Source organism: Callospermophilus lateralis, chromosome 4 (genome assembly GCF_048772815.1).
Source record: "Callospermophilus lateralis isolate mCalLat2 chromosome 4, mCalLat2.hap1, whole genome shotgun sequence".
Taxonomy (NCBI): Eukaryota; Metazoa; Chordata; class Mammalia; order Rodentia; family Sciuridae; genus Callospermophilus; species Callospermophilus lateralis.
This window is the reverse complement of record NC_135308.1, coordinates 88593453-88715633: the sequence shown is the minus strand read 5'-3', so window position 1 is coordinate 88715633 and position 122181 is coordinate 88593453. Positions and strand designations below refer to the sequence as shown.

Sequence of the window (122181 nt, the reverse complement as noted above, 5' to 3'; positions counted from 1 at the left end):
CATAGAATTTGATTTCAATCCCCATTCCCCACCCTTTCCCTCTCTTCCTTCCTTCCCATCTTTTCTTTCCTTTATTGATTTTCCTTTCATTTGTTTATTTTTTGATCAGTACTTTCTACATACACATAAAGGTGAAATTCCCTGTGGTACATTTGTATATGCATATTATGTGATTTTGTTAAATTCATTCCATATCCCCCCGCCCCCTCCCTTTATGGTCCTTCCTACCTCTCAATCCTCCACTTCACACTGATCTTCCCGAAATATTTATGATATGTGGATCCCACTTCCAATGCCTTCTTTCCTTTATTTTACTCTAGTTTCCACATATAAGAATCGACATTCAATCCTTGACATTCTGAGTCTGGCTGATGTCATTTAGCATGATGTTCTGTTTCCATCCATTTACAGGCAAATGCCATAATTTTCTTCTTCTTTATGGCAAAGACTCCATTGTGTATGTATACCACATTTTCTTGATCTATTCATGGGCACCTGGGCTAATTCCATAATTTAGCTATGGTGAATTGTGCTGCTATAAATGTTGATGTGGCTCTATTGCTCTAGTATGCTGATTTTAGTTCTTTGGCATAAATACTAAGGACTGGGAGAGATGGGTCATACAGTGATTTGATTCCTAGTTTTTTGAGGAATCTCTATAATGCTTTCCAGAGTGGTTGTCCTAATTTTTAGTCCCATCACCAATGTATCAGTGTTAACTGTTATGGTTTAGATGTTGTGTCCCCCAAAGGCTCACATGTGAGACAATACAAGAAGGTTTGGAGGAGATACGATTGGCTTATAGCCTTAACTTAATCAGTGAATTGAGTGGTAACTGGAGGCAGGTGGGGTGTGGCTAGAGAAAGTGGTTCATTGGGGGCATGGCTATTTTGTATCTGGAGAGTAGAGTCTGTCTCTCTCTCTCTGCTTTCTGATATCATGTGAGCTGCTTCTTCTGCCACGCTCTTCCTCCACGGTATTCAGCCTCACCTTGATCCCTGAGGAATGGAGTCTGCTGTCTATGGATTGAGACCTCTGAAACTGTGAGCCTCCAAATAAACTTTTCCTCCTTTATAATTGTTCTGGTCAGGTCATTTAGTCACAGCAGTGAAAAAGCAGACTAAAACAGTAACTCTCCCCCAACATTCTTACCAACATTTATTATTATTTGTGTTCTTGATAATTGCCAATCAGACTAGGGTAAGATGAAATTTTAGTGTAGTTTTTATTTGCATTTCCTTAATTGCTAGAAAGTTGAACTTTTTTTATATATTTGTGCATATATTTTCAAATATTTGTGTTTCTTTTGAAAAATGTCTGTTTAGTTCTTTTGCACATTTATTGATTGGGTTATTATTATTATTATTATTATTATTGCTTTTTTTGAGTTTTTTACATATTCTGGATTTTTTTTTTTTTTTTGGTGTTAAGTATTTTTAGCTCTTTATATATCCTGGATATTAAACCCCTGTCAGCGGAGCAGCTGACAAAACTTTTCTCCTATCCTGTAATCTCACTCTTCACACCAAAGCTCACATGTGAGACAATGCAAGAAGGTTCAGAGGAGAAATGATTGAATTTTAATAGTCTTAACCCAGGCTGGGGATGTAAGTCAGTGGCAGAGCACTTGCCTAGCATGTGTGAGGCATGGGTTCAATCATTAGCACCACATAAAAATAAAATAAAGGCATTCTGTCCATCTACAACTACAAAAACAAACAAAACCAGGGAGAGAGAGAGAGAGAGAGAGAGAGAGAGAGAGAGAGAGAGAGAGAGAGAGTCTTAACCCAATCAGTGATTTAATCCCCTGATAGGGATTAACTGAGCGGTAGGTAACTGAAAGTGGTAGGGTGTGGCTAAAGGAGGTGGGAATTGGGGGCATGATTTTGGGTATACATTTGTATCTGGCCAGTGGACTCTCTAAGCTTCCAGATCACCATGTAAGCTGTTTCTCTCTGTCACACTCTTCCATCATGATGTCCTGCCTTACCTCAAGCCCTTTGGAATGGAGCCAGCCTTCTATGGATTAAAACCTCCAAAACCAAAACCGTGAACCCTCAAATAAACTTTTCCTCCTCTGCAATTGTTCTGTTCCTATCTTTTAGTCAAAGCAGCGAAAAGCCTGACTAAAACAATGCTTTTAACCATTTCCTTGCTGTGCAGAGGCTTTTCAATTTCTTGGCTTCCCACTTAGTGATTCTTTTTTTTTTCTTTTTTTTTTAGTTTTAAGTAAATACAATATCTTTATTTTACATTTATGTAGTGCTAAGGATCGAACTCAGTGCCTCAAGCATGCTAGGTGAGCACTCTACTACTGAGCCACAACCCCAGCCCCAGGGTTTTATTTCTTAAGCTTTAGGGGTCTTGTTGAGGAAGTTGGTACCTGCATCTGTATGGTGGAGTATTGACCTAATGTTTTCTCCCAGCAGTTCCAAGTTTTCTAGTTTAATTCCTAAGTCCTTGATCCATTTGACTTTTGTGCAGCATGAGAAATTGGGATCTAATTTCATTCTTCTACATATGGATGTCCAGTTTTCTCAGCACCATTTGTTAAAAGACTATCTTTCTCTAACATATAGTTTGGGTAACTTTGTCAAGTATCAAATGGCTGTAAGGATGTGGTTTATCTCTTTGTCTTCTATTCTATTTCACTGGTCTATTTTAATGCCAATACCATACTGTTTTTGTTACTATAGTTCTGTAGTTTTTGAGATCAGTTATTGTGATGCTTCCTGCATTGTTCTTCTTGCTCAGAATGCTTTGGCTAGTCTAGATCTCTTATTCTTCCAAATGAATTTTAAAATTGTCATTTTTTAGTTGTGAATAATGTCATTAGTATTTTTATGAGGATTGCATTGAATCTATGTTGCTTTTGAGAGTATGGACATTTTGGCCATATTAATTCTGCCTATCCAAGAACATGGAAGGTTTTTCCATCTTCTAAGTTCTTCAATTTCTTTTTTCAGTGTTCTATAATTTTTATTGTAGAGGTCTTTCACCTCCTTGGTTAGATTAATCCCCAAATATTTTATTGTTTTTTGAGGTTATTGTGAATTGATGCTTTTAAAGAATGTATATATTCATAAGTTGGAGGGCAGAAAGTATAGAAAACATTGTACAGTACTTGATCAGTTGACAGCAAGACTTTATTTTTTATTTTATTTATTTATTTTTATGTGGTGATGAGGATTGAACCCAGGGCCTCTCACGTGCTAGGCAAGCGCTCTGCCGCTGAGCCACATATGGATATCCAGTTTTCTCAGCACCATTTGTTAAAAGACTATCTTTTCCCCAGCCGCCTAGATTTTATTTGTATTGGGAATTGAATCCAAGGGCACTTTACCATTGAGCTACATCTCCAGCCCTTTTTATTTTTTGTCTTGAGACAGGATCTTGCTAAGTTGCTGAGGGTCTTACTGAGTTGCTCAGGTTGGTGTTGAACTTGAGATCCTCCTACACTAGCCCTTAAGTAGCTGAAATTACAGGCGTGAGCTCGTGTACCCAGAAACAAGACTGACTTTTTTTTTAATGATTTGAATTACCAAGGTTTGAATGTTTGTGTCCCACACCTCCCTTTCATATTTGAAATACCAATCCCCCATGTGATGATATTAGAAGGTGAGGTCTTTGGGAGGTGACTAGGTCATGAGGGTAGACCCCTTGTAAATGAGATTGGTAACCTTTCCAGATTTCTTTGAAGCAATGTGGGTGACAGAATTGCCTACTTCCCTGGGTGATTGTGAGGATTGGATCAAAGTAGAAACTACCTCTTTCTAAAGGAATTTACAGATAGTAAGAGACTAGACTGAATGAAGTTTCTGTCCCAACTTGCCTTTCTCCTGAGACCAAGATAAAATAATATAACTCCAGGTTGATGAAATATACATTTTTATTTATCATAGGTAGGTGAAGAAGAAATGTGAGCTATAAGCTGATTGGAACAAGCAAGCCAGGCCTCTTTGTCCTTTTCTCTCTTCTTAGGACTACAGTGGTGGTGGAGAGGGAGGAGGAGGACAAATAATAAATAATAACTCAGGGAACAAAGAATAATTAAGAGCCCAAGCTGGAGGTAGGATATAGAAGCAAAGAGGGAAAAGCAACCTGAACTGTACAGAAAGTGGTTGATAGCTCTATCTGGAGGTCAGAATGTTCCAGATAATTTGTATAGGTTGAAGGCAATCATTTCTTAATTTAGAATACATGCCATATAATGTAGAAGTTTGTTGATCTATAATTACTTCATCATTCCAGTTTATAAAAAGGTGGAAATAAAGAGAATTGCAGGCACCTTACTAGGCTTGAATATGACCTGTCCCATCTAAAACTCATGTTGAAGTTTGCCACTGTGGTGGTGTTGGGAGGTGGGGCTTTTACAAGGTGATTGGGAGACAGAGCTGTAGCTCAGTGTTAGTGTGCTTAGCCTGCATAAAATCCTGGGTTCAATCCTAGCACCAAAAAAAAAAAAAAAAATAGCTGAGGAGGGGGCACACTGTGATCCCAGTGGCTCAGGAGCTGAGGGCAAGAGGACCGAGAATTCAAAGCCAGCCTCAGCAACTTAGTGAGGCCCTAAACAATTCAGCAAGACACTGTCTCTAAATAAAATATGAAAACAGGCTGGGGATGTGGCTCAGTGGTTGAGTGCCTCTGGGTTTAATCCCTGGTAACAACAAATGACAACAACAACAAACAAACAATGTCACAAGGTGATCAGTTCGTTAGAAGTTGTTAATTCTCTGGGAAAAATTAATAGTTACTAAAAGCATATGTTGTTATAAACAAGGCCACCCCTCCTGTTTTGCCTCTTCCACACATGCCCGCTAGGCCATGAAGCAGCATGAGGCCTTCATCAGAAGCAGAGAAGATGCCAGAGCCATGTTCTTGGATCTTCCAACCTCCAGAATCCTAAGCCAAAATAAACCTCTTTTCTCTACAAATTTCCCAGCCTCATGTATTCTGCTGCAGTAATAAAACATAGACTAAGACACACCCTAAGATACCTGGAAAGCTATAGCAAACTAAGGAGAGGGACCTTTGTAATTAATTAGCCTATTTGTGTGGCAGAACATTCAAGGAACTCAAAGACATAAATACTTATGGTTGTATTTTAGCAGCTAGTGGTCATTCAGACAGTTTTTTGAAACTGCATTTTAGTATGAAATACTTGAAATTATTATGGTCAGATCTTGGAAAAATTATTTCTGAAGATTAATGTTAAAATGTTCTTGAGCTGGGCCACGGTGGTTCATGCCTGTAATCCCAGCAACTTGGGAGGCTGAGGCAGGAGGATGGCAAGTTCAAAACCAGCCTCAGAAACTTAATGAGCCCCTCAGCAGGATAGTGAGATCCTGTCTCAAAATAAAAAATTAAAAGGGCTGGGAGTGTGGCTCAATGGTTACACACCCCTGAGTTAAATCCCTGGTACCAAAAAAAAAAGCATCCTTGGAATATACATAATATTTAACTAGGCAATATGAATAAGTTTATGTCTGGTGAGTAAAATGTAATTTTCAATAAATTGGATGTATGCATTGTCTCTACTAAATCAACTTTAAATCAAATCATAATTAATGACAGACGCCTATTATAATGCCACAGAAGTTTTTAATACATGTATATTAATTTTTGGCAGAGATAAATATTATATTAACTTGACTATCATATCATTATTCAGTTATGAAACAAGAGCCAGATAAATCTTATAAGCATGATTTTAATTACTTAACAGAGTGAAATTACAATTTCAAGTTGGAGACATTCACAGAAAGATATTCTTTGGCTATTAAATAATGGCTACATACTGATTACCATAAGAATCAACAATACTTTCCACTTATAACATTTATCAGTAACAACTCTGAATTGATTAAGTCAAAAACATGATGGTCATGTGGTAATTCCAAATAAATTATTATGCTTGCCGTAGGGGTGTGACTGTATTTGTGTTCAGGTGATATTGAACCCAAGTTGACTTTGAAAAGTAGTAAACTAGTTTATATTACCTGCACTATGTTATCAGGATACCTTAATGTAATGCTCTAATGTCAAATAAAGCCTGAAGACCTAGGCAGTTAGAGTAAGCAGAGAATTAGAATTTGCTGAGACTCTGTAGTCATGAAAAATGGGTTACCTCTCGAAAACTAGCTGGTTCCCTTTGTATGATATATACACAGCAGAGTCTCCATTTGCTTAGGTCCCTAACTTTTAGACCCAACTTTCTAAAATGATTTCTGGGAAATCTCCTGAGGGCACATGGGGAGCTCCTAGTTATGGCCCTTCAGCAAACATTTCACTGGCTCCAGCTGAACTGCCTATTCCCCATCTCAGTAACCACACTCAAGTGTTCTTACAGGGCTTCTTCCCAGACAGCCCATTTCCACTTCCTTCCTTAACAACTTAAATCTCCTGGAGAAACTACATAGTCAGACTCTCCCTTTTCCAGTCCTGCCAGGCCTGACCCTTCTTTTAGGAATAAGAAAAAGGGGAAACAGGGAGAACCACTGCTGAGTGACATCAGAATGCAAATGGGTAATGGGATGAAAAACCAACAACCAAGATCAAGCCAGGTTTTGGCTGTAATGAGTTTTCAGCCTTATTAGAAATGCTCCAAAAAAATTGTAGAGTAAGACACCAGGTGATCTGAACAGGATCTGAAACAGCAAAAGGGGTGATAATGGTCTTAGCTTAGAACTCTACATTTCTTTTGCTTCTGAAAAATACAATTAGTAGCGCATATTTCTAAGATCACAGTAAAAAGTTCCAGGGGCTTTATTCACATGGTTCATGTTTTCAACAAGAACAGAACTATGCTTGAATGTACTCTGGTATATTTTCACCAGTTTAGCAGACCATCTCCCAGGAATCTGCTTTGATCAGAGTTTTTTTCTCCATCTGTAAGAAAAAAAATCATGCAAAATAAACATACACATTCCTTTGTGTGTGTGTGTGTGTGTGTGTGTGTGTGTGTGTGTTTGTGTGTGTGGTGCTGGGGATTGAACCCAGGGCCTTGTGCATTTGAGGCAAGCACTCTACCAACTAAGCTATATCCATAGCCCACATTCCATGTTTTAAAAGAGAGGAAAGTAAATGAAGAGAACCTCAGCAAATAAACATTTAGTCCACTAATTTATATTAACTATTGGACTCTGCTATTGAAAATTTGAAAAAAAATAGGTTTTGATTTGTTTGGTTTAAAAAATTTCCCCCTCAGCTTGGGATATATCTGAATATCTATGATGAATGAATCTAACAAAGGAGGTTTGGTAGAAATCTGAAAGGGCCATATGTCAAGACATATACATATAATATACTTATACTGATAATTATGCTTCTTGTCTAAAATACCCACACTTATGACCATCCACTTGCATCAAATTATTCTCTCTTTATTTTCTCTCTATCTTACTTTGAAAGGATTATATAGCAGAACATTTTTTTTTCTCCTTTCCCTTCCCTTCCTCTGGTCCCTTTCCTCTCCTCTACTGATCTCCCTTGGATTTTTCTGAGCACCTCCCCCTCAACTGTCACACCTTTCATTTTCTTTTTCCTCTCTAATTTGCGCATATGAAAGAAAACATAAGACCCTTGACTTTCTGAATCTGGCTTATTTTGCTTAACATAATGTTCTCAAGTACATAGGAATGCATTTGTGAAAGTTCCTTTATTAGATGATTCCTCCTGGGAAGGCAATGAGACCAAAAGCAGGAACACTTGTTAGCTGAATGAAACTTGCAAAACTTCAGAGCATGAGCCCCTCCATCAATCCCCACTGACCACCAATCTCATTCTTCACTCCTTCTTATTTCCTTGGCTTCTTACTGGGTCCTCATGCCAGTCTTTCTTTTCCAACATAATCCATGAAGTGTCATGGCATCATCAAAAGAGCTACAGAGTCACCAGTCATGAAAGAAAATCTCAGAATCACCTTTTACTATCTGTATGACTTTAGGAAAGCAAATACAATTCTTAAAGGTCCAGTTTTCTGAGCTCTAAAGAATTAACAATGCTGTCGGACACATCATAAGTGCTCCTGGATGGCTGCAATTTTTATTGCTTTTATTATTACTCTGTGTATCATAATCAGACTCATCTTCCTTTACCATGCCATTTCTCTGCTGAAGATCCATACACTGCATCATTCATTCTAAAATGCAGAATGAGTTACCTTCTCTGATGGTGAACTAGCAACTTGATCCTTCTGTGCCTCTATTTCATCACCTATAAAATGTGGGTTAAGAGTATGGCAGAGCGCTTGCCTAGCATATGTGAGGCACTGGGTTTGATCCTTAGCACTACATAAAAATAAACAAATAAAATAAAGGCATTCTTCTCCATATACAACTACAAAATAAATGAATAAATTAATGAATGAATAAATAAACCTATTTAAAAACACAAAAGAGTACCCATGTCCTGGGGTTCTTGTGAGGATTAAGGTATACATTCATATCAAGTGCTTAGTATAGTGCCTGGCCCACTGTACTACAGCAAGGACTTGATTGTTATTAGTGATCATCATCATCATCATGATCAGTAGCAGCAGCAGTATTATAGTAGTTCTGTTATAACCACCACTCCTGTGTTCTGCTGTGCCACTCCCTGTTGACCCCGTCTTTTCCCTACAAAAGCTACTCTCATTCCTGCTTTGGCTTAGTCTCTTCTCTCCTCTGTCTGCCACAGTGTGTGGCACCTACAAGGCATAAATGTATATTTTCTGAATAAGAATTATAGTCTTCTCTATGTCCCAGTTAGCCCTGGCATTTTGGGTCAAAATTCTTTGTCCCACTCTCTTTGATGTGCTACTCACAGGCACTGTTTCACAACAAAGGCAAAACTTCAGCCTAAAAAGTACCGTCTGCTGTCTTCCCTCCTCCCACATACCTCGGTTCAATCCTAAGCACAGCACATGTTTGTTCCAGTAGCATAAATGTCAGGGAACCACAGCTGTAGTATGTGCTTTGACCACCAGATCACTTGCTATATAGTTTTAGACCTTTTACATTTTAAATTATGTCATAAATATGATAGCATTATAATTTTTTTTGTATTGGGGAGTGAATCCAGGGGCACTCAACCACTGATCAACAGCTCCAGCCCCTTTTGTATTTTATTTAGAAACGGGTTTCACTGTGTTGCTTAGGGCCTTGCTAAATTGCTGAGGCTGGCTTTGAACTCACGATCCTCCTGCCCCAGCCTCCTGAGTCACTGGGATTATAGGCATTCACCACCATACCTGGCTCATTGTAATTTTTGAGAGAGAAAATTCTAGGTCTATTTATTATGCTTTGATGACTTTTATTCTTAATAGTAATAAGAATTACATACCTTGTTTATTAGGCCCTTGTTGAGACCCTGAACATTGATATCATGACACTAAGACTCAGGACCACCCAGGTAGAAAAGCAGTAGAGCCAGGATTTAAACTAGGTTGGTTAGCCTCCAAAGACCCAGATGATCCATTACCAAGATGTCTAATTTAATTAGTAATCTTATTGCCACATGGACAAAATGGTTCAACTTGAAGATTTTGCCCAGTCCTGGTATGGAAGAGGCTATACAGTGTAGTGAAAATCAGATAGGCTTAGAATCAGAATTGGTCCTTATTCTATTTGGGTGAACTATTTGAAACTTCTACAAGTAAAAATGAAAATGGTTGACTTTCAGCAATATTATTTGGTTTAACTTTTAATAGGGAACAACTGGATTTATGATTATTCCATTTTTTTTTTGGTTTCAATGTTTTCAATTACAAAATAATAAGCTCCATCAGCTTTGAGTTCTAAGAAAAACAATGGTTAAAATAGGCGATGGATTTTGAAATTCATATAAAGTTCACCAGTCTCATCAGGAAATGTTTTTTATATTCTCAAGCCTCACTTTAATGACAAATATATTGGTCTTTATAGAATAAACATCTTTGTGACTTTTTGGAGTGAGAAGAGTGTACTCTAAAGACAGAATCCTGCTCTATTCTGCAGTAAAAAGAGATTACTATACTTGTACCTTCTTGTGGTTTCTGCAACAAAGCCAGTAACAGAGCTGCTGCTTCTGGAAGAGTTAGTAGTTGGGGATTTGAGCTTCGTCTTTCTAGAGAAAAAAAAATTATAAAGATTCTATTAGAATTTAAACATTCATATAAATAAATACTATTCTAGTATGCTACAATAGTAGAAATACCTCTATGAAATAATTTTTTTTAATCTCTAAGCAAAGAGTACATAGGACACTGATTTGTGTGTGTGTGTGTGCGCGCGCGGGCGCGCGCATATGTGCGTGTACATCAAACCCAGGGCCTCACTCAATTTAGACAAGAGCTCAACCACTGAGCTATATCTCCGGTTCCAGAACACTGATTTTTATAAATGGAAACATTTCATACTTCCCTTAGAAATGACTTCCCAGTGATTATATCTTTTACTTACAGGCTAGGGAAGAATATTTTGAACTATGTCCTTAAGAGAATGGCATGAAAGTACAGAGGACTAAGAGAAAGAGCCCATGAGAAATTTCCATCTTCATAACTTATAGAGATGTCCGGGCAGAAAAATGTTTGTTTTGTTGTGGTAGTTGTAACTGTACCCAAGGGCATTTGACCACTGAGTTACATCCTCAGCCCCCTTTAAAAACTCTTATTATTATTTGAGACCTAGTCCCATTAACTTGCTGAAGCTGGCCTTGAATTTAGGATTCTCAGTCTCTCAGGTTGCTGGGATTACAGGGTTGTGACACTGTGCCCAAATGGGCAGAAAGGTTTAGATATTTTTTCAGAATAAGTATATATTTTTATTCTTTAGCATTTCAATCTTTATAATTTTTTTAAAAAATAATTGTGTTATACTCTCTAATTCAATGACATGGAAAGGTGTATCATGAAAAACAACAGTGCCTGGCTCCATTCAATGTCCCCCACTTACCTAATTTTGGTTTTGAACCTTTTAATAATAGCTCTTTTACTGATATAATAAAGATACATTTGAGGCTCCTAGGTTAATGATTATTTTAATAATAATAGCAACAATAATGTTTAAGAGGAAACAGCAAAACTCCTGCCATTCATGCATAGGTACATTTCTAGAAGCAGTTGCACAGTTCTTTATATCCCTCCCTACCCCTCTGAGCTGGACCCCAGATTTTGCTGTCCGCCCTTGCCACGCTTCCTGAGGACCTCTGCAAACCCTGGCAGCCAGAAGACTGCGACCCAGTCAAGCCTCGGTTACTGCCGCGCCCGCTTCCGCCACGGGAGCCCTAGCCCCCAGGGGCAGAGCGTCACACCCCCAGCTCCAGTCCTGCAGCTGCTGCCCACTTGAGCTGGGTTCAGGCCAACTGTAACTCTGGGCAGTTGGAGAGCTGCGTCTTTCCGGATCGGGGAGAAGCTTTCCTTCCGCGCCAGGGCTGAGCGAGCCCTGCTCGACCTCTCCAGCTTCAAGACCGGACATCAGCCCTGGCTGTCTAGGTCACTTACCTGGAGGCAGCCTGTCGGAGAGGTCCTTCCTACGGCTCTGGTCGGAAATGAAGCGGCGCCCCTCTGCAAAGCAAGACTCGGGGATCAGCCCCGGTGGCCTGGGGCAATTGCGGGTTAAACCACCGCTGCGAGATGGGGCAGCGGCGGCAGCGGGTGGCTCCTGGTCAGAGCCGTGCCTGGCTGAAGGGTTTAGGGCGCTCAGAAGACAGCCTGGCCCGAGCCCAGTGCTGCGGAAACCCGCAGAAAAGTCCCAACTCCTCCCCACCCTTCCTGTCCCCCGCCACAGCCAGACGCTGCAGGGGCGCTTTGGAGCCGAGGTCAAGTTCACAGATCCGTGCTCTCTTCCCTAGGAAGCCTCAGGGTTGTGTCTACACCAAGAAATGGCAACCTTCAGGTTTAGAATGGAAGGTTTCATTACCAGGAAGTCTTGCTCTCATTGTCCTCCTTCTCCTATCTTTTCCTGGATTACCAGACGGCCTCACTTAGGAAAAGGAAGCAAAGTTTGATATCTGTCTTCAGGCTTTTCAACTATCTGTTCATGGATTCATGCACCCTGAGAGTTTTCATTACCATTGTAGGACGAACAAAGTATTTGGGAACTTACGTGCCCCCTTCAGGTAGAGCATAGCTTGAGGAGTCCAGTTTCTTCTATCAAAGAGTTTCTATAAGCAGGAGAAGAGAAGAAAGGTTAATAAACTATCACAGCTCAGTCCTCCAAGGGGGGTGGAGGAGAGGGAGAAGAAGAAGAAATAAAGAAAGGGGAAGAAAAGAAGAAAAGAGAGAGTGGGCACAGCGTGCAGGCAACGGATTTGTTCTTTGTATCTGGTTACCTGAGGAGCGCTGTTTCCTAGGACAGAAAACACCAGGAGAAGAGCCAGGGTTGCTGCTGTCAGACTTTTGGCTCCCTGCATGACATGATGAACCAAAGAGGGTCATTCCCCTGCCCATTGGATTTTCAGCTTTCTTCTTCTATGCCTGGACGATTACAGATCCCTTACTTCTGGCTATGTTCTGTCTTAATACTCGGTATGTGGAGGTATTCTCCCAGTCTCCCTTTTTATTAACCCACAGAGTTCACTTAGAAAAATTATTTAGAAATATATTATTTTCATTACCTCCCCCAAATGAGGAATTAGGTGAATAAGTAATTTTTTTTCCTCAGTAAAATCAAACACTTCTATTTTATAAAAGTTCAATATTATTTAGCCTCTAAAATGCTCACTAAAAATAGGTGAAAAGTTATAAAGCTTTTTATAAAATAACTAAAATGTCTCGAGTAAATAAACTTTTACTTACCTTCATGTTCAGCTTCTTTCAGAACTCTGAAATAACTATGACTTTACCTGTGAGTTTTCTAATCTAATCCTGTTTTGAATTTAGAGCTTTTAAAGTCTTACTGTGAAAGACACCTCCCCATCTGCACAGTGTTGGGGAATCCACAGGGACAACTTGTCAGTCATCAAGATTGAAAGGATCTGATGACTTCTCCAGGGAGATTCAATTGCAGGAAGTAGAGGAATGATTGATGGATGGAAATCGTTTGTTTAGATATTGATCACATCAGCCAGGAGACATTCTGAATGTGTCAGCATCATTGCCATTGCTTTTCCTGTTAGCTGCCCAAAGCACTTTTATCAACGTCATCTATATTATTAATGAAAATAATCAGTAGTTGAAGGTGGAAGCAAAAGTAAATGAATAAAGTGACCAGCTATCAATTTATCATTGTTGGCTGAAGATGAATAACTTGGGTAGAAATAAAAAGGCTAGGGAATCTTAATGGAATTTGACATCAGTCATTTACTTAATTATCTATTGATTCAATTATTTAACAAATACATATTGAATGCCTACTATATATCAGACTATCCTCCTTTTAGTTCAAGTGGAATAGATGTGGACTAAAAAAGACATGCCAAGCCTACCTTCTAGTGAGAGGTCTTCAGGTCATTAGGACATGCCTTTGAAGTACAAAGTAGACCCCAGCCTCTTCTTCTTTTCATTTGCTTCCTCACCATCAGGTGAATAGGTTTGTTTCACCATGAGCTCCTGCCTTGATGTGCTCCTATAGGCCTAAATTTGATGGATCCACTGGATCATGGACTGGAACCTCCAAAACAGTGAGCCCAAATAAAACTTTTCATAGGTTGATTTTCTGATGTTTTTTTTTTTTTTAATAGTAATAGAAAGTTAGCAAATATTACTGGGAAGCTTTTAAATAGAAATTCCTTACGTGGTTCTGAAGGCTGAGAATCCAATCAAGATATGGGCATGATTGAGTTCTGGTGAGAACTTTTTGACGACCTCTCTGCTGAGTCCTTCCATGGAGAAAGAGGCAAACAAGTTCCGCAGGGCTGTTTTATGAGGGTACTAGTCCCTATCATTTGGGCTCTACCCTCATGACTCATCACCTCCCAATGCACTCCCACATACTATTCACATTGGGGATTAGGATTCCAACATATGCATTTTAGGGGTATACAAACATTCAGATCAGAGTAGTCCCTGCTAAGTAAGGGTAGTGCTGCTCAGGCATAGTGCACCAGACTTAACTAGAATCTTGTTAAAATGCAGATTCTGATTCAGAACAGTTCAGTGGGGCTGCAATTCTAATAAACTGCAGGTGATTCTGATAGATGCTTCTGAACCTTGGACATTTTTAGTAGCAAAGCTTAGAGGGATATAGGAAATGAGGAAAACTAAAGGGCAGGGTCTGTGTGACCTGGTTAGAAATACAAATTTATGGAATTTGAGAATAGGAACAGACAAGTTTCATTTGGGATTGAAATATGAAGAGCTAATGGTGTCTATTTGCAAATACTCGGAAAAGGCGGATTGGAATTTGGGCACTTGATATTTTGACTTGACAGTCACATAAAAACAGGTTTGGCTAGTAAATGAAAATGGAATATAGGAGGTAGTTTGTAGGTAGAAATTTGAGAACTATTTATTCCCTGCAAAGTGAGTCAATAATAAAACGTGTTTTGAACTTCCAATTTTAAGGAAAAATCATGTGCTTTGTTCATAATAGTTTAGCAAATTAATTCACAAGTAGATGTTCTATGTCAAAGCTGCCATTTTCAGTTTCATATGCGCAAATGAAGAGAATGGTTTTGACATCTTATCAATATTGTTGTCATACCACAAGCCACATGCCAGAATGTTTCTTCTAAAAGGATTTCCAAAGGGCATTGACCTCCAGTAAAATGTTTTTGTTAAATCACAACATTTTAAAGACTTACAGGTTTAAGCCAAGAGATGGGCAAAGTCGTTTGGTAGAAAACAGATGACAGGCATGACTATTGAATTTTATTCTGCCAACAGTATGACCAGGCAGTGGATGTTGAACAAATAGACTTTTAAACATTTTTTAAAGGCTTTTAAAAGGCATATTCAATGGAGACGATTTTGCCTTCCTCATTGAATTTTTACAATTTGCTGAGGGGGCCCAGTTCCTATTTAAACAATAATCACCTGTCACTGTTCTGAAGACATTCTTTCAAGTCAGTGTTTATTATGTTCATGTACAAAACAGCTGCTATCTTGGAAAAAGTTCATGGACAATCTAGCTATTGTAGTACCAGAATGTTCAAATTACTTTTTCTTCTTCTACATTTTTTTTTTTTTTTTTGGTGGGGGATAGAATCCAGGGCCTCTGAATTACATCCCCAACTCTCCAAATTATTTTTTGAATGACAGAATAAATTTTGGTTGGCATTATATGAATTAGGATATGGGTTCCATCTTCTATTTTGGCTTCATTCTCTGCCAGGGCCTGTCTGTTCCTTAAGTCAGTTGTCTTAACTGACAGGTAGAAGAAATCATTTCCCCAAGGGGCTACCAATTTTATGAGGGGCTTTAGGGGCAATAAGGTTGGCTATTCAAAATAAAAGGCTTGCTATCCAAAATAAAACTTCCTATTTATTGATCAGTGTCTTTACCCAACCTTCCTTTAGTTAAGGTTTTGATTCCCAAATGAACTAACACCTTGGGATAGATAATCCAGTTGTTTTCTGGTTACAAATCCTTCCAGATGCTTTCTCCAGCCCTATACATAGGGGAAGGGAGGAGAGAATTTGAAGATACTAGTTTTTTGAGAGTCAATAGAACCTAGGGATTTGGGGATAGATAAAGAAAAGTGCTAAAATTTACCTGTTTTTCACTAGTAGATTTTAACACTCTTTTAAAATGACTGAGCACAGTGTGTGAATTAATGTACAGTCACCATTACTCTAAGATAACCAATAGTATATAGTTGCTAATGATTGTATAGTATATGTCATGTAAAAGCAGCACAAAGATATAGCAAAAAGGCTGTGGATCAAGATGCAAGCATCAAAATACTACTACTGATAGTTCTTTGTAAACATTGAGCTTCAGAAAAATACAGGAGACAATATTTATGTAATATGGATTAGGTTGAGCATTAGTCATAACCAGGTATGACCATCAAATAGGAAGGTGGGGCAGGCAGTGTTCCCAGTGGTCTTCATTTAGGTCCTTGGGCTGCAAATACTCTCAGGACATTAATACCTAATATTTTCATAACACTTTGACAAAGCTCTATTACGTCCATTTTTTAAAAAACTCCATTAAAATTGTTTACTAGATACTGAGTCTCACTTATGAGCAGACTTAGAATTTGAATCATCAGGATGTTAAGTGGTAGAGTTAGTGTCAAATCCAGTGCTTATGCTGCTTCAGAACTCCCAGCTACCTCATAGGATCACAAACATCAGACCAGAAGGCTCTTTTTCAAGGATCCAATTACCCATCATTATTAGCACTGTTTTATACATGTGAGAAATTGCCGTATCAGTGACTCTTTTTATTTGGGGCGGTGTAGCAGGCATTGAACTCAGGGGCACTTGACCACTGAGCCATACCTCCAGCCCTAGTTTGTATTTTATTTAGAGACAGGGTCTCACTGAATTGCTTAGCGCCTTGCCATTGCTGAGGCTGGCTTTGAACTCATAATTTTCCTGCCTTCCGAGCCACTGGGAGTAGAGACGTGTGCCACTGTGCCCAGCTCAAGTGACCCTTCTTCTTCTAAAAATATTTTTATTATTTGTTGATGAATTTTTAAAAAAATTTATTTGTGTGTGGTGCTGAGAATCGAACCCAGTGTCACACATGCTAGACAAGCACTCTACCACTGAGCCACAACCCCAGCCCCCTCAAGTGACCCTTCTTGAAGTGGGATATTTTTTCTCTTTCTTTGCTTGGGGAATAGATTCACTTCATAATTTTCTCCTTGGGATTGTTCTACTTCATAATAACAATTCCCACTACAAAGACACCACCTTGAAAGAGAACAAGAATCTCTTTTATTTCATACTGAAACAAAGGCAAAGAAACTGAGAACCAGCAATTCACACCAGTCTCAAAATTGTAGCAGTTTCTGGGTATCTCCAGAAGCCCCCCTTTACTACAGAAGAAAAGTGCCAATCTGTAAGCATAGTCTTTATGATTCCTTCTCTCTATGGACAAGCTGCTCGGTTACATCATGTATTTTTGAAGTTATAAGAAATGTGCGGCTGAACCATAGACTTCTGCAGGGTCAGATCATTTGATTCAACTTTATGGCTGATAGAAACCTGCTTCCATGAGGCTGAGTTCAACACACATAGGTGATTAGTGGGGACAATGACAGAAGAGCTGGAAGAATTAACTTTCATTTATTCCAACATTTACTAGGCACTTACTAAATGCCAGGAACTGGAGATACAAATATAAGAGTACTTAAACTTCAAGTATATTTTCCATAGTCTAATACAAAACAAATAAAATTCTGTGTGAGGATAAGGAAAGGTGACCTGTCTTGGCCTAGTGGATAAGAAAGATAGAAGTAGCATTTTAATTAGACCTGGAGAGCTGAGGAAAGGTATGGTCATGGAAAAGCATGCCAGTGGTAAGTTTGGGGCATGCTACTTCTGTACCCCATCTCCCACATCGATACAGGTAGAAGGCTAGAGGTTGGAACCTTTGAGCCCAAGATAAGATTAGAGATAATCTAGGTATTTAATAACAGATTTAAGAGTTCCATTCAACTGACAATTGTCAAGACTTAAGAGTGTAATTATTGGATTCAACAAATTTTTATTAGGTACTTTAATGGTGGACTTGGCCTTTAACAAAATTTATGATTAAAACACTGTAGATGGGAAGATGTTTTATTTAGGTACAGATATTTAAGTATGTTATATTCCTTCCATTTTCATAAAATATTTAAGCATTTTCCACTAGTTTATAAGTTCATTGTTCAATTTTTAAATTAATGGTGGCAATCATATCAGCTTTCAGTAAACTGCTACTTCTGTAACAAAGAAATTCTGTAGCAGGATTCTAGACACACAAATAGCAATGCAATGACAGTTTTAAATCCCCAGGTTTACATATTTTTTAAAAGTTTTCTTCAAAAGTGAAAATAAAAACCTACAAGTTGAATACATACAGAGTTTCCAAAAAAAAAAAAAAAAAAAAAAAATCTTGAGAAAACTCCCAGAGTTAAAAACACCTTCTGCAAACAGCAATTAATCACACTGCTGAAAGGCTCAACAGTCCTAATAACTCTTGACTGGGAGAAAATAAGAGGTTAAGATGGCTAGACCACAATTTTTTCTACCACCATTTGTTTGCAGGATGATTTATTGGAAACGAGGCTAAGAATTTAAGTTACAAACTCTACTTGGACAGATGCCACATCTTACCCTTCTGGGTCTCCTGCATTCAGTACAGGACTTTTAGTTCTCAGCAGATACTCAGAAAATGTCTGTTGAATAAGGAAATGCTTAGCAGACCATAGAGTCTGATTTGTAAAAATAGCAAACTGCCAGAGGCAAGTGACATTTTTAATTTTTAAATTAGTTTTCAAAATTAAGAATGTGAAGTCTTAAGTTTACTTGTATTTAAGATTACCTTTAAACAATTTGAAAACAACAGATTCAAAACCATCTGAAAGACAAGAAAACTATATATATGGCTAATTTTAAAAATGAGGTGAGTTACTTTGTAGTGCTAAATTAAACTTAAGAATTTCAAAATAAAGATACACTTGACCACTAATTAATAGAAAAGTACCCTTTTATTGAGAGGTAAGACAAGTGTATTTACAATAGTCAATTGTTAGATTATATAATAATCTGACTGTGAGACTTTTTAAAGCAGCAGTATTCTAGGGATTACAATTTATAAGGGGAAAAGAAAAACATTCCAAATATGTTTCTGTTACAGAAAATACATTTGAACAATGACAGAAACACTTAAGGCTAAGTAGTATTAGACCTTTTTCTCCATCTCTATGGGAATAATCAAAGTACATTTTTGTCACAAAGACAGAAGGCTGACTTTGTGTATGTGTGTGTGAGGGAGAGAAACAATAGGATAGGGTTTCTGTCAGAAGGCTAGTATGTTTAAAAATAGAGCTCATCAAGGTTCTGTATAAGAAATATACAATGCTGCCAAGCAGTCCAAACTCACATTCGATACTGACTGCAGACTCATTTGAAGATGAAAACTGCTCTAGCCCCTGCAACAATATCAAGGACTAGGAGATTATCAAATCCTTTGAAGTCCAATAATGCTTTCTGAAATAAGATTGTTGAAAAAAGGATCTCTGTTACAGTGCAAAGAACATTTTGATAGAAATTCATGTCTACAAAGAAGTTAAATGATACAGATGCTCCTTACACTAACATTTACTGTTCTTGCTCTAAAAAGGGAGAAATATCTAGCAATTGCAAATAATATGGGTCAGTCAAAAATATGTATTAAGAGTCCTACAGGGCACCTTTTATAAGTCAGTTCTCAAAGTATATATATATATGTATATATTTGACACTCTCCAAGTGAGGATATTAATTTTTTGAAGAACATTAGACACAACACTAGGTCTTTTATTATTCCATGAACTATTGAGGTAGGAGTCTCCATTTATCTTATTTTCACAGATTATATAATAAAGTCCAATGCAAGTACCAAAAATGACAGTAATCCACAAGACTGAATCATTACACTATATACCAAGTCTTTCCTTCTGCAGATAAGCAAGTTTGGGAGTTCTCTGTGCATCAAGAAACTTAATTAAAAATAACAAATGTTGTAATATTTTGTAGACATGTATATAAATAAATACCACAAATTTCAATTGTGATTTTATGTATTTTTGCAACTGTTAAAAAATAAATAGTGCAATCATTAGTGGTAACACAAATAGGACTGTGGCTTTTTGAAATGTGTTCCTACATCTATCACAAAAGCTGCCACCTTGGAAAACTAGGGAAACATTTGCTGTTTTTTACTGTCTGACCATCAGCAATGGAAGGGGGGAAAATCCACTATTTTTTTAGTGTCAGGTTTTCAAGAAATCATAGCCAGTTTAATTACAGTAAAACATCTTCAGCATGTGAACTTGCTTCACCCTCTCAGGGTGAAGACTGAGCACGAAGCATATGTCACGTATACCAATATTTGTACGTTTGTGAAAAAGCTAAAAATTAGCTCAGATTACATGAACAGCCCTTAAAACACAGTTACAGGTTTAAATTTTTACATGTTACATTTTAAAAGTAAACATTACCAAAAGTTAGTTAATTTATGAAAAAGAAAGTAATAAATCACAGCTGAATTTTAAAAAATAAAAGAAAAAAATAAAGAAAAATCACATCATGACATGGGAAAAATCTATTTGGTTTGCATCATTGAGTATCTTAAAAGACTACTCAATGAAACCAGCTTTGTAACATACTATTTCATGGTCAAGAATGCTTTTTGTTAGATGTGTATATGGGATGAATGATACAAACAGGTACTTAGGCAGTCAGACTCCCAAGAAGTATGAGTATTTTCAAAGTGGGTTACTGACCAAAACAATTCTTTGTGAGCTATAATTTAAGAACTAAAAGATAGTGAAGAATGACCTCTGCATATTCCAACAAAGAATCACTAGTTCAGATTTTCACCTGGCTTTAAAATACTAAGCTTTGGAAAAACCACAAAAGTTTTATTTTAACCCCATGTTTACAAAAAAAGTGATTCATACATGAAAACTGGGTTTTCACCGGGTTTAATACATTAAAATGACATAATCCAATCCTACTCATGCATCACTTTCAGAAACACAGTGCAACTGGAAATATTTTTGCCATCACAGTGGACATTTCTAAAAAGCAAATGCCTATGGGTGCTCCTGAGCCTTCAAAATAATAATAATAATAATAATAATAGTAGTAAAAAGAAAAGTAACAGACACCATAGTTCTCTAAGAATGGCTGTGTTCTGCACATTGTGGAAAGATAATAAAAATAGCCTTCTAGAGTTTCAATATGCCTCGTAACATGGATTTCATCTCCCTCAGTTTGCTTGCTGACTTCTTAGATCACTTGATTAGAAGCCTGTTTTCATTGCTTCTTTACTAATTGCTGTTGGTACTTTGTAGGCTACACCTTTTAAACTTCTGTAAAGAACATTACAAGCTATTTCATGTAATTTAATTTTGTGCTGAATATTCTTCAAAGAATTTTATAAATAACACAATATTGTAAATGAGTCTTCAAATTCTCTTGTTGTTATACCATATTGTTGCTTTCTCCAACTTTATCTACAAACTGTAAGGAAAAGAAAAGCAGATAATTAAAGAGAGTCTACAGCATTATATAATACTATATCAACATTTTAAATCTTCATTAAATAAATCCAGTTTTACAAGAAAATTTGTGGAAATTTAAAGTATGATTGACAATGATTAATCCAGTATTACTCACCACCATTTTCTGACACATAAAGATATATATTTTTTCAAAGTTGTTTTTGTATGACATGTTGTACATATGAATTAAGGGTGCAACATGAAAAATGCAACACAATGAATAAAAAAATTGTATAAAATGATGTTAACACTGCTAGCTTAACAAAACAAAACAAAAACAAAAAAACAAAATTGAAATGTCAGCCACTCATGCATTAATGAACCCAATAAGATATTTCAACTGACCATTATTGTGGATCTCTTCGGGGCCTATGTCGTCTTTGAACAAACAGATTTAACTCCATTAAGTTCAATAATTAACAACAGCTATTGACTAAAAATACTTTAAATGTGTATTCTGGACTTCAGACTGAAAGTGGCAATGGCATTAAAAACAGATTTAATGATGCAAAAATTTATAATTATTAAATATAAACTTTAACACACATTAATGTAAATGGTTATTTACTTTGGTTACTCCACCCCAAATAAAAAGTAGTTTGGCTTTCTTCAGCATTCCAGATGGTAAAGATTGAAACAAAGTATGTAATTAGTGGAGATACTAAAAGTTATATCACCCCAGTGCTTATAATCTTATCAAATTCTAGCAATCATCTATTTCTTTCACTTCACACTTCATAGTTGTATTTAAATATTTATTATAACTAAGTACTAATGGCAGGAAGCATTATTCTGTCAGGTGTCCATTTATGCAAATATTGCAGAATTCTTAAGTTAAGGACACAAATATTGATTACAACTCTTTAAGAAATTTCAGTAAATTCAAAAGTCATTCTAAATATAAACATTATTACTATATGAGTTTGAAGATAAATGCAAATGAAATCAGGATATACCCCTATAAGCCTAGGTTTCAATATTTTGTATTATTACAGGTAGCTAATCAACACACCAAAGCTAAAACTTGCTTGGAAAGTATTCATGAATTTGCTAGAATTTTAAAGTAAATTTCAGAGCCAAAAAAGTACAACATTCTCTCTCTAAAGGAAAGATTCCAACTCTAAAATTAACCCATGGATAGAAATGTGATTAGGCTTATAGTGGTATTTATTTTCCTGTGGACAAGCCATCCTTTAGCTCTTTGAGAATTCAATCAATGCTATGGACTTTCTCTTTAGAAACACCTATAAAAAATATGTACATGACTTTAGGAAACTGATAGACTTCCCAAGACATAACCAGAACTTGAGATTCCTAAAATTTGCTTTAATGCCCATTTGTCCTGGTTGTTCAGGATAGACTTGGAACTATGAAATTTCTCCAAAGGAGGTTATGAAGAAGGTTAGGCAATAGAGTTACTTCTGACATGGATCATATCCAGAGCCAAAAGGATTGTTCCCAATGCAGATCAACTCCAGATTCTTTTAGGATTTAAGGATCTCATTTAGTTTTAAAATTTATGGAGGCTGACTAAAAAACAGTTATCCAGAACTGTCTTGAGATAGACCAAATTCCCTCAGGGCAACAAAAGATCATCCTTCATTTATTTTTTATTTTATTTTATGTGGTGCTGGGGATACAGTGCCTTGTGTACACTAGGCAAGTGCTTTATTATTACTAGGTTACACCCCCTGTGCATTCATTTAGCAAAAATGTTTTGAGTTTCTATTATATGCCAGCTGTTAGCTGGGCATTGGAGTAGAAGAATTATTAAAAATAAAACTCATCTCTGTCCCTGAAGACAAGCCTTTCTCTTGACAATCAAAACAAAGATAATGCTATGATAGAGGCGTGCACAGGGATACTACAGAATCAAACCCCATACCAGCAATAGCATGTCAGGAAAGATTTTTCTAAGGAAGAAATAAGGAAGTTGAATCCTATAAGGCTTTCTGAGCCCCACTAATAGGTGGGATGACTTAGTACCAAACATTTACTGAAAGAACCTTAAATAAAGGGAAGAAAATTCTCTTGTCAATTTTTAAAATGTTTTCTTTAACTTTTACTTCTTATTTGATTTGACTCCTTTATTTTATCAAGATGAAAGTCAAGGTCTACCAGGGGAAAAAGACATGACAAGATTGTTTAAACTTTGGACAGGGCTGGGAACAGAATCTTGTCAACTGATTTTCAGTTAAGAGTCCTTTATCTAACTTTCTTAATCCATTCAAATTGGTATTACAATCTGAGAAATAAAATAAGTGCTAGACATAATGGTTTCTTTTTTATGTAATTGCTTCTAAAATTAGAGATTATATAAAAGTTAACGGAAAAAACCTTGAACTCTCAAAGAGAAAGGAAGCATAGCATTATCAATCTGAGTAACACTAAAAAATAGAGAATAGTAAAAATGGACACAGTGAAACAAAACTAGGTTTTACAGGCTTAGCAATGTTTATTTTCTGGTAAACTTAGTAACCATGATTTATGTGATTTAGTCATTTATATCATAATGAAAAACTGATCAATTAATCATGTACCAATTACTCAAATTTCTAAAGGTAAGAAGCATCAAAATGTATTCATTTTGGTGGTCTAAAAACACTTTGCTAAATACATGATTACTTACTGATCTAATTCCAGGTAAATTTAAGAGGGATCCAAGCACTGGCACTCTTCTAATAAAGCCAACAACCACAGGAAAGAAGCCCCTGGGAGACACAGAAAAAAGGTTCTTAAAACTTACATATTTCTATTACCAAGATCAAGCACGAATAACTAACTAAAAAGAAATGATGCCATTAAAAATGTGAATGTTTTAGAGAATCATGAATAACTACAAATGTAATGTAAAAACTTTTGACTACTGATTAAAAACCTGAGAAACAGCATAATGAAGCTTAGCTGTGTTGTACACTCAGATTTTGTATTGTCTTGGTTCAACTGCTACAGATTTCCTCAACCATAGTGAGTTGTACGAGGTAAAACTGATCAAAAGAAAGGATCTGTGGAGACCATATGTATAGAACCATGAAAATAATAATTGCTATCATTTACTGAATAAATAGTAAGTGCCAACATTTAACGAACAATGACAGACTACCTGTCAGATGGTAATCCTCATATTGTGTCACATTTTTGGGTAGAAATACAAGCCCACAGAAGTTACATAGCTTCTAACTAGTTTAATTCTTGATCAGTTAAATTACCACTGTACAGGAAGAGGGAAATAGTTTATTTAAAAAATGTACAAGAAATAAACTTTCTCTGGGTCCTAAAGTTAGGCATATAGGGATGAAAATATTACAGTGGATAGAATTCAGAAATGAGCAATAATGAATCTGCAACATATATGGACTAAAAGGATTAAACAGAAAGCAGTAGCTTTTAAATTAGAGAAATAGTTCTTTTATTGATGGTGTATTGTATATGTTTCAAAGACAATTATAATTGTTTTCTAGCAGTATTAAATCCAAAAGGATCATTTTATTTTGTTTTAAAATAATTTTTAAATATAAAAATGTGTGATTTCAAAGGCTACCATTTAGGATTATAAATATCTGGAAAAAGAATGTCAAAGATCTTTGGCACTATATCTCAAACTAAGAACACCTCAAAATATAAAACCCAACAACAAAAAAGCTTCCCTAAACCATGGAGCCAATATATCATTCCAAGTTACCAATGATGCTGACTTCTCATCCTTTATTCATCTCAAAGATCACTTTAGCATTTAACTTTTACTACTAAAATTCCTATTGAATGAAGAAAGCTAATGATTTCCCCCCATGGTTCTTAATTAAGGTACTCTTCTGCTGGAACATAATCTGCTATGATGAACTGCTCTTCCTCACCCTCTCCTTTCTTGGCCACTATGATCCTTACTTCTAGTTCTTCTCTGATCTCTTCCAGTGTTTCTTTCTCTTCCCTAAAATGTCAAGGGGTTCTAAGATTCCAATACTATCATTCTATACTCTGTGTTATATCAAGAGCCTCTTAACTAGCTTCTTAGTCTTCTCTTTTCAATACATGATTTATCCTGAGGTTAGAACAATTTTTCTAGAACACTTACCAGGCTGTATCCATTTATGCTTAAAAATCTTTGCACCCCTCTCTTCCCCAAATACTTGTCCCTAGCACAAATTTGGTAAGAGAATAAAGTAACAAGTCATTCAAAGAAAGTTTGCAACCTGACCCCAAACTTCCTTTTCCGTCTCATTGCCAACCATTTTCTTCCATTTATCACATGCTCTTTTTCTGTCAGACGATTATTTTTAGAACAAGCTGTGACTTTCAAGACCCTGTCTGCTACTTCTGTCAGTTAACTGCCCTTCATTTTCTCATTTATGGGATGAATTCTAACTCATTCTTTAAGGAACAGTTTATTTGTTAATATTTCTTACCTCTGCTTGGATTAATTCCTTAATCATACATGCATATATATATATATATATATAAAAAACAATATTATGACCATATATATAAAATTTTATGACTATATCTGCCTCGTATCTTTATGGTCTTCTTTCCATATTAGAAATGAGAGATTTCCTAAAGCAGGTTTGGCCCTTAAGTTGTTTTTATGGTTCTTGTAATAAAGTGCCCAGTAGACAAAAGACAAAGAATATGCATTATTTAAACAAATAATTAATGCCAACCTTAATAAAGGTATTTTCTCACATGCATGCTTTTGTTGATTTACTTGCTAACTGCCATTTGTAAAATATTCATTGATCCAAATTCCCATAGTTCCTTTGGTATAGGATTTGCTAATATGAATATGCACTAATAAACAAATTACAGTCAAGTGGACTGTACTTGAACTATGAAGTATCAGTTTTTATATGTTAAAATTCTAGATGTGTCTATCTAGCTATCACTGTTTATTTAGTTGATAAAAATATCAAACATATATTGTTTTAAAATGACACTAAAATGAATCTTACTGCATTGAAAGTAATTTACAAGATAATTTATACTTATTTAGGCAATCATGTACATTTGGTAAGCATTTTTATAGTTGGTTGATCTAAAACCAAAATAAAAAGATTCAACCTAAACCACAATTCATTAAAGGAAATGATCCTATTACTGACACTGATATATGTACCCGAGATTTTAAAATAATTATCTGATATGCCAGTTTATTGAAAGAGAAAATAAAATCATTGCCTTACCTGAACAAGAGAAAGAATCCATAAATTTCGAAGATCATGCCTATCAAAGGCCAACCAATAAGGACTACAAATACACCACCTAGGAAAAATCCTGTAGCTTTCATTTTATGTTTTTGGAAGAAGAATCTGAATGTTCTTTCTAAACCAATTACAAAAGCCAAACCAGCCACAAATAAAACCTAGAAGAGAAAGAAAATGCAACACAGGAAAAGTAGTTAACAAGCATAAATTTAGGTCAATGCTAAATATAATAAAAAGAAGGACATTTGACTTTTAACATGGGCAACTGGCCAAGAGAACAACCAAGAAAGAAAACCAAGGAGTGGGTTTAAGCATGTTAAAATTGTAGCTGTATTCCACTCATCTCATTCCTTTTCTATTTGATTAAAAGGAGAAAAAGAGAAACAAAGAAAGATGTTACAAAAGGGCATCTGTGTTTACAGTAGTTTCCTTAGTGTGGCTGGATGAGGATAGCTTAGTGGAGTGATAAGTTGGCAAGGCTCAGACAGAGAAGCTGCCTATAGACATGTCATTCAAAGGTATTCCTCCTGGTTCCAAAATATTCACATGGGCCAAAAGAGTTTCTATGGATGGGAGAAATATTGACATGACTAGAACACAGTAGAACAGAACACACAATGCAAAGCTAGGAAGGATATTCCAGTTTTATTACTTCTAAAAATCTGCTTGGCATCAGAAATAAAAATACAACCAGGTTTTTAAAAATATACATATATTTTGTATGTTCTGTTCATGAACAAGTAGTGGTGATCTATTAAGAGCCTTCCTTTTCCTGTGTTTTACTTTGAAATACTTCCCTTTCCCATTGTTCTTCATTAGTGAAAACTACTTCACACAGATGTATATTAAGCCTAACAGTTCAGCTTCATATTCTTGTGTACAAATGCTGTTTATATTATCATTTATTAAAAGACCAATTTTGGTGTCCTTTAAATGTACTTCAAAAGAAATGTAATCATTATTCAGTAACTTTATTGCCTTCTTAGGAGGGTTATTACTTCTGGAGCTCTTATACAACCCCCACATGTGGACAGTGCACTACACTTTCCAAATAGCACATAACCTTTCTAAGCAAGTCAATTAATAACACAGTGGTATATTTTAAAAGATTTAAAAGGTTATTTAAAATCTGTTTATTTCATGCAGCTCAATCAAATGTAAAGCCTCAGATGTTTATAGTCAAAACATTTTAATACATTTACTAAGGGGACTATCAAGGCATCTATTTTGAATGGCCATTTAAAGACAACCTTTACTTAATTTGGTGTAACTTTGAACAAAACAGTTTTAGGAATTAGAACACCTCGTTAAGTGTTCATCTTTTATTTAAACAGAAAGCTGACAGGTTGCATTCCTAATGGAAATATAGTATATAATAGTAATTACACAGGAATAAATTATATCTCCCAATATAATTCATTTGTAGTTAAATTTTTTTTTATGAATTTAGTTAAAATATATATTCCAAAACTCACATTTCCAATAGCCAGTAGTGCTTTGTCAAAAAAGAGAATCATTCCAAAGAACAGGAAAAACACTCCAAATCCTGTTAATCCCATTCCAATTTCTGCAATAAAAGTTATATGGTTAAGGGTAGAGAAAAATTAAAGTCACATTAATATCCCTGTAAACTAAACAAGAATAATTTTCTACTTTTTCTTTTGGCTAATATAAAGAAATCACTGCCCAATATTGCAGGTTAACTTCATAATGACATTCATTCAGATCTCAAACAAATTAAACTGACATCAGCAAATTACCTCAGAATTTAAAACTATGAATGGGAATGCCTAATCCTCATGTAAGGAGACAGAATTTCTTACACCCATAATAGAAAAGATAAATCAGATGTTAAGTCTTTGATTGTATTTTTTCCCTCTAAAAACCTCTCTGGCATTAGACATAAACATAAAGATTTCCTTTATTTATTGCTTTTCATATTCTATAATTATTACTCATATGTACAATATCTGTACTTCTTTAAATTAATTCCTTCCTCAACTCATTATAAATGTATAGTAGGTCAACACAATCTACTTCATTCAATTATACGTTGCTTCTCATGGTGACAAGAAGAAATATTTTGAGATTATGGTAGCTGTTGTTTCAAAAAGTTAATTTTCAGAAGGTCAGGCATTACTTTTCACTTTTTGTTAAGACATGGTCTATGTTACCCAGGTTGATCTGAACTCCATGGGCTCCAGTGCTCTGCCTGCTTTGCCTTCCATGCAGCCAGGATTACAGGAGTGTGCCATGCCTAGCTCACTTTCAACTTCTTGATGGCTTATTATGAATTTATCATCTATCAATTTATCTGTACTATGAATCCATTCATCTATTTAAGTTTAGAGTCCTAAAATCAACTCTCCAAAATTTCAAATACTGTTTAACCTAATATTAGTATTCTAAATTTTTACTTTATCATTAAACAACAAAGATAAACTATTAAGAGGCCAGGAACTGTTTCACATACTGAATATACAGTGGTGGACAAAGTATAAGGTTTGACAACTAGGTTCATCTTGCATATAAAATTAGTAGTTTTATTTAGTTTATATTCTTAGGTGTTATCTTTTTAGTTTGAAAGGTCTTAACTTTCTAAGGTGACAGACACACTCTTCTGTTTAAGCTACAAAACACAATCTACTAAGCTACCTCCTTGATCATTTTCGTTTGGTTTTTAAAGAAAACAGCCATTATTTTATCTAAAAAGCACTATCAGCATACAGACAATGAGTCAGAGGAGAAGCTGTTTTTGGAAACACAATATTAAATATACTCTTAGTGATTTCTTTTTTTAAAAAAATATTTATTTTTTAGTTTTAGGTGGACACAATATCTTTATTTTATTTTTACGTGGTGCTGAGAATCGAATCCAGTGCCTCATGTATGCTAGGCGGACGCACTACCATTCCACATCCCCAGCCCACTCTTAGTGATTTCTAATCTGTTACTTAACCTTTTTGCCTCAGCTCCAGAAAACTAAAATCTAGGTCACAGTTACTTCAAAAATTCTTAAGCCACATAAAATGTTCTGATAATTGGAAAATTTATATCAACTTTATCTTTCTCTTTATTTCTGACCTCCTAAATTTCCTGATAGCTATTATCTTCTCTTCTAGCCACCTTTTGCTCCCAATGTCAGTCTAAAAGAATTCAGGTACCTGCCTATAAATACAGAAAAGTTTAAATGCATTCCACCAGTATAACATTTCAATAAAAAATTGAGGCTAATATTTCATGCTTAAATATCTTAAATGAATTAACAAAAATAACTATTTAGATATTAGATAAAATTTCCTATAGGAAAATGTGGGTAAAAGAGCAAGTAAAATTCCATCGTACAACAATTTAGTAGCTGGCATTTAATTATTACAGCTGTTATTAAATGACTGATTTCTATCTTTTCACAAATTATCTTAATGATTACATAAACATTTTAAGATTCTGGCTCATCAGAAAGGAAATGATATAGAAATATACTATGTATTGAGCATTTACCATAAATTAGGCACTATATGGTTTTTTACACAGCTTATATAAATTAATCATCCCAACACTACTAGAATGTAGAGATAATGAAATCATGTTAGAGACGTAGGAAACTGAAATTCAGAAAGGTGACTTAAGTTGCCCAAAGTCACACTTTTGGTTAAATGTTTTAGCCAGGTCTATCTGAACTCAAAGCCCATATGATTAACTATTATTTACTATTATAAACACTTCTACCCACAGGATGGATGTGTGTGTGTGTGTGTGTGTGTGTGTGTGTGTGTGTATTCTCAGTTTAAATACATTTGGTAAAATGAAACTCAAGGATATTGAAGTAAAACACACTTAGGTGATTTAAATTTGATATTAGTTTATATACTAGATCTATTAAAAATTGACTACAGTGAAAGGGGACAACATCTGATAAATGGCTTATTGGTTAAGAGTTGTTTATACAGTATCTGGTAATTCCTTTAATAAAATTGTGAGGTAAACAGTGCAATGGCCCCTTGTTTCATATGGACAACCAAGGACTCAGAGAGATTAAGTGATTTGTCCTGGAACATACAATCAGCAGAAATATCTTTGTGTGTGATACTGGTATGGAGTCAACTTAGAATGCAGGTCTGGTCTTCTCACTTTCTAGCCAATGGTCCTACAACTACAACACAGGAACCAAAACATTCCTACTGCTTTATTCAGTATAAGTCAGAAGGGAGCAGCTGTCTGTAACACCTTAGCCAAAACTAGCCCTGGCATGATGTTCCCAAGTATTGTCAGATCTACATAGGCCCAAAGACTCAAAATGGTCTCATTACCCTTTCTCATTTCCAGAATTCCTTTCCTCCCCATCATTACCCATTCAGAAGCCCTGTAAGGCTATTAAAAGCCCTACATAGAGCTGCCTTCTTTCTACTAGAATAGTAAAATAAATTTATCTTCCTTTTGTATTGTATCTTCATACTCCTACCCTCAAATTAAAAAAAAAAAGTTAACAGATTAATGAAAGCAAACTAAAAAGTGAATTTATTTAACATTAAAAAACCTATTATGGAAATTTTATAAGGAACAATATGTGTAATCCAATGGCAATCACTGCTAGCATTTTAGAACTTATTCATAATTGATTAAAAGTAGCACTGTCTTACTATACTCTTAAAAAAAGTCACAAAAAGAATTCAACTGGATATCAATTGTACTAAATAACTCAAATGAATTGAATATTGAGAGAATTTTATGCAATGTGAGAAAATGAAGTGACAAATTAGATACAACATGAACTGGCTCTATCTCATCTTCCTTAATAAATCTTTTTGTTTTTATGGAGTGGAGAGAGTGCTATTATAGAATCCCCTAAGACAATCATGAATTGCTATTTTTATTCTACTCTGATTAGTATTTGGTCACCCTCTCCTAGAATTGAAATCCCAGAATAATTCTGGCAAATCACTTGAATGATGGCCAATCTTTTGCAGTTAAACACAAACACAATTTGAAACTAATTACTTTATGTTTCAATCTGCTCTCTCACCTAAAACATCTGGTAAGTTAAAAAAAGAGTAAAATTACATCTTTCTCACAAATATAATGAAGTCTGATAACAGACTAAACCAATCCCCCTTGTTTTGGTGTTTGGAAAGGTGGACTAGGCACTCATTCCTATAATAAATCTTCAATAGAAGAGAATCTCTATGCATAGGATGTGATATTTTAATATATACATATATATTACAGACTCAGATCATTCTAGGACCTCAAAGTTTTTTTTTAGATGCTAGTGGAGTACACAGAAAAGAACAAAAAGTTTTTGAGCCAGCAGAACTAGGATCAAGTCTTATTTCTGCTATTTTTCTTATAAATTTCTTTTGTGCCTCAATTAATTTATGAAGGGGCATGCTTCTCTCTGCTTTACATGGCTCATATAAGAATTAACATGATTTATACACATGATAAATCAGAAGAAAACATATAATTATAGTAGATCTAAAGGTCTACACTTACATATTTTCTCTTTTCTCATCAGAGTGGAGTGAAGCTAATGGAACAAAATATACCAAAATGGGTAAGCTTCCTGGGCCAGAGCAGGTGGCCCCAAGGTCCAGAACCCAGGTCCAGTTTGTACTGGGGAAAAGAGCCTGACTGGGGTGGCAGTGTGCAGAGAAGACTTTAAAAGATCTGTTAAGTTCAAGTCTGCCATGACTTGAATCTAAACCTTAAGACTCCATTTTGAAATAGAGCATTTTAAATGAAGTTCTACTTTAACTTCAGAGGATTGTTAATTCTTATAATTTTGAAAATTTGAGTAAGCGTACTTCCCAAAACGGAAGGCATGGAAGACAAAAGAAAATGAGCAAAAAGAGACTATCATGATCATTAAAAGGTAAGGAAGCAAAGAGTTTAAGCAGTTTGTAAATAAAAAATAAATTATTAAGATTCACAAGAAGGAATAGAAAATTGGAAATGTTATCTTTCAAGAAAAGGAAACATCGAACCATACAGATGAGATGGGCTTGGAGGATTCTGGCAGGCAAAAAGTGATGCCAAAATAGTAAAACAAGTCATAAAGCATACTATACAATACTAAGGAAAGAAATCTTTTAACTGAACATAATGTGGTTTTTTAATGCTGCTGAAACTTTGGCAGGCAGAAAAGTGAAATTATAAGGGATTTTTGGAAGGCAGCTTCCAGTGGTGGCGAAAGGAAAATATTCAAAATATTTAAGCACGATTTCAAAAACAACCCAAAGCAGGTGACATTTAAAATACCACCTCCCCAAAATTAACTAGCCAGTGACTTGTAAAGGACTTCAAGTATGTCATGTGCAGAACCCACCCCACTGCGCCGGCCGCGCACCAAACTTTCTCTCGTGGCGGTCCGGAGGAACAAAGAGCCCATCTCACCCGGGTGAGGAGAGCAGCGCGACCCCGTCGCGAGACACTCTCAACTAAAGCTCCCCTTCCCCAGCTTAAGCGCTCCACCCAGCCCCATCGACTCTTCTCCCAGGCCAGGTCGGCTACTGCAAGTCCAGCCCCGGTCCGCTCCAGTCAGTCCTCAGGTCCCGGCAGCCCTTTGCCAATCTCGCAGGCCACCGCCCCATCGCAGAGCTTCATTCATTGACCCAGCCGGAGAGACCCACGGGCGAAACCAGCCCGAGCGAGGGGTGAGCGGGGATCGAGGCGGGGACCCCGGGGACAGGCGCTTACTCTGGGTGTCCGTTAAGGAGATCATGGTTGCAGTGGTGAGGGCAGCGGAGGCAGCACCTCAGAATGTCCAGGGTGGAAAGCTGAGTAGGTAGAAAAGAAGCCGGGGAGCAGCCCCGGAGAGCCGCCACGTCTTCCGGAAACACGCAGCCACCCACACCTCAACTTCAAGACAGCTTTCCATTGGCTAAACCTGCTCACAAAATCAACCAATAATCCGTGATCTTGTTCGATGATGCGAATGCTGGCCACGCCCCTTGCTCAATTAGAGAAGGTTATTATTTGTGATTGGTTGAATGTGCCGACCCGGAAGGGTGGATTCTCCCCGCTGGGTGGCGGGAAGATTTTATTGCAGAGCAGGACCGACAGGTGGGTAGCGGTTTCCAGGCCCTGACTGTTTGGGCTTGGGGACCCGGGTGTGGAAGGCGGCTTCTCTCACCCTCATGGACAGAGGTTGTGGGGTAACTCCTGTTAAAGCTTTGAAGGGACAAGAGGGCGCCCCTTTGATCGTTTTCTTAAGAGGGCGCACCCATCCAGGATCACTTCCTTCCATCCACACTTTAGCGGAGGAGAAATCAGGGCGTTAATCACTGCCCTGCTTTCCTTCAGCTCAGGCTTTGGAGTGGCAAGTTCGCTTATGGACCATTTTTTTTTTTTTTTCTTAATCTCTCCAGACTTTCACTCAGGAAGCTTTGCTACCAAAACCCCTTTACTAACAGCCATCATTTATTTTGAAATTACACTAAGGACGCTTCTTCTACCCTCTGCTTCACAGTGACATAAGAGAGGGAATTATCAGTACCTGATGGCTGCGAGTTGCAGGTGAAGTGTAGTGGAGGGATGTTTTTCTGGTTTAGACTGTTGGACCTCAGCGGCATTTCCTTCAAATATTGATGACGGTTGTCACTGCGTAAAAACTTTCCTGTGGATGCCTAGTCGACTTCAGACTGAAAGACCTGCTCTATCTTATTAGTTTTTGAATACATTTTTTGTTGAGATATTTTGCTATCAAATCGCGTTACTTGGGGAAGGATCAGTCTTAATAGCATAATCAAAGGAGTCATTTAAAACAGTAGGGAAAAACTGGATATAGATCCTACCCTTTCAAAAGGGTAGGCGATGTGGATGCAAAGGTGAAGAGACTCAAACCCTGCTCAGCTAGAGGACCTTATAGTTTATGGGTGGAATGTTGTATTTCCAGGAGGAAGTGAAGAGATAGTTACATAAAGAATTAGAAGTCCTTGGCTATCTCCATTTCTTAACTGTCTTTCAATGATGTGCCCATTCCATATTGTTTAGCATGTAAGCCCTGCATGTCTTTCCAGCCTTCTGGTGGCTTCAGAATTCTACGTAGTAAGAATTGTTCTATATAGGAAATAGTGTTAGTAAGGCTAGGGTGCTGCTGAAGCTATCTTTGGAGAGTACTAACATAGTTTTAGAAAATGTTGATTGTCATATGAGAGAGTTGGGGGAGGTTTTCATAGGATTATGGGAAATTTAAAATTCCTTCTCTCAAACTTTATTTTCCACTCGTACATATACGCATGCTTAGGTTTTAGTCATTAAAACAACACAAACCATGTTTTCTCCCCATCACTAACCTGTCCATATTTTCTCCTCCTGAAATCTAACCCAATAGAATAGAATACCAATTTCTTCTTTAATATTAAATTAATTATATTTCTTTGAAGCAAGTGCTCAATAAAGTGTTAAATGATTAATTTATTTTGACATATTTTGCTTAATCTGGGACATTTGGATCTATCCAACTTGTTATTTATGATAGATTTTATCATTCCAATGTTGCATGCAGGGAAGAAGGCTTAGAGGAACAGGGTGTGTAATTTTGGGAAGGTCACACAATAATTTAGTGGCAGAATTGTTTAATATTTGTACTTTTTTTTACATCACTTTTGTTGGAGTTTGATAAATGTTATTGACATTGTAATTATCCCATGTATGTTTATGTGACTTTGGACACCTCTCTAAAATCTAGAGGGTTTTCTAAAAACAACAATTACAACAAAAACATTGTGGAAGAAACATGCAGTCCTCTTTGAAAGGTCAATAGTATTCCTTCCTTTTTTTTTTTTTTTTTTTTTTTTTTTTTTGTGGTAATGGGAGATCAAACTAGGGCTCCATGTATGCTAAACAGACACTGTTTCAATGAGCCACATCCCTGGCCCAACTAGTACTGTTTGTTTAAAAAAAAAAAAAATTATTGTTGTGTTTGTTTTTCATTTTTAGAAAGAAATTTGGATTTCCAATTCGATTTTAGAATGGCATCTATTTCAGGTTAGTGAAAATGATTATAATTCACTTTGTTCTATATTGAATTGTAAGCTCCTTGATAAATGTTTGTTTTTAAAATGTTTTAAAACTTCTAATTATGGAAATGATGTGTTTTTTTCAGCTTTCTAAAAAATCATGGTAAAAGATACACAATCTTTCCCATTTAACTATTACTAAGTGAACAGTTCATTGGCGTTAAATACCTTCACAGGGTTGTGCAAGCATCACAACCTTTTCATCATCCCACTGAAACTTTGTAACCATTAAAACTCATTATCTCATTACTGTGTTTCCTTTCTATGAATTTGATTATTTTCAGAATTTCATGTGGTGAAGTCTTTTGTGCCTGGCTTATTTCATGTAGCATAATGTCTTCAAAGTTCATCCATTTTGTAACATGCATCAGAATTTCATTCTTTTTTTTAAGCGAATAATATTCCATGGTATGTATATGCTGCATTTTGTTTATCCACTCCTCTGTTGATGAGCATTTGGTTGGTTTTTTTTTTTTTTTTTTTTTTTGCCTTTTGACTATAATGAATAATGCTATTGTGAATATTGGTGCAGAAATGTCTAAGTTCCTCATTTTAATTCTTTAGTGTATGTACCTAGAATTGGAATTGCTTGATCATAAGATAATTTTATATTTAACTTTTTGAAGAACTGCTATACTGTTTTCTAAAGTGGTTATATAACTTTATATTCCCATTAGTAATGTACAAGGATTGCAAAGAATGATGTTTTTGATAGGCTTCTAAGAACCTAAGAACATGAAGAAGAAAATAAATCACTTATAACCCTGCTACTCAAATTAATACTGTTAACATTAGTTGTATTATTTTCCAACAAAAATTTTAGCATTTTGAATATATTGTTTTGTAATGTGATTTTAGAAATATAATGTAACTATAGAATATAGATATAGTTAAATAATTGTGTATGTATTTATTTTTAATACCTCACTGTTTTGCTTTTTTAAATGACATTATTTGTCTTTTTAAAATGTAAATTGAACATATTCAAATCTAAATCTGTGTATATTTCTGAGTATTTCCTTAAGTTCTTAGAAATAGAGTTGTTTGAAGCTTTTTTTTTAAGTGCAAAGAGAAAAACATGCATTATTCTACCTTTCAGACAAGCACTTGTAGCATTTTGATGTATTTCCATGCATTATTTCACAAACTTGATCAGCTTTTGTTGTGCTTATACATAAGATCTTGCTACTATTTGGTTAGGATGGTTGTCAGAGGCAAGGAACTGCTACTGTGAGTATGTTTCAGTCTTTTATATGGTATAGTGAATATGGTCTTTGCTACATACTATCTCTACTCATGGAGTAACAACACTGGGTTCTTTTCAGACTAGAAACGGGATATATATATATATATATATATATATATATATATATATATATATATTTTATTTAATATGTATAGTATATTTCAGAAATATACTATTTCTGAAGAATGATAGCTCCCCTGCATCAGAAGTAAAGTTAGGAACACTGGAGTGCTTAATTTACTAAGCTCTTGAGATGAGATAGTAACATAAGCCCTATACACTTGCAACCCCTCTCTATTATGGATTGGTGAAATCATTCACTTGACGTTTTAATCTCATTTTCTATAGTAACTTGTGCTGTTGTTAGGCCAGAATTAGAGATGGCATAATTCTGAACAATGTAAAATAGTCTGATTTATTACAACTAGTTGTGCTTTATTTTTAATCCATTGTGGTTTTGTCTAAGATATGATGATGTTGACTTTGTTGCATGTATTGACATTAACATTTGTATCATTGATTAGAGAAGCAGAAGTACTCTCGTGTTATAAAGGATTTATCATAAGGGTTTGTCCTTATGTGAGTATGGAAGTCTGTCTCTGTTGACAGTGTGTCTGGCACTGAGTATAAAGTTGGCAGAGCCAGCAAGTGGGAAGAAATGATGGATGTGAAGTGAGAAAAGCAAACACAAACTACTACTTAAAAAGATGTACTTCTGTTTCTCACCAGAACATGTATTAGTCTCATTGCCACTTATCCAATTTTGAGATGCAGGACATCTGTTAGAAAATTGGTGTACTTCATCATGGAATTGTGCCCAACCTGATTGAGGTTTCAGAGTAGCTGAAGGAGGCCAACCAAGAGGCCCTGAAGGAGCTGCAAGCTTCACTGTTTTCCAGTTATCTAGCAGCAGTTGGAGTTGTGAGCCCTGCTGCTGCCCCATGCCAACAAGGCCACCTGCCCTGGACTTACCCTGACCTTTTAAATATGGAAAATATAGTTACTGTTCACTTCTACCTTCTAAATGACAAGCAGAATTCTCTTTTGCAGACCTAGCCCAGAACTATGCAGGCAAGGGAATTCTATGAAATGTTGTTCTAACCTGTTATTACAGCACAGAACCACCAGATTTTACCTCTTGCCTATGAGAATCTGTACATTCATTTTTAATTATATTTAACTTTCAAGCAATAGCACAACCATGCTTTTGCCTAAAATAATGTAAGAATCAATCAAGTACATGCTGACTCTCTCCCCAAAAGAGGGTACAAAATCTCTTTATTCTTTTTTGAATGATGCTAATTCTTCTTTTCACTGAATCACATTCTCCCTCATAATCTTGAAACTTAAATCCTGACACATGAGATTAACTACCATGAACATGTTTTTTCGTTTTGTTTTGGTTTGTTTGGGGTACCAGGGATTGAACCCTGGGGTGCTTAATTACTGAGCAACATCTCTAACCCATTTGTTGTTGTTTTGAGACAGGGTTTTACTAAGTTGCTTAGGACCTCCCTAAGTTCTGGCTTTGAACTTGAGATCCTTCTGCTTCAGCCCTTCGAGCTGCTGGGATTACAGGCATGCACCACTGCACAAGGCTATGAACACATTTTATGAGTCACATCCTTCCTGATAATCTTGAAACTTAAATCCCAATTTATGAGGTTAACTACTATGAACATGTTTTATATTAGATGTTCAGGGAATAGGAGAGGGACCAAACAAAAAACACAAACTTAGTTTATTTGCAAATAAAATCAGAAAAAAAGTCTTAAAGCTACTGTGGTTCTTGTTTCTCAACTGGTCTTATGGTCATAGCTGGTATGGTCTTAGCTGCCTTCTTCAGCTTCCATTCTGTACCCTTTGCCCTCAACAAGCACCTCAGCTGGTCATGGGTTCTTGCTAGGTGAAGACTTCCTTTAGCAGCTTGCTTATATTTGTTTACTGTAATTTTTTTAATAGTATTAATCACAGGACATGGTACTGTTAAGATGTACCCTAGAGGATTGCTGATATTCCATACTCCTTCTGTGTACAATAGCAGTCTATTTCCTCTTATAGTCAGGATCACTTAGCCCAACCATTACATTAGCCCCCTTGTTTGTCTATTGACATGAGAAACTCAAAGTGGCCAAGTGGCAGTCAACTTCCAGTTTAGTGGAACACTTGCTTTTTTCCCTTGGTAGAAGCACTGCTTCCTTGTTAACTAGCACTTCAAGACCAGCAGTCCAAAGTTAACTAGCTGATCACTTGCAGTAATAGTGAGAGGAGTCACTCCCATTTGTATCTCTGCTTCCCGGGCCAGTGAATTGAAGACTTGGGGGAAAAACAGGATTCTTTGGTGTATAGTACAACTTAACGTAGAGGATGCTATTCTTCATTTAGAGTGTTGCCACCCAGCTGTCATCTAATTGAATATTTGAAATGCCACTCCATTCTCTCAGGCCAGCTGCTTCAGGGGTTGAGGAACATGATGAGACCAGTGATTCCTTGAGTGTCAGCCTTCTGTTGTACTTCATTTGCTACGAAATGAAATTGCTTCTTTGGTCAGAAGCAGTTTGGTGTGGAATATAAAGACAATCCATAAGGCATTTTGTAAATTCACAAATGATAGATTTAGCAGGAGCATTGCTGGCAGGGAAGGTAAAGCCATATGCAGGGTAAATGTCTATACCAGTGGAATAAAATTTTGCCTTTTTTATCATAGAATGTTCCAATGTAATCAGTTTTACATTAAACATCTGGCTCTCTCCCAGAGAATGGTGCCACAGTTGAGACTCAGAGTTGGTATAAGCTGTTTGCAATTTGGGCACTGAGCTATGTTATAGACAGCTGGATGTGTTTGTTTGTGTGTGTGTGTGTGTGTGTGTGTATGTATGTATGTATGTGTGTGTGTGTATATATATATATATATATAGAGAGAGAGAGAGAGAGAGAGAGAGAAAGAAAGAGAGATTGGTCTTTGCTGGTGAAAGTTTATATTGCTTCAACATGGGTACTTTGTTCTTGACCTCATTGCACAAGGATAGGCTTGGCTAACAATGTGTCTGACTGATGTCCACATCATATTGTCTACCTGATTAATTAGGATCTATCTTTATGAAGGTTATTTTTAGTGATTATTCATATGGGACACAAATATCTCCATATTCTTTGCCTTTTCCTCAGATCTTGCCAACAATTTCCTAACCATCTTGCCAATTCATAAAGCCACTCTCAATGTACTAGTATGTACTGTACCTCAGGCAGGGTGAAAAATCCTGTATACTGCTTGAAGATGTGCTGCCTGGGAGATTTTTCCCTTCCCATTGTTCTTCAGGGACCCTTTGGAGAAGCACTGAGTGCTTTAGTAGTTCATTTTTGGATAGTGCCAATATACCATGCAGTCTTTTGTAAATTAGTTCTGTGTGTTTTTCTTTTTCAGTCCAGTAATAAGGAACTAGTCATAGGGAACTCCCAAAGAGATCATAGGTACGGGTTGATGAGGAGGAGTCAAGATAGCAGCATGGTTCACTTGCTCGTGACTTCACTTAGAACCTGCTTGGGCTCAGTTTTGCATATACCACTTCTGTTGTGATGATGGAAGTCTGCCTTATGAATTGCTGGGTCAGGTGATACCTGACTGATGATAGGCAGTGCAGGTCACATGGCAACTTAATCTCTTGTAAGACCCAGGAGCAAGCCAGAATATATTTCCAAAAAGAGGATAATAGTTATCTGTAGAGAATGATATAGCTTTACTACACCAATCATGATGGCCTATGTTGTGTCTCATAGGTACAGCAGAGATGCCATATAGCATCACTGTTCAAGACAGACTTGAAATATTGGCAAGTTTGTTGGGTCAATGTTAAGACAAGATTGTATGGCAGTATTGTCTCTTGTTTAGGGCCCCATTCAGAACAGACAGCTTCTTGTGTTATTTTGTAAATGAAGTATATGTTGCTTCCCAAATCCAAGTAGTCCCATGGGGCTTTGTGCCCTCTGTTAATAATAAGGGGTCCATGGGCTGGGGATGTGGCTCAAGCAGTAGCGTGCTGGCTTGGCATGCGTGCGATCCGGGTTGGATCCTCAGCACCACATACAAGCAAAGATGTTGTGTCCGCTGAAAACTGAAAAATAAACATTAAAAAATTCTCTCTCTCTCTCTCTCAAAAAAAGTGGGGGGGTCCATATATCCAAGCTTGCTGTTTTAATCAGCTTTTTCACTGTTATGACCAAAACACATGACAAGAACAATTTTATAGGAAGTAAAGTTTATATGAGGGCTCATGGAGGTCCCAGTACACAGATGGCTGACTCCATTGCTCTGGGCCTGAGGTGAGGAAAAACATGACAAAAGTATGTGGCAGAGGACAGCAGCTGGGAACATGGCACCAGGAAGGGGGTGGGGCGGGGGAAGCGCTCTGCTTAAAAGGAACAAAATATAAAATTCCAAAGCACACCTCTAGGGCCCCACCTCCTCTAGCCACACCCTACCTGCATATAGTTACCACCAAGGTAATCCCTATTAGAGGATTAATGCAGTGATTAGATCAAACCTCTTATAATTCAATCATTTTTATCTCTAAGCTTTTTTTGCATTGTCTCACACATGAGCTTTTTGGGGACACCTAATATCTAAGCCATTACACTTAGCCCTTTATCTTGTAAGGAATATCTCAACATCCCCCAGACCCTTTGACTTATAGAAATTTCACCAAGTTGATGGGCTCAAATTTTTGTGGGATTTATTTTCCATCTCTGGCATGTATCTGTCTTAATAGTTTATAGAATAGTTTCTAGAGTAGCTACTGTTGCTGTTTCTTGTTCAACAGGTTGAATAGGCATGATATCATCAATGTAATGAGCCAGTATGATGTGTAGGGGAATGGAGAAGCCATCAAAGTCTCTGAAGATTAGATTGTGATATAGGGCTCCAGTGTTGTTGATACTTCTCTGAGATGGGATAGTGAAGATATGTTGCTAGCCCTTCAAACTGCTTCTGATTGCCTTTGCTAAAAGGTAAAAAGATAAAGAGAATAAATATTCAGCAAATAAATAGCTGTATACCAGGTGCCAGGGATGTGTTTTGCTCCATCAGTGAAGTTATATATGAAATAGTAGTTGCTATTGGACCCACAGCTTTATAATTTTTCCATTAACTATTGTTAGTTTCTGGGATCCAATTGTCTTCTGCACAGGCCACGTAGGTAAGTTGATCAGGGATGTGGTAGGAATCATTACCCTAGCCCATGTAGGCAACAATTTTTGCAGACTCTATAGGTATTCAGTAAAGCTTTTGGTTTACTATATAGTTAGGTAAAGACAGTTTTTTTCCTCTTTCTACATTTTTTAAAATATTGGTGCATTATAGTTATAAATAATAGTAGAATTTGTTGTTACATATTTATACATGTACATAGTATAGCAATACAATTTGACCAATATCACTCCCCAACATTTCCCCCTCTGGTCCCTTTCCTCTCCCTTTCATTTTCATGAGCTCCATACCCCCATCCTCACCTTTCCTTTCCTTTCCCCCGTCCCTAGCTTCCACATATGAGAGAAAACATGTGATCCTTGACCTTCTGAGTTTTGATTATTTTTCTTAACATAATGATCTCCTGTTCCATCCATTTTTCTTGCACTTTTCATTTTGCTTAATGGCTGAATGAAACTCCATTATTGGTGTGTGTGTGTGTGTGTATGTGTGTGTGTGTGTATCACATTTTCTTTATCCTTTCATCCATTGAGGGGGCACCTAGCCTTGTTCCATAGGTTGGCTATTATGAATTGTGCTGCTGTAAACATGGGTATGCATGTATCACTATAGCATGATAACTTTAATTCTTCAGGATAAATACTGAGGACTGGTATAGCGGGGTCACATGGTAGTTCCATGCCTAGTCTTTTGAGGAACTCCCGTACTGATTTCTGTAGTGGTTGTACTAACTTATAATCCCATCAACAGTGTTAGAGTGTTCCTTTTTCTCTACATCTTCTCCAGTATTAGGATAGAGACTGACTAGATGTGAGATGAAATCTTGGTGTGGTTTTGATTTTTATTTTTCTAATTGCTAATGATGCTGAACATTTTTTCATGTATTTTTTGGCCATTTGTATTTCTTCTTTTGATAAGTATCTGCTTAATTCATTTGCCCATTTATTAACTGGGTTATTTGATTTTTGGTGTTAAGGGTTTTAATTTTTTTTTTTTTACACATATTCTAGGTATTAAGGTATTAATCCTCTTTCAGGACAATAGCTAGCAAAGTTTTTTTTTTTTTTTTTCCAATTCTGTAGGTTGTTTATTCACATTTCTAATTGTTTCCTTTGTTGTGCAGAAGCTTTTTAATTTGAAGTTATCCCATATATTAACTCTTGGCTTTATTTCCTGAGCTTTAGGGGTTGTATTGAGAAAGTCACTGCCTGTGCCTATATGCTGGAGTGCTGACCCTATGTTTTCTTCTAAGAGTCGTATAGTTCCTATGTCTTTAATCCATTTTGAGTTGATATTTTGCAGGGTATGAGATAAGGGTCTAATTTCATTCTTCTACATATGGATAACCAGTTTTCCCTGCACCATTTGTTAAAAAGCTGTCTTTCCTCCAATATATATTTTTTGACACCTTTATCAAAATTAAGATGACTATAGGTGTTTGGGTTTGTCTCTGTGTCTTCTATTTTGTACAGTTGGTCTGTATGTCTGTTTTTATGACAGTACCATGCATTTTTTGTTACTATAGCTCTATAGTATAATTTGAAGTCATGTATTGGGATGCCTCTAGCATTGCTTTTTTGGCTTAGAATTGCTTTAGCTATTCCTGTTCTTTTATTCTTCCAAATGAATTTTAGGACTTTTTTTTCTAGTTCTCTGAAGAATGCCTTTGGTATTTTGATGGGAATTACATTGAATCTATATATTGCTTTTGGCAGTATGACCATTTTAACTATATCCAAGGACATCTTCTGAGATCTTCAATTTCTTTCTTTGGTGTTCTGTGGTTTTCATTGTCACGGTCATTCATGTCCTGGGTTAGATCTATTCTTAGGCTTGCTTATTTATTTATTTATTTGAGGCTATTGTGAATGGGATTATTTTCCTGATTTCTTTCTCAGGAGATTCCTTGTTGGTGTAAAAGATTCTTGTATGTTGATTTTGTAACCTGCTACTTTGACTAAAGGCAGTTTTGCTGGCTTCCTCTTGACCTTTCCTACCCATAATAGCTCTCACTTATGGACTATGGGGCTAGAGAATCCATTAAGTTTCTATTCCCTCTCGAGCAAAATTCTATATTAGTTAGGGTTCAGTCAGATAATCTGACCCATTATGAGTAGTGATGAACTTTATTAGAGGCTTTAGTCCTGACAGGGAAGCTGGTTAAGCCCCTGTCCCTGGTCAGCAGTGCCAGCAGTAAGGAAGGAAGATGGTGTGAAATATGGGACAGTAAGGATGAGCAGAAACTCATGAGGACAGTGGGGAGCCCATCTGTCTTTCATTGGGACTTGTGTCAGTGTGTCATCACTCCCAGGGTTCTGACTTACAGGGAGCAGGTATCCTGTTGAAGAGTGCACTTTGCCACAGAAAGTTGCAAACATAACCAAACATTCAGAGAAGCCAAAGAAGCTGCAGGCCAACTTGCTGCAACAGGGAGATTTAGCAAGAGCTGGAGGAACTGGCTTCTGCCGCATGGCAACAAGGTAAGCCAGCAAGCAGATCCCTGACAAGAATGAACTGCAGTAGCTCCTGACTGTGTGCCAGTCATCCTAGTGTAGACTTGCCTGCTGTTTGACTTCCACCTTTCAGATCTGCAGAGTTCACTTGTGACTAGACCTAATGCACAAATCATGTAGGGAAGGGAGTTCTTGCAGTTCCTACCCTAATATCCTATTTTCAGTCAGAACTCTCTGATTTCATCTTACAAGAAGGCATTAAAACCCTTCAGGCAGATATTTTGGAAAACAATCCTTAAAATGTGTCTGGCTTCTGTTGGGAGGTTTCAAAAAGAATTTGACTTTGACCTTAATACTTGGACTGGTAAAAAATCGCACATTGACTAAAATCATAATATGTAATTATAAATTAGTTACAATGGAATTGTAATGCCAATCCCAATAGTATTTTTTTTTTTTTAGTTGTTGATGGACCTTTATTATTTAATTTATATGTGTTGCTAAGAATTCACCCCAGTGCCTCACACATGCTAGGCAAGCATTCTACCACTGAGCCACAACCTCAGCCCTACAATAGTACCACTGATTTTTATTTTTGTTGCTTGCATCTCGTTTATAATTAATGACTCCTTATCTTTTCATCATATCAGACAAAATGTGAACATTTTCATGAAGTAATAGCTAAGTAATTACCTTTACTTGACTTGACAATCTGGTCACTTTCTTTTCTTCTTCTTCTTCTTCTTTTTTTTTTGGTACAGGGGATTGATCTCAGAGGTGCTTTCCTGCTTTACCTTTGAGTTACATCTCCAGTCCTTTGTATTTATTGTTTTGAGACAGGGGCTTATGAAGTTGCTTATCCTAGCCTCAAACTTTTAATCCTCAGCCTCCTAAGTAGCTGGGATTATAGATGTGCATCACTGCACCACTGTGCCCAGCTAGTCACTTTCCTTAGATGATTTAGGAGATTTTTGGACTACCTTGTCTGTACAGTAATAATAACAACAGTAACTATCAATTGTTAAATATTTAACAATATTTAGGTACTGTGTTAAGAAATTTCAATATTTCAAATTTCAAATTTCTCTTAATTCTTTTTAACAATACTGTGAAAGTTAGGTATGGCCCACATTTTATAGAAGAGGAAATCGAGGTGCATGTAAGTATCTTGTCCAAGATTACTCAGGTAAGATGAAGACCTGACTTTGAACCCAGGTCTCTCTGACTTTGAAACATGTCATCTTGACTGCTCTGCTATACTGGTTTAAGTTTGTCCATAATATAGATGATGAGGAACATTCAGAAGCCAATAGGAAAGGGAAATTGTAATTAACTGTCTGGTCATTGTTTCTCCTCCCTTCCTCATAGCACTAACCGAGGAACTGGATTCTGTAACCAGTGAGCTACATGCAGTAGACATTCAAATTCAAGAACTCATGGAAAGGCAACAAGAGCTCCTTCAGAAAAAATCTGTCCTAACAAAGAAAATAAATCAGTGTTTAGAGGATTCTGATGCTGGGACAAGCAACGAGTGTGATTCTTCACCTGCCGCTTGGAATAAAGAAGGTCTACTTTTTCTTTGCTAGTATCGTTTCTTCTCATTTCTGTAGAATTAAGTCATTCTGTGTGGGTCAGTGCTTTTCAGTAGTAGTTTGAGAGGTGAGACTAGTTCTTCATTTGGTAAAAAGGCACCATTCTAACCCATGTTTTGTAATCTTTCTAAATTAAACTCTTATTATTCTGACTTTATCAGTTTTTTTTTTCACATATGGAAATTGAGGTGCACGTAAGTAACATTGGCCAGTGCTTGAAAAATAGATATTTACTTCAACTAAATTTTCTAGTATTTTATTCTATTTATTTTTTTTTTTTTTGGAGGTACTGGGCATTGAACCCTAGGATGTTTTCCTACTGAGCTACATCTCTTATTATTTTTTTTTTCTTTTCTTATTTTTATACAGGGTCTTGTTAAGTTGCCTAGGCTGGTCTCAAACTTGGTATCCTCCTGCTTCAACTTCTGGAGTAGTTGGGATTATAGACCTGTACCCCTGCAGCCAAATTTTCTAAGTTTTAACTAAAAGGGAGAGAGAAGGAGAGAGAGGGAAAATAAATAAATAAATAAATAGTTACTCATACCACTTGCCAAAGTTTTGTCTTCCTTCCTGCTATGGTGAAGAAACCATTGATTCAAAATCTTGAATGAAGCATCATGTTTATTGTTAATTATAGTAGAATAACTCTAGAAGGAATTGCAGCACTTTTGTAGAGATTGTTTTCTACTGATTGACTTCTAAACACAAGATATTTACACCAAAAACTTCAGATAATTGTCCAGATAATTGTTAAGTTTGTTCACTGTATTTGAGTTTTTTTTTTTTTTTTTTTTATGATGCTTTAAATTTCTTGAGCAACATTCAGAAGATTTTTTTAAATACCTGGTTGAAGACTTTCCGTTCTATATGGTTTTATTCTTACTTGGTACATGTTTATGTTTTTTTTTCTGATGTACTGCTACTTATTTGTTTTTGCTTTGCTTAGATTACTGAGTTATAGTAATTCCAAAATTGTTATTATAAAAGTTTAATGGTTCATAAGTATTAAAAGTCTTTTGTATATTTATCTGATTCTTATATAAAAGCAGCCATTTACATTTTTGTCTCATTTATAAACCTAATAGTTCTAATATTTTAGCTTATTTTTCTCTTTCTAGATTTTCCATGGTCTGATAAAGTCAGAGATGCTCTGCAAAATGTCTTTAAACTGCAGAAGTTCAGACCACTTCAACTTGAAACTATTAATGTAACAATGGCTAGAAAGGAGGTATTTCTTGTTATGCCTACAGGAGGTGGGAAAAGTTTATGTTACCAGTTACCAGCATTATGTTCAGATGGTGCGTGTTAATAAGAATGAATTTTAAGTTGAAATTGTTTCTCTGAATGTATTTTAATTCTTTAAAACATTAATTTCTGATCAAACACATGTAAAAACCAAGTGTTTTTGTTTTATTTTGTTTTTCTTTGTATTAGTAGAGATTGTTCACTGAAATAGGTTATACTAGAGAAAGAACTTATTAGAAATGGAGAGAAAATATAATGAATTCAATTTGGGACGTGTTGAATTTAAGATACCTTTAAGATATCTGTGTGGTAGGATTTTGGGTCTAAAGCTTGAGTGGGAGATCTGAGATAGATTAGTTGGAAGCTGTTAACATAGAGATGGCCATTGGAGCCATGGGAGTAATTCAGGACAACATGAGAAGAGGGCCTTGGAACAGACATCTGAGTGCTAAGAGTTGAGGGGTTAATGGAGAAGAAGAGGCTTGCAGGGGAAGGGTTGAGAAGGATGAGCAAAGTGTAGGAGGATAATTGAGAGAGTGTAGTATCATTAGAAGCCTTGGGAAGGGAGTGTTAGAAAGAGGGAGGGTCAATAGCGATGTCTGTTGGCAATAGTGATGTCTGTTGGTCAAATAAAATAAGGACTTAGAAATTCCTCTTGGTATAGTGACAGGGGACTCATTTTTTACCTTAGCTAGAGCAATTTCAGTCAGAAGGTTCAGTGGAAACAAAATAACAATGGCTTTGAAGTAAGTAGGAGTTGTGGAGGTAGGACTGGTGAGTGTGGAATGCCTTTTGGAAAAGAGTGTCTATTAAAGAAAGAAGAGAAAGGATAACTTATAAATAATATGTTCTGGAGACTGGGGAGTCTAAGATTAAGGTACCAGCAGATTTGGCGTCAAGTGAGTGCTTGTTCCTCACAGATGGTACCTTCCTTGCTGCATTTTCACATGACAGAAAGGGGCAGAGACATGTCCTTTATCCTCTTCTATAAAGACACTAATCCCATTGTGCCTTCATTATTTAATGACTTCGAAAAGACATTGCCTTTTATTACTGTCATACTGGGTGTTAGGTTCTGACATAAGAATGTAGGGAGGACACCAACATTCAGACCCTAGCAGGTGTCTTGCTTTTGGGAAAATGAGAGAGACTTGACCATGGTTAAATGCAATGAATAGATGCCAGTAATGAGGGAGAAGTACAGAAAATAATTGAGAGAGCAAAATCCCTGATAAACTTTATAATTTAAGTTTGTATTTTTAAACGTATGTACACTCTGCCAGAGGTTATTGTAGCAAATAAGTTGCAGAAATATTAAATCATATAATTTCAACAAAATGTAGAATTGCTCTTGTAAACAATTTCATTTATAGGTGAGAGGGAGGGTATTATTAGAACTTCGTTCAGTCAATACACTAATCACTGATCCCTACTCAGAATAATTTAATCTGGGGCAAAAAGTAGAATACTCACGCAAATCTCCTTCTTAATTATGTAGACTGCTGTTTTCATTTGGAATGCTGTGGAATAATTTTTCCCTAATATAACTGTTTAGAATTTGACCTGATTTATATTATATTATTGAGTTTACTAACACTGTTTAAAATGAAAGTAAATTAAACATTCAAAATGTTAAAATCTGGGCTGGGGATGTGGCTCAAGAGGTAGCGCACTCGCCTGGCATGCGTGCGGCCCGGGTTTGATCCTTAGCACCACATACAAACAAAGATGTGTGTCCGCCGAAAACTAAAAAATAAATATTAAAACTAACTCTCTCTCTCTCTCTCTCTCTCAAAAAAAAAAAAAAAAAAAAAAAAAAGAGAGAGAGGGAAGACTTTAAAAAAAAAACAACAATGTTAAAATCTATTTTTATAGGACTGAATAAGGGTAGAAGTTTCTGTCTTATATTTGTTTATTTGCCTTATCCTCACCTTGTTTGGTCATTTACTCATATCTATTTTTGGTATTAATGTGGGTAAGAAATAGGCAGTATATTGATAAAACTGCATTGAAGATCCTCTATTCAGAGGATGGGTAGGCCCACAAGTTATAGTAAAGAAAAGAAAGTGAATGGTTACAGGTCATTCTGGTGATAGTGTAAAATTTAAAGTTTTTTTTTTTTTTGTCCCTCCTTCTTCTTTTAGGATTTACACTTGTGATTTGCCCATTGATCTCTCTTATGGAAGACCAATTAATGGTTTTAAAACAATTAGGAATTTCTGCTACCATGTTAAATGCTTCTAGTTCTAAGGTATGAATTCTGTGGGTTTTTTTTTTTTTTTTTTAATTCAGTGAAGTAGGAGTCTTGGCTATAGTTGAATTGCCTATAAAACTGTAAAATGTTAACTGTTTAAATCAGGAGATACAAAGAACATCTCATGGGTCAGTTCTGTCCCACAGCCTATCTTTGTATGTCCGATGAGCTAAGAATGATATATACATATATTTTTTTTCCCCACAGTACTGGGGATGGAAGCTAGGGCCTTGCATGTTTTTATATTTTTAAATGGTTAAAAACAACATCAAAAAAGAACAGTATTTTGTGAATGTGAATTATAAAAAATATTTAAAATTCACATTTCAGCATTCATAATAAAGTTTTATTGGAGCACAACCATTCTCATATTATGTATGGATGCTTTCACACTATAATGGCAGAGTTGAATAGTAGTAGAGACCATATAGCCCATAAAATATAATATTTACTATCTGGTACTTTATAGGAAACATTTACTGACATGTTTATTTTAAAATAGGAAAAATGTTTAATTATATAATCAGTTAAATACAAAAAAAATAAGTTACTAAAAAGACATGGATTACCTATGGAATTTTTTTGGTTTGGGAATGTATCCTCGTCTGTAGAAGAGAGTGTTTCCCAACATTATTTTTTTAAATACAGGAAAAAGAGCACACAGTTTTTATGTGCCTAAGGCATGGAAGTGTTGGATTCCAGTTCCCTGTTACTCTTTTTAAAATCATATTATTGATATCTTCAAAACTATACCAAAATAGGGTAATAGTATAAAAATGGCCATGTATCCATTATTACCATTAATATTTATCAATGTATGTCCAATATGTTTTTAAGGGTATCTCCCCAGTTTTCCCTACGCTATTTCCCTTAGTTTATTTATCTGAAACAAATCCTAGGCCTTATATTATTTTTTTCCCACATTTTTTAAAATTGGTGCATTATAGTTGTACATATTGATGGGATTTGTTTTTACATATTTATTTGTATTTGCATACAGCACTCAATATAACAATATAATTTGGCCAATATCACTCCTTCAGCACTTCTCCCTCCCTCTCTCTCTCCCTACCTTCCACCCTTGTGTCTTTCCTGTACTGATCTCCCTTTGATTTTTCATGAGATCTACTCTCATCTTTTTTTCCCCCTTTAAATCCTCTCTAGCTTCCACATATGAGAGCAAACATATGACCCTTAACCTTCTGAGTTTGACTTGTTTCACTTAACAATGATCTCTAGTTCCATTAGTTTTCCTGAAAATGCCATAATTTGTCTTTATGTATGTATATATTTTCTGTATTCATTCTTCAGTTGCTGAACACCTAGGCTTGTTCCATAGTTTGGCTATTGTGAATTGTGCTGCCTATAAATGTGGGTATGCATAAATCATATATTAAAGTATGATGACTTTAATTCTTTTGGAAAAATACTGAGGAGTATGGTATAGCTGGGTTATATGGTGGTTCCATTCCTACCAGGCCTCATATTTTAATTGTAAAATCTTCAATATGTATCTCTAACTTCAAAAAGACGTGTAAGTGCAATGCTACCTTCATATCTAAAAAATCTGAGCTGGGCTTGGTGATGCCTATAATCCCAGTGGCTGGGAAGGCTGAGGCAGGAGGGTTGCAAGTTCAAAGCCAGCAACTTTGCCAGGTCCTAAGCAATTTAGAGAGACTCTGTCTTAAAATAAAAAGGCCTGAGGATATTTACCTGGCAGGGGAGATAGCATGGTCATTATGCTGAAGTAGTCTTGTCTTTGGCTAGTGAGAGCCATTTAAGATGGCTCCTGGATCTTTTTATTTGACCCTATGAAATCCTTGATTTCTTTCACAGTAAGATAATTCATTTTCATTTTGTTTGTTTCCTGCCCAGACCTGTAATCAGCAGTATCTCCAAAAACTGTGGTCCCTTAGTTTTTCCATTTTTTTGCTCTATTTAAACTCTTATGTCTGTTTTCTCTTTCAGCAGAATGAATCTGGGTGAAATTGTCTTTAATATTATACTTCCTTTAAACTGAAAAAAAAAAGTATTAGTAATAGAAAGTAGCTTAGAAAGTTGCAGAAAATTATAAAGTCATGCCATATCGATATTGCTTTAAAAGTTAGAGTGATTAAAAAAAAAAAAGAGGACACATCCTAGAATAACTGCAGGATTTAACAAACTACTTCTTTGCTCAGACAATGAAAGCAGTTTTGACTGTCTCTTCCTTTCCCATTTGCCATCATCTTTTAAAAATTATTTTTTTGGTTCTCATTAGGTTAGAAGGGAAAATATAAACTCTATGTGTAAAATAATATCAACACTAAGGTACTAATAACTGTTACCTTTTAATTTTGTTTTATTATTTATAATTTTATTTTAGAAAACAATAATTTAATGATTAATACTATGTAAAACCTAGTGGTCTATATGTTTAAATAAAGAGCTCAAAGGTTTAATAGCATCCCCAGAATAGTTAATCAATAAACTTTGTTCACAGATATATAAAGTGATTATTAATATGATGTTAAGATTAACAAAACCCATGTTTTAATTGCAGCTGTGGCATTTGACTCACATTTCAGGATATATTATGAACAATTTAGAATTATACCTTCATATAATAAATGCTGGCCCACCCTCTATTCCCCAAATACTGGGTATTAAACCCAGGGCCTCAATTTGTACTAGGTAAGCACTATATCACTGAGCTGTTTACCCAGCCAGCCCTTTTTATTTTGAGACAGGATCTTGCTAAATCACCCAGGGTGGCACCAAACTTGTGATCCTCCTGCCTCAACCTCTGAAGTAACTTGAATTATAGAATAAATGTTCTTTATTGCAGAATCTTCATGTATTTTCATTCTTTTTTTTTTTTTTTTTTGCCAAGTGAGGTTATTCTTTTACCATCAACAATGTGGATGTAAGTAAATCACTAGAATGCTGTTTGCACAGCTGCCATGATTTAGTATAGGGATGTGGTTTCAATTTTAATGAACCAAACATCTGCTCCTAGAAAAGCCCCAGGCTGTTGCTTTTGAGTGATGAATGTTTTCATTTTCCAGTTGGTATTGCAGTCTGTTAACTTAAATTCTACTATAATTGTGGTTATTTTACCTTTTAATAGGAGCATGTGAAATGGGTTCATGCTGAAATGGTAAATAAAAACTCCAAGTTAAAGCTAATTTATGTGACTCCGGAGAAAATTGCAAAAAGCAAAATGTTTATGTCAAGACTAGAGAAAGCCTATGAAGCAAGGAGATTTACTCGAATCGCTGTGGATGAAGTTCACTGCTGTAGTCAGTGGGGACATGATTTCAGACCTGGTATGTAGGTTTTACCTTGAAACCCCTTGGTATTATGGACCATATTCTAACTTAGCTTGACATGGTGAAAATCTCTTCTTCCATTAACATTATCCTGTCTGGTAGTTATTACCCATTTGTCCTTGTGTTAATGTGAGGAGGCCAAGAGGCACAGTCTTTAATCTCCTTATTTCTCACTGCAATATTTAGTCCAATTATCTTCTGAAACATGTTTTAATTAGTCAATATTATATATCTCTGTGGAATTTATGATCTCCTAGTACTCCCTTACATTTGATGAGGAATTTAAATCCACTTCAAAGTTGTCTTCTTTTGTTATCATTTGGGTGTCTTTAACATCCTACCTAACTTTTCACTGCCAAAGTCTGATGAGATATTTTAGTAACTCCTATCTTCACTTTACCAATCGAATCTATAAATCATAGCCTAAAGTAAGTTACTCAGAATTGTTCTATGCAAAAAAAATCTTATATTCAAAAATCTTACTCCCTGACTTCAATTTCATTTCTCTCTGAGGCTTTTCACACTCAGAGGACCTCCCAGGTTTCTTTTAATTCCTGCTTATTTGTTCATGGCTTCCATCCATCCCTGCATTGATCATACTTTCCCCCACTCAGATTCCTGTCGCCACTTGCCTTTTGTATTTTTCCTGAATTGCTTGGCCATTTTATCAGCCTATTCAGGCCCATGCCAAATGGAGATGGCTGGCTCCATGCAGACTCTGCTTTCCCTATTCCTGCTGTTTGATGCTAAACATTGTCAGAAGAAAAAAAAAAATTAAATAGCTGCATTAATTTCCACTCCAGTTCAGCCTTTTATCATGCTTAGCTATCCTTTTACTTGCTCCTATTTCAGCTCCTTTATACATTGCATCCAGCAAGCTTTTCCTATCACTAACTTTCCCTCTAGGCCTGACCCAAACCCAGTAGATGCCTCCTACTTCCCAGAAAATAGGTGCCGTCAAATATGAACATCTCTTTCTTCTCCTTCCAAACATTGGTATTTATTTCTTTTTCCTCTTTTAAGCAAAAAAAAAAAAAAAAAAAAAGACACTTTCACTTCATCCTTTCCTGCCTTCTGGAGATTGTTTTCTACCAAGTTCCTCACTCCTGCACTTGCAGTCTCACTGATCCCATCCTGAAAACAAAAACAGAAGCTCAAACACCCTGTTGACCTTTCTAAGATATCAACACTTATGTATTCTATTTCTGCATTTCCTTCCCCATCACTCACCATCTCCATTTCTCACCTTTATTCCTTTTTAAAGGAATACAGTGCCACCACCACTGTACTGAATCAGGTCAGCAGACTCTGCTTCCAGTGGCTTAATCCGGCAGTCTGGTCTTCATTCCTCTTCCCACTTAAGTTCACTACTATTCACTGTCTTCACCTCTCACTTTGCTGCTTTCTCCTTCCTTGTTTCTGTAATATTACACCCTTGAATTTCTTCCTGTTTTTATTCCCTTTGTTCTTTCTTTGTTCCCTCCTTAAACATTAGTGTTCCCTAGGAATCTTTACTGTTTTTTTACATTTCTCCAGGGATAGTGAACTCGTGAATTGAAGACTTGTCTAGTTTATGGATTATTTTGGGCATTGTTTTTTTAAAAAAAATTGATTAAATACCATAGGCAGGATATATACTCTTCATTTTACTAAGAACCCTTCTATCTTAACCATATTACTCCACACATTTCTTATCTGACAGCCACTGAAGATATCTGATCTATGACTCTTGTCCTATATTTTCAACCTGAGCAGTCTGAGCACTTACGGATTTTTACCATTGCATTTGTATTATCATGACTAATATTGTCTCACAGACTGGCTTCCATGCTATAATCAATTATTCCCACATCTAATTATCTTACTTTTAAATTTCAAATTTATATTCCTAGTTGTTTATTGGAAATGTGAATGTTAATTAGAGGACCAACACTAAATTCCACTTCAAAGAACTGCTCATTTTCCTTCTATTTTGCAACTGGGAATCAGTATTTGTTCTTCTAGATGTCCTCACCAAGAACTTTTGATTTTTTTTCTCCTCTCCTTTCTTGGCTGCCTTTGTTCCTTCCAACTCTTCTTCTTATATAATTTCCCTTTCAGTCTTTCATTTCTAAAAACTCATTCAAACACATATTAGTTCAAGCAAAATTTTAGCAGTTATAGAGGTTTCAGGATTCTCACAGATTCCAAAATCCACACATACTCAAGTCCCTTGAATAAAAAGTGGTATGGTCTTTGTACATAAACTATATACATCATCCTGTATACTTTAGATCATCTCTATTTATAATACCTAATAGCATGTAAATGCTATATAAATAATTACTATACTGTATTGTTCAGGGAATAATGATAAAAAAATGTCTGTGTTTGTTCTATACAGATACAAACGTTTTTTCAAATGTTTTTGACCTACATTTAGTTTGGATATAGAATTCACTGATACAGAGGGCTGACTATGCATATCATTCAGGGTCCAACCAGGAGACAGGAACCATTTGTTATTTGAACACAGAGAATTTTATATGAAGAATTGTTAACTATGTAAAAGGTGATTAAATAGATAACTCAAAAAGTAAAGAATTTAAAAGATATCATAGAAATAAAAATTGAAAGAAGCAACTACCATCCATAGGACTAGAGCATAGGAATAAAAGTAATATAAGTAATAGAATTTAGAAACTTAGAGGAGGGGCCTTGTGGAATTGGTCCTTGGACCTCTAAGGAGGAATGGTTCCTTGGTGCTGGAATTTTGGCAGTGGCAGAAGTGCAGTGGATTCATAAAGATGCTTCTTTAAAGGTTGGAAATACTGCCAACTGTGTTCAGCTGCTTCTGAGGACAGACAGTGCTGCTGCAGTGACATTTATGGGAACAGGAGCAAACCTACAGGAAGCAAACAACTGGTGGTCTGTCCTGTCAGACCACCTGGCAAAGCTGGCATGTAATGTGCAGTTCCTACCCCTGCATCAAAAGGAAGGGTATGGAAGGTTAGGGTTGGAGCTGAGAAAAATAACTTCATGGTGACACATCATCTTTGTCTTATCTTATCTCTGCAGATTAACCCACCATGTCCTGGTAGCTCTACCTCTAAAGTGAGTTTCAAATGTATCTATTTCTCTTTGTTTGTGTTGTTATCTTTTAAGTCCAAGTAGGCTTCTTTCCACTGGTTTATTGTAATAACTCTCTTAACTGGGCTTTGTTTTCAGGGTTGTTTTTTTTTTTTTTTTGAGAGCCCAACATTTAGCCATACTTTATATATTAGAAGTCTTTTTTTTTTTTTTTTGAAAAAAAAAGTACATCATCTAAGAGCAAAGAAATATGAACCATGAACCAGTCAATGGATAGCAAAAACGCAGCATTAAGGAGTACTTAGTCACCACTCAGAAATCATTGTGTGTGAATTATGAAATAGATTCTATTTGAGAAGTTACACATTCGGTTTGTTTCTGAACCAGCCTGTGTGGTTTCTGCCTCAAAAAGAGTTAGGTCTTTACTACTGCTAGAACATGATATGGTATATGATTTGGAGAACAAGGACGGGCCATTCTTCTCCCCTGGTACCTCAACAAGAGAACTATTAGTATAGGAATGGCTTTGGCACTTTAACCCTCAAACATTGTCCCACAACTTGTTACTTGAATATTGTAGCTTCACATGATTTTAATACCATGCCATCTCCATACTTTTTATATACACTATTTATATGTACAGTAGTAAAATTCCTTTATTCTAAAACAATACAGCTCGACCCCAGAAAGGCCCAAATTAAGTCTTTATATCAGTTCACTCACAACTTTCTTCTTGATTCTTGTGCTATATTATTTATTTTGTTATCTATTTAAGCTACCATCCAAGATTGACTTAAGGCTCTAGTTTAATGCAAATGATTTAGTCATAGTATAAATCTCTCTTGAGGCTCAAATTACACTTCAATGATTCTGTCTTTTGAAGCTGTTTCTCCTTGTTGGATGTGTCGTGTCTTGCTAGGTAGTCCATAGAGATAGATGGAAACACATATAAGAAGGGTATACCCCTTCAGATCATACCCAGAGCAAAGCTAATCTGTAATCCAAGCAGTGTCACTGAAGCAGTGGTAGAAAGGTCAGTGGAGGCTGCTGCAGAAGAGCCTTTCATGATGTCTTTATACTTGACCACAGCAGAAGTATAGAGACCTCCAACACTTGCAAGAAAGATGACAAACCAGACATAATATGTGTAACCATAGAAAGAAAATCCTTTTTTAAAAAATTTTAGCTGCATTTGACAAGTAGCCACCAAGTAATGTCATAGCAATTCCTGATAAATACATACATTTGAATGTTTCTCACTCAAAGGGAAGTATCTGAAGTCTTCAAGACTTTTTCAAAATACACTCCTGCAAATCCTAATCACAAAATAGCAATTGCTATAGCACCAAACCCTAATAATGGATTCTGTTCCACCACAACTTTTGTAGCTTGGGCTGGTTTCCACTATACAAGTGTGACTCCACCACACAGCATAGAAACTGAAATCCACTATCATTTGCTGATGATCCACATTCACATTAAAGCAGTACATACAGTAGTACAGGGAATCTTCAAGTGGTAGGTCAACTGGAATAGTGCTACATCCAGATTGCTGAGAGCTAGGAAAGTCATGTTGTTTTGAACAGCATTCATTAATAATGGCACACTTAACTTCATCAGTTCCTTGGGGGTCCCTAAGACGTTTTCACTTAAAGATGCCTTTAATCTACCCAGACTACCAGTTTCTCAGGGGCAGCCTTGGTACTCCAACAGCCCAATGAGATACTCTGATTTTAAACTAACCCTTGTATAGTTTATTTTCCATATAGCAACCAAAGTGATCTTTCCCAGATATACATCAAATCATGTTAATTTGCACCTAAACTGCTCAGCAACTTTTCTGTACTTAGAGTAAAATTCAGAGTTCTTTATTTGGGCCTGTTAGGCAATATATGATTTATTTCCTATGTGTCTACCTGATTTGCTAGTTTTCCTCTCTCACTCTTTCAGCTTCAGCTCTATTGGGCTTATCACTATGGGTAGATATCACTCTCTGATAATAGCATATTTTGTGCTTTATTCCTTATATTGTGTGGGTTTTCCCCTTGGATTATAACTGTGTATGTCTTGCTTACCATTTTATTTCTAGTGCTTAGAGATGTTATCGGTCAACATTTATCTGTTGATGAATTGATTAACAGGACTCATCCCCTGTCCTTCCCCAACTTCTGCCCCCTCCATGTCCTAATAGTCACAAGGATCTGTGAGGGTTGAGTTGATATGTTTCCCTTATATTTTTTTCTTTCTGATTTATCTGTAGTGTCATGGCTTATTTCATATTCTCTATTATTTGTTTTCTTGCCTATTACTGTCATTTTTTAACTGGTTTCCCTCTCTTAAGTCTTTTCTGCTCTAGCCTATCCTTGGCATTGCCACTAAAGAATAATTCTGAAATTTAAGTCTTATTTGTGCTCTTTGGCACTTCTGCATCTATCCATGGTCCTCTCTGCGTGGAAAGACCTTCAAAGAGTAATGGCAGCTAGTTCACTTCGCCTCCCAAGTCTTAAACAAGTTCCTCTTTTAGGTCGGCTCAAATTTAGAACTCCACATAGAAGGAATTCTGGAACACAGAATCCCTACCTAATGGATTGGACAAATCATCCAGCACAACACCCTGTGGTGTAGCCCCACTGAAATGCTTGCTGTTTTCTGAACATGCTGAGTGATTTCATGCCAATGCATTTACATTGTACGTGCTGCGTCCTCTGCTTGCTGTTGTTCTTCCCTGTTAAGCGAACTTCTGTCTGTTCTTCATGACCCAACTCAAATGTTATCTCCTTGAAATCTGCACAACATCACAAGAAGTTGCTTCCTCCTCCATGTGTTCATAGTTACCATCTATCTTAGCAGTTACCACACATTTTGAGTACTGAGGGAAATGAAGGATCTCTTACGTAGTGATTTAAATATGTATGACAAGTATGAGTCCAGAATGGTTTCCCTGAAATAGGTTCTGTTGCAAGCAGTGCCCTCACCACTTTTTTTTTGCCACTTTTGGATGAAGTAGGTGGTAGAAAAGTTTTGACCAGTGGTTTCTTTTATCTTTTGTTGATAGTAACAGAACCAAATATTATGGCTATTTCCACTATCTCATGAGTCTGTTGTTCAGCAGGTATAGATGAATGCATAGTTGATGGAATGTTTGGTTTCTTTCTCTTCAACGGAGTTCTGCCTATGTCCAACAACAGTGTTTCTGAAGAAAAGTGTAAAAAAATCTACCTATTCAAGAAGAATAGTAGGCAATAGCAAATTTAATGTTATAGAGAGCTATGAAATAAAATTATATGAGTCATTGATTTATCTACATAAAGTTGAGGGTATAATTTACTCTAATCCTTTGAGTATAGAAAGAAGGGCACTTTATTTATCTTTTTCAGATTATAAGGCACTTGGTATCTTGAAGCGACAGTTTCCTAATACATCACTAATTGGGCTGACTGCAACTGCAACAAATCATGTTTTGAAAGATGCTCAGAAAATTTTGTGTGTTGAAAAGTGTTTTACTTTTACAGCTTCTTTTAATCGTCCAAATCTTTACTATGAGGTATGTAACTTTTGTCAATTTATTACTTTTGTGAAGAATTATAGCAGAGAAATTATGCTTTTTCATTGTGTCTGTTTTTATTTACATGAGCAACAGTTTAAAAATACAAAAAGGTTTAACATCAGTAGATAATTAGAAGCAGATTCATTAATTGGTATCTTATTCACATATCTCTGGTGCTATATAATCTTTTAATTAGATTAAGTAGAAGATACTGCCTTGTTGGGTGATATTACCTTTAAAATAAAATAAGAAGTCATGTATTTGTTCAAGTTGTTTACATTCTTTCTTGTACAAGGATGGAGAGAGGAATGAGATCATGGACCTGACATCTTTGTGGAAATTAATTACTAAACAATAAAAATACTAGAGGTTTGCCAGTACCCCCATGTAGATTTTATTTACTACATACTGAAAATAAAATAACCCAGTTGCTGTCCTTTCTTTCTTTCTAACCCTTTTAGGAACAGATGCAATCTTTCTTCTGTTTTAACTGAATAGTTATTTATTTGTGGTGTATGTTTTCATAAAAGTAGCATTAGAAAATAAAAAGGTCTCCTCATCTCTAGCAAATGAAAAAGTAAGAATCAAGAGAGTCTGGGAGGTGGCAGAAATAAGTCATATGGCTTATGGAACAAGTAAAAGAGTAATGGAAAAAACTACTATGCTCATGAAAGAATTGGACTTCAAAAGTTGTGAGTAAATGGCTACTTGGATGGTACTTCTCTTTAACTTTTTAATAAGATAATTTTTTTCTAGGTTCGGCAAAAGCCTTCAAATACTGAAGATTTTATTGAGGACATTGTAAAGCTCATCAATGGGAGATACAAAGGACAATCAGGTAATATAAAAGCAAGTAAAACTTTGGGGACTTTCAAAAAGTAATAGTATCCTGGTAATTATACTGATTAATTACTAAATATATTAGCATGTGGCAGAAGATACTTGAAAGTGTTGTGATAAAATTAATTCACTTGGTGACTCTGGAAACATGCTAAGACCTTTGTGTATGTCACAGATTATCAGTCAGAACTGCCTGAATTATTATGGTTATTAATACTTAATTGCTTTAGAATGCACCTAATGACAATATTAATTCAGTGGCATAGACTTTAGATAATACAAAATAAAGGGTTAAGCGTTGATGTCTAAAGGGTTACAAAATAATGTGTCTAAAGAACACATTAAAGAAATAAATAGTACATATTTAATAGTTTAGGCAGAGATGAAATTGAGAGTATGTGTATATGCATTCCAGAATTGATGACTAGGCAAATGATATTGAAGCAAAGAGTTTGTTTAAAAGGAGCATTTTAAAACTGTTGTCTAGATTTTCAGGAGATGGTAATGTGTGTCCTGGGTAAAAGGAGTTCCAGGGTCGAGTAAGTTAGAGAAAGGCTGTGGTTATTTATCCTTCTTGGAGGGTTAATAGGGGGTTATGTCAGCACACGGGAAGCTCTGACCAGCCCTGAAGGTAGAGAGCCTATTTAACTTTGTGGAATGCATTGTTCCCCACCCCCAGACCCCCAGACCCCCAGCTACTTACTAACATTTTATGGAGCTGTGGGACATCAGTGTGAGAAATATTATGTATTAGGAGATACGGGTGGAGAGAGAAAACAGGTAATGGTAACTAAAACTGGTAGCTCAGGGCTCATTTCTGCTTTAGAGAAAGCTGGTGATCAAATCTTCCATTATACCCAAAAGTCAATAAATATATTCTTAGGGCCTTGGAATTTTTTCCACCTGTGTATTGTATTAATTAGTGGCTTGTGTGTGTTTTGAAAATGGTCTCTGAGGAAGGTACTATTTATGTATGTCTAATACATGATCATATTTTATATTTGGTTGTAGGAATCATATACTGTTTTTCTCAGAAAGACTCTGAACAGGTAACGGTTAGTTTGCAGAATTTGGGAATTCATGCAGGTTCTTACCATGCCAATATGGAACCAGAAGATAAGACCAAGGTTCACACAAGATGGTCAGCCAATGAACTTCAGGTTAAGATTATATTTTCAATAGAAGCCTAATTTAAAATATTTAAACTTGACTTAACTGATAGACATGTTAAAACATTTTAGGTAGTAGTGGCAACAGTTGCATTTGGAATGGGAATTGATAAACCAGATGTGAGGTTTGTTATTCATCATTCAATGAGCAAATCCATGGAAAATTATTACCAAGAGAGTGGACGTGCAGGTATGTAGAACTTACAACCAGAAGTTATTTTTAGAATACTTTTCTAGAAGACACATCATACACATTTAATAATTCTGTATTTTTAATCTTTATCAGGTAATACTTTTAGAACAATCTTTTTAGCAGATTTATTTTCATAGGGAACATGTTACTTATATCCTATTGAGGTGTTAAGAATTGTTTCTTGTGTGTACCAAGATAATCTGATACTCTGGACTCAACTAGGTCACTTAAGGGCACATTTTTAACTTAATATGATTGTTGTTCAGTCTTTTTAGTGATTTTTTTTAAAAACTTGAGAGTAGCTGTTAAAAATAATTTTCACATCTCTAAAATCTCTAGATGTAGTTTAAAACTTTGCCAGCCTATTTTACATATTTATCATTTTTTCATGTGTGTTTTTAAAATAAGTAATCATGCAATCTCACGGATTTCTCAAACCACAGGTCGAGATGACATGAGAGCAGACTGCATTTTGTATTATGGCTTTGGAGATATATTCAGAGTAAGTTCAATGGTGGTCATGGAAAATGTGGGACAACAGAAGCTTTATGAGATGGTGTCATACTGCCAAAACATAAGCAAGTAAGCTACATGTCTGTTTTAAAACTATTAAAGAAAAGCATGATATTAAATTGTACAATATTATTTGAATACTTACTAAGTAAATTGGTATTAATACCCAAATCTGTAAAAGCAGATATTTGGAAGCAGGAACCAGTGTATCAACCTTCTAATGATTTTTATTAATTCAAGAAAGATGCTCTATCTAAATTAATTGTTTAGCTGAAGATTTTGATACACATTGACAATGAATTGAAGCCTTTTTCCTCTGGCAGTGTGGTGTAACAGCTACATGCTATAATAATTTTGAAAAGGAGTATTGGCCAGGCATGGTGGTACATGCCTGTAATCCCAGTGGTCAGCAGGTTACAGTAGTAGGGTTGAAGGTTCAAAGCCAGCCTCAGCAATTTAGCAGGGTTCTAAGCAATTTAGCGTGACCCTGTCTCAAAATAAAAAAGGACTGTGATGTGGCTCACCAGTAAGCACCCCTGGGTTCAATCCCTGGTACCCATCCCCCCTGGGGTGGGGTGGGGAGAAAGAAAGAAAGAAAAAAAAGAAAGGTGTATGACAGGTATTTTGAGAGCGAAGCTCAGTAACGTGGGCCATTATACCACCCAATGTGCAAAGGAAATAATTGAGGACAAGGTCATGTTTCACATTATGAAATAAATATAAATCTATTTAGGGTAAATTTGGTTAGACCATATAGTTTCCTGATGGCTTCTAGATCTTCATCCTCTTTGTACTTTTACTGCACACAGAAGGGCTCAAAAATGTTGAAATGGAGAATAGTAACCCAACGATGATAGAATATAGCATTTTCTCTGAAATGTATGCTATAGTAATCTAATTAAGAGAAATAAGAAAATGAAGATTTCTTTAAAGGTCCAGCAGACTTTCATGAAACATATTTTGAGGTTTAGACTAAAACATCAATAATTTAAAATACAAGTAACTACTTTTCTGTCAAGATCATTTTCCCAGTAGTTCTAAAATACTGATCTCAAAACCAAACAGATAACTTCTTAAACATTATGTTCAAGAACATAATGAAAAAAAGCATAAAATATGTAGTAGGCAAAGTGGTCCCCCATCGATGGCCTTGTCCTAATCGCTGCAACTCATGTCTTCCCTTACATGACAAAGGGGAATAGGGATTAGTTTAGATCATATGGGTAGGTCCAGTGTAACCACAAAGGGCCTTCAAAGTGGAAGAGTTAGGCAGAGAGGTCAGATTGATGTGATATGAGAAGGCTTCAACCCACTATTGCTGGCTTTGAAGATGGAGGAAGGGGCCAGGCAGCCTCTAGAAACTGGAAAAGCAAGGGTACAAGTTTTCACCTAGAGCTTCCAGAAGAAATGCAGCTCTGTTGACACTTTCATTTTGACCCAGTGATACCGGTGATAGATTTCTAATTTGTAGAAATGCAAGAATAATAGAATAGGTAACTATTCTCTGAAGTAGTGATTTCTCTTTTTTTTTTATTGTAAGAAAGGTACTGTACCAGTGTCACAGGTTTAAAGGGAGGCACATCTCAGGATAGTGCAGACACTTAGTCACCATGCTCATGAACCAAAAAGGATCCTGAAATAGTAATTTTTAAAAACTTTATTATTAGATCATTTAATAATCCATACCTCTGAATTTGTTTGCAGATGTCGCCGTGTATTGATAGCTCAACATTTCGATGAAGTGTGGAATTCAGAAGCATGTAATAAAATGTGTGATAACTGCTGTAAAGACATTTGTAAGTGTGTATTTTTAAACCTTTGTAGGCTAATGTATACAGCTAGGATTAAGTAAGGGAAGTATTAGACCCCCATTGGATTAAAAAGATAAAACAAGTTATGACTAGAATTTTCCAGATTCAAAAATAATGTCTTGAAGTAGGTAAATATGCACAATATAGCAATATAAGTATGGGACATGTGAAATTTTTTAAAAATAAGGCAAAATTTGATTCTTCTAAATAGAAATACTGTATATTTGAATGAGCTATGGGCTGGGGACATAGGTCAGTTGATAAGAGTGCCTTCCTTGCTTGTACAAGGCCCTGGGTTCAATCCCCAGCACCACACACACAAACACACACACACACACACACACACTAAAAAAAAAAAAAAAAAAAAAAAGAATGAGCTAACCCTATGATAATCTCTAACATTTTGTAGTCACTGGGAAGAAAATATAGTGCAAACAGATTTTAGCAAAATGATGAACTACTCAGTAAGACACTAACTTAGTGGTGTCTTTTTCATTGTGTATGTATGTGTATGTTGTTCTTGAAAAGCTAAACTAATTAGTTCTTCATACAGAGCCTCATTTAGTTCTGATGCCTTGGGTGGAGGTCACTGCACTTTTAACTTTGCAGCTAAAGAAAGTTATTTATGAGTTTATTAGATTATCTTAAACTAACCAAGTTAACAAAAATCTGATATTTTAGAGTGCCAGCCTCTTAACAGTTGGGAATATTTGTCCAGAACATTTTTGGCATAGGAACCCATATTAGTTTTTAGAAATTGGCTTAATGAACACGAATCAGATAAGTAAGTATGAGGAACAGACTTTCCTATAACATATACCTTTTAATAACTGTCTGGTGGACACTTTATGCTTTCTATAGTACTGGTAGCCTGGTGATAACCAGGGCATTTTCTTTACATTACTATAAATCCTACAAAATGTTGGTTTAGTAATAGAGACTTGAGGAACAGCCTCATCTTAATTTAGAACACAGTAAAAAAAATAAATAATAATGTTTAAGAGTGGCTCACATTGATAACTAATTTTAAACCAGTTTAACCACTTACGATAGCCTATCCTTGCTCTTGTTTTGAAATTCCAATTAGCTATAACCATGTCTCTTTCATTGTAGCATTTGAAAAAAAGAATATTACAGAGTACTGTAGAGATCTAATTAAGATCCTGAAACAGGCAGAAGAACTGAATGAAAAACTCACTCCGCTTAAACTGATTGATTCTTGGATGGGAAAGGGTGCATCAAAACTGAGAGTAGCGGGTGTGGTTGCTCCTGTACTTCCTCGTGAAGACCTGGAGAAAATCATTGCACACTTTCTTCTACAGCAGTATCTTAAGTATATACACACCCATTTCTTGTCCTTTCATGTTATCTTTATGTTTTTTTAATTATAATAGAATAAATGGCTTTGTAGTTATTCATGTCAACTTTAAAATGCTATAGAAAACAATTTACCTAATGAACAAACTCAAACCTTGATTGACAGTGTAAGTCAAAAAAGTGCAAAACTATTTTTTATAAAGATTATATTTGTGCTCATATAGTATAATTGTGCTACTGTATAAGTATTAGAAGTATTTTTATTATTTCATAGTTATTTAAAATTGTAGTTATTTCTTTTAAAAATTTCAGTTTGTGATTCCTGTGAAGTTTTCTGATTGTTGGCCTTTATCTTTATCTTTATCTTTATCTGCAGAGAAGACTATAGTTTTACAGCTTATGCTACCATATCGTACTTGAAAATAGGACCTAAAGCTAATCTTCTGAACAGTGAAGCACATGTTATTACTATGCAAGTAAAGAAGCGCACACAGAGCGATTTCAAGGTAACTGACTGGCTACTTTCCGTTTTTATGTGCTTAAAAATATATGAAAGCTTATGGGATGTTTTTCTGCATTTCTCTCCTGTGTTCTGGTGAACACAAGAAGAGAAAAATCATTTTCTTCTTAGATTCTGAGTTTGGAAGAGAGAGAGTGTAACTTTATTTTCTGTGGAGATATTAAGTAGAATAATTTAGACTACCCAACATAGACTAGGAGTTTCCAACCTTTGGAATGTGAATTCCATTTTGAACTCCAATTTTGGAGGCCCACTTCCCTCCTGATACTGGTTGTGATCAGCAATGGTTAGGAAATCTGTCTATGCTACTCCAGAGTTACAAACCCAATACTGTCAAACCTGCAAAAGCATGCCAGGAACCACCGTGTCTCAGGACACCACAAGTTTTCTTTAGGTTTGTTTTCAGACAACATGGCCTCTTTATATTAGGCTCAGATTGAGGAGAATTTTGGAGGTGAAAACTAGACTCCTGGATGAAGAATAAGCTAACTGATACATAAAGAATATTTTGAGATTATTAATCTCATGAGAAACTGAAAAGCTGAATTTTTACCAGGTTGCTTGCTTTGTTATTTTTTGTAGGTTGAGACATCTGAAGCTTATCATTCTGAACAAGCTGATAAAAAGGGGGAAGGAAAAACTTCAGGTAACTTCCAGAAGTCCACAAACATGCTTCAACAGTCTGGTTCTAAGAATACAGGGGCTAAGAAAAGAAAAATTGATGACGCCTGAAATAACTATTACGAATTTTCCACAACAATAACTGTTTATGCATGTACACATCATTATTTTTGTAGTTAATAGTTTATTTTAACAACAATTTCACTGATACTTTATATAGAGAAAACTATTTTTAGAGCTTATTTTTGTGAAGATTTGAGAATTTGAGACCTTTCAATAATTAGGAATCAAGAATTATATAATTTTACTGGGGCTGGGGTTGTGGCTCAGTAGTAGAGTGCTTGCCTCACACATTTGAGGCACTGGGTTCAATCCTCAGCACCACATAAAAATAAATAAACAAAATAAAGATATTATACCCATGTATAACTAAAAAATATTTTTAAAGAATTATAATTTTACAATATAAAACAAGAAATACAAGTAATTTTTATGCAAAATTTTACAAATACAAAATAACTGACAATAAATTCATCTGGCTTTCTTACAGTCTTTATGAGTTGGTATACCTAAGTGTATTTTTTTCTTTTGATGTAACTTTTTGATGGCACTATTAAACTGACACAGGCTCATCACTACAAGTGAGTGATATCTGAAGCTGAATAATGTAAATGATTTCATCAGGTTATAAAAAAATCTATAATTCAAAAAGAATAAGGCATCAATATAAGTAATATTAGCAAATAAGTTACAGCTACATCTCTATTTCAGGGAAATGAAACTGTAAGCTTTCTTAAACTATATCCCTACTTTGACATTTTATAGTCAAAAATGGATCTGGTCTATTAGAATACATTTTGGCTAAATAGATAAGTACTTGGTTAAATTTGCTCCCAAGCTAAATCATAAGTAAAATGTTTAAGTTCAAAATATAAAAATGTGTAACTTAAAATTTCTTATATAATAAGGGGCCAATTTTTTGTTAGAAACGTATCTATAAATAAATTATATGAACTGATTTCGTCTTTAGAATTGTACTTAATACTTTTCCCACTAACATCATTATAACTTCTATATATAACTTCAGTGTGGCCATCATTAGATTATTGCAATGATTCACTTTACTGACTTCCAGTTTTCCTCATTTGGACCTTTATATGGTTCTTGAAGAAATTTCCATTTTAGTCAAAATAATCTTCTATATCAATATTTGGATCTAGAAGATCTTCTCCATATGATGAAAGATCCATTTGGTTTAGAATTAAATTTTCAAATGTTTCCTCTAAATCAGTTTCACCAATTAAGACAGCTCCCATCATTCGCCCATTTTGCATGACGACTTTGACGTATTCTTGTCCTTTGGTACACCTCAGCATTAATTCATGATCTGAACCTAAGCCCTGTGCATTGTATTTTCCCAACAATACAACCTGTATATGGGGATAAAAAAGTTTCTTGTGAGTACCTAATAGGAAACATAAAATTGTGCATTTACTTTGGGTCAAGCTAGAATAGCCAGCAGAAAAACTGTTCAACAAAATTTTAGCAGAAAATGTCATTGGGGAGGATCCCAAAGAAAACATTCTAATGTTATGCATTTATTCTACATATAACACTACCACATAATCTGCACTAATATTGAAAGTATCAGTGAATATGTTAATGTATAATATTAACATTAAAAGTGTCTAGAGAATATAAGGGGATGTACTTTATAATCTACATGAATATTAAAAATGTCTAGTGAAGAAATACATGATATGTGAACTATATTCGACTGGAGTCATTGTTTAAAGATTGAAAAAACTGAGAGCTTTCATGGACAAATTATTTAATCTCTCTGAGCCTTACAAATGTATTTTTCCTTATATATAAATTAGGAAGGTAAAGACCTGCTTTGGAGTGATGCAAAGAGAACTAAAACGTACAGGAAAGAAACTGGTTCATTATTGAGTATGACAGCTAACAGGTGAATCTCAAATAAAACTTAGAAATGTACAATAGGAAATAAATCTGGAGAGTTTTTTTTTTTTTCCCATCTTAACTGTAAAACAATATAGTAACACGGTAATAATAAAGATTAGGAATTAAAAGCAATTCTAGACACTGACTGGCAAGAAAGAGAAAATGTCATTTTTGTAAAAATGACTGAAACCAGGTAAATTTTTGAGTAAGAAAATGAGATGATCAATCATATTTATGTACTAGATTAACAGAAAAAGCAATGATTTCCTTAATTATCTTACCTTATAGTTAAAAAATTTTGTTACATGAGCAAATAGTTCAAAGCTGAAATCCATGTCAATAGAGTCTCCCAAACTAGCTGCAGCCATGCATTTTGCAGCATACCATCCCATCTGTCTGGCCTGGGTCCACAACCTCATCTGAGACAATGAAAAAATGTTATACATTTTAACATTTTTGAAAATGTTATCATTTTAACCTGTACATTCCTTTAAAGAGGGTACAATGTTTGATAGTTTTTCAGATCAGTTGGTTCTGGCAGTTATCATCTTACTGAAGCAGTTACCTGTGTACACCAATTAAACTGACTTAGGTAACTGTTAATTAATTTACTGCCTCAAAAATTAAGATACTGGTAAATAGAAGACAACAATGAGTGGCAGGAACACGAAACTAAAGAGATAATTCTATTGATAGGACTATGTGCAGGCCCGCCACATGCTTTCTCTTAAAAAGCAAATGACATGAGGACATTGTGGCCCTGCTCTGGCTTAAGTCCATAGGACATATTACATTCCTCAGCAAACAACCTGTTATATGTGGAGCTGCTCTTTTAAGACTCTTGATTGTAAGATTCCTCACTGCTGAGATGAACACAAGTTACCCTGAGGGGGGACTTTTATGACCTTCATACAGACCAAAAATTCCAAGACTCGGGAAGATAGGCTTATTAAAAAGCAAAGCCCACTGACCATAAAATCTGCAAAATACAAGTTTCAATTAGAACTAGTCAGCACAGGCCAAGATGACCAAGAGTTGCCATTCAATCTTTAGCATGTAATTATAATGGTAAAATTCCCACCCTGTTCCAGGGATTTCACTTGGTTACCTGTGGGTAAGACCATGCATGGTAGGGATTAAAAATTTGATGTAATCCTAATGTCAGTTAAGAATTGAGAGGCCGTAGGACAGGTCTCTTTAGAAAATTCCTTAAGACCTCCCAATAAAACTAGGGAAAAAGGAGTGCCACATCTCTCTCTTCTTTGAGATGATCCACCCGCTTCTTTGAGGGTCTTTCCCTGTTCCTCCAATAAACTTTGCTATGTATACTTCCACTACATTTCGTGTCCTGCTTGCTTCACATTTTCTTCTGCAAGAATACAAGAGCTGAGAGACACAACGTGACCCCTGGCCTATTACAGGTAATAGTATGACACCAATTACACGTATATTTTAATAAAACTTCTACTAAATATTATGAAAATATTTCAGGTACACTGAAAATGAAATTTTAATTAACCAGTCCCCACATCAAAGTTTGTCTTCAGAATTGAGAGAGATGCCAATCTCTGAAAAATTTGGTCCATAGTCTAGTAACCTTTAGATTTAGGCATCAGATGGTTAAAATCCTACTGTACAGTTAACCTATGGTCAGCCAGATACAGATATTTGTCAGCTGGTGCCAGCCCTAAGGTATATCAGATTTCAGCAGTCGATTCTGGAAAGTCATGCAATGTCATCTCTTTGACAGAACTAATTTCCCCTTTATTGTATTTTTATTATATTTCTATAAATTTTGGAAATCCCTGGTATAACAGAAAACACTGGCCTTGGGAGTAACAGTAAATGTGAATTCCATTCTTCTACACATTTATTTATCTTTTCAAGCCTCAGTTTCTTCACCTGAAGCATAACCACCACCACGTGCTACATGGCTGTTCTCCAAGGAGAACAGGTTGGCCTATAACAGGCAATTTGTTTCCTTCTACACCTCTGTGTGTGCATATGTACCTTAATACTGACTTTTGTGTGCAAAAACAATACAATATAGGCATGAACTTTGAGCATTTCTAGAAGTGACTTAAAAAATCTTTATAAACAAGGTAGGTTTAATGAAGTAAAAAGGTGGAATATTGTAAGAAATCAGAGTAAACTGAGCACAGTAATAGCTGGACAATGGCTATAAGAAGTGGCCTGCACTATCATGTTGCTGGGCCATTGTGTAATCCAGCCTCAATATTCCTTGAGTTTGCATCTTGGGCTATATAAAATTAATATTTTATTGCTTCTGCAAATTAAGAAATGGAATCTATTAGATTTACTCAAAATAAGAGATGTCTGTTTATTTTTGAATATTTCTGTTTATTTTTTAATAATATCAGCAAAAGCAGTCCCTAACTCACTGAGACCCTGTCTCTAAAATAAAATAGAAATAGGGCTGGAGTTGTGGCTCAGTGGTCAGTTTTAATTCCCAGTACCACCCCCCACCAAAAAAAAATTGTAACAGTTATACCACAAAAAATGACAAAGGATGATGGAGAAAACTGAAAAGAAGCTATGTTGAAAACAAGAAGACTGACAGTACTGATGTCTCTGTTCTACATTAAATAAAAAAATGACACTGCCTCTTCAAATATGCAGTGCTTTCCACTACATTACACCCTATAGTTAATCTGAATGAATAATAGCTCTAACCAAGAACTTGTCTTTTTAATTAAGGTTCTTTTATCTGTAATATGTATCTTATATTTATCCCTTCTAACATAATCTCCTTGTGTTTTTAATTATCTTCCTCTAGTATTATTATTCTCCCATTAGAAGGAAATAGGCTAGGGTGTGAGGAAAGGAGGAAGTGCAGAGTCAGTTGGGAGTTGTCAGGTGGAGGAAAGCAATTCACTATAAGAAAATTCATCAGTAATGATTACCATAATAGAGTTACCCAGGAATAGGAGGCTTTATGTAATCTATGATCTGAGTCATTTTCATTGTTTAAATTAAAAGCTCTGCTATGGTTGTGACTATATGGTTGTGACTAGCCACATGTAGCTTTTAAATATAATTAAGAGTAAATAAAACCAAAAAGTTAAGTTCCTCAGTCATATCAGCTATACTTAAAAGTACTCATGTGACATGTGCTGCTAGGGGCTGTCAGATTAGACAGTACAGAATTATAGAATTTCCATCACAGAAAGTACAATTGGACAGAACTGATAGGCATATGAAAATGAAAAAAATACTAGCCCATAATTTCTTTTAAATTAAAAAATATCTCAGCTTGAGCTTTGAAGTCAGACCTGGATTCTAAGGCTGACTCTGGCTCACTTTACTGATATTCTCAACTTCATACCCCTTCTCAGTGGATATCCCAGGAGTGAATGGAGATGGAAACATCTGCTACACTGAACTGTGTGAGGCTTGATGTGAGAATAAAGTGGTGAAACAACAGGTGTTCAATAAAACTATGGAAAAGGAAAAGAAAATAAGGTATCTCAATCTACTATTATATAACTTACCAAAAAGGGGGAAAAATCTAGTTTTATTTTTTTAACATCAGAAAATGACTATGATATAAGAGTCCTCCTTAAAGTAGAAAAGCTGGAAAATTAAAAAGTTGGACTTGTTGATAGCAACTGATTTATTTTCAAGTGCATTATCTAACAAAACAAATGACCATAAATGGGAGCTTACCTGCTGCCAGACTGGGCTAGGTTGCCAAGAGGCGGTGCAGATGTCACCTGCAGCATAGATATCAGGAAGGGATGTGTGCATATGGTCATTCACTTTCAGGCCACCATCTTCTCCTAGTTCAAACTAAAAATGTTCCTTATAAGCAATAAGTGTTGAGAAAAATGAAACAAGTTTTTCATTCTAAAGTAAAAGACCAAGTGAAATTTTTACTCCTTGGTGTGCTGATCTTTAATGAGAAAGTGAAAAGCAGCTGCCAAATTTAGACACCTAAACTGAATTTCCAGGGATCAAATTCCTACTAAATACAGAATCAGAAAAAATTCTTAGAATTTCAACATCAAAAATAATCATATGACTAATTACAGAAATCATATTACATAATTACAGAAACATTCCTGTTTTTATAAGCTTTTGCTACATAGCAATCAGTAAATAATTAAAAAAGAGTCTATAAAATTCACATTTGAGAATTCATAGAAGATATTAGTCTCTTACTAATGTTTAGATAAATTGTATGTTATGTACCTTGATGACATTATGCTGATACTAAGTATTTTAAACAATAAAGAATACTGTAAATCAAAGCTTGGCTATAAACCAAACTGTTTTCAACCATCTTAAGTTATATGTTAATACTAAAACAATTTTTCATGCTTGAGAGGAAATCTTCATAGAAGTTAATACTTTAAAAATAATCATAGTTGGATCAAAAATTTTATCTTACATTGTTACCACTGAGAAAAGGTTCTATATTTGGTGTAACTCCTGTAGCACTGACAATGAAGTCACAGCCGTATATCTTTTCATTGGTCAATTCCACATACACAGGCCACATCTCTTAAAAAAAAACAAAAAACAAACAAAAAAAAACTTTATTCTCAGATATAATCACCAGCAATTATTCACAGCATTACATGAATATAACAACTAGAAATGAAGAAGAAAGAGGGCCGGGGTTGTAGCTTGGTGGTAGAGTGCTTGCCTAGCACATGTGAGATACTGGGTTTGATCTTCAGCACCACATAAAAATAAATAAAGATATTGTGTCCTCTACAACAAAAAAATGGAAAAGGAAAAAAAAAAGAGGGAAATGAGTTTAGAATAATACCCTTGAATAATTTTTATAAGGTACTTTTTTATAAGGTACATCATCTTTTTTGGGGTATAATTACAAAAAACATGGCATTCTACATGTTTTCCTTCAAACTTGGACATATACATTTTAACAAAGTAAATTTAACTGATAATCACTTCCTAAATTATTTCCTTGAAAATTTTCATTAATATTTTATACTGTTTGATCCAACTAGTTTATTATTTTTAATTTTTATTTTTTTTTTTAGTTTTTTCAGCGGACACAACATCTTTGTTTGTATGTGGTGCTGAGGATGGAACCTGGGCCGCACGCATGCCAGGCGAGCGCGCTACCGCTTGAGCCACATCCCCAGCCCCCCAACTAGTTTATTCTTCAGTGTTTTTCTTCATAGTACATAGTTCATCTTGAACACTCCCTTTTCCTATGGAAAAACTGAAAAGAATTTGGAGCAGGAGAATTATATAATCATATATTTTTTCAAATAATGCACAAGAGTGTAGAATAGTAGTTTTCATGGGAATGTGGAATAGGACATAGAAAATCTATATCCTATTCCTAAATACAGAAATTTTCAATCCGATTAAGGGAAATCACTTTACCTCAACTAAGTTTAGGATTTAAAAAAAAAATTATTTGTAATATGCTTTGTTTTGAGCTGTAATATATTGATTAACTCGTTGAGCTGAGACAAGCACTGTGTAAAATTTAAAGCCTTATATAATTTATTAGAAATTTTAAAGAATAAGTAGTGAAATGAAATGACTTAATGTTATTCAATTATGGCGTTATTTTTTACTTAAATTTTATATGGAAATCTGAAGTTTTAAAATATAAGACAGCAAGACTGTATTCCTTTAAAATAAATGGTTATATATTTTACCTTTATCACTTTTAACTGATTCATTATGATGGTCTCTTGGGAAAGTACAGGACTTTTTCTTTAGAATTCTAAATTCTTCCTGAAGATAGATTTTCTTTACTTCACACATAGTTTCAATATGAATTTTACGAGAAAACTAGAAGTAAAAAGAAAAAAAAAAGGTTACTTTAATACTTCAAGAAACTAACTTGTGTTACTGAAGATGAAGAAAATAACTATAATACACTTGCAGAAACATAGAGGGGAAAAACAATACTTAGATATGAATTACTTTGGATATCCCCAAAAAACCTCTCCATTTTTGTGCATAAGAGGAATGAGCAGAAATGTATTCAGTGCTTTAAAGAGACCTAGCACTTGCACTGGCAAATAGAATGGAGGGGATGCTATTCATTCTTAGCCAGATAATTACACATGCATAGTTTAAAAATTAGAATAGTAACAAACTATAAAAACTTCTTCAGAAAAATTCCAGAACCTAGCACTTTACTAGTCCTAGGTAAATAGTAGATATTCAGTAAAGGTTTATTGAACTGTATTATTGTGTTAAAAAACAAGAGTACAGAAAGAAATGATTCTGTATAATCCCATCCTCCAAATTAAGTATACCATGTAGCCAGACCCTCTTACTTATCCAAAGCTGAAAAAATTGTTTTAAAGAAATCAGAGAGTTATTAAGAACTCTATGCATATTCCTTTTAAAATATGACAGTTTTTTAACAACTGTCAAACATTTAAAATAGTTAATGAATAATAGCAATTAATCTGCTTATCCAATTAGGATATTAAGTGAATGTGTTTGAACCTATCTAACAAACTTTTTTTTTGAGTTTTCTACTCTTTTTTTAAAATTAGTTTTTATTTATATATGACAGCAGAATGCATTACAATTCTTATTACACATATACAGCACAATTTTTCATATCTCTGATTGTATACAAAGTATATTCACACCAATTCGTGTCTTCATACATGTACTACCATTATATCATCATGTTCTACCATTATTTCTGACCCCATGGCTCCTTCCTTCCCCTCTAACACCTCTGCCCTACGTAGAGTTCCTCTATTCCTCCCATGCTCCCCCTCCCTTTGCCACTAAGAATCAGCATCCTTATATCAAAGAAAACATTCGGCATTTGTTTTTTTGGGATTGGCTAACATCACTTAGCATTATCTTCTCTAACTCCATCCATTTACCTGCAAATGCCATGATTTTATTCTCTTTTATTGCTGAGTAATATTCCATTGTGTATATATGCCACAGTTTTTTTTTTATTCATTCATCTATTGAAGGGCATCTAGGTTGGTTCCACAATTTAGCTATTGTGAATTGTTCTGCTGTAAACATTGATGTGGCTGTGTCCTTACAGTATACTGTTTTTAAGTCCTTTGGGTATAGACCCACAAGAGGGATAGCTGGGTCAAATGGTGGTTTCATTCCCAATTTTCCAAGAAATCTCCACACTGCTTTCCATATTGGCTGCACCAGTTTGTAGTCCCACCAACAGTGTATGAGTGTACCTTTTTCCCCACATCCTTGCCAACACTTACTGTTGATTGTATTCATAATAACTGCCATTCTGACTGGAGTGAGATGAAATCTTAGAGTGGTTTTGATTTGCATATCTCCAATTGCTAGTGATGATGAACATTTTTTTCACATATTTGTTGACTGATTGTATATCATCATCTGAGAAGTGTCTGTTCAGATTCCTGGCCCATTTATTGATTAGGTTATTTATTTTTTCAGTGTTTTAACTTTTTGAGTTCTTTGTATAACCTAGAGATTAGTGCTCTATCTGATGTGTGAGGGGTAAAAATTTGCTCCCAAGATGTAGGATAGTTATTCACTTCACAGATTGTTTTTATTTTTTATTTTTTGCTGAGAAGAAACTTCTTAGTTTGAGTCTATTCCATTTATTGATTCTTGGTTTTAAGTCTTGTGTTACAGGAGTCTTATTAAGGAAGTTGGGGCCTAATCCCATATGATGGAGATTAGGGCCTACTTTTTCTTCTATTAGACACAGGGTCTCTGGTTTTATTTCTAAGTCCTTGATGCATTTTGAGTTGAGTTTTGTGGATGGTAAGAGATAGGGTATCTAACAAACTTTATAAGTGTACTAGAAGTATCTGAAATGATCTTGAAGAAAAGATTAAAAGAGGACAGGTGTGTTCAGTGTAATCAGGGTTTGGAAATTTCTATCCCTTCAGAGTTAAGAGGAAGACTGAGAGTTGGATAAATTTCATATTCACCTATCTTTGGTGGGCATCTACGCCAAATGGCTTTGAGTCCTTTCCTAGCACTATGGATTTATAAAGTAAAGTGACCTACCAATTCTTTGGCTAACGTTAACAAATGGCTCACAAATCTAACATTGCATTTAAATATATTTAGCCAGTGTATGACACATACCTCTTTTGTTCCTTTAAGACTCAACCCTTCATGCCAGTCTGGTCCCAAGGCACTGCCTACATTATCAGCATTAACTTTGGTTCTTGCTTCTTTTTTCTTTTCTGAAAAAATGAACTCAGATGATTTACGAATTGCCAGGCAGACAATTATGCCTGTGTTCTGAAACTTTAGGCAATGTATGATTCTCATTCCTGACTAAACTAAGCATTAATCATTTCATTCTTTTTAATATTGTTTGGTTTATACCTATAAAATGGGATAATCCTTCCATTAAGTATTGTGTATAAATAACACTTGATGTATTTTTTTGGATATTACATACCTAGATAATTTGAAGGGTAAGAAAATTGGTTGTCAGATTTTCAAATTTTATGAACTTTTAAGAACTCCAAAACTTACAAATTTTTTGTTTTGAATTTTTCTTTTTTTTTCTTTTTTTTTTCTTTTGAGAGAGAGAGAGAGAGAGAGAGAGAGAGAGAGAGAGAGAGAGAGAGAATGTTTTTAATATTTATTTCTTAGTTGTTTTTTTTCCGGCGGACACACATCTTTGTTTGTATGTGGTGCTGAGGATGGAACCTGGGCTGCACGCATGCCAGGCGATCGCGCTACCGCTTGAGCCACATCCCCAGCCCAGAATTTTTCTTAAAAGCTATTAAACAACAGCAATAACAACAAAAGTTGTGAGGTTTGTACTTGTGGTATTTTTAGAAAATTACCTTGGGTACTACCCTATAGCATCTGTTTGCAAAGAGGCAAATGGGCTGGTTTATTTAATTCATTCTAAATTTCTCAATTGTATATATGTTTTAGAAAATCTGAAAACTTCATGTAAAGATACAGGAATAAATATTCATAGTCTTATATACCAAATATATTTTGCTAAAATTTTATAGCCATTTTGTGTATAGTTAAAAAAATTCCATATGAGAATTAATGAACTAGATGCCATACATACCTTCAGTTGTATATCTAGTTCTTTTATGTGCAATTTTAGTCTCTGGTTTTTCAGAAATGAGTTTGGAAGTCAAAAATTCTGCAGCTCCTACATCAAAAAAAGTATTCCCAATAGCTTTATCTTTAATGGCCCAAATAACTTCACAGCCTTCAATTTCATATCTGAAACAAATATGAAGGTTATCTGACATAATTTCAAAGGTCCAAGGAGAAATCTCTGTATCTGCAAATAACAATTATCTTTTAAAGCAAAAGTAACAAACATTTTTAGACAAATTTAGAAAGACTGATTATAAAGAGTAACATAATACACTTTAAGGATAATAAAAATACAATAAATAGTTGCATACAGTGGTATATTCCTGAAATCCCAGTGACTGAAAACTGAGGCAGGAGAATTGCAAATTTGAGACTAGCCTCAGCAATCTGGCAATGCCCTAAGAAACTCAGCAAGACCTTGTCTCAAAATAAAAATAAAAAGGGCAGGAGATGTAGCTCTGTGGTAAAGTGCCCCTGGGTTCAATCCAAAAGCAAAACAAAAGAATACTAAATATATGTACTTAACATTAAGAAAACTTTTATTACAATGAATATCATTTCAGAGTGTTCAAGTTTTATGCAACTGTCCTCCAGATGTACACAAGGTTTTGTTCATCTGGTTATAGTGCAATCAATAATGGATAGATGGTAAATAGCTACAGTATTGGGAATAGTTGACTTCTTTGGAAACATTTTTAATGGTTCAAACAAATTGCCATTTTAAACTCTTGGACTGGTATAATGTAACACAGGTTATGTGACTTTTCAAGACTAATAATAACCATGTAATAGAAAAGACAAGATCTTTTTAGTACATCATACTCCTGATCACATGCTATTCATGTTTTTTTGACATACTGGAAAGAAGCCCTTTGCCTTATCCAGTGTTACTTTATTTTTCCTACTCTCCAATGCTAACATTTAGTCACTAAATTTTAGATTACTGGGAGAAAATTCTATTTTATGTTGCTTAGGTCAGACATTGCTCATCAGCAGAAAATGGAATACATACCTATTTGATAATTTTGCTCAATTTACATATAGTGATATAGTTATCATGAAATGCTTTCCTTTTTATAAATGAGAAATTTATAGTTTTTCATACCTTAATATAGCAGTATAAAAACATCAGCGTAGTTTAATATACTTATGATTGACTTTCAGGCCACAGTTATTTTAAGTAATCACCACAAAGTAGTCCTGAACTTGCTCTTCCTCAGCCTCTAATCTTCTTCTCCTAACCCAAATTGAGGTCTCATCAAGATATACAAGCTTGAAGGTATCACACATAGATGAAATACTTTTATTTTTAAAACCACTCAAAAAATAGACAATAGCGTGGTATCACAGTTTGGTAAAATTGTGAAAAACTGTTTGAAAAGGAAAGAATTAATCTGTACTTAGAAAGAAGAAACAGATAATAAGGGGATACTGATGAACAAAATTAGTGTTAGCCTCTGTGGAACACAGATGGTATTAAAGAGTAGAAAGGGTTTACATATGTCATTTTTCATCCTGAGAGACAGAGAACTAATCATTCAATGGATCCAAACACAGAATAGCAATACTTGTGACCATTCTTAAGCTGTCAAATAGCTTACTACGTGTAAAATTGTGTTTTATCCATGTTTATAGTCTTCATTCTTCAACATAAAGAAAATGATAAAAGATTAAATGTTGGAGACTATAAACATTTTGGAACATAAGAAAGCTTTTAAATGTAAATTATAATAATTATTATAGGGCTGGGGATGTGGCTCAAGCGGTAGCGCGCTCGCCTGGCATGCATGTGGCCGGGGTTCGATCCTCAGCACCACATACAAGCAAAGATGTTGTGTCCGCTGAAAACTAAAAAATAAAAATATTAAAAAAAATTCCCTCTCTCTCTCTTTTAAAAAAAATAATTATTATATGATACTTTTGGTGATAGCTGATGAAGATTATCTGTCACATGTACAAACAACTTGAAGCCCCTTCTACATCTGTGCCTCTCCCCACATGGCTTGAATTTTGGTTACTACTCTAGAATTTTCTCTGCATTTTTTCTATACAATGACAGAAACTTCCTATCATAATAATGATTGCTACCTCTAAAACTTAAGTTATTGCTGAACTCTTATAGGCTTCCAATGGGATTGACCATCCTAAAAACACAAGGGCAAAAACTATTCTAAGAGTTGGAGTGGATGTATAAGCAAAGGCAGGCTTGGCATATTCCTTATTTTTATTCAAGTTTTTCCTTCTGTGGTTTGACCCAACTTTCTGGCCAAAAGAGATCTAGACTATGTATGTTAGCCACCTACTGAAAGACAAAAATCACAAGGAAAGTGAACCAGTGTTCTGCAGTTCACAATAGGTTATTTCTCAACATTTTTTTTGAACTTGTAATATCATCTTAAAATGAAAATATTACCCCCCCAAACAAACAAATAAAACTAAGAATTGGGAGGACCACATCTTTTTTGTTGTTGTTGTTGGGGTGGTGGTGGTGACTGAACCCAGGGCCTTGCATATGCAAGGCAAGCACTCTACCAACTGAGCTATATCCCTAGCCCTGGGAGTACCATGTCTTATAATAGTAGTCACTACTACTGTTATTGGGTTTCACTGGCCAGACAGGTAACAAATTAAATGAGTGAAGGAGGGTGGGTATAGCAATAAAAAGTGTATAGGCCATGAAATTTCTTAGGTGTATACATGTAAATTATTTTTATACACAGGGCATAGTTATAAAGCACATCTATGCATCAAAACTTCCCAGCCACCAGTTTATGAGCCCTTCAGACCAAAAGCATTCCCAAACCTTTTATGTTTTGTGAGGAAATTTCTGCAGAGATGGGTTCCATAAGAACTATTTTTTTCCCTGAAAACACTGAAAAATAGTTATGTTTATCTTTGATTTTCAGGGTATGTTTTCTGCTAATAATCATATGAACCACAGAGCAATTCTTAAATAATATTTTAAAACATACTTACACTAACTCAAGTGCAATACCACCGTTTCCTATGATCATTATTCTTTTAGCTTTAGTAAGCTGTTTCTGAAATTCCTATATAAAAAAGAAAATAATAAGACACTGTTTTGAAATAGTGGACAATACCTGAAGCAAGAGGCTTTACTGATAATATTCTAAAAAATATGTTTTATCAAATTTATAAAGGAACAATAAAATAAATTTCACTTCCCCATACTACCAGAATATTATCCTCTCAATTATTACAACGTTCCCCTTTGTTTCATTCCAAGCTGCCTTTGTAGCAAGGCCTATCCTGATTATTCTTGCCTTTTATGTCACTGTATGTGAAGTACTTCAGAATTTCAGCAAGAGGTATTGTCTAGGTTACCACATTTACAACTGTTTGACCAAATCAATTTTTATTCTTTTTACCTAGCCTCTCAGTGGACCTGTTTCCTTAGAGTCTCTCAACATTAAAATTTTCAGGAATGAGAAGCATAACAACATAGTGGTTAAGAGAACAGGCTCCAGAGTCACTGGCTTTAGCAGTTCCTAATGGATGACCTGGGGCAAGATGCTTAACCCACTATGCCTTAGGTTTCTCAACTCTAAATGGAAATAAGTGACTATACCCCTTAATATTTCTGAAGAACTGTTTATATGACGTGATAAAGCTATGAGGAGTAGCAGATACATAATACTGTCTAACAATTATTGAAAAACTGTATTTACCATTATAGGAGAACTACTTGATTCCCCCCTCCAAAAAAGAGAGACTTATGTTCAGCTTGGAGAAGTCAGTGGCCTTTCCTCTGGACCTTTCAAAAGTACAGACTTGTCTTATTGCTTCAGAATCACATCTGAGCAAAAAAAATTTCTCCTCCTATTATCTAACTTACTATTGTTATTAAATTGGCCCCCAAATTTAGTGTTCACTAAAAATTACTTTTTAAAAATTTTGTAGAAAGAAACAGAAGCTAAGTTTAGTTTGTTCTTCATTAAGGATATTGGAATTTAAGAAAGGTTTATAAACAGCACTAGACAGAGATGAAAGGCATGAGTTTAAACTATACATATGTTAAACCTGAAGTATAACAGATGTTGTACTTCTACTTTTTATCTGTTCTAAAGTAAAAATCTCAGTGTTCTATTTGTAAACCACTCTGCCAGGTAGTTCCCTCCTGATATTATAAATGCTTTTCTTTGTCTTTCATCCCAAGCTACCTTTGTAACAAAAACTTTCCTGAATATCAAGATTTTCATGAGAATTCAATGTATGTTCATGTGTGCTGTTCAATATCTATGATGTATACGTATGTTCATGTATGTTGAAGACCTACCTAAAACAGTTCCAAGCTCAAATTCTGATAGTATGAACCTAAACTATTTATGAGAGGATAATCATAGATAATGTTTTTTTCCTAAATTCCTAATTAAAAGTAGGTTGAAAGAAAACAGCAATTTTAATGAAGTTAAAATGTTACGTAAGTGCAAAATCATAACAGGAGCAGGAATCTTGGGAATTACAAAGTATTGGCATGAAACCAGGAAGAGCTTCTTGGTAACAATAAATAAATTACCAAAAAAAGTTGCACATATAAACATTTCACATTCTTGGATGGTTTATCCTTGTTTGGGGGAATAGCAATAAACCAACCAAGCCATAAACCTTTATCAGTTCCATGATTTCATACCAAAGAAATTATGAATATTAATTTTTTTTTGCTGAGCAATAAGATCACAAATTTAAGATATGCAATACCTTTTTGGAAAAAAGATTGTTACATTGTTTAGGTTGCAAATCAAATGTTCCCAAACTGGAGTAATTGATATGTGTGCAATGTAAGCTATACCATTCAGCACAGGCACTATATCTAAACTATGTGATAGCCAAACAAATATAGGACATTCGACTGAACTAAAACATAAGATAAATTATCAACAAAAAACAAACTAAAGTTGGCAATAATAAAACATTATAATCATTCTGGTTTATGAGAAATCTTCCTTCTGCCCTAATAAATTTAAAATTTAACATTATACATGGAACACTATGGTTCAGATTTTGAAAAGTCTAAGGAAACTTCAAGTTCCCTTCCTATGACCCAACCTTAAAATATTACCTGAGCACTGTCTGTATCACGAATTCCTAATACATAAGGATTTCCTTCACATATCAATTTTGGTTTAGCTCCAGCACACAGACAGAGTTTTTTGTACACATGCTGACTGCCATCTTCTGTGAATATGCACTGTAAGTACACACAGCAATGAAAGGAAGAAGAGAAACATACATGGGTACAATTTCACTTAAAAATTAAAACGTTAATAAGACAAAAGAAAAAAATAACATAATATGGTTGCCTCTTGGTGGCACTCAATTCTTAGTTATAGCAATTACAAAACTAAGCATAAGCCTATATTCTCTAATTAAGTGATTTCTAATCAGTTTAGTGTCATAAATCATTTTGAAGATCTGATGAAAATCATTCTCTTGCCTCTGGACTTTTTAAAAAAGTACATCCACACAAGTTCTGCAATAAAATTTCAGGGACTCTCGTAATGTCTGGAAAGGTAGGTTGACCTCAGATTAAAAACTAAACTTGATAAAGAACTTTAAAACTGAGCATTTTGATCAGTTTTTTATCATGGGAATAGGTCATGTTGAAAATTCTTTTATTCCCAGTGGAAGTTACTGTAATATCTAGTGATTCTAATCCTATCATACCTTAATATCTGATATGGGTTCAGGAAAGGAATATGTGGTATAGGAGGTTATAATGTGTCTTTTTAATCTAAAAATATTAGATGTGCTAAAAAATTGCTTAAATACAATAATAATAACTTTTAGCAAACTAAATGTTTTAAGAGATTACATTTTAATACAATTGAAAAACATGTTAACCTCAATTTTGCATGCATTGGCTTTGAAGTTTTTTATATTAATTTTTCATAATATCAGTGAGTCTAAAAATACGTATTAAAGATTCACTGTTTTTTTTCCTTAGTACTGAATGAAAATGTAATTCTAGGAGGTTAGAAAGCAGACATAAGTGCATACTATTATGAGAAATGCTTGACTTTGGAGGTTTTCATTTGTGCTATACATTTAATTTATAAAACTTGGCAAATCATTCAAATATTTATTACCCATGAAGACATTTATTACCCAATTTAACTCTTCATCTGCATAAACACATAAAACCACAATCCAACCAAATATAATCCATATGGAAATATTATACAAGTCTTCCTTCAGATAATCTGGTTAGAGTTTTATCTTACAGAAATAGAATTTATACTGGGAGGCTGAGATAGGAGGATCCCAAGTTCAAGGCCAGCCTCAGCAACTTGTCAAGGCCCTAAGCAATTTAGTGAGGCCCTGTCTCAAAATTTTAAAAATAATAAAATATAATATTATATTGTAGCCACCGATCAAACTTGAAAAATAATTCACATTTAGCTACTATAAAAACAAGCACCACAAAAACATTTTTCATTAGCTACTGCTAAATTTTTGGAAGTAGACATGAAAATAAAACACTATTTCTAATTCACTAAAGAATGAACAGGATGATGGATAAGAATGCAGATATGTATCACACGTATAATACTTTTCAAATAGTAGTGGGAGGCACTAATATATAAATTCTTGTTTTTGAGAATCCACTCAATTTGCAAAACAACTTGACATGGATGTTATCTGGAATATGTACTACCATTAAATGTATTAGAAACTTACTTCAATTTTAGAATTCGTTTTTAAAATTTTTTTTCTCCTAAAACTCAGTATTCCTAACTTTCTTTATATGGAATTATTTGCATTTCACCCATTTTATAGCTTAAATAGCTACAAGCTGCATTTACTATTTGCCTAAAGTTCTTCTGAGGATATTTTCAATCATCTGACAACATCCTTTCTTGAGACTGCCTTACTTATTCTCATGTGCAAGGGGTTACTGAGTCCTGCTGAATACATAGTAGAAATATCTCTTAAATTTGGGACATGTTTTCTAGCTACCTGGTCCCTGTCTTAACTCAGGACTTACATCATTTTGTATGAGTGCAATTGCCTATTAATATGGTTGTTGGCTACCAGTACTTGGCTCCACCTCAGTTCATCTTGGACATTATTGTAGATATGTCTTACTAAAAATTATTTAAAATTTTTCTACTTTTACAATTTTGACCGAATATAAAATAAATTCAACTTCTTGCCATGATATAAAAAGCTCTTCACAATCCAGCCTTGATTGCCATTTTCTTTTATTTACTCACATCCTAAGTCCTTTAACATCCACACTATTTTTTAGCCTCTTTTTCCTTCTTTTGGCTCTTTGAACATTGATTTACTCTTCCTAGAATGTCCTTTTCTACCTGAAAAACCCTCACCCATCTTTTAAAACCTAGCTCAAATATATTACTCCCTCTGTGAAGTTTTCTAAATACCTAGTATCAGAGCTTCAACAGTATTTTTAGGATTTTTTTTTTACATACATAATAGGCATGTCTATACTGCATATGATACATAGTAGGCATGTCTATATTCCCTATGATACTGACAGCTTAGAGGAGCTAAGCTTGTATTATTCCTAGTATATCCTTGTATCTAATGCAGTACTTCAAAAACATTTTATAAACAGTAATGAAATTTGAAATGTAGAAACTGAAACGACACACTCACTATATAATTACAACAAAATCTTCAAAAGTATTACTTTTCTTTCTTTTTTAAATTTAATCTTTGCAGTACATAAGATCAAACCCTTTGGTGCTTTACCGCTGAGCTACATTCCTAGCTCTTTTTATTTTTTGAGTCAGGGTCTCACTAAGTTGCCCAGATTGCTCTTTTGAACTTGCAATTGTCCTGCCTTAGCCTTCTGAGTAACTGGAAATCCAGGTGTGTGCCACCACACCTGGCCAAAAGTGTAAATTTTTTAATAATGGAAATAAATGCCTCTAAACTTTACATTTTAGGGATTTAAATGATGGTGCAATGGAAGTGGGGTAAAAAGAAGACAGTCAAAACCTCACCAAGATTTAACAGTAGAAAAATAACTTTTAATGAAAGTATCTTACATGTTCTTCACTCTTCAGTTGCTTTACTCCAGATTCTAAAACCTTAATGTTGGGGAAGCGATTTTCTAACATGGTACTTGGTTGTTCTTCAACATCAAATTCTTCCAAAATTTTAGAAACCTTTATTAGATTGAAAGGTAAAAAGAAAAAAAAAATATATTTTTAAAAAGATGTTTTGTTTTAAGAATATTAATAAAATACTTTCATTTTTAAAATACACAATTACTTCATGTTCTTAAAACAAGAAGTTGGTCAACTGCATTGTTATGGTTTGGATCTTACATGTCTCCCAAAGGCCCACATGCTAAAGGTTTGGTCCCAGCCTGCGGCATAATAGGGAGGTGGTGGAATTTTTAGGAGGTGGAGCCTAGTGGAAGGAAGTCAGATAATCAGGGGCATGCCTTGAAGAGGATATTTAGATTCTATCCCCTTTTCTTTGCTTCTCAGCTTCTATGAGGTGAAGAGCTGTACTTTAGCACATGCTTTCCACCATGATGTTCTAGTTTACTACAGGCCTAGAAACACTGGCAATGGACTGAGACATCTGAAACTGAGACAAAAACAAATATTTCTTACTTTTAAGTTGATTATCTCAGGTATTTGTCACAGTAATGGAAAAATTGATTAATACATGCATTATAAACAGTGAAAAGAGGACGAGGCTCTCTCTGTATTTTTAGACTTGAACTCAAACATCAGTTCTGACACTTCTGAGTGTTAGTTTCTTGGCTTATAAAAAGACAGCTAACAGTATTTACTTTTCCATAGTTTAAACCAGCATCTTATCTATTTCTTTATTCTTCTATCTTTTTTATTCTATATACCAGCTAACCTTATTGTGACCTATTCTTTGTATTCTTCTTTACAGTTCTTGAAGATCAACATTCTCTCAAACTCACTATTTTTCCTATCCAGCTAAGATTCTAAAGTGGATCATTTCATCTTTTGTCCTAACCCTTTACTTCTTTGCTATTTTATCCTTAACCATTAATTATCCTGAAAACCCATCATAAATTAAACTACCTAGTTTTTCTAGTTCTTACCTAGTTTGCTGTGCAGGAACAAAACAATCTTGAGGATTGGAATTTGACCTCAGCTGCTCTTTAAACAATGCCTGGAAATCCTACACTATATGGCCTATGTATTCTTATACTTTTTGGTCTCAAAAAATATTTTTATTTTCTTTATATACTTACAAATTATTGAGAACCTCAAAGAATTTTTGTTTGTATGAATCACACAGATCAATATTTGCCACATTAGAAATTAAAGCTGAAAAAATTTCTAAGTATTTCTTAATTCATGTAAAAGCAAGCATAATAAATCTAATACTTGTTAAAATGATATATTTTTAAATGAAAAATGACCATATTTTCCAAAACAAATTGAGAAAAATACACTGTTTTTTTGAAAATCTCATTAATGTCTGGCTTAATAGAAGATGGCTTCTCTTCTGCTTCTGTATTCAAACTGCTGTCTACATTCTTTCTCTATCTCAGACTGTTGTAATAAGTTGCCAAAGTTCAAACCAGAGTTGACATACATAAAGATAATTAGGCTTTATACAAATATGTTGCATTTTCAGATAATAGATTCTTTTATGGTGATACACAAAAGCATCAAGTGATGTTTTTTGATGAGCTGCAATGTAGAATTTGAAACCATATCATATTATTTTTCACACTCTCTTATTCTGAAATCCACTGGCCTCGCCTGCATTTTGAATGGTTCTTGTAACATCATGCACTGGTAATTTGAACAATACTAGTTCAATTATATCATGTCATTAGAAAAAAATCATCTAATCACAAAGGACGACAAAAAGAAAGGAAGAAGATCTATAAAACAGCCAGAAAACAATTATCAAAATGGCAGCAGTAAATCCTTACTTGTCGATATTAACTTGAAAATAAAATAGGCTAAACTCTCAAAAAAAAATTTTTTTTTGAGTGGCTTTAATTTAAACAAAGACCCAAATATATGCTGCCTATAAGAGACTCACTGCACCTATAAGGACTCATAGATTTAAAGTGAAAGGATAAAAAAAGATTTCAAGCAAATGGCAAGCAAGAGATAGGATAGGAGGAGCTATACTTAGATAAAATAAACTTTAAGTCAAAAACCGAAAACAAGACAAAAGTAATTATTTAATAATAGTCAATTCACCAGGCTATAACAATATTTTGTGTGTGTGTGTGTGTGTGTGTGTGTGTTTCCCCAACTGGAGCACTTAAATTTATAAAGCAAATATAGTTGGCCCTCTGTATCCACAGGTTCCACATATGTGGGTCTAACTGATTGCCAACAGAAAATATATTTTAAAAAAAACTCTGTTATGTACATATAAAGACTTTTTCTTCTCATTATTCCTGAAGAAATACACTGAAACAACCGTTTACATTGTTATTAGGTATTATAAATAATCTAGAGATGATATAAAGTATATAGGAGAGTATACATCGGTTACATGAAACTATTATACCATTTTATTATATAAAGAACTTCAGAATACGTGGAAGATTCTGGCATCATTTCATTGCAGATATTGAGGGCTGAAGAAAGAGACTGCAATACAAAAATAGTAGGCCTCTTCAACATCACTTTCACAGTAGCAGATAGATTACTTAGATAGAAATCAATAAGAAAATACTGAAGTGAACTACATCAAATGGATCTAATTGACATATACAGAACATTTTATCCAATAGCAAAACAGTACATATTCTCAAATGCATGCAGAACATTCTACAGGATAGATCAAAAGATAGGCCACAAAATAGAAAGACTACAACTTTATCAAGCATCTTTTCCAACTACAACAGTAAGAAACTAAAAATCAGTAACAGAAGGAATTTTGAAAAATTAGCATGCTCTTAAAGAAACACAAGGTCAGAGAAGATCAATGTAATGCCCAAAGAAAAGAGAAAGTCCTTTGGGTATAGATGGAGAAGTGGATAGCTGGGTCAAATGGTGGTTTCATTGCAAGTTTTGTAAGGTATCTCCATACTGCTTTCAGAATGGCCGCACCAATTTGCAGTCCCACGAGCATGTATGAGTGTACCTTTCCCTCACATCCTCACCAACACTTACTGTTGCTTGTATTCTTGATAACTGCCATTCTGACTGGAGTGAGATTAAATCTTAAGAATAATTTTTATTTGCATTTATATAATTACTAAAGATGTTGAAAATTTTTTCATATATTTGTCAATCGATTGTATATCTTCTTCTGAGAAGCATCTGTTCACTTCCTTAGCCCATTTACTGACTGGATTATTCGGGGGTTTTTTGGTGTTAAATTTTTTGAGTTCTTTTTATATCCTAGAGATTATAACCAAAGGACTTAAAATCAGGATATTACAGTGACAGAGCCACATCAATGTTTATAGCAGCTCAATTCACAATAGCTAAACTGTGGAACCAATCTAGATGCCCTGCAGTAGATGAATGGATAAAGAAACTGTGTTATTTATATAAGCACAATGGAATATTATCGAGCCTTAAAGAAAAATGAAATGATGGCATTTGCTGGTAAATGGATAGAACTGGAGAATATCATTCTAAGTAAATAACCCAATCTCAAAAAACCAAAGGCCAAATGTTTTCTCTGATAAGTAGATGGTGATCCAAAATGGGGGGGGGGGCATGGGAAGAATGGAGGAACTTTGGTTTGGGCAGAGGGGAATGAGGAGAGGGAAGGGGTTATGGGGGTAGGAAAGATGGTGGAATAAGAAGGACATCATTACCCTAGGAACATGTATGATTGCACAAATGGTATGACTCTACATTATGTACAACCAGAGAAATGAAAAGTTGTGCTCCATTTGTGTACAATGAGTTGAAATGCATTCTGATGTCATGTATAACTAATTAGAACTAACAAAAATTTAAAAATAAAATTAAAAAAGGAAAGAGAAAAACAAGAACAAACTAAGCCTGAAATTGGGAGATTTCAGGAACTAATAAGAATCAGAGCAGAAAAAAGAACAAGAAAAAAAATAAACAGAGACTAGGAGAATAATGAAAAATATCAACAAAACTAAAAGTTGGCTTTTAATTATAAAACATATGCAGAACTGACAAACCTTTAGCTAGACTAAAAAGAGAGAGAAAGCTCAAATAAAAAATATGAAATAAAATAGGAGGCCTTATAACTGATACCTGTAAATACAGAGGATCAAAAGACACTATTATATAAATAATTGACCCACCAACAAACTGGACAACCTAGGAGTAGATAAATATTTTTAGACACATACAACCTACTAAGAAAAAATCATGAAGAAATAGAAAATGATTGAATCAGCAATGAAAAATCTCCCATCAAAGAAAAGTGCAGGGGACCTAACGGCTTCTTTGCTGAATTTCACAAATATTTTAAGGACTAAAAACCAACATGTCTCTAATTCTTCCAAAAACTTGGACAGAAAACTTCCAAACTCATTTTGCAAGATCAACATTATCCAATATGAAAGCCAGACAAGGACAGTTACAAGAACAGAAAATTATAGGCCAATATCCTGATGCACATCAATAGAAAAATCCTCAAGAAAATCCTAGCAAATAAAATTCAACAGTACATTAAAAGTATTCTTTACTATGATCAAATGAAATTTATTCTTGGAATGTAAGAATGTTTCAACATACACTAATCAGTAAATGTGATACAACACATTAACAGAATGAAGGACAAAAATCCATATGATTACTTCATACATAGAAAAAAGCATTTGACAAAATTCAACATCCTTTGATGATGAAAACTATCAACAAATTAGGTACAGAAATACACAAAACACAACATACATATGTGACAAGCCCACAACTGATGTCAATGGCGAAAGATGAGAAATAAGACAAGAATACTCACTTTCACTGTTGCAATTCACCATGGTACTATTAGTCCTAGCCACAAAAATTAGGCAAGGTTTTAAAAGGCATCTTAAATTTGGAAAGATGCTAAACTGACTGTTTGCAAATAAAATGATCTTACACAGAGAACATCTTAAAGAATCCACCAAAAAACTGAAACAAGAATATTCATTAAAGTTGCAATATATGAAAATCACTATATAAAAATAGTACTATTTCTTTACACTAATAATAAACTATCTGGAAAAAAATCAAGAAACAATCCCATTTACAATAACTTTAAAATTAAAAACAACTTTAGTAATAAACTTAACAAAGTCAAAGATATATACACATACACACACACGTATATTAAAAACCATGAAATTGATGAAAGAAATTAAAAAACCTTACATAAACAAAAAATATTTCATGTTCATGGAATGGCAGAATTAGTGTTGTTAAAAATGTCTATACTACCCAAAGCCATCTATGAATTCAACAATCGCTACCAAAATTTGATTGACATTTTTATAGAAATAGAGACACAATCCTAAAATTCATGTAGGACAAGAAAAGATCCAAAACAGCTTGAGGAATCTTGAGCAAGAAAGAATAAAGCTGGAGTCATCAAACTATCTGATCTGAAGTTATATCATAAAAGAGCAGTAATCAAAATAGCATCATACTGGTATAAAAACAGATAAATAGATCAATGGAACACAATAGCCCAGAAATAAATCCACAAACTTATGGTTAACTGATTTTCAACAAATGTGCTAAGAATACAAAATGAGAAGAGGACAACTTTTTTTCAATAAACGATACTGGGCAAACTGACATCCCATGCAGAAAATAAAATTATACCCTCACTTCACACCATACACAAAAACTGAGTCAAAATAGATCAAAGCCTTTAGGGTAAACATTGAAACTATACAACTAAGAGAAGAAATAATAGGGGGAAAAAATCTCCATGATATAATCAGGGGAAGGAATTTTTGGGTATGATCTCAAAGCATAGTCAAAAAATTACAAATAAACAAATGGAATTATATCAAACTAAAAAGTTTCTGCACAGAAAAGAAAACAACAGGATGAAGAGATAATCTATAGAGTGTCAAAAATATCTTCAAACCATATGTATGTGATAAGGCATTAATAAATAAAATATATCAGGAATCCAAATAACTCATAGTAAGAAAACTAATAACCTGATTTTAAAAATGGTCAAAAGACCTGAACAGCCATTTCTCCAAAGAAGACATAAAAATAGATAACATATATAAAAAAGTACTCAAAATCACTAATTTTGGAAATGAAAATCAAAACCCAAATGAGATTATTACTTCACACCTGTTAGGATGGCTTCTATCCAAAAGATAAAAAGTGTTGGTGAGGATATGGAGAAAAGGAAACCCTGATACAATGCTGGCAGAAGTGTAAATTAGTATAGCCTGATGGAAAATAATAAGGTTATTCAAAAAATTAAAAAATAGAAGTGACATATGATATAGCAATCCACTAGAAAGTATATCTACAAAAGAAATTAAATCAGCACCTCCTAGTGATATTTGTCCTTCTATGTTCACTGCAGCATTATTCACAACAATCAAAGTATGAAAGCAACCTAAGTGTTCATCATTGGATAAGCAGATACAGGCAATGTGCTACTTACGCACAATGAAAATACTATTCAGCTTTTAAAAAGGAAGAAATCCTGTCAGATGACAATATGGATAAGCCTGGAGGACATTATGCTAGTGAAATAAGCGTAATAGAAAGCCATACCATATGATCTCACTTATATGTGGAAACTAATTGTGTTTACTGAAGACTGGGGAGTAGAGGCATTATGGTGATCTTGATCAAGGAAACAAATCTTCAGTTAGGAAGAATAATTTCAAGAGATCTGTTGCAAATCCTGATCAGTAAAATTAATAATAATATATTGCACATTTGGAATTTGCTAAAGATATATTTTAACTGTTCTCATCATAAAAAAATGACAGTGAGTTAAATAATTTGATTTAGTCATCCCACACTGTATATACATTCATCAAAACATGATGGTGAGGCTGGGGCTGGGGCTCAGGGTAGAGCGCTTGCCTGGCATGGGTGAAATACTGGGTTCAATTCTTAGCACCACATATAAATACATAAAATAAAGGTCTATCAACAACTAAATATATATTAAAAAGACATCATATATATGTACAATTATTTCTCATCAATTTTAAAAAAGAAAAACCAATTCTAACTACTACACTTATTACTTTAGTTTTTTTTTCAAATTAATACTAAAAAAGTTATACAAATTTCTTACCTGCTTGAAATTTGTAACTGCTTTAATAACAGGAGAAGCTGTTACCAGGAGAATATCTTCTGATGGAAAGTTAATCGCCAACTTATTTTTGGAAAAAGAGAAACATGGTAAATAACTTTAGGTCTTGCTATAAAAATGATGTGTGTGTGTGTGAGGGGATAATACAGTTTTAATAATGTTATTAACTAGTGAAATTAAAAACTGAATTATTTCTCATCTAAAGGTCATCTAAAGGTTTTTGTTATTCTGGGTCCTGTTCATATTTATAAGGCAGTGAATAAGGAATGTTAAACTCTTATATTGATAAAATGAGTATCATTTACATTAAACATTAACAAAGAATTCCTGAGCAAGAAAATATAAAGAAGTATTCTTTAAACTATTTTGTATACCATTTTAAAGCTATATAGATGACAATAAACCTGACTAAGAGTAAAATTAATTCCCATTTATTTTAAAATATTTTCATTCATCTTCTATGGGAAAAAAATTGAACTGTCAATATTACTTAGCATCTTTCCTAAGTGCTTTGGACCTTCTATTTCCTCATTTTGACCAGTTCATATTCTGAGAAAACACAGTTATTTTAATACTAGCTTTAACAAAATTTAGACTTAACTTGCTATTGTTCAATTATTTTCCTTTAGCTACAAGCTCTTTTCCTCACTTTGAACTTAAACCATTTATATGTCAAAATCTATTTCCTCAACTTCACCAATCTATATAATCCTTAAAATCTATGGGATCCTTAGTTTCTCCTTATTTGAATTTTCTATCGTATTTGACAAAAATCTCTCCATCTTTCTTTCTTGTGTATATTCTGTAATTCATCTCCTCTCTATTTACATTGCTACATCAGATACCCACAGCTTCTTTATACTACTGAAAAAAAAAAAAAGAACGGCATTAATCAGTTGCCACTGCCCCAAATACACTATAACTAAATCATCTTTCAAGATCTTTTTTTGATCACTGCACTCCACTGCTTACCATCACCTGACTACTTGTAAATTCTAAATTTTTGAGGGGTGGGGTGGGGAGGGGAGTACTGGGAATTGAACTCAGGGGCACTCCACCACTGAGGCACATCTCCAGCCCTTTCTTGTATTTTATTTAGAGACAGGGTCTCACTGAGTTGCTTATTGTCTCCCCATTGCTGAGACTAGCTTTGAACTTGGGATTCTCCTGCCTCTGCCTCCCCAGCTGCTGGGATTACAGGCCTGCAGCACTGCCACCAGTTTTTCTCTAAATTCTTAGCATGATTTATAAGATCCTTTATGATCTGGTCTTTGCCAAACCTCATGCTTTAATCTCTGGCCAACACCCCAAACATCATGTGCACTGAGCTTTGCTGCTTCCAAATGGCGTCATGCTTTTCCACAGCAGATTATAACCTTGCCTTCCTTTGGAATATCATCTGATGACTTTCACTCATTCTTTGATACTGAGCTAAAAAGCCATCTTTGAAAAAAATATACCTCTTCTTTTAATTCACTCCCTATCAATTCCAGAAGTGTTCCTAAGATTTAACAGTTAACACAATGGAGTGATTTTATTTCAGTGATTACTTTGTATCATCAAAATCATCTTTTTTTGAAATACACACAGGTATATAAATATATATGGTTCAGTTACTCATTATAATCAGAAAATAATTCTCTAGTTATATTTAATCCCTGCTGGTTGTTTTACAAAAAACATCACCAGAGATGAAATCTCTCCTATTTGGGGAATTCAAAGTTCAAGATATTTATTTAAGGGTTTCTTTATCCATTAGTTACAATATACTAAGGAGTTGGCACCTGTCTGGCAATTAAATGTAACCAGCTAAGACAACTTAAAAAGCAGGCTGAAATTTTCTGTCCAAATACAAAGCCCTCTTTTCCCGGCATCACGGGGACCAGAGCCTGGTTCAGCTAGGTTTGGTTTCTCGGCTAATAATTTGCTTCCCACTCATCTCTGGCCTCGAGACGACCCTTGCGAGGTACTGAGGATTGTCTGTGGAATTTACCACGCAGAGTTTAACTTGTGGGAACCCAGAAGGCGCGGGGGTAAAGGGCGTGGCGAAAGCTGGACTCGAAGAACCGCCAGGGAGGGGTCTCGAGAGAGGGGGGGAAGAGGCGGAGCCGCCCGCTCACCCGCCGCACCTGCTCGGCACACGTGACGCCCGCGATGCCGCCTCCCACCACCACGAACTTGCCAGTCCTCACGGGAGGGCACGCTGCCTCCATGTCCTCGAACTCTCAAGGATTTCCTGAAGTTAGTAAGGGAACTTCGGGAATTCGCGTTCGCGGAAAGGAAGCCTCTGTCGGCACTCACTTCCGGCCCCTGATCTGGAGACTCTGACCTACGGGTGCCTGGAAGTTCATACTTGCTCTTTGTGCGTATCTGCCGCTGGTCGTGCTTTAGAAGCAGCAAGACATCACATGGTTTCCAGAGTTTAGTGTTACTTTTACTACTCCGGAATTTAGTTTTTCCACAAAGGTTCGATAAAGAGAAGATTTAAAAAGAAAGAAGATTGGTTTCTGTCATCGAAAGATGAATTGCTTTGAAGTTGTCATTATTCTTTTTCTGCAAGAACTGATAGAGACTCCCATTTTAAACTCAGTGATAGGAGGAGCCTTTGCGTATCCACATGCTAGCCCACAGCTCACATTTTGTAGATGATGAAACTGAAGCATTTGAGGAAACCTTGGGTGCCACCCATCACCTAACAACCGGAGGTTTTTTTCTGTGGAAGCACAAACATTCTTCATGACAAGGCAATGCAATACTATTGAATTGTTCTCTAAGAAGTTAGCATTTCCATTTTCAATTTTTTTTCAGTGCAGTTAAAAATTCCAGTAATATATATAGTGTTGTTTGTTATCTGGTCTGAAAATGAACGTTTCTTTCAGGTTCCCAATAAATAATAGAATGTGTGAGTGCTAAAAGTAACAATATCTTGTTTTTACCGTTAACACCCTTTTTTTGTGGTGTTCATTTGGAGAAATGGCTGTTATTTTAAGCTACTTTTACCATACAGTATTTACTTTATTCACTACTATTTCTTTGTTACCTTTCTAGTCTTGTGTAATATTACCAGATAAGTTATGTTGTATCATTAAGATACTATTTCTCCAATGGTTAATTGTAAAACTGATGCCCTTTAATTCTTTAAACTATTAAGAATAACCATTTTATATATCAGGAAAATCTACTGTCTATAATTACAGATATTTACTGATACCCATAATAGTCACTGTGCTTCAGTTTACTAAGTTAAATAGTAAGCAGTTGGATATGTGATTCCAGTTTTTATTTCTTGTTTAGTTAAAGCATTTTCAGAAGGAAATAGTATTTTAAGCCCATTTACATTGAGTCTCACTTCTCCAGCTTATTTTCACATGCGATTCTGTATTCCCTTTAGATTGAACTACATTTTCATTTTCCAAGATAAGCCATTTTCTTTCTTCAGGAAGAGTTTCTTGAGGAAAGCTTGTACACTTTCCTCATCTTCTTTCCCCTAGCTAATTCCTCATTGACTTTGGTTTCATCATTATAGGGTATTGATTTAACGTAAGAACTTCCATCTTAAATGTTAACTGCCATCTTATGAGGAAAGTTTCGCTTTCCTGTAATTCCTCTTACCCAAATTCCCCCCATTTCATTAGTGACAAACCCCATGATAACCCTAAGCCAATCCCAGAAGGACACCACCCCTTTGCTCCGGAAAGCCCCATGGTGCCATAGACCTAAGCCAATCCCATGTTATTCTCCACCTGCCTACCTCTGACGCAAGCACCACCAAGCCTATCCCATAGCACCACAACTACAACTCTAAACCCCTACCTCACAAAAGCTGAATACCCAAACATCTCGGGGCCTCTCTCTCCTATGCAGAGATGGCTTTTATTTGTCAACTCTGACAAATAAACTCTAGTGTGTATATCTGCCTTTTCTCCATCCTTAATTTCTCATGTACCTGTTTCTTGTTTCTCACTTTCCCTTCAATCATGCCATCACTTTCCCTAAGTAGTTGTATTTAATATCCTCAAGATTGAACTAGTTGTCCTCTCTATGTATTCCAATAGCACCGTGTCATTCCCCTCATCTAGACTTACATTTTAACTATCTACTACCCAACCCCACAATCACCATAAACTCCTTAATATCAGGGATCAGTCCCCCTCCCCCTTGTTCAGTTAGTAATGGTGTTGAACAAGAATGTGACGAATAAATTAGGAAGTGGATGGAGCATAAGACTGCCCTGAAGTTCTCCTGAAGACTTTTCAATTCATTATCCAGGGATAAGATCCTCTTGTATATTATAGCTTTCCCCCTCTTTATGGAGTTCAGACCCTGGAATCCAGGCTTCCAGAGGAAATAGAGGGAGATAGGTGAAGATGAGAAGGAAGCAAAGCAGTAGGAAACTCTTCTCACAAAGGCAAATGGAAGGTGAGCCCACATTCTCTTTCCTCTTTCCATTTTGATGACTGGCCTTCCTCGGAAAGGTGTAGTGATAAAATAAGCCTCCCAAATTGGCCTTAACTTTTAGAAATTTCTGCTACAAACTTTAGGGAAGAGCCTTAAGAAAAGGCTCATAGTGTGTCTCACCGTAGTGTTCATTTCATTATAAAGGTAGGTTGGATGTGGGATGGGATAAAAGTGAGATTTACATAGCTTTGAAACATGAAATCTTCAGGGAGGGCAGCAATAGGGGTCTTTGAGGGGTAGGGCAAGGGGTGAACACAGAGAAAACTGGGTTCCAAGAAATAGGATAGACTTAGTGCTGAGAAGCATCAGAGGAGCAGAAAAGATGGAACATCAGCTTCCTTTTAACTCCTGGCTGGAAGCTTAGGAGTGAAGGACACATGAACTGGTGACTGTTTCTGAGGAGTCAAATAAGACCAATGTGTTGCTGAGAATTATGGTGTATAATTAGTGGTGGAAAAGAATAGTGGGAGGAGTTGACAAGGAAAGCTTCATAGAATAGGTGGAACTTACTCCGAACCTCAAAGGCCCAGTAGCAATTGGATACCATAAGAACAGTGTGGCAAACCAGATAAGAAATCTCAAGGATCAAAGGCTTGCTGGTGGAAATGAGCATGGGAAATACAGGAGATTGTAGAAGTTAGTAAGAGAGTTAGGGAGTTCAGAATTCATCTGGGAAAACTGAGGGAAAGAAAGCTATTTTACTTCTTCTGTTATCTTCCTTAATTTGCTTAGATATTGCCTTACATCTTCTCCTGATAGTTATCCCTACCTTTGAAAGTACTAGATCAAAACCTAACTTCCCATTCTTTTCTAAGTTGGTTTTAGAAATGTTTAAGAGTATTTAACTTATTCAGCTAGTTGATTGAAAAAGAACTATGAAATTTCATAAAGTTGTTAATGATTTATAGTTAAGGATTTACAGCTTTTGAGATGTATGACCTGGGTTCCAATCAGACTCCAGGTGTTCTGTGTTATATGACCATTCAGTGAGTTGCCCCATTTGAGTTTATTAGGACCTAGAGCTTTTCCATCATTCTCTCATAATTAAAAAGTCCCGTGCTACCTATTCTCAAAACCCAGACTCTCAGGCAATTTAAACTTTACCTAACTACGAAGAGGGAAGGTTTATTTCTCTTCACTTTCTTCTCAAAGCTTTTCTTGCCACCAGAGTCATAGGCCAGAAACCTGACTTTGGGGATCCAGCAAATCAGGTTCAACCACTCACCCTAAAAACTAAGCAGAAGAGGTAATAGTGAAAAACACAAAGGGAACTTTACAACATAGCCGCACCCTTCAGAGTTCTTGATCCATAGGGTCCCATTGCCTTCCCTGAGTAGTAACACTGAATGAAATTCCTTTTGTACCTTTACCATTACCATTTCTGTTGGTTTTGGGAGCAAGTGACCAGATCTGATTTACTAGATCCCCAGAGTGAGGCCCCTGGCCTAGGACTGTAGTAGCAGCTTTGGTGAGCCCAGCCAGGAGAAAGCATGCAGTTTGTTCATTAGCCACTTGGAGCTAACAGCCCTGGAATGAAGAGGACAGAAAAAGAGGGATCAGTTCAGCTGCTAAAATTACATTCATTGGGGGGGGGGGGGTCTCTCCATTTCTTCCCACTTAGGATGGATGCTTTTTACTTGGTGAAGCAGAGAAATGAGCTTTGAACTCTATGGGCCCTGAAGTCTGACCTCTGGTAAGTTCTCCCTGACAGTGTACATTGGGTCTTGTCCTTCTTTTTCCTTGTTCTTTGGGATATTTTGAGCAATTTGGTTTATTTTGAACCAATTTGGGAAGAAGGGGCTCTTTTGAGAAAATTTGGGTTGTTTTGAACCAATTTGGGCTTATGCTTTTTGTCTGACCGGGAAGTTTGGAATCTAACTTTGCCATGCCTATTGAAAGGTACACAGACAAACCTGGTCAGTTTGGGGAGATCTCTGTTGTGATTGGCATAAAAATGGAAAGTGCCAATTCTATGTTTGTGTCCTATATGGATAATTTTGTCTGTCTGGTTTTTGATAGCTATAAATCATGATAAAAAGATACATGATAAAAAGATAATTAATTATTATGGCATACCATGATCTTGTTTTTTAATACCTTTATTTTGTTTAGTTTATTTAGGTGGTGCGGGGGATTGAACCTAGTGCCTCACACTTGCTAGGCAAGTGCTCTACCACTAATTAGCCTCTAATTAGCATTAATTAGCCTCTGAGTAAATTTCTAATCTAATTCCAGTTTCAACCATATGTGTATACAGATGCAGCTTACTTTACACTTCTCTCCTTTTCCCCATCATTCTTACATCTTTCTTCCACCTGTCTGTATTCTTTTACCCTTTTTATTCTATTCATCAATTTTTTTTTCCCACCAAATATTTTTAGTATCAACCTGGAACTTCAAAGCTGACTACTTTTGGAATCCTGAATATTCTCCCACACTACAATGTGGGGTTCAGGGATTAATCACTAAAGTTTGGATTTGGAATGTCCCCCAAAGATTACTGGGGGACACAGGGTAGAAAGGTTCAGAGGAGCTTTGGGGAAGTGATTGGATCATGACGGCTCTGACATCACCAGAGGGTTGACCCATTGATGGACTCATAGCTAATTGGAGTATGGAGAGGCGGTGGCCATGGTAGGAAGCAGGGCCAATTTGAATGAAGTGACTCCTTTGGGAGTGTGCCCTTGGGAACTATATTGTTCCCTGATCCCCTTACCCAACCCTCTGCTTAATGGATGCTGTGAACTGAGCAGCTTTCTTCCACCATGCGCATTCACCTGCCTCACCTGAGGCCTGGAGTAATGGAGTTGGCCTACCATTGACTGAGCCCTATACCCAGCCCTATACCATGCCCTTTTTACATGAAAGTACAGTCTGATTTAGTGTGATTGTTTCATGTGTTCTTTTGTCTGTTAGTTTGGTTTTTAGAGTATGTTGATAAAATCTTTGTTTTCAATTTTATGTATGTTTGTATATATGTGTATATTGTGTGTTCTCTCCACATGATTTAAATTGGCTAATAAATAAATGAACACTCAGATACTTAAAGGATAGAAATACACAACTTAGTTCATGTGATTTGAGTAAATTTTTACTAATTGAGCTAATTTAAATTTGTTAATAAGACAAAAGTAAAGATACCTTTAAAATTATTAACACAATTTTGGCCTAGGTTACTAGGTAATTGGGATTGAATTTGTCTCTGTTAAGATGTTTACAGTAAAATGTTTATTGCTTTTGAGCAGGAAAAAATGGCTTAAAATATTAGCTATGCTTGTCTGATATCTTGGTCTTTGTGGGTAACCTAAAAGTAGTTGTTAAAAAAGGATAAATTATATTTGATATAAATGGAATAAACATTTACATATGTGTTAGAAGAACACATCTATCATTTTTAAGTTAAAATACTGAAAAATCAATTGCTAAATGTAAAATCGGTATTCTTGGCCTTTAAAATTCTATAAGAAAAAAATATATAGATTGGAGTAATTAAAAAAAATAGATTTTTATAAATTGTCGACATATGGAAAAAAAACTTTGATTTTTGTGGGTCTTCACTAAAAAGATTACTAAGAGTTAAAATTCTAATTAACGGATATAATTCTATATGCAAAAATACAAAACATTTAATGGAATTTTAATTAAAAATATAGATAGAATAATGTATTTCATCTTATTGGGGAGAAAAGAAGGAATTTTGTAAAGATTGTTTCAAAAGGTTAAGGGAGAAAAACCAGCAAGTAGGAAAAATAGCTATAAAAAGTTATAGGTATGGAGATATATTTTTGTAAGGAAAGTTAAAGAAAATGTTTTTGGAATCAAAAAGGATACTTGTCCTAAAGTCCAAGATGGAAAAAGGAGAGACAGAACAAATCTAGAATGGAAACAGGTTGTTGAGTGTCTAAGTTGCAGAGGGTTTGTGAAATATAAATCTTAGGAAATTTATACATAAAATTAAGTTGATTATAATCAACATAGTTAAGGTTAGCTAAGTATTTTTCTAAGGTCAAAAGTTAATGTACTGAGATCTACCCACACCGGCCTGTGCAGGCCCCAGGCCCACAACAGACCTGGGCCCCCTCTTCTCTGGCAGGGCAGACAACCGCCAGAGCCTAGCCTCTGGTGCAGGATTGCTCCTTCTGACCAGCAGACTACTGCAGGATGTCAAGCCCAGTAGAAGGTCAAGCCCAGTGGCCCAGGTTCACCCACACCAACTTGCACATGACCCAGATCCAGGATGCAGTAGCATTCATTGAGGGACACCAGCAGGGTCTGGAAGCCCAACATCAAGGTGAGGTACAGACAATCTACACAGGTACTACAAGAATATAGGGAAGAAACTGTAATATCTCAGATCCACACTGCAAGAAAGGAAGACACACAGACAACATGAAAAAATAAGGGAGGAAAGTGCCCCAAACAAGCCAAAACACTATAATAACAGAACCCCATGGATAGTGAAATTGATGAAATTTCAGAGAAGGAGTTTAGAAGGTTCATAATTAAAATGATCTGTGAATTAAAGAGTGACCTAAAAGAGCAAATACAGGTAAAAATTGATCACTCCAACAATGAGATAAGAGAGCAAATACAAGTAGCAAAAGATTACTTCAAGAGAGAGAGAGAAACTCTGAAAAAAAAAACAGTCAAAATCCTTGAAATGAAGGATATAATAAATCAAATTAAAAAACTCAATAGAAAGCATAACCAGCAGACTATATCACTTGGAAGAAAGAACATCAGATAATGAAGACAAAGTATACAACCTGGAAAATAAAGTCAATCACACAGTAAAGATAGTTAGAAACCATGAATTATGGGACAGCATCAAAAGACCAAATCTAAGAGTTATTGGAATAGAGGAAGGCACAGAGTTTTGAACCAAAGGAATGCACAATTTCTTCAATGAGATAATATCAGAAAATTTTCCAAGCATGAAGAACAAATTGGAAAACCAAATACAAGAGGCTTATAGGACACCAAATGTACAAAATTACAACAGATCTACACCAAGACACATTATAATAAAAATGCCTATCATACAGAATAAGGATAGAAGCTTAAAGCTGCAAGAGAGAGGAATCAGATCACATATCAAGGGAGACCAATTCTTATCTCAGCAGGTTTTTCAACCCAGACCCTCAAAGCCAGGATATCATGGAACAACATATACCAAGCTCTGAAAGTAAATGGATGCCAACCAAGAATCTTATATCCAGCAAAACTAACCTTTAGATTTGATGATGAAATAAAAACTTTCCATGATAAACAAAAGTTAAAAGAATTTACAACTAGAAAACCTGTACTACAGCCTTACATCCTCAGCAAAATATTCCAAGAGAAGGAAATGAAAAACAATCATGAAAATCAGCAGAGGGAGAGATTATACTAAAGGAAAATCTAATCAAAGGAGAAACCAAGTCACATTAAATACCAAAAATAAACAAAAATGGCTGGGAATACAAATCATGTCTCAATAATAACCCTGAATATTAAAGGCCTAAAGTCACCAATCAAAAGATATACACTAGCAGATTGGATTAAAAAAAAAAAGGACCCAACAATATGATGCTTCCAAGAGACTCATCTCACAGAAAAAGAAATCCACAGACTGAAGGTGAAGTGTTGGGAAAAATCATACCACTCACAGGGACTGGGGAAGCAAGCAGTTTCCATCCTCATATCAAATAAAGTAAATTTCAACCAAAGCCAACCAAAAAGGATAAAGAAGGACACTACATACTGCTCAAGGGAACCATATACCAACAAGACTGAACAATTATATGCCCCCCAAAATGGAGCATCTACATTCATCAAACACACTTGAAACACTAGCCAGAGCAATCAGACGGATGAAAGAAATTGAAGGGATACGCATAGGAAAAGAAGAACTCAAATTGGCAGTATTTGCTGATGATATGATTCTATATCTGGAAGACCCTAAAAGTTCCACCAGAAAACTTCTAGAACTAGTAAATTAATTCAGCATAAATCAAAGGCATTTCTGAATATGACAAATCCTCAGAAATGGAAATGAGGAAAACTACCCCATTTACAATAGCCTCAAAAAAATGGGAATCAGCTTAATGAAAGAGGTGAAAGATCTATATAATGAAAATTACAGAACCCTAAAGAAAGAAGTCAAAGAAGACCTTAGAAGATGGAAAAATCTACCTTGCTCTTGGATAGGCAGAATTACTATTATCAAAATGACCATACTTCCAAAAGCACTATACAGATTTAATGCAATTCCAATCAAAATCCCAATGACATTCCTCATAGAAATATAAAAAGCAATCATGAAATTCATCTGGAAAAATAAGAGACCCAGAATAGCTGAAGCAATCCTTAGCAGGAAGAGTGAAGCAGGTGGCATCACTATACCAGAACTTAAACTATACTACAGAGCAATAGTAGCAAAAACAGCATGGTATTGGCACCGAACAGACTGGTAGACCAATGGTATAGAATATAGGACACAGAGACTAACCCACAAAATTACAATTATCTTATAGTAGACAAAGGTGCCAAAAACATGCATTAGAGAAAAGATAGCCTCTTCAATAAATGGTGCTGGGAAAACTGGAAATCCATATGCAACAAAATGAAATTAAATCCCTATCTCTCACCATGCACAAAACTCAAAATGGATGAAGGACTTAGGAATAAAACTAGAGACCCTGTGTCTAATAGAAGAAAATGTAGGATCTAATCTCCATCATGTGGGATTAGCCCCAGCTTCCTTAATAAGACTCCTGTGGTGCAAGAAGTAAAATCAAGAATCAATAAATGGGGAAAAATAAATAAATGGGATGGATTCAAACTAAAAAGTTTCTTCTCAGCAAAAGAAACAATCTGCAATGTGAATAGAGAGCCTACATCTTGGGAGTAAATCTTTACCCCTTGCACATCAGATAGAGCACTAATCTCTAGGGTGTATAAAGAACTCAAAAAGCTAAGCACTATAAAAAATAACCCAATTAATAAATGGGCCAAGGACCTGAACAGACACTTCTCAGAAGATGATATATAATCAGTCAACAAATATATGAAAAAATGTTCATCATCACTAGCAATTAGAGAAATGCAAATCAAAACCACTCTAAGATTTCATCTCACTCCAATCAGAATATCAGCTATTATGCATACAAACAACAATAAGTGTTGGTGAGGATGTGGGGAAAAGGTACACTCATATACTGCTGGTGGGACTGCAGACTGGTGCAGCCAATATGGAAAGCAGTATGGAGATTCCTTGGAAAACTGGGAATGGAACCACCATTTGACCCAGCTATCCCTCTCCTGGGTTTATACCCAAAGGACTTAAAACAGCATACTACAGGGACACAGCCACATCAATGTTTATAGCAGTATAATTCACAATAACTAAACTGCTAAACTGTGGAACCAACCTAGATGCCCTTCAATAGATGAATGGATAAAAAAAATGTGGCATATATACACAATGGAATATTATTCAGCAATAAAAGAGAATAAAATCATGGCATTTGCAGGTAAATGGATAGAGTTAGAGAAGATAATGCTAAGTGAAGTTAGCCAATCCCCAAAAACCAAATGCCAAATGTTTTCTTTGATATAAGGAGGCTGATTCATAGTGAGATAGGGAGAGGGAGCATGGGAGGAATAGACAAACTCTAGGATAGGGCAGAGGGTTTGGAGGGGAAGGGAGGGGGCATGGGATTATTAATGATGGTGGAATGTGACAGTCATTATTATCCAAAGTACAGGTATGAAGATATGAATTGGTGTGAATATACTTTGTATGTAACAAGAGATATGAAAAACTGTGCTCTATATGTGTAATAAGAATTGTAATGCATTCCACTGTCATATATAAATTAAAAAAAAGAGGAGGAACCAGCTGAAGAATTTGTTCAGTGCACAGAGCTGTCAAAGTGCAGGAATTTATAACAGGCCAAGGTCTGGATGAATGGACAATATTTTCCCATTGTCAGTTTTGAGTAGGCTATACATAGTGATCACAGGCAAAAGAAACATTTAGCACTCTGCTAAAGCCCAAGGACAGAGATTCAAAAACTCATCATTGTGTTGATTTTCCTGAACAAGGCTCTGAGGTGTCACCATGTGATGGAGTCAGGATGCATTGTGTCAGTTGGGTCTGGAGTGTTGGATCAGCTTGTGGGCCTGGTCTTTCTGAGTTTGATATGCTCATTGTAATCCTTAATTTGAATGTCAACTTGATTGAATTAAGAGATGCCAAGAGAGAATTATGGGTGTGTCCATGAGCCTTGTCTAGGAATGATTGGCATGTGGGATAGCCAACTGAAATGGAGATGCTCCCTAAGCATGGGCAGCACTGTTCAATAGACAAATGGCTTGGATGGAATAAAAATTGGAAGAACAAGGAAGCAGCAGCAGATGCAAGCTCAGTTCTTCTTGAATGGGTTCCTGATTGCTACTGCAATTATCTGGGGAGATTGTACTCTTGCTTCTTCACTCTTCCAAAGCACATTCTCCAGAAGACTTCAGTCTCAGAAGGGAATTCAGCCTCTTGGATTGTGGAGCTACTGATTCTTTCAGCTCTCCAGCCTGCAGGTGGCCATTGTGAACTAGTCAGCTTCTGGTCTCATAAACCAACCTAAGTCCCCCTTTCATACTTATACTTCCTGTTGCTTCTGTTTCTCTAGAGAACCCTGGCTAATAAGCTCATGCATCCATGTGCTTCTGAGTAAGTCAGTAAGTTCTCAGGTGGTCATTTTTAATGACATGATTAATGTACTTACCAGTATGTACCTCACGGTTGTGCTGGGGGTTGTTAATTGTGCAAACAAGGCGTAGAGTCATTCCACCTCCAGGTGTATAGTCAAACCCAAAATGGAATAGCTTATGACAAACTCCTGCTTTACAAGATGAGTAGACCAGGTTTGGGCAGCCTGAGGACTGCTCTTGCATGCAGCATGGAGTCACTCAGAGCAGGGCACAGCCTGCTCTCCACACTTTGTGTTCCCTTCTTGAGGCTTCAGTACTCCTGTATGACATGTTTTGCTAGCAGTGTGTTTTGTTTTGTTTCATTTTTGAGGATTATTATAATTGTTACTAATAATCCTGTACATGATGGTCATTTCTAGAGAGTCAGGAATTAGTTTTGTTGTTTAAATCTCAGCTCTGGTACTTAGAGAAAGACTTCAACCCAGTTTATTATTGTATCTGATTGAAATAATGAACTGGTACAAGTCCCAGAATATCTCCTGAGTGGATGGTGTTTGTAGAAGGCTTCACTGAATGAATGTTGGGAAGAGACAGGAGACCCATGGGAGCCCACAGAGTTGTACACATGTGTGGATGACTTGCATGAGATTTAACCCAGAGATTTTGCCCAGGGGTGCTTAACTACTTAGCCATATCTGCAGCCATTTTTATTTTTAATTTTGAAACAGGGTCTTGCTAAGTTGCCTTAGGCCTTGGGGAGTTGTTGAGGCTGGCTTTGAACTCATGATCCTCCTGACTTAGTGTCACGAGGGAGCAAAATTGCAACATATGCATTCGAGGGGAGAAATAAAGAATGTCCACATGCTTCTGCCCCTTTTAATGCTTTATTCACTCAAATTACTCAATACAGTTTCACTCTATAGGTTCTTAATCAAGAAAACGACAATCCTTAATGCTAGGCACTGCAATAGACATAATCAACTCACAGCAAACAATTCTAGGTTAATTCTAAGCACTGAAAAACACACTTAATTATGACAGGCTAATAACAGACATTCCTCTGCATGATAAGTTAAAATGTCAGATCAAAAGTCTTAGGCTTTATGTCCAGCAGATGCACACTCAATCAGACCTGGTGATCAGGTCCGGAACCAAGGCAGGCTTTTCCTGGCATGGAGCGGATGACCAGTTGAGGAGAGGGTCGTAGGGAGAAAGTTGCGGCTCTTACCAGGATTCAGACAAGGCGGTAGAGTTTGAGAGCGGTGAGGATCATGCAGAGAATCAGGAACCATGAAAAGTGATGGGATGTCAGTTCCTCATCAGGCTCTCCAGCTCGAGTGCATCCTTGTTTAGGCTGGCTGAATCCCTGTTCATTTGATGTATTATTTATACTAAAATTTGGGGCTTTTGGCCCCCCTTTCAATCTTTATTAGCTACTACCAGATTTCTCAGTGACATCATTTACCCTGGGGTCAGAAACATCTGGTCTGGTGGTCTCCACCCTGATCTTCTGGCCTTTCCCTCTTATCAGGTGAGGACAGTTTGCCAGGGGCTTCACTCTGTTTATCAGGGTGAGGGGAAGTATCTTGTTTGAGGCCATACTCTGTGGCTCTGTGGGTGTACCTGGTGAGACTGCAGGTTTCAAACTGGAGTTTTTAAAATGGAGTTGCTTAGGCTCAGGCCTAAGGCCATCCTCACACTTAGACTCCCAAACTGCTGGGATTACAGGCATGTACCACTGCACTTGGCAGTTGTACCTTTCTTGACCATTCCTCTTTGCTTACCCTATAACTGCATTGGCTTTCTTTCTATTCTTCAAACATCAACACAAAAGAACGGCTACTTCCTTCATGCCACAGGGCCTTTACACATGCTTTTTCTATTGATGGGAATCTTTGCACAGTTCTAGTTCTCATCATGATAAGAAGAGATGAGGAATTTTTTCTGGTCATCCTCTATCACCTACTTTGTGTTATGGTTAGTATATGAGCTTTCCCCGCAAAGCTCTTGTGTTAATGAAGGAGTGTTCGGAGGTAAAGTGTTTGGCTTGTGAGAGCTGTAACCTAATCAGTTCACCCTAGTTTGAATGATTGGGTAGAAATTGTATGTAGGTGTGTCTTGGCTGGAGATGGTGGGCAATGGGGGCATGTCCTAGAAGGGTGCATCTTCTATGTGCCTTCAGCCCTGCTTCCTGGACCAGTCAAGAGCATTTTTGCTTTGTTGGTCCTTCCTCCATGATGTGTTGTCTCACCTTGGGCCCATAGTAACGAAGTTGGCCTTCTATCAACTGAGACCTCTGAAAATATGAGCCTGAAATAAACTTTTCCTCCTCCAAAAAAAAAATATATATATAATGCAGTCTGCTGTCATAAATAAATAAATAAGTTAATGTATTGATATAAGACCAGAATCTGTTTCTTTATACCTAAAGCCATAAAGTTTTCTTAAAAACTCATCCACTCTTATAACATTTACAATGAACTGACTTTAAAAATAAAAGTTTTGTGTTTCATCAAGATAATGTCTTGTGTCTAATTAGATGATCATTATTTAGGAAACTAAGCCTTCAAAGATTTTTGATTTAAGTACCTGCCTGAAAGTCTTTTAAGTGATTGCTTCATATATCTGGTTAAATAAAAATTGTTATTTTTAGGTTATGGTAGTATATTTGACACACCAAATATATGTGACTCGAGATATGTTTACCTATGTGGGCTAAATACGTTTTTCTGAGTCTGGTCTAAATGTTATGTAAAAGTTTGTAAAATTAAACCTCTGTAGGTTTAATATGGGCAAGGCAATCAATGAATGCTCTCTTCTATACAAGGTATGTGTCTATCTGTACCTTAACATATAAAATAGTCAGTGAAACTTTTGGCATTTACATCTATTTACCTTGATTAAATAAACATTTGTTATTTTATACATGAGATGCACTTGAACATACAGTAATACTTATAAGAGGTCTAAGCTTATCTTTATTTTTATCACTGCTTTTAACTGTGTGAACCTGTCATTATAGTTATCTTATGGAGTCGTGAATTCTGAAATTTACTTTCAAAGTTGGAGCTGTGTTAATCTAGGGACATCTGTGTAACTGTGATGCTAATTATCACTGGCTTCTTTGTATGTTAAAATATTCATGTTCTCCAAATGTACAACCATTCTAAAAATGTAAAGTCTGTGAGAGTATTTTATCAAACTGGTGTCCTCCAAACTAAAATTTGTTAGTAGTGATAGCCTTTTTCAGGCTTATATAAAAATAGCAAATTTAGATGGGCATTTATTTATGTTACTTAATGTTTCATAACCGGATGAAAGTAACCTGTTATCAATAATTTACATGTGAAGAATTATATTGCTCTTTATGTTGGAGTGGAAATTTAATTGTAATTTTGGAAATTTAATAAGGAGAACATGATTTGTTTTAAAGGTTGGCATTGTGGAACTTGGAAACATTTTATAGCTTTTTCTACAGGGAAAGAAATTAAGAGCTCTCTTAGGCTTTCTATTTGATTCGCATTTCAGATGTGGTACTATTATGTTAACTGATATTCAGACAGACTCAGAAAACAATGTGTGAACTTTCTTTTCTTATACTTGTACGTAGACTGTTTTAAAAGGGAGCAAAGATAAGCTTCAAATGTCAAAACGCCAGCCACACTTATGGAGTAAGGCTTTGCCTTTTTGCCCTGCTCCATATTAGGATGGCCCCAAAGTAAGCTAAAGTTAAGCTCATTTAATATTCTGCTCAAAAGGACAAAGTTTTTTTTTTTTTTTGGTAAAGATGACTGTGATCCAAAAATAGAAAGAAATATAATACAAAAATAAGTAAGGGTTTGGGTAAATTATAAGAGGTATTTAAAGATTGTAAAAAGGTCTTTAAAAAATAGAACCTATAATTTGTTTGAGTTGATAAATTATAGGTTTTGTAGAAGCTAAGTAGATATCAAAGATATAATAGTGTTATTATAAAATTGTGTTTCATGGTTCAGAGCTATTATATGAATTGAATATAAGATTTCTTTTTGTATATTTCTTGTTAATTTTGTATATTTCATAACTGTTGCTTCTTCATGTTTTGCAGAAGTACAATTTCTTACAAAATAACCTAAGTTAATTTAAGGGAATAAACCATCACCTTTAGGATAAATAGGATATGATACTGACTGCCAGTACTAACACTGACTCCAGTTAAATGGAAGGGGTACTTATAAAACTATAGTTGTAAAAAATTAAAATTAATTACTCTCACTTCAAGACTGGTAGAATTGGCTTCCTAATTTGCTTTCCAAGATTTGGAAACTAAAGTCAAGGAAAATAAAAAAGCTTAAAAAAGTAGCCAATATTTTTGCCCTTGCCTTTCAAGGTCAGCCAGGCCCCAGGGAATTATGTGACCCCTGTAAGGGCCCTGCAACTCCAGTGAGTCACCTGACTTCCTAATCCTGGGGGATTGTGAGAACCCAAGAGATAGGAAGTCCAACCAGTATACATTCTGCAAAGAGGAGGTCATTGAAGAGACAAATGTCCCTAACATTGCTAGGAAAAGCCACCTGTGGCCAACAAGACCCTGGCCTATCTGGAAGCTGGCATAACTGGTAGAGAAAAAGACTGAAGAGCCAAGTGGCTTCTCACAAGTTCTCCAAAATAACCCCTGAGGAGTCTCAACTGATTTTAGCAGTAGGATAAAGAGATTAATTTTGACCAACATAGATGTTACCTAATTGGTCTTGATACCCAACAGGGAAATATGACCAAAGACAAATGTACTAATATGAGAGTAAAAGAAAAGTCAAAGAGCAATCATGCATGGACAATTTAAAGGGAAAGATAGTGGCCCTTTCAAATATCACTTGAAATGTGCATTTGTGTCAGTGCTACCAAAAGTAAGTAAAGCCCAAAAACTATGGAGAAGAGGTTGTTTTTGTGTGATTGGCTAATACCAAAGCCCTTTGGCCAGGCACCTCCACACAGAATATTGAATTCATAGCTTAGATAAGGACCATCTATTTAGATAAAAACAAGGAAATAACTATTTTTTCAGACCCAAAATACGAGTTTTCAGTATTACATACTCACAGAACTTTTTAGAAGGAGAGACAACCCTGTACAGAGTTTATTTAGTTGGATATCTTCAGACTTTGACTTTCATATTCTTCTTTATAATTTATGATGGTATTTCTACTTTTATGCTTAATAATCTGTCTCTTTTTGTATATATCTTCAGTGATTGCTGAAAGACTAGTTATTACTGGACCAAAAATATTTACAGAGCCAGATTGGCTGATGGGGCTAGTTCCCTCAAGATTGAGGAATGGACAAAAGATGGGGGAATTGTAACAAGGAGTTAATATTCTTCACTTTTGCCAACATATGTCTCATGGGTAGCTAAAAGCAAGATTAAAAACTTAGCATCTCTGCCTTCATTTTGCATCCATCTTCTTTATATCCAGTCAGCTTGGGTTCCAGGAACAAGGTGTGATCGGATAAACATCTTGTGATAGTTGAAGCTACCACTCAGCAGCTTTCTTATCTGGGACTAGGCTGTTGTTTCTCAAAGCTCTATTTTCTACCAATTTCTCTTCTCTTTCTATACTTCATCAGCATATCTGCTCTTAGTTGCCTATTAAATATGTGTTTTACCTACTTCCTTACCAATAGAACCCCAAGTTTCTTTGACAAAGTGTCACCTAAGAACACTTGTCTGCCAAGACTTTTTTTTTTTGCTGAGGTGTTCATGTGAAACAGTTCCATTCAATGAGTTTAGTGGATGTCAGCCAGGGATTTGGGGAGTCTTTGATCTCTTGATATGGTTACTGCTAGTACCTGTATCTTTTTTCTTCTTCATTCTTCCTGTCTGGATGTGGATATGAGATTAGGGTAGAGCAGACATCTTGCATCTTGTTAGAAATAGATTCCAATTTGTCATTATTTCTATATTGAGATTGCTCAGCAGTGAGCAAGAAGTGTGTCACTGTGTAGAATGACTTACAATTAATACGTGTGTGTGTGTGTGTGTGTGTGTGTGTGTGTGTGTATGTATATCTGAGATGGCAAGTAGGTAGATGAAGCCTCATATAATAATGATGTGGAAGGGATGAATGGAATGATCTTTCTCTAAAGGCTTAATTAAACCACTTTTAAAACATTGAATTAACTACCCTCAGACCTCTCATTGCCTGAAACAATTTTTTTTTGTACCAGGGATTGAACCTTATATGTTTTTAAGTCCCTATTAGTTCTCTGTTGCTTATTACTGGACATAAGGTAGTGTCTGTTATGGTTTGGTTCTTCAATGACCCCTGACAAACTCACGTGTTAGGAAATGCAGGCATGTTCAGCAATAAAATGGTTAGATTATGAGAACTGTAAACTCATTAGTGGATTAATTTGAATGGACTACTGTGTGGTAACTGTAGGCAGGTGGGGCATGGATGGAGAAATTAGGTCACTGGTGATGTGGCCTGAACCTTATCTGTCCATGGCCCCTTTCTCTGCTTCACAGACACTACAAGAAGAGGAGATTTCCTCTGCTGTGCCCTTACCTCAAGTTCAGAGCAATGGAGTGGGCAAACCATGGACTACACCTCTGAAACCATGAGTCCAAAATAAACTTTTCCTACTCTAAGTTGTTCTTGTCAGGTATTTTGGTCACAGCAATAAAAAGTTGACTAACACAGTGTCCCTTTTTTTGTTGGATATTTTGGTCACAGCAAGGAAAAGCTGACTAACACAGCATCCCTAAGGACATACTCATTTGATTAAGCCATATTTATTCCGATTGCTCCTCTCAGCTTTTCCTTTCATGTACTATTTTAAAGTATATAAAAAATGAAGATAACATTTGCATTATTTGCAAAGTCAAAAAATGCTTTTTTAGTTCAAAAGAGTTCAATGATTTATTCTTCTATTTTCAGTATTATTTATCTGCAAATTTTGCTGTAAGTATGATGCAATTTACTGTTTGGCAACCTTGGTGACAATTTGATTTCCTTACACCATTACCTGATCATGCTTCTATCAATTCATGTTAATTGCTCCTACAAATCCAGTTCATATTAATCTTTTGGTGTGCTTGCATTGTGGAAGAATATGACATATTATGTTAGACATAGATTCTAATTTGCCACCATTCCTGTATTAAGAATTTTAATAGTGAGCATGAAGTCTGCCACTGTGCAGACTAACTTATAATTAATACCTGTGTATATCTATATGTGTATCTATATCTAGATGTATATATCTGATTGAGATATCAAGTAATTATGTAAGTGTAACAGTTTCCAAGGCAATGGCATTGTTTTATTACCAATTGCATGGATTTCTATTTAAAGTTTAATATGGTAAACTTCCTAGTCTGGATATGTTTCTTCAGTTTCCTAGGAATTTGTATTAACCAAAATTAAGCAAATATGCTCATTAAGCACATATTATTTCTGTAAAGAAAACATTGAATAGAATGAATTAAGATAAATATATTTGGGTTATGCAAATGCAAGTCAATATAATCATTCTAAAGTCATTTGAAAGTCTTTAAATTGTTATCTTTTATTATTTATCCATTTAACAAATATATGCCCTTGTTATACACTAGAAATTGGTCTGGCCACTTGGGATATAGCTGTGAATAAAACAGATATTTCTGCTGTTGCAAGGAAAGAATACATACATACTATATACAGAATTTTTGTGTTCGCTTTTCATCTCTGTGACCAAAACACTCTACCAGCACAACCTAGAGGAGGAAAAGTGTATTTTGTGCTCACAATTTCAGAGGTTTAGTCCATGATCAGCTAATTCTATTGCTGTGGGCCTGAGGTGAGACAGAATATCATGGTGGAAAGGTGTGGTGGAGAATGCTGTTCATCTCATGGCAGCCAGAAAGCAGAGACAGAGAGATCGAGGCATCAGGGACAAAATATAAATCCCAAAGGCATGCCCTCAGTGACATATTTCCTCTAGACATATCCCACCTGCCAGTAGTTACCACCCAATAGTATAGTAGTACTTTCAAATTATTCACTGATCAGGTTATGCCACTCATAATCTGATCATTTGACTTATGAATATTTCTGCACTGTCTCATATGTGTGCTTTTGGGATTCATTTCCCACATCTCAACCATAAGAGCTTTATGGACTGTGGATCTTGAGCAGATTGATGGGCAAAAGTGCAAAGGCCCAAAAACCATGTGGCATGGAGGAAGCCAGTCTTGTTGGAACAGACTACATGAGGGGGAACAAAGTACTGTAAGAGGTGAAAGAGGATCAGGGAAGGGTGCACAGATTAAGTAGAGCTTTTCAAACTGTGTAAGAGCTTTGGCGTTTATTTAGTGAAACACAGAGTCTTTGGAGGGCTGTGAGCAGAAAGACATGTTCTGAAGGCAAGGTCAACAGAGATAAAATGCAGCAGATAAGACGTGTTGGCTTGCACCAGTGACAAATATTTAAATTCTGAATCTGTTTTGGAGGAAGAATCAATAGGATTTGAAGAGACTGGCAATATAATTATTATTTATACTAGATAATTCTAAAACTGAAAAGGTAAGCTTATGCCAAAATAAACCAAAACTATTCTGGAAAAAAATGGGACATAAGATAATATTCATTTGTGACCTTGAAAAGAGTCTTTTTCCTTTTTGGATAACAATTTTTACTTTCCTATACTCTTAAATCCATTCCATTCAGGCTTTTCCCCCACAAGCCATGGAAATGGATATGTCTTATAATTGTTTACCTATGGTAAAAATGTCCTCTGGGCAAAAGCAGCATTGCATGATGAGAGAGAAATGTCAAGAGCAAAAGGAAATATTGCTCCAAAGTTTTTGGCTTGTGTAACCAGAAGAATGCCATTCTTCTCACTGACATGGAGAAACCTAAAGATGTAACAGGGCCTATTGTCATTTTTCCCTTGCTTAATCCCTCCCTCCTTTTCCCCTTCTTCCTTCTTCACTCTTTTCCTTCCTTTGGAGATGAAAGAAGGGGGATATCAGTTCTGTTTTTTATGTTAAGTTTTATATGTCCATTAGAGATCCATTGCAAGTGTTGAGTAGGTGTATATTGGAAGTTCAGTAGTAATGTCTGGGTTTGATATATCTATTTGGGTATCGTCCACCTATAGGTGCTATTTAAAAATCATTAGACTGAATGAAATCACCAAGGCAGTAAGTTTAGATGGAGTAGAGAAGAGGGATAAGAAGTAAACCAGTTTTCCAGTGTTAAAAGATCATGTGAAAGAGAAAAGTTTACCAAAAGATTCTGTAAAACATAACCAGTAAGGTAGGAGAGAAACAAGAGAATACAACATCTTGGAATCCCAGCATTGAAGAATTTCTAGTGGAAGGGAATGATAGACTGTCAAATGCTATTGATAAGTCTAATAGGATAAAACTGAGACATGTCTACTGGATTTAGTAGTAATGGAGAAGTAATTGCCAGGTTGACCATTTAACTTATCTTCTACTCTAGACCTTTTTGAAACAGAAATAGAGGTATTAAATATGATGTCAGGACAATAGGCATAAGCCATAACTATCCTGGGCAAAACTCAACAAAAGGTCACCCTAGTCACCAGTGGCCTTTAAAAGTACATTTTGTTCCCTTTTATAGAAATGTTTCTTCTTTTTTCTTGAATTCACTCTAGTCAGGATTTTGTATCTAAAATACACAGAAATGATTCAGGTTTGTGATTGTTTATCCTAGAAAGTATCTTCTGGACAAAAAACAAAACAAAACAAAAATCAAACAATGAATGCTAGAATTATATTTCCTTTGTTTTCTGATGGATTTTAGGCAGTAAATTGCTCATGCTTAAATATATGTGTTCGTATGTATATACGTGTGTACGCTTTTGTGTGGATCAGTGTTTTTTACACTTGAAGTGTGAATTTTGGTCTTATTTTATCTAGTTCAGGGTAAGCAAACTTTTCTTATTAAGACCCTAAAAGTAAATATTTTTTATTTTGAAGACTATATTGCAATTCTCATAATTATCCAACTCTGTCATTGAAGCATGAAAGTAGCCATGGACAATAAGTAAATGAATTAGCATGGCTGTGTTCTGAAATAATTTTATTGTGGATTTTGAAATTTGAATTTCACATAACTGTTTCATGCTTTTTTGAATTTTAAGCTTTCTATGTTGAGATGATTAAAAAATTCCCATGAATTTATAAGAAATAATATAGAAAATCCATGTAGTATTTACCCAGTTTTCCTCCATGATAACATCTTGAAAAACTGCAGTGAAATATCACAAAAAATATTGACATCTTACTTGCAAGGTGCAGAACATTTTAACCATCATAAGGAACTCCTCATGTTTCTGCTTTATAGCTACACCCACTTCTCTCCCAGTCCTGTCCCCTCCTAATCTCCCTGGTAACTACTAATCTGTTCTCCATTTCTGTAACTCTGTCCTTTAAAGAATGTAATATAAATGTAATCAGACAACAAGTAACCTTTTGGAGTTGAACTTTTCAGTTGGCATATGATCTGGAGATTCAATTGAGCATTGATAGTTAAACCTGTTTTAGCCAGTTTTCTTTGATGTCTCTTCAGAAGAAGAAAAGATAGTGCCACATCTTGCCTGCCAGGTGAAGGTGGAAGTCCAAGCTTACCACATGACCTTCACTGGTAGCTGGAATGAAATTGGGGGACTTCTCTTTATTGTTGGGAGAGGATGAGTGTTCTGGCTCCCCAAATGGCTTCCTCAGTGGAGATTGCCTCCGTACTCCTGGGAGATGGTGAAAGTCCTGATTCTTGACTGTGTTTCTTTTGATACTACTTAGTAGAGAAAGGAAGAGGCATCTCATTATTCTTGGTTTGGGAGGATGTTTAGATTTTCCATGTAATATCTACTGACACTACTGATATTGTGGTGGGTGCGTGGGAGTTCATACAAGCTTGCAAAGTTGAAAGTCCTGGTTCCAACTTTATCCTCTTTGATATCACCCCAGTGAGGATGTTGGGGCACCTTATTATAGGCTCTCAATGGTGTAGGTCTAGGTCCTTACTCTACCTTTATTGGCATGAATGGGTATGGGACCACAATTTTTTCTCTGGAATTTATCTGGAGTAGAGCAGTTACTATCTAAAAGTTTCTGTTTGGCTAGGCTGCCCCTTTCTGGATCCTTCAGCTAAAGAGAACAAAGGTGTTCTCTCTCTCTCTCTCTCCCAATCCTGCCCCTCTCTGTTCTGTGCGCATTGTTGCTTCTGATTTGCTGACTTTGTATGCATAAAGTCTTGGATATATAAGACAAATAAACAAAACTAAGAAAACTAAAAAATTAACCACCATGTCATTGCTAGGGTCCAAAAGTTCATAGCTGGCCTACTTTCTTTTCTCCACCTTTCAGTATTTTTTGTTGTTATATATCTTGGGTTATTAGTTATGCTTAATAGGAAGAACTGGGAAAAGTATATCTACTTAAATTCCCAGAGCTTTAGCATATCAAATCTCCTGTGATTTTTATGTGCTACTGAATATTATTCTTAAAACATTTTTTCCAGTCATTTTAAAATAAAAAAAAATACTCTTGGCTTACAAGCCACACAAAAACAGGTCATGAGCCAAATTTGGTCCACAGGCTATGCTTTACTAATTTCCTACTCTAGATCATCATTATAGTAGTGGAAACCCTTTTATCTCTTCAGATTTTTATACATGACTGTTGTATATTCCTTGTATACAAAAATTCCTTGTATTTTTGTAATTAATTTTCCAGTACGTACAGTTCTCAGTAATCTGCTTCAGCTTGTTATTTTTTCTGATTCCCACTCAAAGGATTTGTCTTTCCATTGTTCATGGAGCCAATCATTTGATATTTTTTTAAAATATCTATTTCTTCGCTGTAATTTGACACAATACTTTTATTTTACTTTTATTTATTTTTATGTGGTGCTGAGGATCGAACCTTGCATGTGCTAGATGAGCACTCGACTGCTGAGCCACAACCCTAGCCCCAACCATTTTATCTTAATCATGTACCTGAACTGAGGAACATTTTTCTCCAGGTAAGAATTCCTTCTGCTTCTGTTGATACTCAGGGGCACTGACTTGGAAACTTCCTCTAAAGTTTTGGCTCTATGTAAGTCTCAGGTAAGCTTCCCTCTGCTGTTTCTGGCCTAAGGTATAGTGTCTACATACTAATATTTCTCATTTTATCTTTTAAGCAATCCAGGTGCAGTGTGGGCATGGGAATGGAACATTAAGTTGTAGACCTCCCCTCCCTCTGTGGAGACTCATGCTGTGTTTAAAAAACATTTTTTTTTCTTTTTTTAAAATTGATTTTATTTTTTAAATACATGACAGTGGAATGCATCACAATTCTTATTACACATATAGAGCACAATTTTTCCTATTTCTGTTTGCATATAAAGTATGTTCACACTAATTCAAGACTTCATACATGTATTTTGGATAATGATGTCCACCACATTCCACCATCATTGCTAACCCCTTGCCCCCTCTCTTCCCCTCCCACCCCTCTGCCCTATCTAGAGTTCATCTGTTTTTCCTATGCTCCCCCTCCCTACCCCACTATGAGTCAGACACCTTATATCAGAGAAAACATTCGGCATTTATCTTTTTTGGATTGGCTAACTTCACTTAGCATTATCTTCTCCAACTCCATTTATTTATTGCTTTTATTGCTGAGTACCATTCCATTGTGTATATATGCCACATTTTTTATCCATTCCTCTATTGAAGGGCATCTAGGTTGGTTCCACAGTTTAGCTATTGTGAATTGTGCTGCTATAAACATTGATGTGGCTGTGTCCCTATAGTATGCTGTTTTTAATTGGGTATAGGCTGAAGAGAGGGAAAGCTGGGTCAAATGGTAGTTCCATTCCCAGTTTTCCAAGGAATTTTCATACTGCTTTCCATATTGGCTGCAACAAATTTGCAGTCCCACCAGCAATGCATTAGTGTACCTTTTCCCCCACATCCTCGCCAACACTTATTCTTGTTTGAGTTCATAATAGCTGTCATTCTGACTGGAGTGAGATGATAACTTAGAGTAGTTTTGATTTGCATTTCTCTTCCTAGGAATTAAACCAGAGACTCCGTGTCTAATAGAAGAAAAAATAGGCCCTAATCTTCATCATGTGGAATTAGGCCCCAACTTCCTTAGTAAGACTCCTATAGCACAAGAATTAAAACCAAGAATCAATAAATGGGATGGACTCAAACTTAAAAACATTTTTTTTCTTTCCAGAAACTCTGTGTTCTTTAGTGGGAGAGGCTCTCACCATGCTTTCCTCTGATCTAATGCTGGAAGCAAAGGTCAGTGTTCTATTTCTATAAGTTGATTGATTACCCTTATATTTTAATACATATATTCATTCTACTTTTCTAATAATGCCTACAATTTGTCAGTGTTTCCATCATCTTTACAAAGAGTTTAAGAAATGTAGCATAATTTATCTTTTTGATATCCTCTGAATCCTTCTTCCATATATTTTTTGATCATTGAGTATATTAATGCCATATAGTATTTTATTTATTCTGTTGTTTTAAATTTACTTTTTATAAATCAAACACATACAAATAATCAAATAATTTTATAAGACTTACAACCAAAATAACACTGTTTCCACTTTCCAAATTCCTCTTCATATGAGTCAACTATTTCAACATTTTTCACAATTTCTGCTGATATAACAACAACAACAAAAAGACCCTCCAAAATTAGATGGCCTTCTTTTTTTTATTTCCTTCCTTCTATGGAAGATGTGACTTTCTAAAATAGTCCATTGTGCATATTTTCATGTACACATAAAAACACACACAGAACTTCTTTTGATGTATTCCAATGATGTCTAGTATAATTTTGATTAAATCAGTATTTGATATTTATACAGTTTCACTCAATTTGGATCTCTTATTTCTCAAATCCAATGACATAATTTTTTTGGTTTATTCTTTCATATCTGTGATGAATCTTTCCAGTGCATATTGAAAATGTGGGATCCCTTGTTCAAATTTCGGATAGGAATAGCATACTATTAAACAAAAGCACAGGGTCCTTCTAATCATGAGGACCTTGCTGAACCCACGGTGCTGGTGACTGCATAGGTTGCACACCCATGAAGCTGGCTGTGTTCTCAGGTTTGGGGAATTATAATCTAAAAAAGTATCTACCCCAATACTATTTCTACCGAGGGAACAAATAATGGAAATGTGAATTGAAACAATATTTTTGGGGAGGAGATGATTTACTGTGTTCGTTGTACCCATGTTTCTACATCTATGGTACGTCACTTTTCAATACTGCTTTAATTGTGACACATAATGAACACAGTGTGATAAAAGAGCAGGTTAGATAAACTGACTGATGGAATTGGGATTTTGGTATACAGTTGTGGTGGTGTGAGATAGCAGTGGGGAAAAGAGAGATTGTCCAATAAATGGAGATAGAAAAAAATGCATCTCCACGTGGAAAGAGGTAATAATGATGAATTAAAGATTTACATATCCAAACAAAAATTTAAAATATCTTTTATAAAATGGAGGTTTTATTTTAAAAAATCTTTGAGTAGGTATAATTTCTTAAACAAGTCACAGATAAGCTTTGGCTATAAAACTTGAAAATTTTACTATAGTAAAAGGAAACACTTTGGGCTATATTAAAAGCCAACCTGAAGAATCAAATGACAAATAACAAAGTTGGAGAAAATATTTATAATATCCACAACATAATAATATTATACAAAATAATATCCCTTTCATGAAAGGAAGACAAGTAACCCAATAGAAAAATAGATAAGAGGAAAGAGCAGACATACTAAAGAACAAATACATATATGAAATAAACATAGGAAAATTGCAATCTCTTTTGTAGTCAGAAATACAGTTAAAACATTGTGACTTTGTTTTATGTCCATCTTTTTGAGAAAAAGTCTGAAAATACCATTGCACTAAAAAAAAAAAAAAAAAAAAAAAAAAAAACCTCTATGCATTGCTGCTGAGAGTTTAGCTACTAATTCGTTTAGCTACTAGAAAACAGTTTGGATTTACATCCCCAACTTGAACTTTTACATACTCTCTGATATACCATTCATGTATAAGTCTATTCCCCAAATAAAGTTTTTTTTTTTTTTTGTTGTTGTTGTTGTTTGCACTTGAACAAAACAACCCGAATGCTCATCAAAGAGAGTGGATGATTAAACTGTGGTGACTCAACTCAGCCAGTGGAATTTTATATAGCACCAATAAGCAAATTAATAATAAATATATGTGGTAAAGTGGATCAATTATAGCAATAAATTTTAAAAAATTAAAGTTTCCTCAAATTATATACAGCCTGGAACTCAATAAAATTTAAAGCAGTTAAATATATACTCATATATGCACTTACATTCTTTCTGAGTGTACATAAATACAAACCAGAACTATGTAAAACTGGAATAAAGGGAATGATGACCTAAAGGTACCTGATGAAAACAGATTAGGTGGGTGGTTACTTGACTAGAGGAGACAGAGGATGGACAAACCAAATGGTTAGATGTAATTTATTGACCAAGTTCTAAATCTTATAAATAAAATACCATGCATGAACTATAGTGAGTACAAATTGTGATCCAAGGATTATGATTAATCCAATTCTATGTTCCTGAAATCCACAAAATAATATCTTCTCCAAATGAGGATTTCCTAAAACTATTATCTTCCATATTTTAAAAATAGAACATGAAAAAAATTATGAGACCTCACCTGACTAGTCAGTGTTCAATAGGAGGAAAGAACTTGTGTAATGGGTTGAAGAGAACACACACAATGTGTTTGATGTTTACAGCGATATAAGCAGTATGTGCAGGTTCTGAAGGAAGCTTGTGTACTGTACAACTCACAGATGTGGTAGTGATCTCAGAAGTTGTTTGTAAGGATGAGACCTGTAATGGTATCATGATCCACACATGAATTCAGGCCAGTACTTCACATTGGTGCTCATCTTTTACTTATAAGTCCCAGTTTTTAATATAGCCTCTAAGATTCTACCACAAGTGGCCACTACTGCTACCAGAAGCATTGTTCTACAGCAGGGGTCAGCAAACACTCTTCTGAAAAGGGCTACATAGTAAATATTTTAGTCTTTTTTAAAGAAGTTTTTATTGGTGCATTATAATTACACATATAATGGGATTCGTGCAACATAATTTGATCAATTTCATTCTCCAGTACTTCTCCTTTCCCTTCTCCCCTCACCCCAGATCTCCTTCTTCTTCCAACTGTTTGACTCTGTGTATAGTTGTGAAATAGCCATAAACAAAATTTAAATGGTTGAATGTGGCTGTGTTTCAATAAAACTTTTAACTGCAAAAACAGGTGCCAGGCCAGATTTGGCTCTATTTTATACTATCTGTCCATCGATTGACATGATTCCTGTTTTATTCTATTCATCCAAAGTTGTTCTCTATACCTTATACTGGGAGGACGAGAATACAACATGCTTGCCAGCATAGTTTGAGGCTCTTCAGCACGTAACCCTGGGGTTTAGAAGTGGACCCATCTTCTAATAATGTGAGAAGGAACAG

The 122181-nt window shown here is 35.4% G+C and overlaps 4 protein-coding genes, 1 non-coding gene and 1 pseudogene across 6 annotated transcripts; 1 reads left to right on the top strand and 5 right to left on the bottom strand.

Annotated features, from left to right (window-relative positions):
• Window positions 1–5631: 5631 nt before the first annotated feature.
• Spx (spexin hormone) lies at window positions 5632–12369 on the bottom strand. The gene is made up of 5 exons (XM_076852721.1): window positions 12289–12369; window positions 12063–12120; window positions 11459–11521; window positions 10000–10083; window positions 5632–6888 (listed from the first exon to the last, which is right to left on the bottom strand). The coding sequence occupies exons 1-5, from the start codon at window positions 12367–12369 to the stop codon at window positions 6830–6832; spliced, it is 345 nt and encodes a 114-aa protein (XP_076708836.1). The 3' UTR covers window positions 5632–6829.
• A 6154-nt stretch (window positions 12370–18523) lies between these two features.
• Window positions 18524–33142, bottom strand: Golt1b (golgi transport 1B). Its single transcript, XM_076852720.1, has 5 exons — window positions 32999–33142; window positions 27778–27869; window positions 26282–26460; window positions 23734–23815; window positions 18524–21063 (listed from the first exon to the last, which is right to left on the bottom strand). Exons 1-5 carry the CDS (start codon window positions 33021–33023, stop codon window positions 21025–21027), a joined length of 417 nt encoding a protein of 138 aa, XP_076708835.1. The 5' UTR covers window positions 33024–33142; the 3' UTR covers window positions 18524–21024.
• A 172-nt stretch (window positions 33143–33314) lies between these two features.
• On the top strand, window positions 33315–66782 carry Recql (RecQ like helicase). The gene is made up of 15 exons (XM_076854168.1): window positions 33315–33364; window positions 35243–35290; window positions 45593–45790; window positions 46935–47114; window positions 49206–49312; window positions 52425–52623; window positions 59073–59239; window positions 59999–60080; window positions 61094–61242; window positions 61324–61441; window positions 61888–62026; window positions 63662–63753; window positions 64882–65101; window positions 65462–65591; window positions 66188–66782. The coding sequence occupies exons 2-15, from the start codon at window positions 35275–35277 to the stop codon at window positions 66335–66337; spliced, it is 1947 nt and encodes a 648-aa protein (XP_076710283.1). The 5' UTR covers window positions 33315–33364; window positions 35243–35274; the 3' UTR covers window positions 66338–66782.
• On the bottom strand, window positions 56550–57267 carry LOC143396767 (CMP-sialic acid transporter pseudogene; annotated as a pseudogene).
• Window positions 63492–63589, bottom strand: LOC143398761 (small nucleolar RNA U13). The gene has a single exon (XR_013091352.1). It is a non-coding gene; the product is annotated as a small nucleolar RNA U13 (small nucleolar RNA).
• On the bottom strand, window positions 66289–94772 carry Pyroxd1 (pyridine nucleotide-disulphide oxidoreductase domain 1). Of its 2 annotated transcripts, none has more exons than XM_076854170.1 (12): window positions 94687–94763; window positions 92477–92557; window positions 85300–85419; window positions 82344–82472; window positions 80240–80313; window positions 77226–77386; window positions 76271–76371; window positions 73855–73990; window positions 72603–72715; window positions 71879–72001; window positions 68473–68610; window positions 66289–67656 (listed from the first exon to the last, which is right to left on the bottom strand). In XM_076854170.1, the coding sequence occupies exons 1-12, from the start codon at window positions 94705–94707 to the stop codon at window positions 67408–67410; spliced, it is 1446 nt and encodes a 481-aa protein (XP_076710285.1). In that variant the 5' UTR covers window positions 94708–94763; the 3' UTR covers window positions 66289–67407. The 2 variants fall into 2 exon arrangements, with proteins under 2 accessions (XP_076710285.1, XP_076710284.1); XM_076854169.1 differs by having other exon boundaries at window positions 66290–67656; window positions 94624–94772.
• Between the last annotated feature and the right edge of the window lie 27409 nt (window positions 94773–122181).

What these genes read in the sequence shown, in the direction of transcription:
- Recql (XM_076854168.1), top strand. An exon ending in TAAATGCTTCTAGTTCTAAG is followed by an intron (nt 49,313 to 52,424) that starts GTATGAATTCTG and finishes ACCTTTTAATAG; the next exon opens with GAGCATGTGAAATGGGTTCA. An exon ending in GCACACAGAGCGATTTCAAG is followed by an intron (nt 65,592 to 66,187) that starts GTAACTGACTGG and finishes TATTTTTTGTAG; the next exon opens with GTTGAGACATCTGAAGCTTA.
- Golt1b (XM_076852720.1), bottom strand. Translation starts at nt 33,023, where the DNA reads ATGATCTCCTTAACGGACACCCAGA. An exon ending in CTCCTTAACGGACACCCAGA is followed by an intron (nt 27,870 to 32,998) that starts GTAAGCGCCTGT and finishes CTTTTATTGCAG; the next exon opens with AAATTGGAATGGGATTAACA. An exon ending in GGATTCTTTCTCTTGTTCAG is followed by an intron (nt 23,816 to 26,281) that starts GTAAGGCAATGA and finishes TGTGTCTCCCAG; the next exon opens with GGGCTTCTTTCCTGTGGTTG.
- Spx (XM_076852721.1), bottom strand. Translation starts at nt 12,369, where the DNA reads ATGCAGGGAGCCAAAAGTCTGACAGCAGCAACCCTGGCTCTTCTCCTG. An exon ending in GCTCTACCTGAAGGGGGCAC is followed by an intron (nt 11,522 to 12,062) that starts GTAAGTTCCCAA and finishes CTTGCTTTGCAG; the next exon opens with AGGGGCGCCGCTTCATTTCC. An exon ending in CTCCGACAGGCTGCCTCCAG is followed by an intron (nt 10,084 to 11,458) that starts GTAAGTGACCTA and finishes TTTTTTCTCTAG; the next exon opens with AAAGACGAAGCTCAAATCCC.
- Pyroxd1 (XM_076854169.1), bottom strand. Translation starts at nt 94,707, where the DNA reads ATGGAGGCAGCGTGCCCTCCCGTGAGGACTGGCAAGTTCGTGGTGGTG. An exon ending in CAGTTACAAATTTCAAGCAG is followed by an intron (nt 85,420 to 92,476) that starts GTAAGAAATTTG and finishes AATCTAATAAAG; the next exon opens with GTTTCTAAAATTTTGGAAGA. An exon ending in AACTGAAGAGTGAAGAACAT is followed by an intron (nt 82,473 to 85,299) that starts GTAAGATACTTT and finishes GTGTACTTACAG; the next exon opens with TGCATATTCACAGAAGATGG.